Here is a 144,179-nt window from a genome sequence, read left to right on the forward strand (position 1 = left end):
GTAATTTGGGATTTAAACCCTCACAAAAGAAATATTAAATCAAATATTGTACTTTTAATGTAACCTCTATTTAACAAAAACTTTTCATAAAAATCCACTCTTTGTACAATTTAAGTGCCCAAAATTGAAGAAACACCATAAATGTGTTTTGTATAGATATTTTGAACATGTTCACACTTCGAAGGTGAAAAATACACGCTAGCAGCATGTTCATTTGACTTTCAGTGTAAAGGTTTCCATTTAATAAGTCTGTTTAATCAATAGTCGTGCTTATTAGACATTAGTCAGATAAAGTACACAAATGTGTTCATGTGATGTGAATGTCCCCATGCTTTAAATGTAAAGAATATACTCTTTGTTAACTGCTTAAACACATGCAGAGCACCTCTAAGGTCTCCTCAGGGCCTACATTAAGGAGATTATGAAGTTGAGGGTTATGAAGCTGTTTATGAAGTTGACTCTTTCCTACTGTGAGTTCTGGCAGACGTGAAGAATAGCTTGGAAACAGCAGCTTACGCTATAATATTACAATTTACACACAACAAACAAGACAGAAAAGCTGACCTTATCTGAGAAAACACACAAAAAAACTTACAGATCAGAAGGGTCATCAGAGCATCAACATTATACAGGCATGTTTACAGTAAATACATAAACACAACCTGTGTTGAGCACTGGTGTGATAAGAGTGCTGTCTGATGTACGATGTGCACAGAAATGTTCTGCAAGTCCTGAAATTGTTGCATGCAGCTTTAAACCAAAGGTACAGGCATATACATCTGTATACACTGCCGAAAGTTTGGGGTCAGTAAGATTTTCAAATACTTTTATTTAGAAATTAATATTTTTATTTAGAATAATTGACATTTATTTATTTAGCAGCTAAATTAAACGGAAAAATAGTTCACAATATTATGGTTTTGTATTTTTAAAATAATTCCATTTGATAAACGCAGTCAGAATTTCTTAAAACTCGTTGAAGTTTGTTTTCTAGTCAAAAAACAGCATTCACTCTTTTATTTTCATAAAACAATTCTACAAGAAGGGTTTGATTTGATTTTGTTCATTTGCAAATGATTGGCTAATGGAGCTAACAATGACTGACGCTATATGTATCAAAGCAAAGCAAGTGTATGTTTATGTATTTTTGCGACTTTGAAACTTTCTACGATGAGGTCAGTCAAGTTTATTGTCATAACTATATCATTGTCTTAATTACAGTGGATAGCAGTATTGTTGCCGTAAAGCAATCCGCCCTTTTCGTGGAATTTCATGCCCGCTTACAAAATTACCCAGAACTTGTTTTGGGATAGAAAGAAAAGCCTGGTGCTTTATCTCTATTCAGTGCAACATCAGAATGATTTTCATAATAAAAAAATTGCATACAGTTGCTGTAAGATTAATATTGACTTCTAAACTTAATGTATGAAACTGTATTTTTTGAGTGAGCCGTGAAAGAAAGCACTCATGTTCATTTATAAATCTTCCTCTCAGCCCTCACCATATCAAGGACGTAAAACAGTCTGATCACACGCTGACTCATCCTGAGGATATTACCCCTATTCTCTCTTTCTGCACACACAGCCGCTTATTTACACACACAGAAAGTGCAATAGCAAAAGACCAATTATCTTTAATGACCCGAAAGCAAACAAGCTAATCACATTGCCTTCGTCAGTGTTGCACTATTAATTTAACCTAACACAACAAATCTGTGTGTGCAAAGACTAAAGAGATTTGCGTGCACACACGTATGCAATTTGCTGCTTGAATGTATGTGATTGCATGCCATGTATAAAGAAGACGTAGCCTAAATCCGACAGGTTGACTCTGGTTTGGATTTGCAGAGCTTAGTAGCCAAAGTGGGTCAGTGCATTTGCAACATAGCTGCTGAAGACCACAGGTCATAGACATTCATAAACAACGCTTATTTAGTGTTTCTCTGTCTTGCATAAACACAAACATAAACAGTTTAGTAAGTTGTAATCAGATTTTAAGGATGAATGTTTCCTGCATACTTTTAAAGTTCAAGTTATTGCTATTTTTAGAGGTGTTGGTGCAACGCTGCCCCCTACTGCATGACTGCAAAACAAAATCAATTTGGAGTTTTGATATTTGGACTATCAGTTCGTTCTATCCACCTTTATCTTCCCCTACGAGTGGGCGCGGCCATTTGTAAATTTTATGGGTGTGGCTTCCGGTCTCATCGCGTCCAGCTATTTTAAGCTGTACAAAATGGTTCGTTTTGCTGCTTAATGTTGCAAATGGGCGAGACTTACCACGTTATTATAAAATATTATCTTAATTACAAACACACTGGTTTGTAGTGCAGACATTTTTATTGCCCATATGTTGTTATTCTTCTCATTATTTCCTTATAGCGGATAATGAACCGAAAGTCGTTGAAGAAAAAGGTAGATATTTTTTTACATTTAAAATAACAAAGCAACAAACAATAAATGAATAAAAATGTAAAAAATAAATAAATAAATTGATTTTTAATTATAATTAGCTTTATATTAAATGAACAGAAATCTGTTGGCGCCAATAGCCTCTCTCTTCACCCGATGCTTTCCTGTCTACGCTACACTGTCCTGTACAAATAAAGGCATAAAAGCCCATAAATAAATCTTTAAAAAAATGAACAGAAATCTATACTGTGTTCATTTAAATAGGTATGTAAACATGCATGTAAGCGCTGAAGTCTCTTTACGTGCTTGAATATTTTATTTTGTAACACAGATATATCACAAGATACACTCTCTTCACTCAAAAAGAGCTTTGAAAATACAATCATTCTTGCCATCAAAGTGCAAAAATGGTCACAATCATAACAATCATTATAGACAATGTCAACAATTAAAAAAAACATCACTGCAAATCAGTCAGAGCGTCCACAAGAAAATCAAAACACAATGTCCCCAATTTAAGTGGCTGGCTGTTTGTTTTCTAAAGAAAGGTCTTTGACCTTATATTAGCAGCCAACTCTAATTGGATGAGCAGATCAGACCGTTTTAAGAACATAAGCTCTTCTTCTTGAGTGTCTGTCTGAGACATCATGACATCATTACATGACTCAGCGCTCAAGTTCACATCAATCCTGTCCCATTCACAAAACTAATGACATTTCGCTGTCGGTGAGCCATTCATTACATACGTCAGTGCTAAACACACCATTTTTTTCCGTAAATAAACACTTTTATGAGATCGTATTGATCAGATACCTAGTTAGGAGAGAGTTTTTGATAGGTCAGTGTCCTTCATGGGCTTTTTTGGGGGGTTATAGATTTACGTCAGCTGTCTGGGTGACACTAAGGTTGGCAAACCAGAGTGCCGGGCCCAAATTGACAAGAAAAGCCAGGTGATGATTTCTGTACATGCTTGTGAATGAAAAGCTAGAGGCCCATGAAAAAACACTGTCTGACTCTCAAATCTAAAGAAGTTATAAATACATACATTGCAAATTATATAACATAAACACATTTCAAATATAAATAAATGTATTTACATTTACATTATATGTACATTTGGACTCAAAAATGTTTTTTTATACAAACAAAATCACAAATATGTCAATAAAGTAGATAAAAAGCATATATATATAACACTATATAAATAACTCTTTAACTGTATATAATGTATACATTTTTAATTATATAAATTATATATAAAGTGTTTTCCTGACAGCCAGAGAGGAACTGCTTGCTTTAGACAAATGGGCTATTAAATGCTCAGTGTATTTTAAGGATGAAGCCCCGTCCTGTAAATAGTGACTCACAGCTATGAAGGTGACCTGCTGAAATTGCTTGCTTCATTAGAGCAATATGTCTCTTAAAATTACTTTAGGAAAATCAATAAAAACTGAAGTCATGCTTCTGCATAATGTTTGCGCTGTGACAGCTGTGCTAGTCTTGCTGGCTGCTGGATTTTGGCTGGCTTGCATTAACTGTGGAGCCTTTAGTGCTCTTCTTTAAGAATAATACAGAATTATTTTTGCCAAAAACTCATGACATATTATATCAAAAATATAACCCTGTGGACCCTTGTCCCAAATGGTGAATTAAAGTAGCCTTTGAGACATCCTTGAGGTGCACAAGACTGTATAATATTCCCTTTGTCATTGTGTGATTCATAATGGGCTTTGTGCCCATTATGCATCATCAATGCATTTTTTAACTAAATTAAAAAAAGTAAAAGTTGCCAGAGAATAAGTTTGGGAGAGCCTGGTTGAGGATCGGCCATCCTCGCACCCAAAGCAAGACTATGAGCTTCAGCATGATGTTTTTAAACTATAATGATGATATCTGGATTGTTCAGACACAAATGGATGCACAGTCTCTGAGTCGGTTTAAGAAAGAACGCACCTCTAAACTAAAGCAATGTTTTTCTGCTTTTTGTTTCACCGCAGAAGATGTGGTGATGGCTTGTGGTATAGGGTCAGCTGGCGAGAGCTGTATCCTGACATCCCAATACCCACAAGGCCTAGCAGCATGGCAAAGCGAGGTACAACGGGCCCCTCCCTCTGCAGACCGGTCCGTGCCGCCTGAGTCTGAAAGCAAAAGGTCAAAGGTCAGTGTTCATGGCTCTTCTACGAGCGTGAGAGATAAGAGAACGATCCAGGAAGTAGTTCTTAGAAATACTTGGTATATCGGACAAGTTTAAGAAGTATTACTGAATTTCCTAGATCAAGATTAACAGTGATAAGAAGCTTATCGTGATAAACAAACACATACACATAAGCAGTTTCAATGAATACGATTTAAAATGTTTGCAAACAATGTGCATATAACAGTCAATTACCATATCTAGTGTTTGCACTTTGAATCTTCCCTCAAAAAGGAAAGAATCATTTTACAACATGTAAAAACATCACTGACGGAAACAAACACCAAAATGCCAAAGGTGATTAATTGCAGCCGAATCTGTTACCTAAAATAGCTACAAAGAGAGTTTTAGAGATTTGGAGCAAGTGTCTCATGTCATTGGGCTTAGTATCCAATTTCCTTTGGATACCAGACAGTGATTCTGATCCAAAAAAAAAGCTTTAAAATCCCACAGGTAAACAACTGGCAGGTTACTAGCAAGAACATTGCAAAAGTGTTTTTTATTGATTTCAAATCAAGTAATAGTTTAAGATTTTGCATATAAATTAATTTGCTTTATAAATGAATAACAAACAATATTTTTATTTAAAAACATGTATATATATAAAGAGTTCAGATGTAAAAGCCTCTAAATCCATCGGACGTATTTCTTTAAAATTAGCATTTCTTTCTGGCTACTTTGTATAGGTTTCTATGTAAGTACTGGTAATTCTGATTGGGCTGAGCCTGGAATTTAGCGAGTTTTAAGTAAAAGTATTTGATGGACGTATACTATGTGTCAGGAGCACTCACTCAGTATCACTGTCTCATTTTTGACCAAGATGGCTTTTAGCTGGTTTTGCGTCTGAACTCTTCATATATATATATATATATATATGTATATATATATACATACATATATATATCCTACTGTATCTCTCATATGCTTAGTCACTTTGATTTTTTGATGTTTAATTGCATTTCAATCTACAATTATAAGAATACAATGCATATGCATGCTGGATGTTTGTTTTGGGTGTAAGAGGTGCAAAGCCCTTTTAATATAAAAAAAATCATAATCATAATCAATATACACAGTACACACACATATATTATATAAACAAAAACTTTTATTTTGGATGCGATTAATCGACCTCCAATATCAAGAAAGTAAGTCATTTTTCACAGTTTGGAGAAGTCTCATTTAGTTTGCTCTGGTATTAGAAACTGGACACTCACCTGCAGGTATCGAATGTATCCAGGTGTCAGGAGAGGAATGCGGAAGAACATCTCAGCAGCGTCTCTTTTGGAGCAGATCAGTCCCTCTGGCCAGAGAACCACAAAGGTCCTGTCCACACACACACACACACTCACACCAGATGGATCTGCCGCCGCTCTTCAGACACCTGCACACTTATAAAGCTTTGGGAGCTTATATAACTGGTCACATGTCTACATGAAATCCTGTCTATCTTTTTGTGAAGAGACAGTGTGTGTGCCCAATGGTCAGAAAAAAAATGGAGCGTTTCTTGAATTCAAGTTTAGTCTATTGCTTTAGCCTACATATATTTCAATTAATTAATTGTATACAATGGTTCTGTTACTGTTCAGCTAACAAATATATGTAACCCTGGACCACAAAACCAGTCATAAGTAGCACGGGTATATTTGTAGCAATAGCCAACAATACATTGTATGGGTTAAAATGATTAATTTTTTCTTTTATGCCAAAAACCATTGGGATGGTTAAGATCATGTTCCATCAATATATCTTGTAAATTTACCTACCGTAAATATATCACAACTTTTTGATTAGTAATATGCACTGCTAACAACTTCATCTGGACTACTTTAAAAGTGATTTTCTCAATATTTAGATTTTTTTGCACCCTCAGATTCCAGATTTTACTATTTAGAGTCCTAGTCTCAGATGAGACTTATTGGGATTTATTGATTTATTTACTGGATATTACACTGCTGCCACACAGATTTAATATAAACATGGGATTTCTTTCCCAGCTGTTTACCTTCACAGACATAACTGACTGTTTGTGTGTTTTTAACATTTAACATAAACTTTAAGCGCAATAAGACATGAATGTGTGCTCTCAGAAAATTAAACGAATATGGTTTAAAACGCATGATTTCAGCACGATATACATGATAATCAAAACTAAACAATGTTTTTTTGCAGAGTATCGGAGTTATCAGCAGGGTTGCCAGGTTTTCACACCATAACCCATCCAATTGCTTCCCAAAACTAGCCCAATCTATTTCAAGGTGGGTTTCCCTGTTAAAAATTGTGTTCCGGGGGGATAAAATACACATTTTACCAGAGTTCCCTGGTAAATTCACATTTCAGGGACTAAATATGACATTATTGGGGTCGCTTCAACCCGCGGACACAGTGTAAAAGTAGCCCAATTCCATGGGAAAACCACAGACTTGGCAACACTAGTTATAAGCTGTAAAAGCACAGTCTAATTTTGGAAAAAGGGGCGGGGAGCAGCAGCTCATTTGCATTTAAAGAGATATGCACAAAAACAGTGTTTCTGCTTCTGCTCAAAATAGGCCTTTTCAGAATGATGTAATAAATTATGATTTGTGGGTAGTCTGAGCTGAAACTTCACAGACACATTCTGTGGACACCTGAGACTTATATTACATATTTGTACAAAGGGGTGTAATAGGTCTCCTTTAAAGGTTCACAAATTGATGAGTGATCACTGTGACAATTTGCCCCAATCTTATATTCCTGAAACATACCACTGTTAAGATGTTATGATCGTCATATAATATTACCAGAACCCTTTCTCATTCAAATCTCATTTTAGAAGACTTTCATGACATAGCACTTTGAATCATGTGTTGTATTTATTTTCTAGGCCAATGTATATTTTCATGGCTATTCATATGTAAACGTGAACAAGTGAGCTTTCCTGAATGACACTTAGGATGCAGAACATTGGATTAGACCACAATCTCATTGTTTCCTTGTCTGTTGTAACGGATGACGTGAAGCGGTAATCAAAGTGGGTTTGAAAGCTTCTTAACGCTGACTTATGAACAGCGTGTTTGCGTAGCCTCTATGAATCTTCTTCTGCATTGAGCATTACTGATGCAACCAAGGACGTTGGTAGTGGGGAGAAAGATGGTGATGATTCTCAGGGCCCCTGGCTGTTAGGGGGCCCACAGCGATTTCAACAGAGGGTAACCCCTTTTACACCCTACCCTGGAATGCGATTTCAACCAGGACCAACGGCTACGACCTGCACTGGGGCTCCACATACCCCAGCTGACCCTGGATGCAACTAATGAGTTCGGGGCAGATCTTCACTTAATGACAGGTATAATGTCCCACCCTAATAAGGGTTAAGCAGAGCTTAAACAATCTAAAGCCTACATGATACTGCAAACAGATCACAGAGGGGCAGCTTAGTATTGAAAACTATTTAGTCATGCTTGTGCCTTGTAGACAGGACGTCATAAAAACTGACCCAATGAGACACTGGAGAGAAAGAGAGAAGAACAAGAGGAAGAAATATCCACCTTATTCTTCCCGTAAGAGCAAGAGCATTTGTAAATTTAATGGGTCTGGATTCTGGGTCTCATCCGCATCCAGCTATTTTTAGCTGTACAAATCTCATTTTGTTGCTTGATATTGCAAATTGTTGTGTCTTACCATATTATTTGTACGTATTATCTAAATTATGAACATACTGGTTTGTGCAGTTTTACCGTTTACTGAACGTTATTCTTCTCGTTATTTTCAGAAGTCTCATCCATATGCTTACTTTCACGTTTAAGAATAAGGTGGATAGGCTGTAAGAAAAAAGACACAAAATGTTATGATATAACATAAAGAAATAACATATTTCTTGGCCAATTAATATATATGCTAATTTATATAAATCATATATATTCTCAAATATGTGACCCTGGACCACAAAACCAGTCTTAAGTCGCTGGGATATATTTGTAGCAACAGCCAAAAATACATTGTATGGTGTCAAAATTACAGATTTTCCTTTTATGCCAAAAATCATTAGGAAATTAAGTAAAGATCATGTTCCATGAAGATATTTTGTATAATATATATCAATGTATATAAATATATCAAAACTTAATTTTTGATGAGTAATATGCACTGTTAAGAACTTTATTTGGTCAACTTTAAAGGCGATTTTCTCAATATTTTGATTTTATTGTACCCTCAGATTCCAGATTTCCAAATAATTGTATCTCAGCCAAATATTGTTCTATCCTAACAAACAGTGTTGGGGAGTAACTAGTTACATGTAACAGAATTACGTAATTTAATTACAAAATAAATGTAATTGTAATTAGTTACAGTTACTGAGAAAAAATATGTAATTAAATTACATTTACTTTTGAAAAATGCCAGTGATTACAAAGGGGATTACATCTGAATTTTTTCACACACCCACCCCCACTTACAGATTTAATTGACTTCTTTTAAATTGCATTGACTGCTCTAAAATGAGACACCAATTCTTCAGGAGTTCAGGACACAGAAGAGGACACATGCTTATTCGATAACTATGCCAAACCCAGTATCATAGCTATTAAAGTATTTCTTGTTATGATGTTATTTATGTTATGATCTTGTTATGACATATAGCGCAACTGCGCTCACGGTGACCTGAGTTTGATTCCTGTCTCAAGGTCCTTTGCTGATCCCGCTCCCCTCTCTCCTCCTAGCTCTTTCCTGTCATCTCTCTACTGTCCTATCACAATAAAAGGCATAAAAAGCCCCAAAATATAAGTAAAAAAAAAAAAAAAAAAAGTCTAAATTTGTGGTGGCTGTGCTTTAAATTAAATTATTACACAGCTCAGACTCTTTCGGGACAGCTTAAGTCAGTGTTGTATGCTTGATAATTTTTCTTGGCGGAAGCTTTGTGTTTGGTTAGCTAATAAAATATTAAACCTTAATTCAGTATTATGTGGACAATAGGTATCGTGGACTTGCTTTATTGTTTCACACAAACGCAGTAATAGATTTGTACACTGTAATGGATTATAAGATAACTAACAAACTAGTTAATTATTTATGTGGTGAAATGTTGTGTAAGAAAAGTGGTATGACTGCACTGTATCCCTAAAATGTCTAGTTTGAACTTGCCGCTTGCTAGCAACTGATTTCTCTATGGAAGCTTTGCGTTCAAATATTTCAACTCAGATCAGTGTTTCGTGCCTAATTATTTTGACACGCAAAAATCTAAATAATCTATCAAGCAGCTGTGTAATAAGTGAGATAATGTACAGTCAGCCAGTTGTTATTGCAAAATAAAGATGTATATGTGACCCTGGACCACAAAACCAGTCTTAAGTCACTGGGGTATATTTGTAGCAATACCCAAAAATACATTGTATGGGTCAAAATTATAAATTTTTCTTTTATACCAAAAATCATTAGGAAATTAAGTAAAGATCATGTTCCATGAAGATATTTTGTAATTTTCCTACTGTAAATAAATCAAAACTTAATTTTTGATTAGTAATATGCTTTGCAAAGATCTTAATTTGGAAAACTTTAAAGGCAATTTTCTCAATATTTAGATTTTTTTTGCACCCTCAGATTCCACATACTGAAATAGCTGCATCTCTGCCAAATATTGTTCTGTCCTAACAATCCATACATCGATGGAAAGCTTATTTATTCAGCTTTCAGATGATGTATAAAGCTGATGTATAAATTTTGAAAAATTTACACTTATGACTGGTTTTGTGGTCCAGGGTCACATATTATCCCTTACTTATTATAATCTTAATTCAAGTGATAAAGGATTTTGAGAGTCTGACAGTAATCAGTGTTGAACGCTACTGTAAAGTTAACTCAGCCTGGTTTAAATGTTTCAAAATGATTAACAGTTGAAAATATTAGAAATTTAGAAAAGTAATCACAAAGTAATTAAAAGTAATGTTACATTACTTTAATAAAGTAATTGAAAAGTTACACTACTTATTACATTTTAAATCAAGTAACTTGTAATCTGTAACCTATTACATTTCCAAAGTAACCTTCCCAACACTGCTAACAAACAATAAATCAATGGAAAGCTTATTCATTCAGCTTTCAGATTATGTATAAATATCAATTTTGGAAAATTGACCCTTATGACTGGTTTTGTGGTCCAGGGTCACATATATACAAAATAATAAACAATAAAGTTGAGTAAATGATTTTCACCTTTGCGTGAATTAATAAACCAAGCCGTATCCTGAATGATGTTAGTGGCAGGTTACCAATTGCGTACTTACGATTGCGTACTGTTATTAATATTCATGAAGTAAGCTTTCGCTTAAGTTTTTGTTTCAACACAACCTAATTAATATTAATCATCTCGCTCGCAAGCATTTGTTGTTCAGCCCTAGTGGTGACGTAATTATCATGCGCCAGCAACACGGTAAGACCCACTGAAAGTGGAACGCGGGTCAGATTTGACATTTGAAACAGAACATAAAGCAGAAATTGTCAAGAATTTGCAAAGGTTGGATACAAATATGAGTTTACATTGTGGAGGTGATTCAGGATTATAGCTGCGTATTTCCTTTTAGGTATGTTTACGAGTGTCGCAGCACCATTTCTTGTGAAATCGAAACCTAAAAAGCTGAGTGCTGATTTCACTTTGTGTTTATGTGTCATACAATTCTGTTTCTAAGACCATAAGCTTTGTAAACCCCCCCAATAAATCTGAATATTTAGAAGTATACAGAAATGCGTTATTAATTTAGCTTAAACATTTTTATTATGGCACATTTGAAACCGAAATAGACACTGTAACGTTAGTTATATAGCCAGAGCAGCTGAATAAAGCGAAATAATTAATTTTAGCCTAATTTTTATACAGTGGAAGAAATAAATGACACATGTCCTGCTTGGTGCCTGTTCTGTGTTTGATTACTATTAATTTTACGTGTAGTTTTGACTTGAATATAAAAACCGAAATGTCGAGAGTCTTTGGAAGGAAATGTATAGATTATAATGAATGCAAGTTTTAAAAACAGTTTTAAACAGTTTTCATATGGCTCAATATAAAGGAATAAAGAATTCCAGCTCAATATTTATTCACTTATGTGGGTAGCTGCCATATGTGACAGACTCTACTTAGTGTAAAACTATTTTGGATCGCATTTAGCTGATTCTTTTGTAATTATTATGCTTGCAGCTTCTTATGATCTTATTAGCTGAGTTGCAGTGTGGAATATTGGATTTTTAAGGCAAGACACTACAGGTAAAACCATTGTAAAAAAAAAAATATAATAATAATAATAATAATAATAATAATATACATTTATATTTAAGTTATTCTACTTATTCCTATTTCTATTCTGAAGGTTTTTATAGAGGGTTTTTATCTATTGTATACAACATTTTGTTCCTTAAAATTGAAAATGTAAAGACCCACTGTAAAAATCTTTTAAATCTAATATGCAAAATGAAACAAAAATGTTGAATTGGCTTTATCCAATTATCCAATTTCACTTTTGAAAATGTATGCTAATCAGTGCAAATTTAATTTGATAGTATATTATTTGCTTGTTTAGATAAAACATTTCAGAAACAAGTAATACAAAACTTACATTAAGTTGTCATTAAGTTGTCTTAATGTTCTGTGAATAACCAATTGGGAGAGTACCAGTCAAAAGTTTTTGAACAGTAATATTTTTGATGTTTTTTTTAAGAAGTCTCTTCTGCTCACCAAGCCTGCATTTATTTGATCCAAAGTACAGCAAAAACAGTACAATTTTGAAATATTTTTACTATTTAAAAAAAAACTTTTTTTTTTTATTTGAATATATTTTAAAATGTAATTTATTCCTGTGATTTCAAAGCTGAATTTTTAGCATCATTACTCCAGTTGCATGATCCTTCTGAAATCATTCTAATAATCTGATTTGCTGCTCCCAAAACATTTTTTTATTATTATTATTACACTGAAAACAGCTGAGAATTTTTTCAGGTTTCTTTAATGAACAGAAAGTTCGGAAGAACAACATTTATCTGAACTAGTCCTTTGTAACATTATTATTATGTCTTTATAATCACTTTTGATCAATTTAAAGCATCCTTGATAAATAAATGTGTTAATTTTTAAAAATTCTTTCCCCCAAAAAATACTGACTCCAAGCTTTTGAATGGTATAGTGTATTAATGTTACAAAAGCTTGTTATTTCAGATAAATGCTAATCATTGGATCCTTCTATTCATCAAAGAATCCTGAAAAAAATGTACTCAATTTATAAATATTTATTTATTTATTTATTTTAATAGCAAATCAGCATTTTAGAATGATTTCTGAAAGATCATAAGACAAAAAAAGACTGGAGTAATGATGCTGAAAATTTAGCTTTGATCACAGGAATAAATTACATTTTAAAATATATTTAAATAGAAAGCAGTGGTTTTAAATAGTAAAAATGTTTCACTAAATTACTACTTTTGCTGTATTTTGGATCAAATAAATGCAGGCTTGGTGAGCAGAAGAGAATCCTTCTTAAAACACTGAAAAACTTACTGTTCAAAAACTTTGACTGGTAGTGTATGATGATGTAAAAAAAAATTTAAACCCTATTCACCTCTAGTGGTAAATGGTAGAAAACATAGGTTACCACTTAAAATAATTTTATACGTTAATATAAATTTTAACCTAAAATCTTGATGATTGTTCACTTTAACACAAGTTCATGTTATGCATCTTTGTTTTGGGTTTAATCGTGTTTTTGAATGAATGCAGGTTCTTGAATTTAAGATGAAGAGAGCTGCCCAACCATCGGACGAGCCTCTAAAGAAGAGGAAGGTTGTCCGTGAGGACTCCTCTGATGAAGATGAGGAGTCTTCTCAAAGAACCACCAGTCAGGGTTAGAGAGTTTTCCTTAAGGAGTGACCTTATGACACTTTACGCTGTATTCTTTTGGTGATACAAGTTTATGCACCCATGTTTTTTTTTTTGTCTTCCAGACTCAAGTCAGAGCGAGTCACTCAGCGATGTTGAGGATCACAAGCCTAGTTTCTCCAGACCTTCCAATTCCCAGAATGCCGAGGGCAAAGATGCCTCTTCTGAAACCTCTTCTGAATTTGCTATGTATAACAATGTCTCCCAGAAACTCATGGTAAAATAAGCACCTCCTGTCATTCTTTTACTCTCCTGTCAGCCTGTTAAACTCATATTAACACACATATATTAAAATAGTCTCCTCCTCTCTTTCCTTCAGGCCAAAATGGGTTTCAGAGTGGGCGAGGGTTTGGGAAAGTACGGTCAAGGACGGAGAGAGATCGTAGAAGCATCGACCCAGCGTGGGAGGCGAGGTTTGGGCCTGACCCTGAAGGGCTTCCAGGGCGACCTCAATGTAGACTGGCAGGATGAGCCGGAGGTACGGCAGTATTAAAACAGAAACAATAGTAGTCCAGGACCATTATTTCTCCCTCACTTCTCATTTTTTACTCCCAGCCAAGTGCTATAGAATCGGTGTCGTGGTTTCCAGAAAGTTCTCCAGAGATCCCAGATTCAGATGAGCTAAGGGAATGGATGGCTGTGGGCCAGGTATTGAACACATATTACCGGAATACCTACAATGATTCGTTTAAGATCAAATGCTCATTTTTTTTTTTTTTTACTTTCAATGGTAAGAAAAATGATGAATCATCATCTGACTGAAGTTGTTTTTGCTCAGCTATTTGTTGTCTCTTTTTACATGGTTCTGCCATGTGCAAACAGTGTTTTATCATTTTATTTGAAGTACATTTCCATCTCGTTTATGTCAGTCTGATGCATAAACACTCATTTTATATTGCGCTTAAATGCATATCAAGTGCTGCCATTCATGTTTTCTTAAGTGCAAATTCTAAATTTGCATAAAAATGTTTGGATTGAAACCCACCTCATGCCGTTTTATGACCTTTGATGAATTACGAGATTAAATTATATTTTTTGTACTTTTTAAAATTCAACTCTCATTTTTTACATGGTGGAAAAAAATTTGTGACAAGTTATAGTTTGTAAAATGTATACTTTTCCTTTTTTATAAATGCCGTTATACACTATGTTCAGAAGTTTGGAGTTGGTAAGATTTAAAAAAAAATGTTTATTAAAGAGGTTTCATGTTAACCAAGGCTGCATTTAAAAATACAATACATAGAGTAATATTGTGAATTAATTTAACAATTTAACGTAAGTGTTTTATTTTAAAATGGAGTAAAATAAAAAAATAGTGTTTCTCCATTTTCAATGATCCTTCAGGGCACTACAATGATCAAAAGGCTCAAGTGTCTTGTGTCGTTGAAATCCTTAGCTCACGCTGGACAAAACATATGCCTCCGATTCGATCGTGGGCCTGGCAAAATTTTCGGGCATTTCAGATTTTTCGAAAAACCTACTTTTGTGAACTAGTCTTAGTTTTTTCACCCGATTGGAACCAAATCAGTGCAGAAAGATTCTCTGGAGAGTGAATATCAATAGTTATCAAAAAAAGTTGAACTTTTGACTCACGTGGCAAAGTGATGCCAAAACGTTTGAAAGAGGCAGGGTCACGTTTAGTAAAATGCCTATAACTCCTGAATGAGATATCTTTAAACTCAGAATACTTATGTAAAAGCTCAGTCTGAGGTCACAAAACTCAAAAAACATGGCAGATGAAGTTTGAGCACCTGTTAGACAAGGTTAATGGAGGCCGATCGGAATGAAACACAGTGGGCCTCTTCGACTCATGGCCCCAAAGGTCTGAGAGAAATTTGAAAGAAATCGACCACTAGGGGGGGCAGTATTGCATTTTTCGAGGGTGCGAATGATTGTACATCACGTTTTTCGCACATACCCACGATATACGCATCATACGATAGACCTCCTTATTCTGGGCAACTTTACCTCTAAAAACCACTGCTGCCAATCTAATCGTTTGTTAAATGATTGAGAAGATGTAAAAAACGTACTTTTGCGAACTAGTCCTAGGGTTTTCGCTCAATCTGAAAAAACACTGCAGTACGATTCTCTGGACTCTCTCGGCCAATAATTATCAAAAAAATGTTAAATATTACTCTTTGGGAAGCTACAATGGGGTCATTTAGAAAAGGGGCCTGTCCAAATTTACCCCAAATCCTATAAAGGCTAAAGGAAAACTCAAACCTTCACGAAACCTGCTGAGCACATGCGACAGGTGATTCTAAACAAGCATGTAAAGTTTTAAGGACATCAGTCATATATAACAGTCATAAACATTAAAAAACATCATATTTCTTTGGTAAATTACCTGGATTTTTCAAAAATGCTTTTTTAATCATTGATTTAGATTGGTACAGCCTTGCTAAATAATATGTAATGTCTTTTTTCCTCATGCTTGCATACCTTAAGTGTTTGAACCCCGGTAATCATTGCTTGCAGCTATATTTACAAATGTCTTTACTGTCACTTTTGATCACTTTAATGTGTCTGCTAAATAAAGTATTAATTTCTTTTAAAAAAACTTAATGACTCTGAACTTTTGAACGGTAGTGTACTTTCATATAAAAAATGTTATTTATCGGCTTCCCATGTTTATGTGTATACCTATGCTTTGTATTTTTAGAAAAAATTACAAATTGACGATGAAACCGAATTTTGCTCAGAGAATCTACTGCATCTCCTTCTTCGCTGCAAGGTGAGTGTCAAATATATGCCTGGCCTGCATATGACCAAAACATTTTGTGCTTGGTGTGTTGTAATAACATAACGTGTCTTTTTATTTGCATTTCTTTTCAGACCGTGTTTGATGACTTGGAGGGCGAGGAGATGAGGCGAGCGCGTACTCGATCAAACCCTTATGAAACCATCCGAGGAGCTTTCTTTCTCAACAGGTGGGTGATGTCTCCACATGTATGCAGTGTAATAACAGAAGCATGTTTTTCTAAATTTCTTTCTCTCTGTTTTGTCCTCAGAGCTGCTATGAAGATGGCAAACATGGATCATGTTTTTGACTATATGTTCACTAACCCAAAAGATTCTCATGGGGTGAGACCACAGTTACACAAGCTGTAGCATTACGAATTGAAATATTTGCTTTGATTATATTTCTGAATTGGATGTCTATGTGTGTAGAAGGCCCAGACGCGTGATAGAGATGGTGAGTTGCTGTATTTTGGAGACGTATGTGCAGGACCGGGAGGATTCTCAGAGTATGTGTTGTGGCGGCGGCGCTGGCACGCGAAAGGTTTTGGGATGACGCTCAAAGGAGCCAACGATTTCAAACTGGAAGATTTCTATGCTGCTCCCAGCGAGCTTTTTGAGGCCTATTATGGTATGAGTTTTAACCATTTAAACATTAACAAAAACTAGTTAAAATTTGGAACAGTTACTTTTATATATTTAGAATAGTTTTTTAAAGAAGTCTTTTATGCTCACCAAGGCTGCATTTATTTGAATAAAAATACAGTAAGAACTAATATTGTGAAATATTATAAAAAAAAGTTCGATTATTGGAAAAAAACTTAAAAAAGGACAGCACTTGAAATTATATTTTAAATAAATAAAAAAATATTTTCTAACATTATTGATCTCACTTATGATCAGTTTAATGAGTCCTTGCAGAATAATATTTTGTTTTTTAAATCTTACCATAAACTTTTGAATAGTAGGGTGTCACATTTCCACAAAAATGTTAGGCAGCACAATTGATTTCAACATTCATAATAACAGAAAATGTTTCTTGAATACCAAATCAGCATACTAGACTTGTTTCTGAAGGATCATGTGATGCTGAAGACTGCAGTAATGATGCTGAAAATTCAGTTTTGCATCACAAGGATAAATTACATTTTAAGATATATTAAAATGTGATTTTTAAAAATGTCTCATTACCGGTGTTTCAGGTGAGGGTGGGATTGATGGCGATGGTGACATCACACGGCCGGAAAACATCACAGCGTTTCGTAACTTTGTTTTAGACAGCACTGATGGGCGGGGCCTGCATTTCTTAATGGCAGATGGGGTAAGACATGGTCTTCTGTGATTGGTTGAAATGTGAATCTTGCTGTTGTGTGATTGGTTGATATATTCTAATGGTGTGTTGCTCATCAGGGTTTTTCTGTGGAGGGCCAAGAGAACATTCAGGAGATTTTGAGTAAACAGCTCCTTCTGTGTCAGTTCCTCACTGCCATGTCTGTCGTCAGACCAGGTATTGGGTCCATCTACACCTGACCCTCTAACACTTGCACTCTCTATTCTATTACCAATAGATACCACTTTTCTACTTTGTAGATAGATTTGAAACCCTGGAGTTAAAGGATTAGTTCACTTCCAGAATAAAAATCAAAGATGCTCATCATTAAGGTTTTTGAGGACAGCATTCCAGGATTTTTCTCCATATAGTGGACTTCAATGGTGGCCAACAGGTTGAAGATCCAAATTGAAATTTCAGTGCAGATTCAAAGGGCTCTACACAATCCCAGCTGAGGAATAAAGGTCTTATATAGCGAAGCGATTGGTGTTTTTCTTAAAAAAAATACAAATTTATATACTTTTTAACAACAAATGCTCTTCTTGCAGTAGCTCTGTGATGCGCATTACATAAACATCACATGCACTTAGTTCTTTGTCTGTGTACTTTAAAAGGTAGGGTAGGGCAAAAAAACCTCCATCTCATTTTCTCCTCCAACTTCAAAATCGGGTGACATCGTTATTTTATTTTATTTTTACGTTTATTTTATTTTATTTCTGTCTTTGCATGTTCACTTTGTAAACTTTGGGCCGGTACTTCTGCCTACATCACGTGTGCATGATTATGTAATGTGTGAGGTCGAGCTAGTGCAAGATGAGCATTTGTGGTCAAAAAGTATATAAATTTGTATTTTTCTTAGAAAATGACTGATTGTTTTGCTATACAAGACCCTTATTCCTCGGATGGGATCGTGTAGAGCCCTTTGAAGCTGCATTGAAACTGCAGTTTGGACCTTCAACCCGTTGGCTCTCATTGAAGTCTTTTAATTGTATTCCATAGGTGTTTGGAATGGACGTCTGGCTCTTTTTGAGATTATATTCCTGGTTAAATCACTCAAAATCCTTGTTTTTCTTAAGCATTATTTTCGTTTTACGTCTATTTTTTTTTCTTCCTCTTCCTGAGTTTTCGTTCCCCTGGTGTTGAAGAAGTATCATTAAAGCTTGATCATGCTGCACTCTAGGGGTGATCGACATCAATAGCACGTCTTCCATCTTTGTCGTGGCACACTGTATCTTCTTTTGGGTTACCATAGGTGTCATGGCTTTTTTTTTTTCAGTCCCAGACATTCAGTTTTGGAGGACAGCCAGTTCTTTAACAGCGGTTCCAAATGATCTCAACTCTTTAATGATGTCTTTCTAAAGGCTTTGAAGATTATTTAATGCCTTTTCTTCCCTTGATATTATTGTACAGCCTTGTCTCAGATCTGTTTGGATTTTATCTTGGGATGCGCCCAGACACGAGTCTATTTATTCTGAAATCCTGTAATTAGGAAGGTAATTATGTGACTGAGAGCAGACTAGGTTACTTGAGAGCTAATTTTAGGTGTATCAAATCATCAGTAATAATTTTTACAGTTCTAGCATTGAAGAGCCATATTTTAAAAGTCTACTTTTTTAAGTTTGTGTTTTTAGTTTTACATGAACATTTTTCCATCATTTTTTTATTAACAGGTTTTTTTTTTTGTGTGTGTACACAAAAGGCCTATTTCTCTCAAATATTGTTCAAAAATCTGTGTTAGTGAGCACTTCTCCTTTGCCGAGATAATCCATCTACCTCACAGTTGTGGCACATCAAGATGCTGATTAGACATCATGATTATTGCACAGGTGTGCCTTAGGCTGGCCACAATAAAAGGCCACTCTAAAATGTGCAGTTTTACTGTATTGCAGGGGTCCGGGGGGTCCGAAAACCAGTCAGTATCTGGTGTGCCCACCATTTGCCTCACGCAGTGCAACACATCTCCTTCGCATAGATTTGATCAGGTTGTTGATTGTGGCCTGTGGAACGTTGGTCCACTCCTCTTCAATGGCTGTGCAAAGTTGCTGGATATTGGCAGGAACCGGAACACGCTGTCGTATACGCCGATCCAGACCATTGCAAACATGCTCAATGGGTGACATGTCCGGTGAGTATGCTGGCCATGTAAGAACTGGGATGTTTTCAGCTTCTAGGAATTATGTACAGATCCTTGCAACGTGGGGCCGTGCATTATCATGCTACAACATGAGGTGATGGTCATGGATGAATGGCACAACATACGCCTGCCCATACCATAACCCCACCGCCACCATGGGCCACTCAATCCACAACGTTGACATCAGCAAACCACTCACCCACACAACGCCATACACGCTGTCTGCCATCTGCCCTGGATGCTGGATGTGGAGGTCCTGGGCTGGTGTGGTTACACATGGTCTGTGATTGTGAGGCCGGTTGGATGTACTGCCAAATTCTCTGAAACGCCTTTGAAGACTTCTTATGGTAGAGAAATGAAAATTCAATTCACGGGCAACAGCTCTGGTGGACATTCCTGCAGTCAGCATGCCAATTGCACGCTCCCTCAAAATTTGCGACATCTGTGGCATTGTGCTGTGTGATAAAACTGCACATTTTAGAGTGACCTTTTATTGTGGCCAGCCTAAGGCACACCTGTGCAATAATCATGCTGTCTAATCAGCATCTTGATATGCCACACCTGTAAGGTGGATGGATTATCTCGGCAAAGGAGAAGTCCTCACAAACACAGATTTAGACAGATTTGTGAGCAATATTTGAGAAAAATAGGCCTCTTGTGTACAGAGAAAAAGTTTTAGATCTTTGAGTCCAGCTCATGAAAAATAGGGGCAAAAACAAGTGTTGCATTTATAATTTTGGTCAGTGTAATTAAACACTTACACTTCTGTTTCTCAACACAAAATCTTTGTGTTTTACAGGAGGCCATTTTGTGTGTAAGACGTTTGACTTGTTTACACCGTTCAGCGTGGGCTTGATTTATTTGCTGTACCTCTGCTTCGAGAGGGTCTCGCTCTTCAAACCCGTCACCAGCCGGCCTGCCAATTCAGAGAGGTGAGTGTTCATTGTCCATGACTTACTTTGAAAGAGCGAGAGACCTTTGGGGATGTGAAGAGCTGCTGGTAGTAGACATTGAAACTTATATACCTGGGTCTTTCTGTTCAGCATATGAATATGTGACCCTGGACCACAAAATCAGTCATAAGTAGCATGGGAATATTTGTAGCAATTGGCAACAATACATTTTATGGGTCAATAATAAATTTTTCTTTTATGCCAAAAATCATTAGGATATTAAGTAAAGATCATGTTCCATGAAGATGTTTTGCAAATTTTATACTGTAAATATATTGAAACTTAATTTTTGATTTGTAATATGCATTGCTAAGAACTTCATTTGGACAACTTTAAAGGTGATTTTCTCAATATTTAGAATTTTTTTTTTTTTTTTTTTTTTTGCACCCTCAGATTCCAGATTTTCAAACAGTCGTACCTCTGACAAATATTGTCCTATTCTAACAAACCATACACCAATGGAAAGCTTATTTATTTAGATTTGATATAATATATAAAGCTCAATTTAAAAAAAAAATTACCCTTATGACTGTTTTGTGGTCCAGGGTCATGAATATGCTTTTTTCCTGATATGAATATGCAGAAATTGGCCTAAACTTCAATGCTAGATTTGATTTATTTTTTTATTTATTTATACTGCCAATCATAAGTTTGGAATAATTTGGATTTTAAAGCTTTCATGCTTTCAATTTTAATATAGTTTAAAAGCTGAATTTTCAGTGTAATTACTCCAGTCTTCATTGTCACATGATCCTTCAGATTTTTTTTTTTCAGGATTGTTTGATGAATTGGAGTAGAAATCTTTTGTAGCATTTCCTAAGTAAAATAATTATTTAAACTTTTTTTTTTGCAGTGTATCATGGTTTCCAAAAAAGCAGCACAGCTATTTTTAACATATAATAATAATAAAAATTTTTTTTTTTGGGGGGGGCATCAAATAAGCATACTAGTATGATTTCTAATAGATCTGAAGGATCATGTGACACTGAAGACTGTAGTAATGATGCTTTGCATCACAGGAATAAATTAAATTCTAAAATATATTATAATAGAAAACATTTATTTTAATTGTAATAATATTTCATAGTTTTACACATAGAATTTAACCAGTAGAGTATGACTGATTATTTGTTTCTATTGATTATTATAGATTTTTAGTATTTTTTAAATTTCATTTAATGTTTTATTGTGTTATTTTATTATATATATATATATTTTTTTAAGATCAATTTTAATATATGTGACCCTGGACCACAAAACCCAAAAAAGTAGCACATGTATATTTGTAGCAATAGCCAACAATACACTGTATAGGTCAAAATAATCCAAAATAATTGTTCTTTTATTCCAAAAATCTTTAGGATATTTAGTAAAGATCATGTTCCATGAAGATATTTTGATATTTCCTACTGTAAATATATCAAAACTTTTTGATTAGTAATATGCATTGCTAAGAACTTCATTTTGACAAACTTTAAGGTGATTTTCTCAATATTTAGATTTTTTTGCACCCTCAGATTCCAGATTTTTAAATAGTTTTCTCTCGCCCACATATTGTCCTATCTTAACAAACATACATCAGTGGAAAGCTTACTTATTCAGCTTTCAAATGATGTATAAATATAAAAAATTGACTTGTTTTGTGTTTTCCAGGGTCACATATTTGTACTGGGTCTTTAATAATAAAGCTGTAAAATTAAAAAATCAACCCTATATTTATTAATGCACAAATTTCACTAATGTCACATAAGGTCACTATTGGTTAATGAGCATGAGAGACTGAATTTTAATGCTGTCTGCCTGCAGATATGTGGTGTGCAAGAGTTTAAAGCCAGGCACTGATGCTGTCAGAGAATATATGTTCACCATCAACCTGAAACTGAATCAGTTCAGACACTCAGACAGAGATGTTACTGAAGTCGTCCCTCTGGACATCATTAAAGGAGACACTGACTTCTTCCAATGCATGATCAACTCCAATGAAAGGTATCCTCGTCGTTTTCTGGATCTCTTTTGTCTCTAGCTCTCTCGATGCATTCACTCTCGCTTAGGTTTGTTTATTGAACTCTGATCCCTTGTCTTGCAGCCATTGTGCAGTACAGATCAAAGCGCTGGCTAAGATCCACGCGTACGTCAGAGATACGTGAGTCACACATTCTTCCTCTGGTGTGTTTCAGGGCATTCATTTCAAACTCTCTTTCATTTGTTGGTGCGCACATGTCTGAATCTCTGTAAGCGTCACTGACAAGGCTGTGTGTCTTTCTAGGACACTGTTTGAGCCCCGGCAAGCAGACATCCGCAAAGAATGCCTCAAACTGTGGGGGGTGAGTCCAAACACTATAGTCACAAGCTTCATAGTGGACTGAGGTTTAGTTTAGCACTTTGTTGTGGGGTCTGAAAGATTTCAAAGAACATTGTTTTGCGTAGGTATCTGTGAGGACAGGCTGATGCAGATTTGAATGATTGAGACCTTGAATGTCTTTACCTTTGTGCAGATTCCTGATAAAGCCAGAGTCACTCCTTCATCAGCAGACCCAAAAACAAAGTTCTATGAGCTTGTGAAGGTAAGAGAGTGTGTGTGTGGGCTTTGAGAAGTTAGATTGGGAATTGAACGATTGAAGAGCTAGGTAGGTGAATCACGTGAAGCCTATAATGTCAGGGTCATAGTTCACCCCAAAATAAAGAGGGGAAAAAATAAGAAATTATATATTTTGTGAAGAGAGAATAACAGGAATGATTTATCTTTATTTATTTTAATTATTATTATTGTTATTTTTTGTTTGACGTTTTAAATATTCAAGATTTTTTAATGCTGTTTAAATTGTTTCATTAACAAAAATGACATGATGCGATTGATGTTATTGGGTGAATTTTGTTTATTTTGAATATATATATATATATATATATATATATTTTTTTTTTTTTGATATATAGTACCTCTTTTTAAATTTTGTGAAAAAAAAAAATATATAAATATATAAATATTCTTTAAATATATATTTTTTTATTTTGATATATAGTGGCTCTTTTTCAATTTTGTGAAAAAAATAAATAAATAAAATAAATAAATAAATAAAATATATATATATATATATATATATATATATATAAATTACTCAGTTGCAGTAATATTTTCAGATTAGAAAAATAAACTAAATTTCCCGGATGTATTAATGAGAATTTTGAGGGGTAATGTGTCTAAATGTTCTTTTTGTTTGTGCAAAATATAATTTCTTGTCTCCAAAAAAAATAAAAAGATTAATTTAAAAAAAAATGAATGACATGACGTGTAGGTGACTCTTTTACTTGTTACGTATTTTTGTCATTGGGTAAAAATGCAGTTTAAATGTTAGAATTTTATTTATTAAAATATTGTTTTGTTTATTTTAAATAATGTTTATTTTTATGCAAGTTTTTAAATACAGTTCATGCACAAAGAATGAATAAGAAACATATTTATTAAAATATATATATATATGTTTAAATTATTTATTTTTATGTCTTTAAATAACAGGGAAAAAAAGGGTTTTGAGGGGTAAATGTTTTTGTTTGAGCAAAATATAATTTCTTGTCTACTTTTGTAGTTGTTAATTATGCAAGTTTTTAAATACAGTTTATCCACAAATTAATTATATATATATATATGTATATATATTTAAATTGCTTATTTTTTCCTTGTTCAAAATATAAATTCTTTTTGTATTTTGTTGGCATGTAGGTGATGTTTTACTGCCAAAATGCAGTTTATATGTGGGAATTTTTATTTATTAATTTTCTTTTTTTTATATTTACTTTTATGCAAGTTTTTAAATATGGTTCATGCACAAAGAAATAAGAAAAAGTATTTATTTTTATGTCTGTGACATTAAATAGCACTTTTTAAATACAGTTGATATTTTATATAAATAAAATATAAATATATTTCTCTACTTACTGTCTTTTTTAATCTCAGGGCTCAGATATGGACAGTTTTAGTTCAAGACCGACTGCACTGAACTCAGAAAATCTGGATAAACTACAGCACGTACTGGACTACAGGTGCATTGTGGGAGGAGGAGAGCAACTCTTTCTCCTGGGACTTGGGGTAAGGAATATGTCTCTGAATGTGATATTTATATAATTCAGCCGATATTTATATTGTGTTGTGGTCATATATATCTTTCTATACTGTTTAAAGACTGAAAAACCTGACCTGTTTGTGTATACAGAGATCTCAGATCTACACGTGGGACGGCAAAACCCCGTTGCGCTGGAAGAAGCTGGAAAACTTCAAACTGGAGCTTCCCAGAGAGACACTACTGAGCGTAGAGATCGTCCAGGAGCTGAAGGGAGAGGTGAACGAAGATAATTAATGTTGAGAATAGAAAGAACTGTGTTGAATGACAGCTTTAAATTAATACTGACAGGGGAAAGAGCTCTTGTGTTAAGTACAATAATGACATGCATATTTGTAAGAAGTTTTATATTAAGTCTTTATATCCGTGCTTGTAGGGAAAAGCCCAGAGAAGAATCAACGCTGTGCACGTTCTCGATGCTCTTGTTCTCAACGGCACCGATGTCAGAGATCAGCACTTCAACCAGAGGTCTTTTGCAGAGCCTGTTCCCAAATTATTACATGTAGAAACCATTGTGCTTACACAAAATCCATTTTGTGACATGAAAACAATAACAGAATATTGTTATTATTTAATTGGAGTAGAAAATCTTAAATTCATAAAGTTATGGCATCAAAATTTTCATGCACTGCAAAAAACAAAACACCTAAAAAAGAATATCTTCTTAGTATTGTCCTTGTTTTGTTTTCCAATACAAATATCCAACCATCATTAAATCAAAATGAATTTACATGATATGCAAATTGAAGATATGAAGTCTTGTTTTCTGAGAAACTGAGCAAAATTAAGTAAGATTGTGCTTAAAACAAGAACAAATATCTGTCAGTGGTGTGTGGGAACTTGTTTTCCCTTTGAATTAAGATGATTTTTAAGTCTGTTGACAGATACTTGTTCTTGTTTTAATCAAACTCACTTCATTTTGATCTGCTTTTTAGAAAGAAGACTTTTGCACTGAAAAACGACAAAAATACTGATAAAGAAAATCATTTTTTGCTCTCTGATCTGAGCAAAACTAGCAGAACTAGATCATTCTATTGATTGGTTGCAGAGACATTCATTGCCATCATTAGTTTAATTTATATATATATATATATATATATTTTACACATTTTTAAAATAAAAATTAATGGCGATCTGTTAGAAGTTCTACTTTGAAACTTGAAGCGTTGCTAATACAAGACATCTAGATTTATATTTAGAGACCATATTGATTTGTTGTGTTCGATTCTATAGATTCTTATAGAGGTCTTAAAAAGTCATAGATTTACCTTTATAAAACCTGTGGAAACACTGTTAAAAAATGTTCAGATAATGTCAGTAATTTTTGTATGAACTGCTTTCTAAGGTACAATTATTATATTCTTACTTTACCAGTCAAAAGTATTTGAACAGTAAGATTTTTAATGTTTTTTTAAAGAAGTCTCTTTTGCTCACCATGCCTGCATTTATTTGATCCAAAGTACAGCAAAAACATTTTTTAAATATTTTTACTTTTTTATGTTTTTTATTTGAATATATTTTAAGGTCTAATTTCTAATTTATTTTAAAGCTGAATTTTTAGCATCGTTACTCCAGTACATGATCCTTCAGAAATCATTCTAATATTTTGATATTCTTAATCTTCTTAATATTCTCATGATTATGTTGAAAACATCCAAGTAGAATTTATTCATGTTTCTTTGAGTAGAAAGTTCAGAAAAATCTGAAATAGAAATCTTTTGTAACATAAATGTCTTTATCATCAATTTTGATCAATTTAAAACATCCTTGCTAAATAAAAGTATTAATTTCTATAATTTCTTTCCAAAAAAAAAAAAAAATACTGACTCCTAGCTTTTGAATGGTATAGTGTATAATGTTACAAAAACGTTTTATTTCATATAATACGTTGATAATAATGTTTCTTGAAAAAGCAAATCAGCATATTAGAATGATTTCTAAAGGATCATGTGACACTGAAGACTGGAGTGATGATGTTGAAAATTTAGCTTTAATCACAGGAATAAATTTTTAAATATATTCAAATAGAAAACAGTTATTGTACATGGTGAAAATATTTCAAAATTTTACTGTTTTTGTTTGGTTCAAATAAATGCAGGCTTGGTAAACAGAAGAGACTTCTTTTAAAAAACATTAAAAATCTTACGGTTCAAAAACTTTTGACTGGTAGTGTATGTGTATATTATATTATTAGCATTAAATTTCCCATCTTGTATGATGGGATTGACCTCACAAATTAGCTTTAGTTGCTGTGTATTAAGGTTTACTGTCATCTAAATGCAAAATCCTGTTCATGGTGCAGAATCCAGATGGCCGAGAAGTTTGTGAAAGCTGTGTCCAAACCCAGCAGGCCAGACATGAACCCCATCCGGTAATATTCCTTTCTCTTTGCGGTTGTGCTAATTGCCATGTCAGTGACAGCCCTGGGGGCCAGGAAGTCCTATGAACACCGGAGGGTGCAGTATGTAAAATTAATGAAGATACTGTGTTTTACTAGAGCCTAGACAGGATCTTTCATGTTTATGATGATACTGCAAATCAGTATGCTTGCTGCCTCAGCCTCATTCACGTATTCTCTCTGTATTTTTTAGAGTGAAGGAAGTCTATAGGTTAGAGGAGATGGAGAAGATCTTTGTGAGGTGTGTTTAAACAGCAATCACATATATGTAGATTTTTTTTTTTTATGTTTTTAATTAGATTTTCTTTTCCTTAGGTTGGAAATGAAGATAACCAAGAGCTCAGGAGGGATGCCAAGACTGTCGTACACTGGCAGAGATGACCGTCACTTCCTCCCTAACGGCCTTTATATCATCAAAACAGTTAATGGTGAGAGAGAGGGACTGAGTAACAGGATTATAATAGTGAAGTGTCTTGTTCAAGATGAATTCGTCATTATTATTTTCTCTTCTTGACAGACCCGTGGACCATGGCGTTCAGCAAAAGTTCTAAAAGAAAGTTTTTCTACAACAAGCAGACCAAAGAATCAACTTACGAACTGCCGCCTGGTTCTGTGGCACCTTTCCAGTAAGTATTAAAGTGCCAATATGAAGTAATCCTGCATGACTGGCACCACACTAGCAACCGATTTTTGGACTGAAGCCCTGAGCAGGAAAATTGCATTACATAGCTTGAATTTTTGTGAAGATATTGCACAAGTATTTCTGGCCTTCATGTAACATCTGACCTTCAAAGAAATGAATGTTTCTCTAAACCCCCAGCATCCTTTTTGATGTCTTTTTTTTTAATCGTATTGCATTTTTTTCTTAGATACTGATGGTTATTGCTCTGTAGTCTCTTTAAAGGAATGTTCTGGGTTTAAAACAAGCGGCATGCTGTGGCATGGTTTCAAGTACAATAGAAAATTATTTTGACTGTTCCTGTTTATAAAAAAAAACAGGAGTCATGTTTACAGTAATGCACTGTGAAGCAAGGCATTCCAAAACATGAATGTGCAACCTTTGTTTTAACATTTAAAATAGTTCTTCCACAAAAATGTGTTAAGTGAGCTTAAAATGAATCTGAATTGTCCTTTTAGCAAATGACTAATTTGTAATTGAATACATTTACTACTGTACAAAAGTTTGGGATTGGTAATATTTTCTAATGTTTTTAAAGTCTCCTATGCTTGCTAAGGCTGCATTTGTTTGATGAAAAATACAGTACAGACACTAATATTGTGAAATATTAGTTTAAAATAACTTTTCTATGGAAGCCTGTTTCTGCAACTCAATAAAGTCAGAGTTGAGATATAAACTCACAGTTGCAAGTTATAAAGTCAGAATTGTGAGATATAAACTCACAAATATGACTTTTTTTCTCATAATGGTGATATAAACTCGCAATTGCAAGTTTTAAAGTCAGAATTGCGAGACATAAACTCACAGTTGCAAGTTATAAAGTCAAAATTGCGAAATATAAACTCACAAATCTGATTTTTCCTCAGAATTGTGATATAAACTCGCAATTGCAAGTTGTAAAGTCAGAATTGTGAAACATAAACTTGTGTTTCTGACAAATAAAGTCAGAATTGCGAGATATAAACTCACAAATCATACTTTTTTCCTCATAATTGTGATAAACTCGCAATTGCAAGTTTTAAAGTCAGAATTGCGAGACATAAACTTGCAGTTGCAAGTTATAAAGTCAAAATTGTGAAATATAAACTCACAAATCTGATTTTTCCTCAGAATTGAGATATAAACTCACAGTTGTAAATTGTAAAGTCAGAATTGTGATATAAACTCGCAATTCTAATAAATTAAGTCAGAATTGTGATAAACTTGCATTTGTGAATTATAGAGTCAGAATTACGGGATATAAACTCACAAATCTTACTTTTTTCTCATAAGTTCGATATAAACTCACAACTGCAAGTTATAAAGTCAGAATTGCGAGACATAAACTTGCAGTTCTGACAAATAAAGTCAGAATTGCAAGATATAAACTCAAAAATCTTTTTTTTTCTCAGAATTGAGATATAAACTCAGTTGTACATTGTAAAGTCAGAATTATGATATAAACTCACAATTCTAATAAATGAAGTCAGAATTGTGATAAACTTGCATTTGTGAATTATAAAGTCAGAATTGTGGGATATAAACTCACAAATCTGACTTTTTTTCTCATAATTGTGATATAAACTCACAACTGCAAGTTATAAAGTCAGAATTGCAAAATTTAAACTCACAAATATGATTTTTCCTTATTTTTCCTATAAACTCAATTGTAAATTGTAAAGTCAGAATTGTAATATAAATTGCAATTCTGATAAATTAAGTCCGAATTGTGATAAACTTGCATTTGTGAATTATAAAGTCAGCATTGCGGGATATAAACTCACAAATCTTGCTTTTTTTCTCATAATTGTGAAATATAAACTCACAAATCTGACTTTTTTCCTTATTATTGTGATATAAACTTACAATTGCAAGTTATAAAGACAGAATTGTGAGACAAACTCGCAATTCTAACAAATAAAGTCAGAATTGCAACATATAAACTCGCAATTGCACGTTATAAAGCGAGAATTGCAAGATATAAACTCACAATTCTGACGTTTTCCAGAGAAAAGTTTATATCAAGCAATTCTGAGAAAAACAGTCAAATGTGCAGGTTAATTTCACGCAATTCTGACTTCAGAACGTCAGTCTTTTTCCCTTCAAAACTGGACTTCGTCACTCGCAGTTGTTAGTTTATATCTCACAAAAAAAGTCAAAATTGCGAGTATGTATTATGCAATACATAATAAGTTCAAAAGATCAGCTTTTATCCTGTTTTGTAACAGTCTCCTGTCACTTTTGATCAATTTAATTCACGCTTGCTAAATAAAAGTATTAATTTCTTGATAAAAAAAATTTGTACTAACCCCATTCTCATTCATAAATCACATGTATGCTTTATTATTTCATAACATTTTTTCTTTATTCTCCTTCTGTTTCTCAGTGTGTGCCATCAAGACAGGCTGTTTTGGGCTTGGGAGGAAGGCGTCCGAGTTCACGACTCCCAGACGCGGGTCAACCCCAACAAACTGTCTAAAGACGACGTGCTCTCCTTCATCCATCAGCACTGTCAACAATAAAAACACACGTACACATTACAATCATGCTACACTAAGCAACAAAGCATAGACTGTACATTCTCCTCACCACCAGGGGGCACTGTAGCTTTCACAAGAGTCTGCTGGGAAACATTCAAACTGTGTTTCTTCACACTTCAAGGCTCTCTCCAAAATAGCCCCTACGAGTTAGACGACAGGGCATCTCCGTGCTCGGTGGTGTGTATCTGCGTGTGTCCATTATCTTCAGAGGAGAAACTTAGATGACACTGCTTTTCCCTTGTCCACATGTTTTTCTCTTCAACTTCAAAACCTGCTTCCTCACATGAATTATTCCTCCACTAATCGATCAGATGTGTAGCTGCCGATTCAGTTCATCAGTGCGAACCAGAACCATGTAAAAGAGCATGACAGTGTGCGTTCGCTCTACTGTGTGCATGTGTTGCCTTGTTTTGATTTAGTGTTTAAAAAGATTAGACTGGCTATTAATTGCCATTTCTGGTGATTTTTGGAAAAGGATTTGAATTTTAAACCTGTCCGTGATGTTCATTACATTAAACCACTGAGGAAGTTGATTCTGCTTTATTATTCGTCCCTTTTAGGTTTGGAAGCAGCGACAGATGTTTTCTCACAGCTTACTGAAAAAGATAAAATGAAGGGCGGTGGGACTAGGTTCTATTCATCATTGTTGATTGGATTTTGAGATGTGGGTGTGACGCTCAAAAGTTGTTTTTGCGACAAAAGCTAGAAGACCAAGAAGCTTGTAATATTTGATTTTATGCTCCATTGTGGGAAAAAGAAAACTGTGACTGAAGATTTGGAGCTGGGACCTCTGCTGATAAGACACTCGATTTGTTTCTGCTTGCATTGAGAATCCACACAATCTGGAAGAACAGACTGTCTGAATGAAGTGTTTGAACAATGAAAACTTACAGATGCCAGAAGAGAAATAGATTTTCTGAAGGAAAGTCAGATGAGTTTTTTTGTACGTGCTTTTCATTGTTTCAAACGTGCTTTACAGAAAATCATATGTTAAAGGAATAGTTGACCCAAAAATGAGAATTTGCTAAAAATTGACTCACTTTTAGGCCATCAAACATTTAGACAACTTTGTTTCTTCATCAGAACAGATTTGGAGCAATTTAGCATTGCATAACTTGCTCACTAATGGATCTTCTGCAGTGAATGGGTGCCGTCAGAATGAAACTCCAAACAGCTCCAAATCACAATAATCCACAAGTAATCCACACGACTCCAGTCCAACAATGAATGTCTTGTAAAGTGAAAACTGTGGCTGCGTCCGAAAGCCTAGTCACCTGACTTGCTGCCTCGCTGCCTTCAGGACTTAGAAAGCTGCGAAGGCAACTCCGGGAACAGTTTCGGACAGACTTTAGAGGCAGCGTAACATGCAGTCTTTGCTAGGTTACCTAACGGTTAAGATGTATATTTTGCAGAAAAACGATCTTAAATAGTTATGTATAGATGTCATTGAAGGTCTGTGCATCAGAAAAGATGGCAGAGAATGGCATGTTTTGCTTAAAAAATAAAAGCACTGTTGTAAGTAAACAGAATTTGGATTCGAATGTTCCTTGATGCCTTCCTGCCTTGGAATGCTGCCTCCGAAAGGCAGCATTTTAAAGCTTTCATCAGGATATGAAAAACTAGTCTCGTTTGAAACAGGAGCAAAATATGCACAAAAGCAAAATCTGTTCCGATAAAGAAACAAACTCATCTACATCTTGGATGGCCTGAGGGTGAGTAAATTTAAGCAAAAATTTAAGCTAAATTTTATTTTTAGGTGAACTGTCCCATTAATTAAACAAGTTCACTTCCAGAACAAAAATGTACAGATAATTTACTCACCCCCTTGTCGTCCAAGATGTTCGTGTCTGTCTTTCTTCAGTTGATAAGAAATTGTTTCTTGAGGAAAAAAATTCAGGAATGTTCTCCAAATAGTGGACTTCTATGGTGCTCCCAAGTTTGAACTTCCAAAATGCAGTTTAAATACACTTCAAATGGCTCAAAACGATCCCAACCAAGGAAGAAGGGTCTTATCTTGCAAAACTCCCATCTCATTTTCTTCCCCAATTCCAAAATGGTCCTACATCGCTGCAGAAGTACCGACCCAGTGTTTACAAAGTGAACACCCAAAGAAGATCAAACGCCCTTTACAAAAAAAGTAAAACAGCGATGTAGGACGATTTTGACGTTGAAGAAGAAAACAAGACTGGAGTTTTTCGACATACCCTAATTGTGTTGACTGTATTTACACACACTGCGCATGCGGATTGCAGAGACGAGACATGACGAGCAATTTAGCTTAGAAAGTATATAAACTGTCACTTTGTTTAGAAAATGACCGATTGTTTTACAACATAAGACCTTTCTTCCTCGGCTGGGATCATTTAACGCTGCATTTAAACTGCATTTTGGAAGTTCAAACTTTGTGTCACCATTGAAGTTTACAATATGGAGAACATTCCTGAAATGTTTTCCTCAATTAACATAATTTCTTATTGACTGAAGAAAGAAGGACATGAACATCTTGAATGACAAAGGGGTGAGTAAATTATCTGTACATTTTTGTACTGTCTTCATGCTGTATAGCATATAATGTAGTTTAACTTGGGTAACGTTACAAGAAATCAAACAGTTGAGATTTGCAATATAGTATATATTGAGTAAAGTAAATGTACTGTATGTATGCAGGTTGAACTGGACATACTTCCAACTTTAAATAAAAAGCTATGCTATAATATAGCTGCATTGTAGAACAAAATAACCAGGCAGTTGAGAAAGCTCCTGCAAAAGTCACCTTCAGAATGCTAAGGTGTCCTAATGGATTTTAATGCAATGCTTTGTGGTTGGTGTGGTGTTTGGGTGTTTGCTTGCTGATATTCTGGTCTCTAGATGTCTCTTCTTTAATACAAGTCCATGTTTTTTTTTGCCTGTTTTATCGGCCACCAGTATGATTGTGTTTTTTCATGTCAAACTTTAATACTTTAGGCTTGAGAGTGTTTTTTTTCACATCCTGAACCCCAGGTTTTATGATTCAGGATAGCGATGCCGCCTTCGCAGGAGGAGGGAAAGATGGAACAGGTCCAATTTATTTTGTCATGTCTTATATTCAATGCGATTTTATATCTGTATTTTGCTCCTCTAGAACAACAATACATGAACTGTCACCATGACTGACACATCACTAATGAGCATATTGTGTACCTTGCTGTGTATTTTCATTTCTTCTCTGAAGCTGTAGGTTTTCTGGCATCTCAAGGACGGCGGGACACAGGCGGTCTTTTGTATGCAGGTGTAATGAGAGTCTCCCACACCCTGTTTCCCTATCCATCTCTTGCTTTGAGTTTGTGACTGGAAAGCTAAGCAGAGATTCACCTCAAAGGACAATTAAATTTCCCTGTAGACGGCTTCTGTTAGAGAGGTTCCTCTCATCCGAGGGCTCGCTCGCTTGACGCTCGCTGGCTGGGTAACCAAACAGGAACGTATGCAAACTGTTTTTTCACCCCCGTCCCTTTCACACACTCTCTTTTCTGGCCAAGAGGTTCAATGTGCCATCTCCTGAAAGCAATTGAGGAGCGTCGCAGCAATACTGCCCATCACTAGCCGTTAGAGAAAGCGTCCAGAAGATATAAGAGTATTCTATCTTCCCGCAGGGCGCCAGAGTTTTATTAAAATTAAGGTTAAAAGTCTGGTCACTTCCAAGATGGCTGGAAGCTCAAATCAAATTGACCAAAGGGGATTCAATTACAAAAAAGGACAAAAAATACTATGAAACCACAAAGTTTTTTATTCAAAAATGGCACTGTGGTGCTATATAAATTTTCTGTTCTATAATATTACCAATGCAACATTTTTTGCTTTTTAAATGATAACCCATGGTCCACAGTTGGTTATTTGTTAGTATACCATTTTGGGTAACAGATGCCTTTTAATACTTTTGAATCTCAAACATTTTAAAAAGTACAAATGTTGGGTATTTCTTCTTACAAAAATACTATATATCAATAATATCTCAAGCTACTGAAAGATTTCGTCATTTTTAACCACGCCAGTCCATTGTTTGGTTGTTTAATTTTACTTAAATAGTTTAGACTATTTTTGACCAAATTAAGCACACGTTCAACCATATGATGCCCAAAATTGCTGTCTAAGTAGTCAGTTCTCTAGATTTTGAGACAAAACCAAAGTAGGTTCTGATACATTGTCAAAACAATAAATTAAAAAAAAATAATACTAAAATAACATACAAACATAAAATAAATAAATAAAATGGTGATATAAATAAAATTTGATATAGTGAATGATTACTATTTTATCATTGGGTACCGTGGTATTATGGAACGTGAAATATTTATGGTACTTTTTTGTTTTTGTAGCAGCATTTTTGAGCATCATAGGTGGATTCAGACAAACATTTGATGGCCAAAAATAGCTCACTAGATTTTGACACAAAACCAAATTCTGATTTACCAGCAAAACAATACTAACTAATTTAATGTAAAATACAATTGTGCTTTTAATTAAAGAATATTTGGTGCTTTTTTGTTTATTTAGACAACATTTTTGAACATCATAGATGCGCTTAGACGTTTAAATTGAGCATTTAATGGCCAAAAATGCCAGGAAGACAATACTTACTAATTTATTAATGTAAAATACAATTGTGCTTTTGTTTAGTAAATGATTGCCGTTTTCCTGTACCATGGCATTATGGTACTTCAGTTAAAGAATATTTTTTCATTTAAATATTTTTGAAAATCCTAGATGCGCTTATATGTTTAAATCAAACATTTTATGGCCAAAAATGCTATTTATGTTGGCAGCTCACTAGATTTTGACAAAACCAAATTCTGACTGACTGAGAAAACAATACTAATTTATGATTGTAAAATACAATTGTGCTTTTGTATAGTGAATGATTACCATTTTCGTGTACCATGGCATTATGGTACTTAAATGAAAGAGTACCATAATGCCATGTCATTTGACACAAAAACAATTTATGATTTACCAGGAAGACAATACTAACTAATTTATTATTGTAAAATACAATTGTGCTTTTGTATAGTGAATGATTACCATTTTCAAGTGGCATGGCATTATGGTACTTTAATTAAAGAATATTTTGTGCTTTTTGTTAATTTAGACAGCATGTTTGAACATCATAGATGCGCTTAGATGTTTAAATCAAAATTTGATGGCCAAAAATGCTATCTATGTTGGCAGCTCACTAGATTTTGGCACAAAACCAAATTCTGGTTGACCAGGATGACAATACTAACTAATTTATTAATATAAAATACAGTTAGGTTTTTGTTGAGTGAATGACTACTGTTTACATTTTCAGGCATTATGGTACTTTTATTAAAGAATATTTGGTGCTTTTTTTCCATTTAAACATTTTTTAACATCCTAGATGCACTTATATGTTTAAATCTTACATTTCATGGCCAAAAATGCTATTTATGTTGGCAGCTCACTAGATTTTGACAAAACCTAATTCTGATTGACTGAGAAGACAATTCTAATTTATGATTGTAAAATACAATTGTGCTTTTGTATAGTGAATGATTATCGTTTTCATGTACCATGGCATTATGGTACTTTTATTAAAGAATATTTGGTGCTTTTTTTTTGTTCATTTAGACAGCACTTTTGAACATCATAGATGCGCTTAGATGTTTACATCAAAATTTGATGTCCAAAAATGCTATTTATTTGCCAGCTCACTAGATTTTGACACAAAAACAATTTCCGATTTACCAGGAAGACAATACTAACTCATTTATTATTGTAAAATACAATTGTGCTTTTGTATAGTGAATGATTATCGTTTTCATGTACCATGGCATTATGGTACTTTTATTAAAGAATATTTGGTGCTTTTTTTTTGTTCATTTAGACAGCACTTTTGAACATCATAGATGCGCTTAGATGTTTAAATCAAAATTTGATGTCCAAAAATGCTATTTATTTTGCCAGCTCACTAGATTTTGACACAAAAACAATTTCTGATTTACCAGGAAGACAATACTAACTCATTTATTATTGTAAAATAAAATTGTGCTTTTGTATAGTGAATGATTACCATTTTCGAGTGGCATGGCATTATGGTACTTTAATTAAAGAATATTTCATGCTTTTTGTTAATTTAGACAGCATGTTTGAACATCATAGATGCACTTAGATGTTTAAATCAAAATTTGATGGCCAAAAAAACTTTATACTGGCAGCTCACTAGATTTTGGCACAAAACCAAATTCTGGTTGACCAGGATGACAGTACTAACTAATTTATTAATATAAAATACAGTTTTTGTTGAACTACCGTTTCCATGTACCATGGCATTATGGTACTTTTATTAAAGAATATTTGGTGCTTTTTTTCCATTTAAACATTTTTTAACATCCTAGATGCACTCATATGTTTAAATCTTACATTTCATAGCCAAAAATGCTATTTATGTTGGCAGCTCACTAGATTTTGACACAACCAAATTCTGACTGACTGAGAAAACAATACTAATTTATGATTGTAAAATACAGTTGTGCTTTTGTATAGTGAATGATTATCGTTTTCGTGTACCATGGCATTATGGTACTTAAATGAAAGAATATTTGGTGCTTTTTTTGTTCATTTAGACAGCACTTTTGAACATCATAGATGCGCTTAGATGTTTAAATCTTACATTTCATGGCCAAAAATGCTATTTATGTTGGCAGCTCGCTAGATTTTGACAAAACCAAATTCTGATTAACTGAGAAAACAATACTAATTTATGACTGTAAAATACAATTGTGCTTTTGTATAGTGAATTGTTTTCATGTACCATGGCATTATGGTGCTTTTATTAAAGAATATTAGGTGCTTTTTTGTTCATTTAGACAGCATTGTGGAACATCATATGTGCTTACACCTTTCGAACATTTTTTGTGATTTATGTTGGCAGCTCACTAGATTTTGACTCAAAACCCTATTCTGATTTACCAGCAAAACAATATTAACTAATTTGGTAATCTAAAATATGGCTTTTGTGTTGTGAATGATTAACGTTTTGGCATCATGGTACTTTAATTAAAGAATATTTGGTGCGTTTTTGTTAGTTTAGACAACATTTTTGTACGTTACTGATGCCCTTAGACGTTTAAATCGAACATTTGACAGCCAAACACCGACAGCTCACTAGATTTTGAGACACAGCCACAGTGCTTCCGATTTATCAGCAGATTCATAACTCGTGTATTGACATGTGGTGCTGAGGAGTACTTGAGTATTTTTTGCTATTTATACTGCGCAACATCGACGTTTACCACAGCTCAAGCGGATTTTAAAAGCCGTGGGCGTTTGGAAAACTGGATATTTGAAAATCGTTTCCCCACATCAATAGATTAAACGTCCCCAAAGGTTTCAGATCCATATCTGACACCACATCTCATAAATATTGGATGGCTTCTGTAATATTAAAAATTGATGTTTTCAATTTAAGTTTTCAAAGCGGAGTCGGAGTGTCCGCGCTGAGGGAGGGCGAGAGGAGGTCCAGTCAGACTCTCCCCTACCTGCCGATCAAACGCGCGCATCACTCTTTCCTCAGGTGCGCGAGGGGGTCTGACTCCAACGGACCGATGATGTTCGCTCTGTAAGGAAAGCCACATTTCTGCGCCAGTTTGGTGGGTTATATTGCACGTGTGACGCCCGAGACGAGTGAGACCCAGATTTTGGAGTCATTTGAAGACTTATCTCAAACTCCCGAGGAGCTGCAATGGCATCGATCGGGGAGTTTGATCCGTTAAATAGCAGCGTACCTGCCACCAAAATAGAGATCACCGTCTCATGCAGGTAAGAGCGAATATCGCTTATTATAGTATCAGTAACGTTAATATTCGTAATTCGGTACCTGTTTAAAGCTTTGTGTCTTTTCTCTCACGGCTTTCGCTGTGTATAATGTTTGCTCCTTGGAAAAATATTAACTACCGTTATTAAAATACATTTGAATTTGGTCGTTTAAAAGATGCCGTTAAACAAGCGTCTTAAAAATAAACAAACAGGCGACTGAGGAGTTCAGCAAAAACATTAACTATTGGAAAAATGTTGGGTATGTATCTGTGAAACACGCATCACTCTTCCTTGAGGGGAATTCGAGTTCCGTATAAATACCATGGTACATGAATATGGTAATCATTCAGCCCCATGGTATATAGGGCAGCAACAGCCAAGCCATTACTAACAGATCTGTGGCAATACTGTGGTACAGTCAGTGTTGGTAATACCATGGTACATGTCAAAAAACGTGATAGTACAATGTTACTTCTTTCTAGTTTTTACATAACTGGTGAAAGGGACAAGTCTCCAAAATATTTAGAATATATATTTATCATTCATTTTATATATCATTAACTTTTACATTAGGTCAATACTGAGTGTTTGTGAATGTTTGGTTTTATATACATATATGACAGCATTACTGTACCATAGTATTACCACATGCTTTTTTGTAAGGGTTTTAGGTGAAACTGTTTGTCCGAGTTTGTCTATTTACATTCATGACTTACGGACTGTGTCTTAAAATTGAACGAGTTCACTACGCAGACAGGATTTTTGGGCATTGTAGGTGCGTTCGACCCCTTTCTTGGTCATATGTGATTTGTGGAGTTATCATATGTTGCTTTTTGAGTCATATTTTGTTTTTGTTGTTTATTTGTGCTTTACTTTCATGCTTAAAATAGCTCATAATTGTCTTAAGCTGCATGTCAAGTTTTTGCTGCCTGAGGAAATGATTGTTTACCTATGTTTTGAGTATTTTGCATTTTGTTATTGTTGCTTTTCTTAAAATGTAAATTAAACAAACACTTATATAATCCAAAACACAGTTTAATCTGTGTTTATAAAAGGGCGACCTTTTTTAATGCCTGGCTGACCTCTTCCCTGACTGTGTCCCTCTGGACCGTTCTCTCCTTGTTGGACAGACACCACTGGCAACAAACAACAGCACAGACTCTTTCCTGAATAATGAATGTGTTGACTGCTGATGCTGTCTGTGTGTTTGCATAAAGCCTTCACTTCAGACACTGCTTGCCCAGATATCCAAGGGAGGTCTCTTTATACATGAGACACATCTGCGGCCGCCAGGCTCTGCCTGCTGAGCCTTCAGCAGTAATTTGGCTGAGGTGGAAGACGGGGGCAAGAAAATGGAGCAAGTGGTACCTCATGGTACATATTTCATAGTAGCCTGCTGGGATATGAATGCAACAGATCAGGATTTATGAAAAATGAAATACAGCAACGAAATGCTCTCTGCTTCTAGATGCCCAATGGGTTTTTGCTTCACTTTGAGGCGGTGTCTTGTGGCATGACATCTCAGCAGTGAAAAAAGTGTAGCAGGACAGGGTACAAATGGATTGAGTTTGAACTTAATACACTATGTGGTTGAAAGAGTATGATTATGAAAGTACATGAGCATAACATCACTTGCTCACCAGTAGATTCTCTGCAGTGAATGGGTGCTTTTGAAATGAATCCAAAACAGCTGATAAAAACATCTCAATAATCTCCAAGCAATCCATTCAACTCCGCTCTATTAATTAACATCTTGTAAAGCAATAAGCTGCATGTTTGCAAGAAACAAATTCATCAGGATGTTTTTAACTTCAAACCATTGCTTCCTGCTAAAAGACAGCTTCCTGCTGTCCATAATATTGCTTTCTTCAGTGATAAACTTGTCTCGTCTGAATTAAAAGAGAAGTATGCACAGATCAAGCACTGTTTACAAGCCAAAACTGTTCTAAACAAATATGTTGGTGGATTTTGATGTGAGAGGATAACAGGAGATATTCCTTTTCCTGCCTTTTGCGTGGAGAAAGTGTTATTATTGATTATGGGCTCGTATTTTGGTCAGAAGTGATAGTGTAAACAATTAACACATTTTTGTGTATCATTTGTTGTGTTCTACTAAAAAAAAAAGAAAGCCATATAGGTTTGTAATTAAATGAGGATGAGTAATTGATGACCAAATTTTTAGGTAACTAGGTAAAAAAAAAAAAGGTGAAAAAAGTGTGTAAGTGTGTGTGTACTTGTTTTTGCTACATTGTGGATAGTAAAGGATAGTAAAACCTGAAATTTTTGACATTGTGGGGACCAGCCTGCGGTTTATCTGAAAGTGTAACTATGCAAACATGTTTTCTGTGAGGCTAGGTTTAGGGTTAGGGTTGGGTTAGGGGATAGACAGTATCGTTTGGTCAGTATAAAATCTATAGAAGTCTATGGAAAGTCCCCACAGTTCACAAAAACAAACGTGTGTGTGTGTGTGTGTGTGTGTGTATATATATATATATATATATATATATATATTATTTATATTTGAGCTGCTGCAATACGTACAACAACCAATGTAATAAAACATTCCTAGATTCATGTTCATCTGTCTCGGATAAAACTGTTCATTCACTAAATCACAAAATTCTCTAGAATGTCATTGCATGGTCTAAAATTACAACCCAGGCTCATTGAAAAAGCGTGCCTGTGGCAACATTTTAGCAAAATGATAGTACACTGCTTTTTTGCACATTTTTTTGATGTGAAGCAGTGATATTGCACTGCTTCGTGTGTGTTTTTTTACAAAAATTTTTTTTTTGCAAAATGTACAGGAAGCAGTACTATCATTTTGCTAAAATGTTGCCGCAGGCTTTTCCAATGAGCCTGGATTGTAATTTTACATCATGCAATGACATTCTAGAGAATTTTGTGATTCTAACTTTGTTGCAACAGTTTGTTGACCACCAAGGGTCTCAATAGTGTAGCCTACTCATAGGACCTCGGTGTGACTGTGATTATGAAATTATGATTACGGGGCAGATTATCAATTAATAAAGACTTACTTTCACACATTTTCCTGTGCAATACTATGTTATTTTCTCAAAATACTTTTACCATGGTGTTGCATGTGATGCATCACATAACCAGCTCCACATGTTTAGATTTTCTAATGTGGCCAACTTGCATTGCACTTGCAATGTGGAGTGACCTGTGAAACATGAGTTACAATAGAGCTCAAAGACTTGTAGAATTAAAGGGGTCATTGGATGCCCATTTTCCACAAGTTGATATGATTCTTTAGGATCTTAACGAAAAGTCTATAATATACTTCGGTTAAAAATTCTCTTTTTTACACCTTTAAACACTTTTTTTACCTTGCCAAAATCAGCTCTGCAAAAATCATCCTGTTCTGGTCGAGGTTACTTTAAATGTTAATGAGCTCTGCTCGCCCTGCCCCTCTCTTCTCTCTGTGGAGTGACGAGCCTGTTTACTTTAGCCTCATTTAGCCGTGTTTAGCTGTTAAATTTGCTAACTAACAGGTTATTAGGAAAGGCGATCGCAAAGATTCATAAAAGACCCTTATACTCACTTCGGGAGGTGCATTCTCTTCACAAACAAACATAATCCACTGCATCTTCAGTGGCTCGGATGTCGGGAGTAAATGACAAACACTTTGTTCGTTATTACACCCAGCAACACAAAACCTCAATCCCTGCTCCGGGATAGACACAATGGAGGTCGGACTGTTACAGCTGATTTCGAACGGGTCTGAGGTAAGATGCTCATGTCAATCAACTGTCGTGGAAGTGGCCTCTGTTGGTGTGATGCCACACTAACAGGTATCTGAGAATGGCTCGATTTGAAAAAGGGGATATTATTTTTACCATTAATTAAAAACCACTGCATGGATTTTTATCGTTATAGGGTAGATGTGTACATACACTGCCAACACACATTAATGTTCAAACAACATGTAAAACTTCCGACTGCATCCGATGACCCCTTTAAGCTAAAATGTCATGACTGCTCAAACCAATGTGTTTTTACCTTATGTTTGCTTTTAAAACTATCCTTAGATTTAGCATTGGAGGTACATTATTTTTAAACGTAATTAACCATTTAACACCACTCACTGAACATTTGAGCTGCTGGAATACGTACAACAACCAATGTAATAAAACACCGTTCAGTAAAGTGCGGCTTTCACTGAATCACAAAATGTCATTGCATGGTCAAAAATTACAACCCAGGCTCATTGGAAAAGCTTCGTGCACATTTTGCAAAACTGTTTTGCACCTTTTGTGATGTGAAGCAGTGATATTACTGCACATTTTTTTGCTAAAATGTTGCCGCAGGCTTTTCCAATGAGCCTGGGTTGTAATTTTACATCCTGCAATGACATTCTGGAGAATTCTGTGATTCTAACTTTGTTGCAACAGTTTGTCAACCACCAAAACTAATACATTTTGATGTATGCATCACATAACCAGCTCCATATGTTTGGATTTTCTAATGTGGTAAACTTGATAGCTCACCTGGTACAGCATTGCACTTGCGATGTGGAGTGTCCCATGAAACATGAGTCACAACAAAAGAGCTCAAAGACTTGTAGAATCAAGCTAATCGTTACGGTTGTCTAAGCCAATGTGTTTTTACCTTACGTTTGCTTTTGTTAATCCTATCGTTAGATTTAGTGTCGGTGGTACATTATTTTCAAACACGGTTAACCTTTTAACACCACTCATTGGACATTTGAGCTGCTGCGATATGTACAACCAATGTAATAAAACATTCCTAGATTCACGTTTATCTGTTTCGGGTAAAACCGTTCAGTGAATGGTGCCACTCACTCAACATTTAAACAGCAAGAAGCAGTGTGCTATAATTTTGTTAAAATGTTGCCACAGACACGCTTTTCCAATGAGCCTAGGTTGTAATTTTAGACCATACAATGACATTCTAGAGAATTCTTTGATTCTAACTTTGTTGCAACAGTTCGTTGCCCACCAAGGGTCTCAATGGTGTAACCTACTCATAGGGCCTTTGTGTGATTATTATTATGAAATTTTGATTACGTGGCAGATTATCAATTAATAAAGACTTTCACATGTTTACTTAACAAATTAGGGCGAATTAGCGTGAAAGCGCAAATCCAAAACAGCGCAGATGGACGTTGAAATTTCTGATGGTGATTTACTAACAATGCGCAAATTAAAGAACACAGACGCAGCATCTCATTTACATATCAACCAACGCAGTATACGAAGCGCAGCACAAATTATCGTAGCTGCAAATAAAGAAATGAAGCCACAGCACTTTGAAAAGAACCAGAGGCCAAAAATGAAGGGCTGCAAGTTTTGATAGACCTGGTATTGCGAGACTCCTAACTGGGGGTTCCAAATTGTCTTTTATTTCCTGAAGCAAATTAAAAAACTTGGCTTGGAAAACGATATGTTCGGATGATGTGTTCTTCTGGCATTCCAAATAAATTCATACGGATGTGGAAAAAATCCTCTCTCATCTACCATGCGCTCTCTTGTCTCTGCAGTGCCTCCTCCTAGCAACAATAATTGCAGCCATTTCAAGTGCAAAATAGTTTTAAGACATGCTGTTTTGGGTGTTAAATAATGGCTTAAAAAATAAACGTTAGTAAAATGCGTTGCGTGATTCATTTGAATACTGTCCTCCCATAAATTTTGCATCTAAAAGGGAAACTCCTACAAATGCATAATCAGTAAGGTCAGGTGCAAACATAACTGTGTCAATGCCTTTTCAGCGTTAATTCGTCACTGCGCATCTTTAGTAAATCCTGACAATACTATTTTAACGCCAAAAGGTGGTTTGCGCTGGCGCAAGCTGTTAGTAAAACTGGGCCTAGGTTATTATCTCAAAATACTTTCACCATAGTGCTTGATTTGTAAACTAATACATTTTAATGTATGCGTCACATAAGCCGTTCCATATGTATAGCTTTTCTGATGTAGTAAACTTGCTCGATAGCTCACCTGGTGCAGCACTGTGATGTGAAGTGTCCCACAAATCATGAGTCACAGTGAAAGAGCTTAAAGACTTGCAGAATTAAGCTGGGTTGCCTGAGTTGTAATTTTAGACCATGCAGTGACATTCTAGAGAATTCTGTGCTACAAACTTTGTTGCAGGAGTTTGTTGCCTACCAAGGTCCTCAGTGGTGTAGCCTACTCACAGGACCTTGGTGAGCGGCAGCCCACTCATTAAAATTATGTCCTGGGCCCTGTGAATTTTAGCGTTAGCTCTTTATAATTGGTGTCCACATACTTTTAGCCATATTTAATTAGTGTTTTCCATACTGACGGTGATTTTCTATTGGAATTAGCATTGAAAGCAACCAGCAATTACAGTTTTGATGACTTTGAGTAGTTTACCGTATTCAGAACTCCACAGGAAAACTTTAATCTATTATGAAGTCGCGTACGAGCATTCAAAAGTGTTTCCACTTTGCAAGGCAACAAGTTAGTGAAAGAGTGTCTTTCTGTCACTGCATTATGCCGGCAAATTGTGGAAGCTGTTCACAGGGGAAGCCAATTCATCAAGGTTGTTTGTCACTGTCAACACAGATTGCAGCAGATGCCGTTGTGTCACTCGATAAGGGAGAGTCTGGAGGGAAACCAGAACGAGGTAATGTGTTGAAGACCTGGAGATCTTAAAGGATCTGTTGCGTGTGCTTGTAAATTCCTATCTTTCCTATCATATTTGGAGAAGCAAAGAAAAACATTTTCTCTGTAGATTTTTTTTGAATGTATGACTCAAGCCTGGCAGCATCAGAAAGGAAATTGTTGTACTGTACTGTCAGTCTGTTTTCCTTTGAGTGAAGATTTCATGGTGTCTTGTTTAAACCGAAGACAGCAGGCTACAGATATGTAGGTCTACTTGGCTCTTTTTGAGTGCGTCAAAGTTTGAATTATATATCAACTGATCTTCATAACCTAATTTGGAGGTTGCTTGCTGGCTGGGTGATTTGATTACATCCAGTAACAAAATTCAAATGTTTGACTAACATGATGAATATGCCCAAGAGTAATGGAGGCGAATGCATAAGTAAGAAGTTTGCTGTGCATTATTCCGGTGATCAAGGTCGTCACCTAAAACCCAGCGACCGAAGCCACACGGTATGTCGAGGGATGCCCCTCAGTACGGTGCACGTGAAAGCGCTCCCTGTTGATATGCCAGAGCTTCAGGACCCGTTTATTTGGGCTTAAAACGTCACAGCTGGCGTCACACCAGATGTCAGGCAATACCTCCTGTTGCTCAGAGCCGCATCCTGCGGACTAGAGATGGAATCGATTCTCTGCTCAGTCGGATGGATTAATGTGCTCTCTGCTGTACTTCCCTAGCCTTTCTTCTATTCCTCTATCTATTTATTCCACAAACACAATTCTCCTGTGAGAGAATATCTATGGGTTCCTGTTACTGGCCATCCATCATGTCCATTTTAACGGAGTCTGGCCTTTAAATTTAAATGCACCGTCAGAGACCAATAACAGACTGATGGATGTAAACTCAAACGTTAAATAGATGCCATTGCCGTCGGAGCAGTTATGAAACATTACTTTTTATCGGCAGTCTTTGTTAAAATATATTTCTGTTGACAGAGTGGAGGTCAATTTGAAATGCTGTTCACAACCCATTTAACTTCTGTAGCGTGATGCGTTTTGAATTGAAACAAGATATGAAATGAGAAAAATGTAGGATGAGAGTTGATTTTATCAAGTGGGAATTGATAGGATTGTGTAAGCTGGCTGTGCCAGTCGAGTGGTTGAAAAGTAAGCATTTATCTATAAAGGAAAGTCATGTTGAAAAACACCAAATTATTACATTCTGATAAAAAGATTCTAAAGACAAATTCATTTTTCTTTAAAATGGCACGTCTAATGAATCACGCGTGGTAAGACCAGGAACATAACATATTAATTAAAAAGTAAACAGGGTAAGACATACGCTGACAAGACGTCCCAGTAAAGTTAATTATATATGTTGATAAATTTCTGAATTGTTTATTTATTTATGATTCATTTCTTTTCAGAGTGAACTACTTTATCAAGTCAGTTAAAATACATGTTTTCCACTAAAAGAACACAAGGCAATTGCATTCTTAATATGCATAATACAGTAAATAAGGTCAGTTTTAATTTCATGTGTACTTGAAATGCTCATGACCTTCATTATTGATGTTTGGCAGGAGAAAACTCGAGCCTGCTCTGACCTGAGAGCATCAATGAGTCTCTTTGTTCACATAGGACAAACATAGAAGCTGCTTTTGTTTCTGTGCATCCATTTGTTCTAAGCACAATAAAACAATCTCCTCTAGATGGGTATTGTTGGTTTATTATTGGCAGCAATTATTTTGTTCGGTCTGTGTTTGTTTGAGCATCTCTGTTTTTCTGTTTCTGCAGGAGTTTGCTGGATGTTGATACATTCTCAAGGTCAGCACCAGGTAAGTCCTGATCTTGGTGATTGCTTCTTGCTGTGAGGCTTGACACAAGTAGTCTACGGATAGTTTTGAATTGTACATTATCATAATACTTCTACTATTTATGCATATGCACTGCATGCAGATTTTCTGCATGCATGGAATACCTAGATAACTTATTATTTTTGCCAAAACACATACTGTATATATAGACAGTGTTGTTTTTTTTCTTTTTTGCTTCTTTAACCTATCATTAAATAGGAATTTGCACACAATTGGATTTAATATTTAAAATAGGGCTGTCAGTTGATTAAAATTTTTACTCTAATTAATTGATGTGATGTGTTGATATATAATAAATATGACTGTGAAAATACCTACAAAAGATAATTTATAGCTATTTTTGTGTTAAATGAGAAAGTATCAAGTAGACATTACAAATTGTAGCTTTAGAAAGAAATATTTTATTTGATTCAACATAAAATTTATTACACATAAACATTTAGGCATAAAAGAAGATAATTTTATAATTATATATATATAATTTTATATATAATTTAAAGAATTTTTAAAATATTTTTAGAAATGATACTCTTAAGTAAGAAACTAAATCTGCTAGCAAGTAGCGGTAAATGTCTTTATGAGTCATTCGCTCATTCGATTCGTTCAAACTGCTGATTCATTCAGGAATTAAGTAAATGGCTCTCTTTATGAATGGGCCTTTGAATCATTGGTTTATACGTTTTGTTCAAAATGCAAAAATTCATTCAGAAACTAAACACCGCAGTGTTACTCGAAGTAGGGCTGGGCGATATGGGCTTAAAAATTTATTATGATAAGTTTTGGTATTTATTGTGATAACGATATCAATGACGATAATTCATGGAATCCTGTTTCTTTAGAAAAAGTAGTGCCTTTCCTAAATTTTTTACCCAAAATAGGGTGTTGTGAGCATTACTGAGTACACACGTAATGTAATGACTGTTTTATTCACTAGAATGTGAATTAAATTATTTACATTTCTGTAGTGGAAGCTCCTAACACCAAGACGAATTCCTTGTGTGTGCAACACACTTGGCAAAAAAGCTCTTTCTGATTCCTACTCAGAAGCTGGGGGGCGCCCTTGCGCTGAAACTCCACATATACTTTATAGCAGAAGTAATAGTACTGACGACGCTCCAGGAATCTCTAATATCGCTGTAGCTAAATAAAATGCAGGTAGAGGAATATTACCTGAGGAAACTTTAAGACAATAAACATACGTTTGCTACAATATATAGTTTGTCTTTAAACAATATAGGGTATTTTTATAAGGTAAATTATATTTATAATGCAATCGACATAGCCTTTATAATACTATAAAATAGTATGATTTCAGATATGAAACCACGCCTGGTCACAAAAAGGTATTTCAAACACTCGACTATGTTATGAAGTTATTCAAAAGTATGTCAATAAGTGATATCTTTGTTGGACAATAGGTTTGTAAACAGGCTCATATACATGCAAAACTGCATCGCATGTGCTAATAGTACATTTAACTTTATTCAAGGCTCAGGCCGATTTTGTCGCAACCGTTTTGACCAAACCAGTTCCAGATTGGAGCTCCTCATTTAACGAGATACTAGTTTCACGTCTGCCTTCAGCATGTCACTCCGCACTGTTGCACCCAGAAATGTCAACAACTAAACTTTATCGTTATTATCGCGGGAAGATAATTGTTATCGTTTTTAATTCTAATTTTTACCGATATATCGCAAACGATAAGATATCTCCCATCCCTAGCTCGAAGACGTGCAACAATTCTGCTATGGCTTCAAAGGTAGTATGTTCTCTGCAAAATTGAGCAAAAACACATAATATATTGTTTAAAATATAACACAATATCAACTTCTTATTTACAGAACTGTTGTATAAAATTACATGTAAGCTCGTGATAGATCGGGACAAAATCAGCACTCGTGTCATATTGCCGTTGCTGCCCGTGTGATATTGTGTGATATGTGATATATATAAATACGAGACAAAACACATGCAGGGACATTTTTTTGCACCAATATCTTAAATTTTAGGGCATAACTGCATTTATGGAGTTGTTGTCCTGCATCATATTTGTTAACAGTCAACTGTATGAAATATAAGATGATGTACAGGTCTGGGGAAGTGTTAAACTGACAGCCCTAATTTAAAATGACTTTTAATTTTGTATTTATTTTTTTATTAGATAACATTTTTAGCTGAGCCAAAAATGAAATGTGATGAGGTCATGTCAACATTGTCAATGTCACGTATGGTTTGTTTATTGTTTTATAACTATTTTTAGAATGATAGGCAGAATACATTGTGTTTTATTAAATTTGTCTGTCTCAAACACTTGCATGCATAAGCTTTAATATAACTGGCATTTACATATTCATTTAGATATTCTTGATGGACTAATGAGCATATAATAATTCTGACTGAGTTGTATTTACTATTCTTATGGGTAATAAAGTGGTCGTCTTGCATGATAATATAAATGTGGTCTTATTTTAATACTGCATTATTCAAAGTTTTTTTTATTTTTCCCTCTGAGGGTCAACCACTGAGCAAAAACACAAAGCATTTTCCCTTCCCAAATGATGTCAATAGCCATGAATGCTTTTCACATGAATTATTTTGCTGTTGCCTTGAAAACAAGTGGGATGGTTTCAGATGAGTTATTCATGGCTATTTGGTATGTGAAGCTATTGCTGAAAGTGTTGTACCCTCAGGACATGTCTTTTTTTCCTACTGCTTTTTCTAGTAGTATCAAAGGGACTACTTTCCTTCCAAAGTAATCTCCTAGTTAAAAAAAAAAACTTGCCTTTTTAAAACTGCCTTAGTCAGAGAAGCCAAAATTATAACATTTATTAATCCTTCACCCTAATGCTCACAGCAATCAAACGCTTGACTGACATCTGAGTTGCCATAATTTGCACTGCGATTTATTCTAAATCAGTTCCTCGCTTGATCTGGCAAAGGTCATACCTGAATAGGTGTCTCTGCTCTTCCTGAAATGCCTTTTTGTGCTCTGATGATTGTTCCATGTAATTTATGTGAAATCGTTAAACATTAGCCGGCCCGGTGTAGTTGCTGCAGATTTTTCGAGGAGTTGAAAATAATGAATGTGGTCAGAGTCATCTTGTTCGGTGCAACAGAGAGATTATGCATGCGTAATGCCTTGCTTCGAGTAACATTTGCATCTTGAAAAACAAGAAATGCTATTTCGGAGTGATTTGGTTTTGCTAGTTATGACTAAATTTCTAGGCCATTCTCAGGGGGGGAAAAGCATTTGTGTCAGTTGAGTGTTAACTGACATAATTAACATGATACTTATTTACATGTAGGATACTTATTTATGTTATATGACCCAACTTACTGTGCAAAGCAAAATACATAAATGTTTATTTTTTATTTTTTTTTTAGAATTAGAATATCAGTCAATTTGCATATCCTCATTCATAGTATTTTAAAAATCATATATATTAAAAAAAACTATATATAATAATCTAAAATATAGATTACATATAACTTTAACATAAAGCTTTCACTTTTTACCATGTGAAGTGTTTAAAAAAATGTATGCAGAATTTATTTATGTCCTTGCATTTTAGTCATAAAAATAAAAGTTTAATATTTCTGACGTCATTTTTTGACATTATTTGACACACAGGCTATTTTTTTTTCTTACTGTCTTTATCAGTATTTAATTTATATTTTCAGTTCAGTTCTATGATAGTTATTTTTAATCATATATGTTTCAAGATTTATCTATTTTTTTTGAAAATGTTACTTCTATATATACACTACCAGTCAAAAGTTTTTGAACAGTACGATTTTTTAAATGTCTTTTCAAATGTCAGAAACCTGAAAAAAATCTTCTCAGCTGTTTTCAACATAATAATAATAATAAATGTAGTAATGATGAAATAAGTAATGATGCTAAAAATTCAGCTTTGAAATCACATAACTAAATTACATTTTAAAATATATTCAAATAGTAAACAGATATTTTAAATATTAAAAATATTTGAACATTTTTACAGTTTTTGCTGTGCTTCGGATTAAAATAAATGCAGGTTGGGTGAGCAGAAGAGACTCTTTAAAAAATCTTCATTAAAAATCTTCAGAAACTTTTGACTGGTAGTGTATTAAAAAATAAATATATATAAATCTTGAGAAGGATCCTTTTCAAATGAATGAATTAATAAAATTTATTCAGACACAAGTTTTTCTATGAATGAACCCCGTTACAATTTTCTCAGTGTGATTCACAACTGATTGCTTTTCCACAAATCTTCTGGTGATAGCATGAGGCCTGTGAGCAGATTGTAGAATGAATGTTTAATTCCAAATTCTTTATACTCGATTTTTTGTATTTTCGCCAAGAGCTTGCTTGGCGGAGACATTTCTGACAACATCTCAAGCGACCACCCATAGAGCTGCAGTCCATTTGTTGGTCAGGGCATTTCCTGTTTGGACTCCTCTTGAATGATTAAGTGGAGTAATTGATGAGTTAGATTCTCACACCTGCTGCTCCACACTTAGACTTAACAGGCCTGTAGTTTAGACTAATACTCCATCCCGATCACATCCCGTGAAGTAGGCACTTCTCCAACCCATTTTCTAATTTAGATGGTAAGATGAAGCTCTCAGAAGCATCTCCATTAGCTTCATTTAAGGAAACTCACTGCGCACATGTTGCAAGTGTTTTTATCAATTTATTGATTGTTTCTCTCTGTTTGACCATTATTTTTCCATTTTCTCTTCACAGTGGTTGTGTTGTATGTTCAAGGAATTGGTACTAAGGAGTGGAGAGAGGTTAGTACGCTTTTTATGGTATATATAGCAAAACATATAGTGCTCAGCATGTTCGTTTTTAGCCTTTTGAAAAACAGTATTATCAATTAACACGGTTCATTTGCCACAACTACCGGAGCTGCAATCAGGACACAATTTGCAGTTATATTGATGTGATCCATTGTTGTACTTTTAGATCCACCATGAAGTTTTTTTTTTCCCTCCAATTCTGCTTATTATCAGATTGTCGTGTCTATCAGTTGATTTTCTCCTCCATCCTCCTCCTGCTCTTGTGTGGATGTGTTGTTTTTATTTTTCTTTTATGATGTGCGTTCTATTTCCTTCCAGATAAATCTCATGAGACTGTTTCTTTTAGAAACAGTATCCATAAACTTGCAGAAGCTTTTAATTACAAACATGAATAAAACATTCAATATTAATATATTGTCATCTTCTAAATTGGATTTTTATTTCTAGCTATACACTATTATTCAGAACTTTGTTAGTTTTTAATGTTTTTTTAAACACTTTTATTCAGTAAAGGAGGCAATAAATTGATCAAATGTGACAGTAAAGGCATTTAAATTGTTATAAAATATTTCTGTTTCAAATAAGTGCTGTTCTTTTGAACTTTGTGTTGTTTAAAGAATCTTGAAAAAACAGAAAACCACAGAAAATCCACAAAATGTTAAGCTACACAACTGCTTTTTAATATTAGCCAGGTTTCCATCCAATGATTTTTTGCAAAAAAATATTTAGCGCTTCAAAATTTTTACTGATATAGCTGATGGAAAGTTATTTATTTCAGTAATTCGACTCAATTTGTGAAACTCGTGTATTAAATAAATTCAGTGCACACAGACTGAAGAAGTTTAAGTCTTTGGCTCTTTTAAATGTGATGATTTTGGCTCACATTTAACAAAAACCCACCAATTCAACTCAACATCTCAACAAATTAGAATATGGTGACATGCCAATCAGCTAATCAACTCAAAACACCTGCAAAGGTTTCCTGAGCCTTCAAAATGGTCTCTCAGTTTGGTTCACTAGGCTACACAATCATGGGGAAGACTGCTGATCTGACAGTTGTCCAGAAGACAATCATTGACACCCTTCACAAGGAGGGTAAGCCACAAACATTCATTGCCAAACAAGCTGGCTGTTCACAGAGTGCTGTATCCAAGCATGTTAGCAGAAAGTTGTGTGGAAGGAAAAAGTGTGGAAGAAAAAGATGCACAACCAACTGAGAGAACCGCAGCCTTGAGAGGCTTATCAAGCAAAATCGATTCAAGAATTTGGGTGAACCTCACAAGGAATGGACTGAGGCTGGGGTCAAGGCATCAAGAGCCACCACAGACAGACGTGTCAAGGAATTTGGCTACAGTTGTCGTATTCCTCTTGTTAAGCCACTCCTGAACCACAAACAACGTCAGACGCGTCTTACCTGGGCTAAGGAAAAGAAGAAATGGACTGTTGCCCAGTGGTCCAAAGTCCTCTTTTCAGATGAGAGCAAGTTTTGTATTTCATTTGGAAACCAAGGTCCTAGAGTCTGGAGGAAGGGTGGAGAAGCTCATAGCCCAAGTTGCTTGAAGTCCAGTGTTAAGTTTCCACAGTCAGTGATGATTTGGGGTGCAGTGTCATCTGCTGGTGTTGTTCCACTGTGTTTTTTGAAAACCAAAGTCACTGCACCCGTTTACCAAGAAATTTTAGAGCACTTCATGCTTCCTTCTGCTGACCAGCTTTTTGAAGATGCTGATTTCATTTTCCAGCAGGATTTGGCACCTGCCCACACTGCCAAAAGCAGCAAAAGTTGGTAAAATGACCATGGTGTTGGTGTGCTTGACTGGCCAGCAAACTCACCAGACCTAAACCCTATAGAGAATCTATGGGGTATTGTCAAGAGGAAAATGAGAAACAAGAAATGGACCAAAAAATGTAGATGAGCTGAATATAACCACTGTCAAAGAAACCTGGGCTTCCATACCACCTCAGCAGTGCCACAGACTGATCACCTCCATGCCACGCCGAATTGAGGCAGTAATTAAAGCAAAAGGAGCCCCTACCAAGTATTAAGTACATATACAGTAAATGAACATACTTTCCAGAAGGCCAACAATTTACTAAAAATGTTTTTTTTAATTGGTCTTATGAAGCATTCCAATTTGTTGAGATTGGTGGTTTTTTGTTAAATGCGAGCCAAAATCATCACAATTAAAAGAACCAAAGACTTAAACTACTTCAGTCTGTGTGCATTGAATTATTTAATACACAAGTTTCACAATTTAAGTTGAATTACTGAAATAAATGAACTTCTCCACGACATTCTAATTTATTGAGATGCACCTGTACATATCTTTGATGTTCGTTCAGTACGTTGCAAGTTAAACCTTATTAATTTTGTACAAAAATGACAAAATGTTGCATTAATTAATTTTGGATTGTTAGCTTATATATTCATTCTTGTTTTGTCCTCCGTTTTGTTCTGCCGTTACAATTTAAAGGAAAATTTTAAAGGAAGGAAAATTGCATGGTTTTTCAATATGTTTGGCTGACTGTATTTTATTATGACAATGAACAGGCTGCGTTGTTGAGTTAATAATGCTAAACTGCGTGCCAGTCGCACCGGGACGATCACTTGATTTTTATTCCCCCTTATAAAAGTGGAAACAACTTACAACACTCCTCCTTTTGTAGTCATATGTAGACATTATTCAAAACTATTTTAAATATTTCTTTTATTTGTGTACATTTACAATAAAAACATTGTGCTTTTGTAAAATAAAGGAAACAGGATGCCGCTTTCTCAAGAGTTATTCCGCATATAGGCTGCTACTTCTTGCACAGTTTTTTCCCTTTCGTTTTGTTAATTTATTAATTATTTAGCAAACAAGTATATTTTGCATATAAGCCTAGGCCTATTTATTTCTTTTATATCCAAATAGTCTATAGGCTTAACAAAGAACAACAACAACAAAAAAAGTCATCAAACTTAATAAATTTTATGTAGGCCTATAAAATTAAATAATAGCCTATATAATAAAGTTTTGTTTCAAATGGATGAAGAACAGGCTACTGGTCTATGTAATTTGCGCAATAGGTGAAATCATGTATGGAAACACCTGAAGGGCAATTTTTTTGTGATACACCAAAACTTATGCAACATTTATTTTTTTTTATGGATGACGTCATCACCCACACCATTTTATCGATAAAAAGCCAGCTGGATGGAAACAGGCTGGAGACAGCAAATTTCACAAGTTTTTTTACGCATATTCTCTTTGTCGATAACAAAACATTGCAAAAACCTGGATGAAAACTTGGCTATTGATAATAAAAAATGTTTCTTGAGCAGCAAATAAGAATATTAGAATGATTTCTGAAGGTTCATGTGACACTGAAGACTGGAGTAATGATGCTGAAATTTCAGCTTTGCGTCGTAGGAATAAATTACGTTTTAAAATGTATTAAAATAGAAAGTAGTTATTTTAAATTGAAATACTATTGTTTCATAATATGAACCCTTTACTGTATTTTTGATCAAATAAAGACAGCCTTGGTGAGTATAAGAGACTTCTTTCAAAAACATTTTTCAAATATTACCAATGGTAACCTAATTCTGAATAGTAGAAATTTTAGAACCCAAATAATTTTAAGCATGTAATTCAGATTTTCAGAAAAATTAATTATCATAAAATGTGTTATTCAGATGTTGTTCTACTCAAATGCTGAATTAATTAATTCAAAGTTCTGAAGTAAAAAAAAGTTTGTATTCACTAAACAAAAAATTTACTTGAAGGGAATCAGATTGAAAAGTTGAAAGTCCATCGTCAAAGAGGGAGAGAAAGTGCATTGTGGATCTGATTGCAGCAACTGTATTAAACAAAAGGAACATGGGTAAAAACATTATACAATATGCACAGACAAGCAATAACAAATACACAGGAAAAATGAGAAAAACAAGGCACAAGTAAACACAATCAACCGATGAGTAAATATGACAAGAAATTGGCAAATGAAGGATCGAATTGAATTGAAGATGACCCTTTTGGCAGAATTGTAAATTTAGCTTCTAATTGTATATCCACTTTGCTATATGATTTGAGGAATCAGCAGTCTCTGGAAAAGTCTCATATTGAGTGTTGGAAAAAAACAGTAGTTTGCCATTGGAAATCTAAGGAATGCAGCAAGCGCTCTGGACTTCTCTAGAGATATCTCACCCTCCAGATGGCATCATGAAATATTCACTGTACTTTTATATAGCTGCTGTGTATCTGGACCAGTGGCTTTCTCCGCATGCATATCAACACTCAAGTGCCCACTCACATTACAAGTACCTCCAAAAGCACGCATAGCAACTGCATTCTAAACAGTTAGCTCCCCTAAACAGATAATGCAGCAAGCAATGGTCAAGGACCCATCAGCTCTGGGAACTTCTCCAGGAGCAGATAATGGAAAGCGTGGATACTAAGTTGATAGGTGGGATTATGTGTCTGGGGTGTTGAGAACATGATCTTGGGTCTGAATCTGAGTTAGGAATCAATAGTTCATTACTCTGTGCCGTCGGTGAGCTCCGCCGAGGACTCCTGCCCAATGGGAATTACTGTCTGATTGCTTCAGGGATGTGTACGTTGGCAGGAAGCTGTACGAGCTCACACTGAGCTGCTATTCCTGCCCCACATTCATGCAGAGCTCAGGCTGCTGTTGAGTCTGCCGAGAGAAGGGAAGTCTGAGGGCTGATTTCGCTTCTGATCATGAAAATATGATCATAGCAACTGTTATTATGCTTTGGCACATCAGTAATTCCTTCTGTGCAGATTTTATATACAACTGAGTGAATAATATTAGCTTCTTTTATGCTTTCCTCTTCTGTTCAACTTAAGCGCCATGTTTCATTGGAGAATATTTTCTCCTTGACTGTATATAAGTTTTGGCAAGGAAAATAGTCTAAATAATGTGTTTTGTTATACATTAACTCTACATTGTTATGTTGAGTGAATCAGCTCAATGGGAGCTAGATTCTGCCACGGAATGCAAAAATAATAATAATAATAATAATAAGTTCATTAAAATATATTAAAAATCAAATGAAAGAGAGTTTTGACTTTTTCTCTCACAGTTTATATCACACAATTCTGACATTTATTGCATTTTGAGAAACAGACAATAAAATTTTTGAATTTATATCTCACAATTCTAAAAGATTTTGAAATTCTGAAAGAAAGTCAGAATTTAGAATTCAGAAAAAATATTAATTAGAAAAATAAAATAGGTAATTGTTACTTTCATCTCACAATTTTGAATTATTTTCGCAAAACTGCAAGTCTGTATCTCCCAATTTTGAGTTTATATCTCACAGTTTGAAAGATTTGGAAATTCTGGGGGAAAAAAGTCAGATTAAAGAACAAAATATTTTAAATAGAAAAAAGCTGACAATTGTGACTTATATCACAATTTTGAGGTTTTCTTTGCTCAAAATGGGAAGTCTGTATCTCCCAGTTTTGAGTTTACATCTCACAATTTGAAAAATTCTAAAATTCAGGAATTCAGAAAAATCTATATTAAATAGAAAAAATCTTTTATATCACAGTTTTGACTTTTTTTCTCTCAAAATTGGAATTTAAAAGATTCTGAAATTCTGAAAAAAGTCAGAATTAAAAAAAAAATAAAAATTAAATAGACAAAAATAAAATAGGTCATTGTGACTTTTATCCCACAATTTTGACGTTCTCAAAATTGAAAGTCTGTGTCTCCTAATTTTGAGTTTATATCTCACAATTTGAAAGATTCTGAAATTCTGAAAAAAGCCAGAATTCAGAAAAAAATATTAGAAATATAAAAAGTAGTTTTTACTTTTGTCTCACAATTTTGACCTTTTTTCTCAAAATTGGAAGTCTGTATCTTCCAATTTTAAGTTTATATTTCACAATTTGAACGATTATTATTATTATTATATATATATATTTTTATAAATATATTCTGTTGCTGTAATGGCCTTCCATACAACATTTTAGCCATGATAGTGTTTTTTAATTTTAATTAAAAAAAAAAAAAAATAAAAAAAAAAAAAATATATATATATATATATATACTTTCATTTAATTTTTTATTTTTTTTTAATAATATAACAATCACCTAATTCAGTTTTAACTGTGCTTATACACCCTAAAAAAGTTTGGCAGCAAGTTTAGAAATATTGCAAACCTCAGATAAAATTAATGGTTTAAAATGTTTTCAAATAACACCATGATTTAAGACTTCTTTTTAAGGTATTTGGTTTGACCTTCTGACAAGGTTAAGCATGTTCTTTCACTACCAATTTAGGCTGAGAAAGAAATTACTTCACCTTCAAGGCTTGTAGAGAATGACCTTGATGTGTTATGTTTTTATTATCTTGCCATGAAAACATTTGTTCCAATTCTGCATCTTTCATTTTTGTTTAGTTTGGTCGAACAGAAGTGATTGACAACACTCTCAACCCGGACTTTGTGAGAAAGTTTGTCTTGGATTACTTCTTTGAAGAAAAGCAGAACCTTCGGTTTGACGTGTAAGTAGATGACAACACTTATCCGCATTTAGTTTCAGGAAAAAATGTGCATCTTAGACATTCACAATTCACTACGATCTTCTGCTTATTTGACGCAGATACAATGTGGACTCCAGAAGCTCAAACATCTCAAAACACGTAAGCAAACTTTAATGTCTCACATGCCATGCTTATAGACAAATTACAATGCAGTGTCTGCAACTTTTACTTTCTTGTTGATTTAATGTCTTTTCTGCTACAATGGACATGGATGACAGAAGGTACAAGCTGTAAATGAGCGTAATTTATCCATCGCTTGTTTTCTGTGTCACACCAAAAATAGTTCCAAAGAGAATGTGATTTGTTTTTGAGTTCTCATTCTTTGAAAAAAAAAAGTCATGTTCAAAGCCCAGACCCTCTGCGTCCTTTAAAACTGCATGAAAGAGTCTGTCGTAGTTCTCAAAGTCTCGTCTTGTTTTTCTGTTTTTTTTTTCGCTCGCTTTTTTGTATGCATTTCCATGTCATTGATTCACCCCTTCCATTGCTTAGAGTTTCATCAGCCAGGCCTCACCTGTCTTTATACTCAGTGACATACAGTATCCAAGGTGAGTCCTCATACCATCTTTCTGAGATTTTCCAGACAGGACTGTCACTGCTGATTTGTGTCTGTGGAGCAGGAAAGCCACAGAACTGTGATTTACCTTCAGTGTTTTGTCTCCCACAGTCCTTCCTCGGCCAGACTTTCTGCACTCTAGGAGAGATTATTGGGTCCTCTGGGTCAAGACTCGAGCGGGTGCTTTCGTAAGTCTTTGATTATTTTCCACCCTCGATACTTCGTTGAAGAAGAAACAGTACCATGGAAACAGTTCTTTAAAACTTCTCCAAATCCTGAGGGGTCTCTATTCAGGCCACAGATTTAACCACACGGCAGACATAAGTTCATCTTGCCCGCATGGCCCAGCCGAGCTCATTTATATAGCAAGTGCTCTCAGGACGATTATAAGACAAAAGGGTTGATAAATTGGTCTTTTTCGTGCAGCTCGCGGTTCGAAATCCTTTTACGCTCTCCGACTCTTTGACGGCGCTTCTAAAATCGATGCTTTTAACCACTGCCGAGGTGCTTGTTTGAGGTTTCTCTGTATAGCGAACCTTCTATGTCCGTATCAGTCCAGAGCTGTTCTGTGCACAGATCCCAAAGCTTTGGCACGAGGGGTTAAAAAGGGAAACTAATTAAGCTTGGGGTTGAGCGAGGATGGCACTCTGGCGACTGTGGCATTTTAACATTAAGATACAGCCTGCCACTGTCCAGCATATCTGGGTCACATCAATGATCTATTTCAGTAGCACAAAATAGGGTGTCTGGATGATGCCTTCAGAGGAATTTGCTTGCATTTGGTCTTACAGAAGAACTCATTTTACAGAATCATACGTGATCTTGCCAAATGACATGCAATTTTCATAAAAAGCCTCAAATGCTTTTTTTTATATAATGAAATCAGTGTTATTTAAGTATTATTTATATACAGTTATAGTATTTATTAATATTTTGAATTAGCTTTTATTTTGGGGAATTTTAGATATTTTAGTCATTTTGTTAGGTGCTTCAATTTCATTCATTTTTTGAAGTTTCTATATAGTTTTATTTCAGTTTTAGTACTTTTAGTACTCAAATGTTTATGTTTTAAATTTTAAATGTTTTAGGTTTTAGTTAACAATAACAACTCTGGATATGAAGTAAATACAAGATAATTGCTTTATATTCACATGTGAAATCTGAATATGAGGTTTTAAGTAACTTTAATTTATTCATAAAATGGGATTAAGTATATTTGTGTTATTTAACATTTAATTATTGCAGGTTTGCATCATATTCTGAGTTTGCATTTTAATGTTTTTATTTATTTTGAGGAATACTGAATCTGTTTTTGTTTATTTTTGCGTGTGAGATGAATTAATGCGTGGTCTTTGATTGCTTTAAGTAAAGTAGCACAAGAAAAATGGCAAGATATGAGATTATACATAGTTATAATATACTTAATACATTATAACTATGAGAAATATAATCCATTGTAACTTAAGTGGATGCAGCATGTTCACTGTGTGTTATAAATCATCATACTCTTAAGCTATAACCACAAATAAGTAAAGATTATAATACATTAAAACTGTTCTTATGAATATTCATAAGATGATATAACATATTACAAGGTTTTTTCATAATGCATTATGCATTCATTATAATGCCTTAAGAATACCCTTATAATGTATAAATATGGGCTTCATAGAAAGTGTTTTTTTAATGTAATATTATATATAAAAAACTGTTTTTAATAGTTTTAGTTAACATTAAGAATACTGGATATGAAGCAAAAACACGATTAATGCTTTTATATTTGAAATCTAAATATAAGTGGTTTTAGTCACTTTAATTTATTTCAGTTGTGATTTTTATTCAGGGTTTTTTATTGTAATATTTACATTTTACTTTACTTACTTTACAGCTTTAATTACAGAAACAACTTTTTGTTTTAATATGTAAAATCTGAATATGAATGATTTTAAGTCACTTTAATTTATTTCATTTAGGTTTTTAAAGTTGACTTTTTATGTAATGTTCATATTTTATTTTACTTACTGTACAGATTTACGTCAATTACTGAGGGCAATTTTTAATAGTTGTACTAAACAAGTTTTGTTTTTAAAGTAATATTTACATTTTGCTTTACTTACTTTACAGCTTTAATTGCAGAAAACAATTTTTAATAGTTTCAATTAACAGTAACAATTCTGGATATGAAGCAAAAACACTAGTAATGCTTTCATATGTGAAATCCGAATATAAGTGGTTTTAAGTCTCTTTAATTTATTTCAGTTGTGATTTTCATTTAGGTAAGTAAGTTTTTTTATGTAATATTCACATTTTAATTACTTTACAGCTTTAATTACAGAAAACAATTTTTTTTTTTTTAAATTTAGTTACCAATAACAACTCCAGATAAGAAGCAAAAACACAATTAGTGCTTTCATATGTAAATTATGAATATAAGTGGTTTTAAGTCATTTTAGTTTGTTTCAGTCTTAATTTTCTTTTAGGTTTTTTAAAGTTACTTTTTATGTAATATTTATATTTTACTTTACAGCTTTAATTACAGAAAACAATATGTAAAAAGTTTAAGCTAACAATAATATTACTGGATATTAAGCAAAAACGTAATGTTTTTGCTTAATATTTAAGCTTATTATACAGCTTTACTTCAATTACTGAAAAGACTATTTTTAATAGTTTTAATAAACAATAACACATCTGGATAAGAAACGAAACATGTGAAATCTGAATAAGTGGTTTTAAGTCTCTTAAATTTATTCCAGTTGTGATTTTCATTTAGGTAAGTAAGTTTTTATGTAATATTTACATTTTATTTTATTTTGCAGCTTTAATTATATAAACACATTTTTTTAAGAATTTAAGGTTACAATAACAATACTGGATTTGAAGCAAAATCTGAATAAATAAAAAATCTGAATAAATAAATGGTTTTATGTTGCTTTAAAGTTTTTTTTTCATTAATATTAATATTTTTCTTTACTTTAAAGCTTTACATCAATTACTGAAAAGGATTTTGAATAGTTTTAGTTAACAATAACAACAATGGATGACATATAAAGCAAAAACGTGCAATTAATGCATTCAGATGCGAAATTCACATGCTTTTTTCTGTAATGGGGCTCAGTGATTGGAATATAAGCTGTTTTAAGTCACTTTAACAAGAAAGCGAAGTGAAAAACATTGAAGATATGGCTAGACAGTGTGACTAAACCCCTTAAGAACATGAAAAATAGTTTGTAAGTCCCTGGTTTCCCGGAGAACACGACGGGCGCTGTGCACATGCTCTGTATCGCAGCGTGGTGGACGGGGAGCTTTTTGCAAATGCGTCTGATGGTGACACGGCATGGGGCAAAAAACACTAAATGGGCCGTCTCCTTTTGGCCTTTGTGTCACGCTTTCTGCTGCGCTGTGCAAGCGGCGAGCAGCGGATTAGGAAAAAGGTTGGCGGCAATAGGCATATTTTAGTAGGTCAGCCCGTCTCTCTAAAGAGCTAGTGGGCAGATACTGTAACACACTGGGGTGGAAGTGTGGAGGAAGAGGTACTACTCTATTACCTGCTGGTTTCTATGGCAACCCACCAAGACTAGTGGCTTTTCAATTACATAGCACTGCATTTGGGCAAATACATCTAATTCCCTCTGTTTTCGCAAGATAAGGCCGGGGAGTCCTAAGGACAAGAGATGCCACGGGATGCTCGGAGATGGGGATTTGAGGTTCCGCGCCACAATCGGGGGCCCTTCGGGCTTGATTTCTCTCCAGCCTTATTTCCACATGTGAGCGTGGTGGATTTGTGGAGAAAATGTGCGTGGATAGAAGAGAGCCATATACTGTCAGGCTGAGCAAAATATTTTTAGACAACCTGGTTTCGGTCCAGGAATGTTTGAGATGAGAGAATGCAAAATGCTGTACGATAACGAGACCGCGTGTCAATATTTCAGTTCGGGGGTTTTAAATTGTCACAGAATGCAATCTGTTTGCCATGTATGAGTATTGAAAATATTTCAAATAAGCTCCAAAAATGTGTCTCGCCACGCAGGTAGGAAGAATTACTCCATCAGAAGGTGGGTAATTTGTCATTGGTCACTGCTGAAAAACAAATTACCTAATGTTACGCCCATGTGTTTTTCTACACACTCGATCAATCTATTTCATACATAATTCGCAATTTAACTCTCTACCCCCCACCACACGTGCATGCGCACACGCGCAAACTCAGACTGAGCTTCTAATTAGCTCAAAAGAAAGCATGACATTTTCTGTGAAAATACCCTCAGTGTTGGAGACATTCATCATAGTAGCGGCGCTGTCACAGGTTTATACTGAGATGTATGAGGGTGAAGTGTGTCCAGATAAACTCCCAAACACACTACAGTCAGCGTACTGATGGCTATCACACTTAGACATCACTAGCTGAAATGGATTTTCACACTCCATTGGATGGAAAACAATTATATGTTCAGTGCACTACAGATGTTTCATAGACTTTTGACACTTTAGACATCTGTTCTGCATTAAAAATATAATACACATACATGAACATTGCATAAAAAGAATATATATAACATATGTGATATTCATGTGGCTCAGTATGATGAAAGTCACTGATAGTTTGTTGTATATGCTGTGTGAGTATACCAATAACTAAGTATCACAAGTCGTGCTGTACTGTTTGCACCATAAGTGAGACGTTAGATAGTAAAGCTTGTTGAGGAGAGGTGTGCTATTACTTTTCTAAAGTAATAGATTTTTTAGAGAAAAAATCCATTAGAGTTGCATTGAAGAATGGAGCTGAGCCATTTTTAGAGACCAGAATATTATGGAGTCTTGCTCTTTTGACTTAGACTATATAGTAAAAGCCTAGAAACCATTTAGCAAAAACCATTCAAAGGAGGGCTGTCACTAACGATTATTTTGGTAATCGAGTAATCTGTTGATTATTCTGATGACTAATCGAATAATCGGATAACAGTTGTTTTTTTTAGAAATAAAAATAGACCTAAGTGAACAATAGCCTTTAAAATGACTTAAAATACACATATAATAGCAATGAGGCAATAATAATGAGTTTAAATAAAGTATCAAACGCAAGTAATCATAATGGTTCTATTATAAACAATTAAGATATTGTAGATTATGGATTATAACAAATGACTGCAGAGGGTGCCAACGGCCTGACGATTGTTCTTACGCTTTATTGCATGATCTAATCCTTGTTTAACATTGACTAAATAACATTTAATTCAAAAGTCTACTTAATCTTTAATATTTGGCCATTTCTTTATGATGGAAAAGCTACAGCCACTGTCATTTCTTGAATATGTGGACATCAAAATGTGTAAACTCAGAGTGAAGGGTGTAAATTTTTATTTTGGAATTGTGATAAACAGTTGGCATATTGAGAAAGATAATGATGTATTCTCCTTTGTTTGTGTAGGTTTATAAATGATTTACCTTATAAATTTGATGAAATAGTGCACATTGCATTCCCAGATAAACGTTATAATAAACCAAAACTCACAACGACATGCAGAGATGGAGTTTGAGACGCTCCACACAGGTAAATGATAGAACTTTATGTAGCAGCATTTACTGTGAACGGAGCCTCTCTGACATGCATGTACATAGCCTACACACATGTAAATATTTAAAGTGCATATATTAAACCTGCATCACATATATTTATTTAATTGAATCGTAGCTTTTGTGAATTCTTAATAGCATATATGTGGAATGCGCCACTATTTCACAGATTACTCGATATGGGCAAAATGCAACTGAGGATTTTTAAAATCGAATTCTCGAATAGAGTCAAGGAATTGTTGCAGCCCTAATTCAAAGCATTGATTGCGGAGTGACTTTTACATAGGTATATGTATTAAAGGGATAGCTCACCCAAAAATTAAAATTCTGCCATTACTCACCCTTATATCGTTCCAAACCCATAAGACCTTCATTTATCTTCAGAACACAATTTAAGATATTTTTGAAATCCAAGAGCTTTCTGACCCAGCAAAGACAGCAAAGCAACTGACAAGTTCAAGGCCCAGAAAGATAGTAAGGATATCATTAAAAAAGTCCATGTGACATCAGTGGTTCAACCATAATGTTATGAAGCTACGAGAATACTTTTTGTGCACAAAGAAACCATAAAGAATAACTTTATTCAACATTTTTTTGTCTTCCATGTCAGTCTTCGACGCACATTCACGACAGTACCATGTGTGTGGTGCTGCTGACAGAGGAGCTGTGGTACTGTTCATAAACACTCATCAAAGTCTGACATGGAAGAGAAGAATAAACTGTATTTACTGTATTATCTGTATTTACATGTGTATAATGTACATATAGTATTCTGTTTTTTGAGTAAACGTAAAATAGCTGTTTGTTTTATATAAAAAGTGCGCTTTAAATGGACAATTCATCAATTATTGAGCATTTTTAGATATTCTGATGCCAAATACTATATGAGTAGTCATGCAATTTGTGTGCTCCTGTATATTCAAGACGATACAAACTTCTCTCTCTCACTCTCAAAAAATACTGCCCTGTGCTATAGCTCTTAAATATGTATGTGTGTACATATATCATTTACATATATAGTATATTTTTTAAATGTTTTTTTTCCCATACAATTAATGTCAGTGGGGTCCAAAATCATCTTTTCCAAAGAGGAAGTTTAGAACAACGTGACTGTGTGTAAATGATGACAGAATGTGCATTTCTGGTTGACACACCCATTCTTAATTTCATTTTTGTTCACCCAAAAATTATAATCACCCTATAATTTACTCACCCTCAAGCCATTATAGATGTAGATGACTTTCTACTTTCAGATGAATACATTTGGAGTTATATTCAAAAAATGTCCTGGCTCTTCCAAGCTTTATAATGGCAGTGAATGGGTGATATTCAGTAGTCTAATAGAAGTCCAATAAACTGCATCCATCCACCATAATAAAAATTGCTCCACATAGCTCAGGGGGGTTAATAAAAGCCTCCTGAAGCAAATCAATGCTTTTGTATAAGAAAGAAATTCCATACTTAAAACTTTATATACCATAATCTCTAGTTTCCGCTAACTGTCGTACTCGAGTTCACAAGAAAGTGTCATTCCAGCGGATTACGTAGATGTAGGCGTAGCGTAAACTCCAGTGAGAAGTGATGAACGTAGAAGCATAGAGGAGAGAGCAAAACAAAACAGCAGTCACAAATTAGAAGTACAAAATGAGGATTTGTAAAGAAAAATGTTGGAGGATTTTGATATAAGCCAAGAGGACACTGATTTTACTGAAACTTTGCTTCCTTTGCTTCTGTAAACAAAACTTGGTTCTCCCGAGCTATAAAGTTTTAAATATGAATATTTTTCTTACAAAAATGAATCGATTCACTTTAGAAAGCCTTTATTAACCCCCTCAGGAGCCTTGTGAAGCACCTTTTATGATGGATGGATTCACTTTTTTAGGCTTCAAAATCTTGACCATTATAAAGCTTGGAAGAGCCAGAACATTTTTAAATATAACTCAACAATTGTATTCGTCTGAAAGAAGAAAGTCATATACACCTAGTATGGCTTTAGGGTGAGTAAATCATGGGTTTTAATTTTTGGGTGAACTATCCCTTGAAGTCCAAAATCACAGGAATATCTCAATGTTTACTTTGTATTCTGGTGATGCTATTTTAGTGGATGAGGTTAAGCGTATCTCAAGATCTTTTTATCTGTGGACACAGCTGTTGTGTTTGACCTTCAGATGAGTCTCTGGCTTATTAAGAGGGAACCACAGGCTTAGAACTTAAGCACAGTTCCTGATTCCTGTGCCAGATGTGTGTGCGGCGAATCCATGAGCCAACAGACCTGTAAACACAGTGTGGCCTTTCAAATTCATTATGCATAATTGAGTTAACTGTCACATGATCACCATCCTTATCTGGAATAGGCACTTCAGATACGGTATGTATTTGCATTTCCCTACAATACTTCCTCTCTGACAGACATTTATCGGCTGCTTAATTGCTGTGATATGCACCTCTACAATCTGTGTTTTGAGTGCTGTTGGGAGCAGGGCATTTTTGACAGCTATTAACCCGCCCTGACCGAACACTATCTCTCCTACAGTGAGATCAGTTAATGCATGCTCACTAAAATCCCCACCATCATCGCCTAATTGGCCGGCTTACTCATTCTCTACAGTCTGTTCCCACGGCTGAACCTGCAGCGTACTTCAGCAACACAACACGCTGGTCTCTCGAACTGTATTTTTAGCAGCTTGAGTATATTAAAATTCATGTAATTCACCTTTATGAGCCACCATTATATTGATGATGCCATTTTATCTACATGAGCAACAATGCTTTGCTGCATGATCTTGCCACATTTACATGCCTGTTGAAGAGCTGTATGACAAATTAAAGCAATAAGCCCCAAGAGGTCGTGCATTGAGCTGGCTTTATCACCGTTAAGGGTTGTTGTTATGCATGATACAAAGTAACAATGGTGATATGATAAAAAAAAAAAAAAAAACACAGATGTGCAGTAAATAATTAGTGGTATATGCTGTATGAACAAACCAATAACTTGAAGTATTAAAAGTCATGCTGTATGGTTTTATGTCTTTTGACAAAAATGCCAGTTAGTCTCGTTTTCGTCAGTGAAAAAATGTAGTTGATGAAAATTATGACGGAAATTATTCGTCAGCAAAATTAACACTGGACAAGAAATTTCTATGCTATCAAATTTTTTGATAACGTAAAGACCTTATTTAAAGCAGTATACAGTATCGCTCAAAAGTTTGGCATCAGTAAGACTTGTAATGTTTTTTAAAGAAGTCTCTTATGTTCATCAAGACAGCATTTATTTGATCAAAAATACAGAGAAAAACAGTAATACTGCAAAATGTTATTACAATATAAAATACTAATTTTTTTTTTTAATATACTTTAAAATATAATTTATTCCTGTAATGCAAAGTTGAATTTTCATCAGCTGTTACTCCAGTCTTAAGTGTCACATGATCTTTCAGAAATCATTCTAATATGCTGATTTATTATTAGAATTATCACTGTTGGAAACAGTTGAGCTGCCACATATTTTTTGGAAGTTTTTTTTTCAGGATTCTCTGATGAATAATGAGTTACAATGAACAGCATTAATTCAAAATATAAATATTTTCTAACAATGTAAATCTATGCTATCAATTTTTATTAATTTAACAAATCCTTGGTGAACAAAGTATATTTCAAACAAAGAAAGAATAAAAATGTACCGACCCCAAACGTTTAGATGGTAGTTTATATTGTTACAAAAGATTTCTATTTTAAATAAATGCTGTTCCTTTTCAACACTTTATTTGTTAATGAGTCGTGGAAAAAACATCACAGGTTCCAACAAAATATAAAGCAGCACAACTGTTTTCAACATTGATAATAAATCAGCATTTTAGAATGATTTCTGAAGGATCACATGACACTCAAGACTGGCGTAATGACACTGAAAATTCAGATTTGTATCACAGGAATAAATTCCATTTTAAAATATATTCACATAGAAAACAGTTATTTTAAATTGAAATAATATTTCGCAATAATACAGTTTTTTCTGTATTTCTGTTCAAATAAATGCAGCGTTGATGAGCGTAAGAAACGTCTTATGTCTTGTTACCGTGAAATAAAATTACTTGTATTGATATAAGATTTTGGTCATATCGCCCACCCCTACTAATAGAGTAGTTATTAGTATTCTGAATTAGCTTTTTTTTTTAAAAACAGTAATATTGTGAAATATTATTATTATTGTGTATGTAAATAAGATTATTTAGGATTATTCCTGTGATGCAAAGCTGATTTTTCAGCTTTACTTCAGTCTTCAGTGTCACGTGATCCTTTATTATTATTTTATTTTATTTTATTTTATTTTGTTTTATTTTATTTTATTTTATTTTATTTTATTTTATTTTATTTTATTTTATTTTATTTTATTTTATTTTTAATCAGTGTTTAAATCTCTTATACTTCTTACCTCTTATCACAAAGGATGTATGTATTTGATCAAAAATGGGGTAAAAAGTAAAACAGTAATACTGTGAAATATTATTACTATTGTGTACGTAAAATATTTAAAAATGTAATTAATTCCTGTGATGCAAAGCTGAATTTTCTGCATCATTACTCCAGTCTTAAATGTGACATGATCCTTTTTTATTTTATTTTATTTTATTGTGACACTGAAGACTGGAGTAATGATGCTGAAAATTCAGATTTGTATCACAGGAATAAATTACATTTTAAAATATATTCACATAGAAAACAGTCATTTTAAATTGAAGTAATATTTCACAATATTACAGTTTTTTTCTGTATTTCTGATTAAATTAAATGCAGCCTTGATGAGCATAAGAAGCGTCTTATATCTTGTTACTGTGAAATAAAATTACTCATACTGATAAAAAATTTTGGTCATATCGCCCACCCCTACTAATAGAGTAGTTATTAGTATTTTTTTTTAATATATTTCCATGAAGCTCTCTTTTTTTTTCAGTTTGTTTTGGTGATTTTAGTACTTTCAGTTAGTTGCCAAGGCAACATTTAAAATTTAGTTTGTTTGAAGGTTTAAGATTTTTCGTCTTTCCATCTTTTCTCCCCCAATATTTATATTTAATTTTATTCCATTATTTACATTTTATATACTAAAGCCTAACAATGTCACTTGGTACATGCATCTACAATGTGAATACAATTGATATGTGGGCACACTACTAATTTGAATAACAAATTTGTACTGGAATGATATTTTAGTGCTTTTGAAGGATCTCTTGGTGCGTTCGTGACATACATACGGCAGTGCTGGATGTCTGTGTCCTGTAAGAGGGACTCAGCGTCTCAGTTCTAATGCCGCCCAGATTTATCCAGGCTGCCGAGGACTCTGATTAAACATGCAGGGAGGATGTTTTTGGCACCGGCACAGTAAAGCGGGGGGGTTTGAAGCTCTCCGATAAAATCTTGAGCTGCTTTTGTTCTGTCTGTCAGATATGCTGTGTTAGAGAGGTGACAGCCCAGCTGGAAAAGAGTGTATTCTTCGCCTGTGACCATGAATAGTTTCGTAGCACAATGTGGTTTAACTGAAAGCGAGGCATTTGAGTGCAATAACTCTTAATCCAAAGACGTATCTCCTTGAAATGTTAAATGTCATTCATTAAATGTTATTAATTTTTTCCCTTATTCATTTCCCGCCTGTCAGTCAGTGAATTTTTTATTATTATTATTATTTTATCTCTCTTTCTTTTTCTTTTCTGTAGACTGCAGTATTACTTACACTAGTGGCACTTCCTGTTCTTTTGTGTACGGTAGCAATGATGGAGCCCTCATTCGCGGCAGAAGTTGGGATTGAAAACCTCCTCGGCTCACCTTTATAACTTGTTTCCATAGCAGCGGGAAAGTGAATGCCGAGAGTTAGTGACACTGACAGCTGTCTTGAGTTATACATTCGCTGGTACTGAGTAATGAGAGAGTCTACGGTTATGATGAGCCACGTGTGACCTTGAGCATGATGAGTTGATGCCTGGGGCAAGACGTGAACTCTTCAGACAAGCTGAACTCTCTCCTACTTGGTCTTTGTATTTGTACAGCAAAATGTCCTGTAGTGGTGTCCTTGGACTCCCAAATTCCCTAAGTAGCTCGCTTTTTTGTCCGGTATTGTTTAGTCGCCACTTTAGATGTTGCATTTGTGATCTTAGGTCATTCTGTGAAGATTTTCCATTTCAAAGCTACTTTTGAAATTATTTGTGTATTTGTGGTGATAATACTTTTCCAAATGATGGGTGTTTACAGTTTTACAGTTTTCTGCTATTAAAAAAAAAATTATATATATGAAATCTCTTATACTTCTTACCTCTTATCACCAAGCATGCATTTATTTGATCAAAAAACTAATATATGCCTCTTATCACCAAGCATGCATTTATTTGATCAAAAAACTAATATATAACCGTATATATACACATATAATAACAGTAATATTCTGAAATATTATTACTATTTAAATGTATTTCATTTAATAATTTTTATTTTATTTTTTAGTAATTTTTATGTAATATATTTTAAGATGTAATTTATTCCTTTGATGCAAAGCTGAATTTTCAGCATTATTTCAGTATCACAATCCTTTATTTTGTTTTATTTTATTTTGTTTAATTTAATTTAATTTTATTTTATTTTAATCAGTATTGAAATCCATTATACTTCTTTCCTCTGTTTATCATTTATTTAATAAAAAATACAGTAAAAAAACAAAAAACTATCGGTGTCACATAATCCTTCAATTTAATTTATTTAATTTATTTTTTAATTTAATTTAATTTTTAATTTAATTTAACTTTTAATTTACTTTTTAATTTAATTTAATTTAATTTAATTTAATTTAATTTAATTTAATTTAATTTAATTTAATTTAATTTAATTTTTTTTTTTTATCAGTGTTGAAATCTCTTATACTTCTTATCTTACCATATAAACCTCTTATCACCAAGGATGCATTTATTTTATCAAAAATACAGTAAAAAACTAAAAACACTAATATTGTGAAATATTATTACTATTGTGTATGTAAATATATTTCAAGATGTAATTTATTCCTGTGATGCAAAGCTGAATTTTCAGCATCATTCCTCCAGTCTTAAGTGTCACATGATCCTTCAGAAATTTAATTTAATTTAATTTAATTTAATTTAATTTAATTTAAATTTTTCCAGTGCTGAAAACAGTTGTGTTGCCTTTTTTTTTTTTTTTTTTTTTTTTTGTGGAAATCACAAACTTTTTTGTTGAATTTTTAAAAAGACAAACTTTTGCAACAATATAAAAGTATTTACTTTTGATTAATTTAATGCATCCTTGTTGAAAAAAAAAAAATATTTCATATTTCTTTAAATAAAATCTTACTGACATCAAAATTTTCAACCATAGTATATTTAAATATATGCGTGTTTAAATATGTTTATATACATATTTGCCACAAATGTTTGATTTATTCAGTGCTACATAAAAAAACAAATTATTTAGATAGCAAATAATGTATAAAACAATATGTAGTTTTTATTAGATATATATTATATATTAGTATATATTAGATTTTGTAAAACTATGTATTAGATTGTTTTGTTAGTTTAGTAATAAAAATGTGTAAATGGCCATAATCAAAGTTGGCATTATATTATTGTTATAGTTAACTATTGTTAACTATTGTTATAGTTAATGATAACTAATATTAAATATTATTAACCATTATTTAAACAACAATAACAGACATGAAAAGCCACCAGTTTTGTGGAGTGGTCTTCTTTGTTTTTTTCCCCTTCTCTTTTCCAGATTGCACTGTGAAATTTACAGGAAAGTAATATGCAGCAATGTATTTTTAAAAACTATTATATAATTACATTCATTACAGCTCAGCCAAGTGGAGATAACTTGATAAAACACTTCCCACTGCAAAGAGTCATTTTCAGCCTCCATGCCACCTCTAGCCTTCTCCATGGCAGATCCGCCTCACTGAATCTTACCTGCATGTCTGGATCTGACATGCGTCTCAGGAGGGGGGAAATGAGAAGCGTGGTGGGACGCTTGCCTGTCTTAGATGTCCTTCAGTCTAAATTCCTATTTGGCATCATTGAGCTTTAACTGGATTTCTAGCCTGCAGGTGGTCAGTAGGTGAGTGTGTGCATACCATTGTGAATTTATGCACGTATGTGTGTGTGTGAATAGATGCAGGGTCAAAGGCTGTACCAAAGTATCAGGCTAACCTGCCACTCAGCTGTTGCAGTGATATTTGTTCCCATGGGAATCCGATTTTAGCCAATCAAATGCAAAGATCGCATGAGACCACTTAGAATGGGGTTTAAAAATTATGAAAGAGTCTGTGGCCATGGAGACAGATCTTTGGAGCTGGAATCAATCATTTCATTTTATAATTTTATGACAAATATACTAGACTATACCCAGACGCTGTATGCTATTGGATACATTTTGTGCATAAGCCTCATGTCCACTTACAGTCAGCATGAAATCAGACTCTATTTGCCTTTTTAATGGATGTTCCTAGTGTTATTTTGAACGATTAATCGTTTTTCTTTCCAGTTGATGTCACCAAGCTCTGTTTTTTTTTTTTCACAAACCAATCAATTCCTTATGGATAATTAATATTTTTTAATGTTTTTGAAAGAGGTCTCTTAGGCTCACCAAGGCTATGTTTATTTGATCAAAAATAAAATAAAAACAATTACACTCAGATATATTATTACAATGTAAAAGTCATTTTCTATTTTAATATATGACGTTCAAAATTTTAATGTTTTTAAAGAAGTCGTTTCTGCTCATCAAGGCTGCATTTATTTGATTAAAAATACAGAAAAAACTAATATTGTGAAATGTTATTGCAATTTAAAATTGTGGTTTTCTATTTTAATATAGTTTAAAATAGAATTTATTCCTGTGATGCAAAGCTGAATTTTCAGCATCATTACTTCTTCAGTGTCACATGATTCTTCAGAAATCATTCTAATATGCTGATTTATTATCAATGTTGAAAAACAGCATTTATTTAAAATAAATATTGTGTAATAATAATACACTACGGTTCGAAATTCAGGGGCAGTTCTTTTTTGAAAGAAATTAATACTTTTATTCAGCAAGGGTGTGTTAAATTGATAAAAAGATTGCAGTTCTTTCCAATTTTTTTTATTCATCAAAGAATCCTAAAAAAGGTATCGCAGTTTCCAAAAATATTAAGCAGCACAACTGATTCCAACATTTATAATAAATCAGCATATTAAAATGATTTCTGAAGGGTCATGTGACACCAAAGACCGCAGTAATGGCTGGTGAAAATTCAGCATTTCATCACAGAAATAAATTATATTTTAAAGTATATTAAAATAGAAAACTGTTATTTTAAATTGCAATAATATGTCATAATATTACTGTTATTTTCTGTACTTTTCATCAAATAAATATAACTTTGATAAGCTTAAGAGATGTCTTTAAATAACATTAAAAGTCTTACTGATCCCAAACGATTGAACGGCAGGTTAATTTATTTTTGAGATTGCAAAGCTGAATTTTCAGCATCATTACTTTAGTCTGCAGTGTCACATGATCCTTCAGAAATCATTTTAATTTGCTGGTTTGCTTCTCAGTTATTATTAATTATTGGTGCTCATGTACCAGTGATGATTCTTATTGTTATCTATATTGAATATGCCACTTATTATTTGATTAATAGAACATTCTGAAGAATAGCAATTATTTTGAAATAGAAATCTTTTGTAACATTGTCTTAATGTCAATTAATTTAATGCATGCTTGCTGAATAAATTATATATGTTAATATATATTTAAATAGTAAACAGTTCTATTGAATTGTCATAATGTTTCACATTATTACTGTTTTTAATAGATTAGTGATTAAATAAATGCAGCCTTGGTGAGCAAAAGAGCATCAGAATTCACTCAAGAGAAGGTTTTGCAAACTTGCATTTTTTGACTCCCAAAATCGATGTACGTTCAGTGTCTTTCTTTGCATTTGTAATGGTCCATCACTTAATTTTTGCTGCTTACTCTCTCTCTCTCTCTCTCTCTCTCTCTCTCTCATCCCTCACACAGTCTTTCAGTCCTCACCCTCAGCCTTTAATCTTTTTTCTAGCTAACCCTCATCACCTTTTCCCCCTCATTCCCTACACTTTCCCTCTTTTCAGGTGAATCATGTTCTTTTCAGAGGTTCGATGTGGGCTATTCAGCGACTGAAGTGGCCCACCATTACCGCCAGTGCAATCGAATTGTTCCGCAGAAAGCTCTTAGCAGCAGAAAGCGCACGAGCAACTCTGTAAAAAGCACACAAAAATGGAGTCGTCTTATTTGTCCTGGTTTTGAGTGGGCTCGCAGCGCGCTTATAACCGTGCCAGTCTTCACAAGGAGTTGACTTGAACTCTTGTCTTTAAAAACGTTACCCCACATTTTATTGAAAGTTTAAAACCATTTATCTGTCTTTTCTCAAGGGGCATTCCTGGGAAGAAATGCGGGAGCATTATCTTCACAGCTGAGGAACTCAGCAATTGTCGGGTCAGTACAAAACTATCCTCATGCACACACACTCAGTCTGACTCTGCAGTCTTTCATCAAGCTGAATGCCTAAGGCATTGTATTTAAATATCAGAGGTGAAGGGTTTTTTTGCTAAGATTAGGCACAGAGAGACAGAAAAAGGAATGAATATCTAGATTTACCAAGTTAATCCACCATGGATCTCTCTGTAGTCGCGCAAGAGTGAACGAGTGAATCTTATAAAAACTGTCAAACACATGTGACATTGTATCACGGGGCAAATTCAATGCTATATATATATATATATATATATATTTTATTGTGTTTTTAAGTATTAATTCAAGTATTTGTAAGATTTGCATTGTGTCATTATATACACTACCTGTCAAAAGTTTTTGAACAGTAACATTTTTTATTGTGTTTTTTTTTAAGTCTCTTCTCCTCTCCAAACCTGCATTTCTTTGATCCAAAGTACAGCAAAAACTTTTGTAAAAATTTTGAAATATTTTTTATTATTTAAAATAACTGCTTTCTATTTGAATATATTTTAAAATTTAATTTATTCCTGAGATTTTAAAGCTAAATTTTTAGCATCATTACTCCAGTCACATGATCCTTCAGAAATCATTCTAATATTCCGATTTGCTGTTCAAGAAACATTTATTATTATTATTAATGTTCAAAAAAGTTGAGTACATTTTTTCAGGATTCTCTGATGAATAGAAAGATCCAAAGATCAGCATTTATCTGAAATAAAAAGCTTTTGTAACATTATACCATTTAAAAGCCAGTTTAATTTCAGTTTAATTTTTTTTTTTTTTTTTTTTTTTTTTTTTGGTAAAGAAATGATAGAAATTAATACTTTTATTTAGAAAGGATGCTTTAATTTGAGCAAAACTGATGATAAATACATTTATAATGTTACAAAATATTTCTATTTCACATAAATGCTGTTCTAGTAAAAACTATCTATTTATCAAAGACACCTGAAAAAATTCTACTCAGCTGTTTTCAACATCATAATAATAAATGTTTTTAAGCAGCAAATCAGAATATTAGAATGATTTCTGAAGGATCATGTGACTGGAGTAATGATGCTAAAAATTCAGCTTTAAAATCTCAGGAATAAATTATATTTTAAAATATATTCAAATAGAAAATGGTTATTTTTAATAAAAAAATATATTAACATTTTTTTTACTGTTTTTACTGCACTTTGGATCAAATAAATGCAGGCTTGGTGAGCAGAAGAGACTTCTTTAAAAAAAAAAAAAACATTAAAAATCATACTGTTCAGAAACTTTTGACTGGTAGTGTCCATAATTAAATAATCATTAATAATAATTAGCAAATTCCCTGCCACATTTAACATTATTGCTAAAATAATAATTAATTAAATAAAACGTAATAAAAATAAGTAAAATAAATAATATAATACAATTGTATTTTATTTATTAAATTATTCATACTTCATGGAAGTATTTGTAGCACTTTAATTTGCTATATGTTCGTTTTAAATTATACGATAAAAATATGTTTTATAGAAATGATAATTATCATGTACAGTATACACTACAAAAGTTTGGGGTCAGTAAGTTTTTGGAAAGAAATGAATAAATTTATTCAGCAAGGTGACAGTAAATAGATTATGTTACAAAAAAACATTTATTTCAAATAAATCCTGTTCTTTGAACTTTGTTCATCAAGGAATCCTGAAAAAATACATTAGGGTTTCACAAAAATATTAAGTAGCACAGTGGTTTTTTAACATTAATAATAAGAAGAAATGTTTCTTCAGTAGCAAACCGGAATATTAGACTGATTTCTAAAAGATCATGTAATGAAGACTGGAGTAATTATGCTGTGAGTTCAGCTTTGCATCACAGGTATAAATTACATTTTAAAATAAGTTCAACACAATTATTTTAAATTGAAATAATATTTTACAATATTACTGTATTTTTTATTAAATAAATGCAGCCTTGATAAAACATACAATTTTACTGACCTCAAATGTTTGAACAGTAGTTAATCTTTATTAACACAGAAGGATGGGGGGGGGAGGTAAATGTGCTTAATGGTCCTTAAAATTAAGTCATGATTGTGAAATTCGCTCACACATTTTATCCTAAACCCTTGTAGACTTGGCAATCAACGCAAGACTGCGAGATCATGCCAAGTTTAGCATTAGGCTCACTATTTTGACCTGTCCATGTTAATAAGTGTTTTAAACCGTCCATCTCTTTTCAGTCGTTCCACTCGCAATTTGACGGTTTCAGTGCCTTGGATTAGTCCATAAAACCACATAAATATCATTTCAGATGACAGAAATTATGTATATATATTCAATTTCGTCCCTCTGTGTCCTTGTAATAGCATGTAGCTACAGCGAGTGTTTGGCAGAAAGCCGTGACAGTTCACCTCAAATACAGCTTCGGTCTCCCCAAGAGAAATGGCCGTTTTAAAAGGCAGATGAGCTATCTGTCCAGTGTGACACCCAGACTGTAGTTCCTGGAGTGCTCCCTAGACATTCTCTCTCTATCAAGATCCAATTAAATCTGTTGCATGTGTGACTTCCCTCCTAGTCTTGAGGGTATCCCCAGAGATCTGGTATTCTGAAGAGAACAGCACCAATAAATAGCTAAACACCGGAGACCTCCGCTCAGCATTAATATGTATGAACCAATTGCTGTTCTCCTCTAACACGAGTGCGTCCTCTCTGTGGAATTGATTTCTTGTCCTAGTATTTTGCCTTTGTTGTGTCCTGAACTCCTGCTCTGGAGAGATGTTAACTGAAGCTGGTGATTAAAATGCATTGTTGGATGTAATAGTGCCAGTATTGAAGACTCTGTGTCAGGGGTGCATGTGTTTTGTTTGCTTGTTTGTGCGCCTTGTTTGTTTTTAGGAATATTCTATTCCCATCTATTCCTGAAGTAATCAAGTGTTTTATGACAGGACATTGCAACCATGCAACTCTGTGCTAACAAGTTAGATAAGAAGGATTTCTTTGGGAAGTCTGATCCCTTCCTGGTGTTCTACCGCAGCAATGAAGATGGCACGTGAGTATTTACGGGGCTTCCTGTTACTACTGAACATCGTCTTAAAGGAATAATTCATCCAAAATTGAAAAGATTGTTTCTTCATCGGTACCTCCTCTGCAGTGAATGGGTGCCATCAGAATGAGAGTCCAAACTGCTGATAAAAACATCACAATAATCCACAAGTAATCCACAGGACTCCAGTCCATCAATTAACATCTTTTGAAGTGAAAAGCTGTGTGTTTATAACAAATAAATCCATCATTAAGGAATTTAAACTTTAAACTGTCACTTCTGGCCAAAATGAGTCCAAAATTAATAAAAATGGTTCCTACAGTAAAAATTATAATATAATTATAACATTACAATATTATAGATGGATGACTCATTTAGCTGGAAGCAATGGTTTGAAGTTAAAAACATATTTGTTTAGAACTGTTTTTGCTTGTAAACACTGCTTGATCTGTGCATATTTCTCTCCTTATTCAGATGAAATGGCGTTTTCACTATAGAAAGCAATATTATAGGTGGAGGACTCATTTAAGCAACAGTTTGAGGTTAAAAATGTCTTAACGATGGATTTGTTTATTACAAACATGCAATTTTTCACTTTACAAGATGTTAATTGATAGATTAGAGTTGTATGGATTACTTGTAGATTATTGTGATGTTTTTATCAGCTGTTTGGACTCTCATTCTGACGGCACCCATTCACTGCACAGGATCCATTTGTGAGTAATAAAGTTTCTCCAAATCTGTTCCAATGAAGAAACAAACTCATTTACATCCAGGATGGCCTGAGGATGAGTACGTTTTCAGTGAATTTTCATTTTTGGGTGAACTGTTTCTTTAACAACATGCCCTAACCAGGCATGATGCAACATGCGCTTTTGTCAGGTAACCTAAATTAGTTCATTTTTTATTTAGGTAAAAAAAAGATCAGCCTAAGTACTACATTAAACACACTAACAAAAGTCATTTTTAAGGGTTACATCAGGTAAAAATAGCTCCTTAAAGCCATACTTCAAAGAAAAATGATAATTCTGACATCATTTTATCACCATAATCATTCCAACTTGTAAAACTTAATTATGCACAACACAGAAGACAAAAAAAAAAAAGATAAAGATACAAGTAAAGAGTACGTTAATGTGTCCAGACAACATTGGACCCCGCAGGCTTTCTTTGTGAATTAAGTTACTGATGACCAGATTGTCAGAATTTTGGAATGATTTGTGGATCATCATTTTAATGAAGTATTTTCTGGTCTCATTGATTGTTAAATCTTGTTTAAAGCAAGAAAATCACAATCAGAGTGTATTTGGGGTTTAATGTACAGCTATGAAAACTCTTAAAGGGGTTTTTATGTTGTTTGAACATACAATTGTGTGTTGGCAGTGTGTACACAACCACCCTATAATGATAAAATATATAATATAATCTCTATAAATTATAACCCCTTTCTCAAATCAAACCATTCTTTGATTCTTCGCTGTGTGATGTCACACAGACCAAGGCCCCTCCCACGATTGTTGATTGACACGGCCGTCTTACCTTAGACCTGCCCTGAGTGAGCTGTGAACAGTCCGCCATTGTTTCCACGCCAGAGCAGGGGAAAACAAGAGTGTCTCCTAAGCGATTGTTGGATGTAATTCTGAGCATAGCAGTCTTCATTTATTCCTCACATCTGACCTGCTGAATACGCAGTGGGTTAATTTTGTTTTTGAAGGGAATGTGCCTCCCGATCTACATAAACGCGTCTATGTTTGCACAAATCATTTGTGATCCAGCTTCATCTACGTAAGAAGTGAGTGTAAGGTTTTTATGAATCTTCGCAAATCGCCTTTCCAAAAAATGTGGTAGTTAGCAAGTTCTGGAGCTAAATGCGGCTAAAGTAAACAGTATGGCTCGTCACCCCACGAAAAGAGGGGCGGGGTGATCACAGCTCATTAACATTTAAAGGGACATGCACCAAAACAGCTTGCTGTGAACAGAGCTGTTTTTGACGAGGTAAAAAGGCTGTTGTTTTACACTACCATTGAGAAATTTTAAAGAGGTCATCGGATGCTCATTTTCCACAAGTTGATATGATTCTTTAGGGTCTTAATGAAAAGTCTATAACATACTTTGGTTAAAAGAAAAGTCCACTTCCAGAACAACAATTTAGAAATAATTTACTCACCCCCTTGTCACCCAAGATGTTCATATCTTTCTCTCTTCAGTCGTAAAGAAATTATGGTTTTGGAGGAAAGCATTTCAGGATTTTTCTCCATATAATGGACTTCATTGGTGCCCCGATTTTGAATTTCCAAAATGCAGCTTCAAAGGGCTCTAAACAATCCCAGCCGAGGAAGAAGGCTCTTATCTAGTGAAGCGATCGGTCATTTTTTCGAAAAATAAAAATTTGTATACTTTTTAAGCACAAAAGCTTGTGTAGCACAGGCTCAGAGATGCACATCCACGATGCTATGAATTAGTGATGGGTCGTTCTTGAACGATTCTTTCGTTTTGAATGAATCTTCAGTGTGACTCAGGAAGAACGAGTCCTCTCGTGGAGTGATTCGTTCAGTCGCGCATGCGCAACATCCTATTAGGTTCTGTACTGGAATTAGCTCACCTGTTTCGAGTCTTCGGGTTTTTCGAGTCATTCGTTCATTTTATGGGGCTGCCACGTGATGAACGAACGACTCAAACCTGAAAACTTGTCAGATAAGAGGTGAGGTGAGCTAATCACAGACTAAAGACCCCAGGTAAACAATGAATGAATCTTTTTTGTTTCTTATAGCATTATAGTTTTGTCTTGTTTGTAGTGTGATCAACATTTGTGTAAGCAGTAGATGTGTTAGTGAAGTAACACGTAACATTTTAATTATATTTTGCTAAAATGAACGAAATGACACGGAAAAAGATTCGTTCATTTTGCTGAACGAGACTCAAAGGTCCAAGTTGGTAAAATGGTCTGAACTTCCCATCACTACTACGAATCACGTGTAAGTTCATCGTCTGTGTACTGAGTATGGCGAAAAACATCTTATTTTTTCCTACAACTTCAGAGGAGGACATGGTTGTACCTTTTTGTTTGTAAACAGAATTTACAAACTTACTTGCACTTTCTTAGTCTTTGCGCGTTCGCTTTGTAAACACTGGGTCTGTAGTTCCACCTACATTCCACATGACCTTTCGATGTGATTCAATAGTACGTAGCGTCGTGAACGCGCATCCCAGAGCCTGTGCTACACAAACTTTTGTGCTTAAAAAGTATTAAAAAAATTATTTTCCGAAAAAAATTACAGATTATTTCACTAGATAAGTCCCTTCCTCCTCGGGACTTATCCTATTCCTTCCATCGTTTAGAGCCCTTTCAAGCTGCGTTTAAACTACATTTTGCCCCTCTCTTCTGTGGAGTGACGAGCCAAGCTCTGAGAGACTTGTGGAAAATGGGCATCCGATGACCACTTTAAACAGAAATCAAACAACGAATAAAATGTCCTGATTGTGTGGACTGACATGGTTGAATCTTTTTTGGCAGCTGTCCTGAAAGAACAAATATGGTACAGCAAGGATTTATTGCTTTTTTTTTAGCACTTTGTGCCTGGTCAGGACATGGTATTAGCTAAATGTTTCTAATCTAGACTGAACATAAATCCCCATAAAAGCCAAAATTATCCATAAGTGTTTGCTCACTTGACTGATAACAGAGGGTTATGGTGGTGTTGTGAAACCAGAGAGGCTCTTCATGCCCACCATGAGCTGCTCTTGATGTTAACCACTTTTATTGATGTTACGCTGTATTTGGTTGGTATTCGTTTTCAAAAGTATTCCTTCAAAGAAAAGCATACAGATGTCATAACAAGCCTTTAAGTAAGATGTCCTTTTTGATTTGGCTTTTGTAGGTTCACTATCTGTCACAAAACAGAGGTGGTAAAGAATACTTTGAACCCCGTGTGGCAGCCCTTCACCATCCCAGTGCGAGCTCTCTGTAATGGAGACTATGACAGGTGAGGCTCTCTAAAAACCTTACTAGGAGTGTAACCCTGCTTGCATGGCTACTTAATGTTGACATAAAGTCATTTTTCACCCTGTTTACTTTCCTAGTACATGTTCCAGCTCTTGCTGTGAATAATTAATTGATTCATGTTTTCCAGAGAAAATGCCAGTTATTAAATATTCACTTGTTTCACTTGAAAATATATTTTTTATTGAGTTAAAATGGGTTTAAATAGCTGCCCTTTTTGCTTTAAATACACAAGTCTTAATGTTTAAAAATATTAGAGCTGTCAGTCTATTAAATGTTTCTTTGTAATAAATCTTGTAAATTATTACTTGTTAACACATTCAGTTAGGAAAGAAAATAAAATAAGGTGTAATGTTCTCTTTACTCAAGAACAACTGATGTTTTTTCTGAAATTCTGAGTATTAGTCTTTTTAAGGTTTGATGATAATGAAATTTCACCACATATAGATTGCAAATGACTTTTGTTGAACATCCCATCTGGTTTTATTTATAAATATGTTATCCATAACAAAATTATTTTAGTATAATTGAGAAACTATTATATTTTTAGTTAATATTAGGGTTTTTTGTTTTAATTTTAATTTTAAATATTTACTAATTGTGTTGTGTGTTTTTGTCATTTTTTTTATAAATAGTTTATGTAAATTTTTGTTTTATGGTTTTAGTATGTGTTGTGATTGTCATTTTTAGTATTTTTTGAAAATATATATCTATATAGTTTCTATGAATGTTTTAAAGTTTTAGTAATTGTTTTGTTTTTGTAATTTTTAGTATTTTTTTATATATATATATATATATATATATATATATATATATATATAGCTTATATCAATTTTTATTTTTTATGTTTTAGTAATTGTGTTGTGTTTTTGTCTTTTTTAGTATTTTTTTAAATATATAGTTTATATCAATTTTTATTTTAATGTTTTAGTGTTGTGTTTGTCATTTTTTGTATTTTGAAAAAATATATATCTATGTAGTTTCTATGGAAATTTTTGTTTTAAAGTTTTAGTAATTTTGTTGTGTTTTTGTTGTTTTTAGTATTTTTTAAAATATATATCTATATAGTTTGTATGAATTTTAGTTTTACATTTTTAGCAATTGTGTTGTGATTTGTTGTTTTTAGTATTATTTTAAAATATATCTATAGTTTCTATGAATATTTGTTTTAAAGTTGTAGTATGTGTTGTGTTTTTGTCATTTTGAGTATTTAGTTTTAAAATATATATCTATATAGTTTCTGTGAATTTTTTGTTTTAACATTTCCGTGATTGTGTTGTGTTTTTGTCACTTTTATTATTATTATTATTTTAAATATATAGTTGATATTATTTTTTTTTATGTTTTAGTGTTGTGTTTGTCATTTTTAGTATTTTCAAAATATATATCTATATAGTTTCTATGAATTATTGTTTTAATGTTTCAGTAATTGTATTGTGTTTTTGTAATTTTTATTATTTGTTAAAAATATATATAGTTTATATTAATTTTTATTTTAATGTTTTAGTGTTGTTTGCCATTTTATATATATATATATATATATATATATATATATATATATATGTGTGTGTGTGTGTGTGTGTGTGTGTGTGTGTATATATATGTATATGTATAATGTTTTAGTGTTGTGTTTCATTTTTAGTATTTTTTTAAATATATATCTATATAGTTTCTATGAATTTTTGTTTCAAAGTTTTAGTAATTGTATTGTGTTTTGTCATTTTTAATATTTAAAAAATATATATATATCTAAATAGTTGCTATGAATTTTTGTTTTAAATTTTTAGTATGTGTTGTGTTTTTGTCATTTTTATTATTTTGTTTTAAATATATATCTTAAATATAAATATATATCATAATTGTTAATATTTTAAATATATATATGTATATATATAGTTTATATTAATTAATTTTTATTTCAATGTTTTAGTGTTTATCATTTTTAGTATTTTTTAAAATATGTATCTATATAGTTTGTATAAATTTTAGTTTTTTAGTAATTGTGTTTTTGTCTTTTTTAGTATATTTTTAAAAAAATATATATCTATATAGTTTATAATTTTTTGTTTTAAAGTTTCAGTTTTAGTCATTTTAACACATGAAATGAAACTAAATTAAAAAATGAGAAATGCTGCATTGGCAATTACAGTAGCTGGAATAAAAAAAATTTAATGTAATTTTATTTCACATAAATATTTATTAACCTTGTTTTATTGGTTTTAGTTTCAGTTTTAGTTAACTATAATAGCTTTATAAGAAATGCAATTTCTCAAAATCACACAGAAGATAATCATACAGTTAGAATATTACTGCATTAAGAATGTTAAAAAAATATCTCAAACAATTAAATGTGTAATTTTGACAGCCCTAATACAGTAAACGAATGATATGAGTAAAGATACAGTGTTGATTTTATACATTAGATTCTTGAGAGCCAGTGCATTTGTATTTATGTCCCCAACATTTAAGTCATTTTTGACTCTATGATTTTTGAAAGCAATAGATTTTTTTCTAGCACCTTTAAAGCAACCCTCAGGCTTGTGTACCGAGCTCGGAGGTGTTTAAACGAGACGCCGCTGGTGCCGTGAGCTGTGGAAACGGGCAGCTGTGTCACTGTGGCAGTCGGAACAATCCCAGCAGTCAGCTGGAGTGAGGCAGCGGCCGGTGCAGGTGTTATTTTGGACTGGCTCTGTGGACTCGCCAGGCTGCTGTCATACTCTGACCTTTTGAGAAAATTCAGCCTGTCTGCACTTAATTTTAGATATTGACTTGCTGTGAGGTTTGATTTGTTTGTGATCTCTCCAGAACAGTGAAGGTTGATGTTTATGACTGGGACCGAGATGGAAGGTACGCTGTTTTTCATGCCTTGTGGGTAGTAAATATTGTGTTTATGAATACATAAATCATCCTGCATAACAAGAATAACTCAAGTCAAATTTTCATTAGTCAAAATAATTTCTTCTCAGCATGCTCGTGCAGTGTTCATTAACTATTCCTCGCTCAAGTAAACGCTTTCATTTTTCTTCAGTCATGACTTCATCGGCGAGTTTACGACCAGCTATAGAGAGCTGTCTCGCGGACAGAGCCAGTTCAATGTTTATGAGGTAAAAAACACTGTTTTGTACAAATACGTTTTCAGTTCTGACAAAACATACAGTCATTTCTCAACACTTTAGCACTTTCAGAGTTATTTTGATGTGATTTAAAAACACTTACCTTGGACAGGGTAAAGAATTAGACTTGCAAATCTTAAAAAATTGAAAACGGATTTCAAACAAACATTATATGAGTTGGTTTATTTTTTGTATGTAATTATTTATACGTGTATAAATTCTGCAAAAATGTGCGACACAGCTAAATATTATGTTTTAGTACTTAAAATGTGTTTTTACTACAGTGATAATTATCCAAATTATGTCTTTGTTGTCTGATTTTCATTTTTAGTTACAGCATAGAAAGTGAATACAGAAAAAGGGTATACAGACATTTAATGTGTTGAAAACTAGTTACTTTTCATGCAATGATCTTTTTAAAATATGTATCTACATACTTTATATGAATTATTTCAGTTTTGTGAAATAATTAGTTATTTCAGTTATATTTAAGTTATATTTTATTTCAGTTTTAGTCATTTTAATACATCCAGTTAAACGAGAAATGCTGCATTAGCAATTAGCTGAAATAATACTTTTTAATGTAATTTTTTTGCACTTAATATTTATTTTATATCGAAAATGTTTTAATGGTTTTAATTTTAGTTTTAGTGGATGTGATTTGAAAACACTTGCCTTAACACACTTGCAAACCTTAAAAAGTGAAAAAGGATTTCAAAAAATATTATATGTGTGGGTTTATTTTTTGTGTGTAATTGTATATATGTGTATAAATTATATAAAAATGTGAGACAGCTAAATATTGTTTTTCATGCAGTGATAATTTTATGTTGGATAATAGTTTATCTAACATCTAATTTAGCTAAGTAAATAAATAAAATGTGTTTTTGTCATTTTTAGTATTATTATTATTATTTTTTTAAATGCATCTATATACTTTATATTCATTTTTATTTTAGTTTAGTCTTTTTAATACATCAAATTAAACTAAATTAAAATGAGAAATGCTGTACTGGAAACTAACTAAAATAATATGGTTTTTAATGTAATTTATTTTATTTTATTTTTTTATTTTAATTCAAGTATCAAAAATGTTTTAATGGTTTTAATTTTAGTTTCAGTTTTAGTTAACTAATTTTAGAGTTATTTGGCTGTGATTTAAAAACGCTTGCCTTGAACAGGGTAAAGAAATAGACTTGCAAATCTTAAAAAGTGAAAAAAAAAAGGATTGTAAAAAATATTGTATGTGTGGGTTTATTTTTTGTATGTAATTGTATATATTTGTATAAAATATAGAAAATGTAGGACACAGCTAAATATTGTTTTAGTACTTAAAATGTGTTAATTAAATTTTTTTATTTTTTTTATTTTACTTTTTTACTACCTAAATTTCAATATAAATTCAACATTATTGTCTGATTTGCATTGTTAGAAACAAAAGAGAAAGACAGGTCATAAAAGTGGATACAGACATTTGGTGTGTTGAAAACTAGTTACTTTTCATGCAATAATCATTTTTTGTTAAATAATAGTTTATTTAACATATTTAATTCAGCTAAATAAATGAATAAATAGAACATGTTTTTGTCATTTTTAGTATTTTTCTTCTTTTAAAAAATATGAATCTATATACTTTATATGAATTTGTATTTTTATTTTAGTCTAGTCATTGTAATACATCAAATTAAACAATTAAAATGAGAAATGTTGCATGGGAAATTAATGAAATAATGTGTTTTGTAGTGTCTTTTTATTTCACTTAATATTTATTTTATTTCAAGTATCAAAAATGTTTTAATAGTTTTAATTTTAGTTTTAGTTAACTACTTTTAGAGTCATTTGGATGTGATTTTAAAAACAATTGCCTTGAACAGGGTAAAGTAGACTTGTAAATCGTAAAAAGTGAAAAAGGATTTCAAAAAATATTATATGTGTGTTTTTTTTTTCTTTTGTAATTGTATATATGTGTATAAATTATATAAAAATATTTTGTTTACTAGCTAAATTAGAATATAAATTCAACAGATTATCCAAATTGTCATTATTGTCTGATTTGCATTGTAAGAAACAACAGAGAAAGTGAAGACAGGTTAAAAGAGGGGATACAGATATTTGATGTGTTAAAAGCTAGTTACTTTTCATGCAACTATGAAAATAGTTTATCTAACATATCTAATTTAGCTAAATTAATTAAAAAAAAAAAAAAAAAATTGAATGAATAAATTAAATATGTGTTTTGTCATTTTCTTAGTATTATTCTTTCTTTAAAAATATGTATCTGTATACTTTATATGATCTTTAAAATTTTTTTATTTAGCCATTTTAATATATCAAATGAAACTAAATGAAAATGAGAAATGATGCATTGGCAACTAGCTGAAATAATGTTTTGTAATATCATTTTATTTCACTTAATATTTATTTTATTTCAAGTATCAAATATGTTTTAATGGTAACTAATTTAACTAATTATTTTGATGTGAATTAAAAACACTTACCTTGAACAGGGTAAAGAATAACCTGCAAATCTTAAAAAGTGAAAAAGGATTTTAAAAATATGTGTGTTTTTTTTTTTTTGTATGTAATTGTTTATATGTATATAAATTATATAAAAATGTAGGACACAGCTGAATATTGTTTTAATAAAATGTGTTAATGTAGTTGAGCTAAATTTGAATATAAATTCGACAGATTATCCAAGTTGTCATTGTTGTCTGATTTGCATTGTAAAAAACAACAGAGAAAGTGAAGACAGGTCAAAAGAGGGGATGCAGATATTTGATGTGTTGAAAGCTAGTTACTTTTCATGCAACTATGAAAATAGTTTATCTAACATATCTAATTTAGCTAAATAAAAAAATAAAACATGTGCTTCTGATGCCTGCAAAAAAAGTAAAGGGACAACAACGTGGGCAGTATTCATGAAGTGCCAAAAATGTTTCATGAATCATAAAAGAAAAAAAAACATATGTGAGGACACTTCAGTAATATGTCATATTCCTTTCAGCCATGCTTGATGGGTGTCTTTTTGTTTCTTTCAGGTTCTGAATCCTAAGAAGAAAGGCAGGAAAAAGAAATACGTCAACTCCGGCACGGTACGTGTGAATGGATTACCTGTCAAGCGCTCTCCTCTTCTGATTTATTTTCATAATGACTTCCATTATCTCTCCTCTCTCTCTCCGTTTCGCTCTCTCTAGGTAACACTTTTGTCCTTCAAAGTGGAATCCGAGTACACATTTGTGGACTTCATTCGAGGCGGGTGAGTGCCCCTTAAAAGTCCCTGGATAAATTAGGCTGGAGAAAGATGCAGATTTACTGGTTAGAGAGCAGCTGGAATAGGCATGTGTGTGTAAACCGTTTGTGGAATTGCGATTAGTCAATCTGAATATCTTGCGTTCAAGACAATACCAATAAACCAGAGTGGATCTTAATATCATAGCTTTCAGGGCAGTTCACTTGCCATTCATTTTTTTCAGGCATGTGTGTTGAAAACTGACAGACAGAATAGAATAAAAATGCATTATAGGAATGCGAGGGATGTTTTTTGCATTATAACCTAGTTCTGGTTATGTGCTTCAAGTCTAAACCCAGTAATGGTCAAATTGTTTGATGGATCATATACAAATTAGGGCTGTCAATATGATGTGATTTAATGTGATCATTAAAAAAAAAATGCACACAATGCGAGCAGCAAAGAATAAGGATTTTTAGTCAGTCGACAGCCCTGAAAAAAAATGTAAAAACTTTTTTGCTAAAGCAAACATCATTCATTTCCAGACAACTGAAATCAAAGCAGTGATTCAGTATAGCAGGATATTATGCCATATGCTTGTCTTTTAATTATTTTAATTACTGGATCTTTAATTATGCATTGACTTGATAAAAACATATGCTTATGTATTTCAAATAACAGCAAGAATATTTATCTGTTGATTGAACTTATTCAGGTTGGAAGCATGTTGATCATTTGCTTAGAAGTTTAAATTCAAGTTTACTTTAATTAGTATGAAAGAGGATTAGGGCCACGCAATAAAAAAAATAAAGCCATCTCGAGATTAAACTCATTAAACTGTGAGAAAAAAGTCGTTAAATTTCGAGAAAAAAAAGTTGAGATAAAATGTTGAGAATAAACTCATTAAATTGCGAGAAAAAAATAGTTAAATTTCTAAATAAAAGTCGAGATAAAATGTTGAGAATAAACTCATTAAATTACAAGAAAAAAGTAGTTAATTTTCGAGAAAAAAGTCGTTAAATTTCGAAATAAATGTCGAGATAAAATGTTGAGAATAAACTCATTAAATTGCGAGAAAAAAGTTGTTAAATTTCGAAATAAAAGTCGAGATAAAATGTTGAGATTAACTCATTAAATTACAAGAAAAAAGTTGTTAATTTTCGATAAAAAAAGTCATTAAATTTCTAAATAAAAGTCGAGATACAATGTTGAGAATAAAGTCGTTAATTTTCGAGAAAAAAGTCGTAAAATTTTGAAATAAGTGTCGAGATAAAATGTTGAGAATAAACTCATTAAATTGCTAGAAAAAAGTTGTTAAATTTTGAAATAAAAGTCGAGATAAAATGTTGAGAATAAACTCATAAAATTGCGAGAAAAAAATTGTTACATTTCTAAATAAAAGTTGAGATAAAATGTTGAGAAAAAAGTCATTAATTTTTGAGAAAAAAGTCGTTAAATTTCGAAATAAAAGTCGAGATAAAATGTTGAGAATAAACTCATTAAATTACAAGAAAAAAGTAGTTAATTTTCGAGAAAAAAGTCATTAAATTTTGAAATAAGTGTCGAGATAAAATGTTGAGAATAAACTCATTAAATTGCGAGAAAAAAGTTGTTAAATTTCGAAATAAAAGTCGAGATAAAATGTTGAGATTAACTCATTAAATTACAAGAAAAAAGTTGTTAATTTTCAAGAAAAAAGTCGTTAAATTTCTAAATAAAAGTCGAGATAAAATGTTGAGAATAAAGTCGTTAATTTTCGAGAAAAAAGTCGTTAAATTTCGAAATAAGTGTCGAGATAAAATGTTGAGAATAAACTCATTAAAAAATGTTGAGATTAAAAAAGTACAAAGAAAAAGTTGTTAAATTTTTAAATAAAAGTCGAGATAAAATGTTGAGAATAAACTCATTAAATTGCGAGAAAAAAGTTGTTAAATTTTGAAATAAAAGTCGAGATAAAATGTTGAGAATAAACTCATTAAATTGCGAGAAAAAAGTTGTTAAATTTTGAAATAAAAGTCGAGATAAAATGTTGAGAATAAACTCATTAAATTGCGAGAAAAAAAGTCGAAATAAAAGTCATTGCGAGAAAAAAGTCATTAAATTACGAGAAAAAAGTCGTTAAATATCGAGAAAAATGTCGAGATAAAAGGAAGAACAGCAAGTTCTGCAAAAGTCAGGCTCGAACCCCAGTCGATCACACCATGTGCCACATCTGTGTGCATTTCTCTCCAACCTACGCCACTGCAGATGCTACTTGACTCTCCCCGACCAGATGAAATAAACATGACAAGTGTGTTTATTCTCAAAATGTTACGACTTTTTCTCAAAATTTAACAAGTTTTTCTCGTAAATTAATCTCAACTTTTTATCTCAACATTTTTCTAGAAATTCAACAACTTTTTTCTTGGAATTTAATGAGTTTATTCTGAACATTTTATCTCAACGTTTATCTCGAAATTCAACGAAATTTTTGTCTCATAAATTAACAACTTTTTTTTCTCGAAATTTAATGAATATTTTTCTCGCAAATTAACGACTTTTCTTCTCGCAAATTAATGAGTTTATTCTCAACATGTAATCTCTACTTTTTTTCTCACAATTTAATGAGTTTAATGTCAACATTAAATCTAGACTTGTTTTTTTTAAATTTAACAAATTTTATCTCAACATTTAATCTCGATTATTATTATTATTTTTTTTTTATAATGACTTTAATCTCGAGATGGTTTTATTTTTTTTATTGCGTGGCTGTAATCCTCTTCTGTAGATTAGCAATATAAATATGCATTTATAGATTTTTTTTTTTTTTGTATAATATAATTTTGCATATACAGTGGCGTCCAAAAGCTAAAAAGCATGTTGAAAATCAAAGAAATGCAAATGAATTAAAATGAACAGGAGATGTTTGGAGTATATTATTTGGACTGTGGAGTATTTCTAGGGTACTAATCAAATGTGTGACATTGAGTATGCCAACTCCTTTGTACTAAAGGTCAGGTGTCTTGCTTCCTTTGAAGTATATCAATATAATGTGGATCTGGTTTTGTTCATGTCAGCTCGAGTGCTGCTGTCTTTTAAAACAAATGGGGGACAAAATGAATACTAAGATATATTTCAGTTCAATTTTTGATCATATGCTAATGATGATATTTGTAATGTGCAATAAATAAATACAAGAGAAACATTTAAACTAATAGCCTTTGTATACACAACCAATCAAAATGTTGTAGTCTGTAAGATTTTTTTTTAAATGTATTTTTAAAAAAGTCTCGGTCTCTCCAAGGATGTTTTAATTTTACCAATTTTAATATATTTTAAAATTGAATTTAAAATGTATTCCTTTGCTGGCAAAGCTGAAATTACAGCAGCCATTACTCCAATTTTAGTATTTATATTAAATATTACTTATATAAATTTACTTATAAATAATTTTTTGTGGAACCATGCTTTGTTTTTTTTTTGAGATTGTTTGATGAAATAAGATTCAAAAGTAAAACATTCTAAATAGAAATTGTCTAATTTTTATACAAATTTCTTTAGTTTTTTTACTTATTTATCTACTTAGTTATTTACTGTCACTTTTAATCAATTTAACGCATCCATTCTCAATAAAAATGTTAATTTCCTAAATTCTTACTGACCAAACCTGAATGATAGTGTATATTATATGCAAGACAAGTAGTTTTTGAACAAAAAAGTTTTGAAGAGTAAAATTTTTAATATTTTTAAAAAATATTCTCTTTTGCTCGCTAAGCCTGCATTTATTTGATCCTAAATACAACAAAATTTTACTGTTTTTGCTGTACTTGGATCAAAATAAATGCAGGCTTGGTGAGCAGAGGAGACTTTTTTTTAAAAAACATTAAAAATCTTACTGTTCAAAAACTTTTGACTGGTAGTGTACTGTATGTATATACTGCTTTTGTTGCAAATTTTAACTATGATACTTTTCATTGTTGAAAACAGAACACAGCTCAACTTCACTGTAGCCATAGACTTCACCGCCTCTAATGGTAAGACCATCTTCATTGTCTGAAATACAACAACACAAGCATTCGTGTTTGTGTGGCATGCAGTTGTCTTCTGTCCGTTTTAGATTTAGAGCTGGGCACTGATGTAAGTGACCACGATGTCTTTGCTCTTGTGTCTAAACTTGTATTGATTGATACCTGAACGCAGGAAACCCATCACAGCCGACATCGCTCCACTACATGAACCCGTATCAGCTGAACGCATACGCCATGGCCCTTAAAGCCGTGGGGGAAATCGTCCAGGATTATGACAGTGACAAACTCTTTCCTGCCTACGGCTTTGGAGCTAAACTCCCTCCTGATGGCAAGATCTCTCATGCTTTTCCCCTGGTGAGTAACAGCTCGGAAGGAACCATCATTAACCCTGTAAAGCCTGACACATGAAATAATAGTTAGAAAAATCTTTTTTGGGGGGAAATGGAACAGTCTCTTGAAGCTTTAGACTAAATGGTAAAACTTTACAATAAGGTTCATTAGTTAACATGAACTAAGAATGAACAATACTTCTACAGCATTTATTAATCTTAGTTAATGATAATTTCAGCATTTACTAATGTATTATTAAAATCACAATTTGTGTTTAACATTAATGCACTGTGAACTAACATGAACAAACAATGAATGACTGTATTTTTAATAACTAACATTAACAAATATTAATAAATAGTGTAGTAAATGTTTTGTTCATTGTTTGTTCATATTAGTTAATACATTAACTCACGTTAACAAATGACACCTTTTTGTAAAATGTTACCGATTAAATATAATAAAACTTTTGGTAACACTTTAGTGTAAAGAGCAATTCTCACTATTCACTAGTTGCTTATTAGCATGCATATTACTATAATATTAACTATTTATTAATACTTACTAAGCACATATTCTGCATGACCATTCTGCATCCCTAATCCTACCCAATACATAAAGTTAACAATTACCTTACTAACCAGTAATTAGGAGTTTTTGAGGCAAAAGTCATAGTTAATAGTTAATTAATAGCGGGAATTGGACCTTAAAATAAAGTGTGACTAAACTTTTAAAAAGTTTGCATGTGTGTTTTTTTGTTTAATGTAATATTTAATACATCAGGCTTTTATTACTAATATAGTTTGATATAGAAGAATATGGAGCACATACTTGAAAAAAACACTTCATTTTTATTTAGAGGCCCAAACTGTGCAAAATATGCAATTTGGTGCAATTGCTGATATTTATATAGTCAGAAAGTAAGATAATATATAAGATATATTTGATAGCTTGTAATGTAAATTAATGAAAGCACTATAACTGTATAACAGACCACTACTAGTCAAAACTTTCTGAACAGTAAGAATTTGATTGTTTTTTTAAGAAGTCTCTTCTGCTCACCAAGCCTGCACTTATTTGATCCAAAATACAGCGAACAGTACATTTTTAAAAATATTTTTACTATTTAAAATAACTGTTTTCTATTCAAATATGTTTTAAAATGTAAGTTATTCCTGTGATTTCAAATCTGAATTTTTAGCATCATTACTCCAGTCACATGATCCTTCAGAAATCATTCTAATATTCTGCTTTGCTGTTCAAAAAGCATTTATTATTATTATTATGTTGAAAACAACTAAGTTCAGAAGAGCTACATTTATCAGAAATAGAAATCTTTTGTAATATTATAAATGTCTTTATCATCAATTTTGATTAATTGAAAGCATGCTTGCAAAATAAAAGTATTAATTTCTATCATTTCTTTACTTTTTTATATATAATTTATATAATTTATATTTTTTCTTATTTATAAATGCTGATCGTTGGATCTTTCTATTCATTAACCCTGAAAGCTTTTTTTAAACACTCACATAAATAAACATTTTAAATATATTCAAACAGAGAGCAGTTATTTTAAATAGTAAAAATATTTCAAAATGTTGCTGTTTTTGCTGTATTTCAGAGCAAATAAATGCCGGTGTGGTGAGCAGAAGAGACTTCTTTAAAAAACATTATAAGTCTTACATAAAATGTAAGTGTACATAAAATGCAGATAAATATCAATTGTTAATCTATATATTCCAATAAAGTGATATTTAAATGCTTTGTTTTATGATCAAACTCTGTAGTTTTTATCTAATAAATGCAATAATGCAATTATGACAGAAAGTTGTACAAATAAACGTTCCTCAAAAGCCTGATTTATCTTATTTGAGACTCACATTTTATCATGATTATATGTGTGTGTTTATATATATATATATATATTATTATTATTATTATTATTATTTATCAAAAGTTGCTTTAGTCCAGTAAGTGTTCATCTTGAGATATTACTAACAATATGAAAAGTATTCTGACGTTTACTTTATAAAAATCAGTAGATTTTACAGCAACACAATCTGTTTTTTTTTTTTATTATTTAATCTGAATTTCTTTTTAATAAACACAGTAGAGATGCACAAATGTACAATGTGAAAAGTGTAGCTACTTTAAAACAATTTTCACTCCAGAATTGCTAATAAATACACTGAATAAATGTTTAAGAATTATATAATATTTTCTGAAAATATGAAATAGTATTTTTTTGTTCTGTTTGTTTTATTTACAATTTATACAAATATTTTATATATATATATATATATATATATAATCATGTAGAGGGCATGTAGTAGATTGTGTACAGATTGTGTATAGTTTTGATCATGTTGATAATTTAAAGGAAATTTGTGTATCAAATATGACAGGTAGGCTTTATGGGGTTAAAAATACACACACACACACACACACACACACACACAGTAACGCAACAGTAATGTTGGATGGTTAAAAGAATAGTTCACCCAAAAATGCCATATCATTCGAGACCTGTATGACTTTTTCTTTCTTCCTAAATTTTTAAATATCTCTATTCTAAAATGGACCCTGTTGGCTTTCACTGTATAGGCAAGAAGAGTTCAGATATCTTATTTTGTGTTCCACAGAATAAAGTAATATTTGGAACAAGTTTGGAATGACAAATAACAGAATTTAAATTTTTGTCTGATCTCTTTAAAGCACAAACCACACAGACCTGGTATTCATTAGCTAAATATATAGCTAAACTATGCTGTCATGAATTTTTAGCTTTGGATATAGTATACAGTATAACAGTATAAAATATGCCGCGGTCCGGTATGAATAAGTCAGAAACGACTGACGTTATTCCTCATGTGTTATATATGAACTTGTTGAGATCTTTTCAAACGCGTGTGTATTCTGACCCCGTAGAACTCGGACTGCGAGAATGCAAACTGCGTCGGCATCGAAGGCGTGCTGGAGGCGTACTACGACTGTCTCCGGAAAGTGCAGCTCTACGGCCCCACCAACTTTGCTCCTGTCATCAACCAGGTGGCACAGTAAGCTAAACAGTCCTCCTGCAATTGACACGAGGTTGAGGTCTCTTTCTGTCTCTCTGCCCTGCTTGTTTTTTTCCGTCTCCCCTGCGAGCTGAACTCCTTACTGTCACTATCCACTTGTTATTCACTCTAAAGCCTGTCCTCTCTCCACACAAATGCACTTTGGCGCACACGCGCTCCAAAGACTCCTCCAGAATCCTGCGCTTGACTAACACTTCACTCAGTCTACCTGCTGCTCAGATGCAGTCGCGCTCTGATGTTTACCACGCAGGAAAAAACTGTTTTAAAGGGACATATAATGGAAAACAGGATTTTTCTTGTTGGTTTGAAGTACGAGATGTACTACTGTGTAGACAGGGCTCACAACACAAAGCGATCCTCTCTAGTCACCAATGTTTACTGAGACTCAGCTGCAAAAATGGGTCATTGTAGAAATCAGTATGGTTGTGATGTGAAGCCATGCGCACATTAACATTTGAAATTTAAATATCACGGCATGAGGTCGTTTACATAACGTTTCAAAAGTACAGTAGAAAAAATAACCTTTTTTGAGCATCAGATACAGGTAGAAAATGGTTGAGTGAAAATGAAATATGACAGACTTTGGTGCAAGATATTTAAGGGAAATGTCTTAGAGAAACAGAATATTTAACAAAATTCAGGTAACTCAGTAGACGTGCACAAATATACAATGAAAAAATGAGTGTAGCTACTTTGAAACATTTTCACTCAGAAATTGCTAGTAAATTTCACAATTGAACAAAGAAAAGGCAAGTAACAAATTACATGCAAACACACTGAATAAAAGTTTAAGAATAGCTGATATAATATTTATATTTATATTAAATATTTTCTTTTTCTATTTGTTTTATGTACACTTTAGAAAAATATTTTTACTGTGTAGATTAAAGATTAAATAATAATAATAATAATAATAATAAATGAGTACATTTTACATACTTATTTTATTTCTTTGTTTCTTAAAAGTTGACATTTTTATGACACTTTTATACTGTGACTGCTTATTTTTTATTTAATATTTATAATATACATCTTTATTGTTCTGCTGAACCAAATTATACAAATCTTTTTACAGTGTACATTATATAATAATGATAATAATAAAATTAAAAATAATAAAATAATATTTATTTATTTTACAATGCATTTTTTCCTTTATTATATTAAAGGCCAACATTATTTATTTATATTATTATACCCTGCTTATTGTTTAATTTAATAATTATTCATCTTTATTGTTCTGCTTTAAAAAAATGAACTAAATTAATTTCAGTGTGATCATTTCTGTAAGACTTTTCTGCACAGAAATTGCCAGTAAATTTCGCAATTATTAATAATAAATCATATTTTCTAGTTGTATGTTTTATTTACAATTTATACAAATCCTTTTATAGTGTAGATAAAAGATTGAATGATAATAATAATAATAATAATAAATGATTACATTTTACATATTTTATTTTCGTATTTATTAAAAGTTGTGATTTTGACATTACTATATTAAAGGTCAACATTATTTATTTATACTGTTATACTCTGACTGCATTTTTTATTTAATATATTATACATCTTTATCGTTCTGCTGTTATTTCAAATGAACCAAATTAATTTCAGTGTGACCATTTCTGTAAGAATAATTTGCACAGAAATTGCTAGTAAATTTCACAATTAATTACAAAGAAAAGTAACACACTAAATAAATGTTTAAGAATAACTGATGGAATATTTTCTGAAATATGAAAACCTTAAATGGTATTTTCTTGTTGTATTTGTTTTATTTACAAATTATACTAATCTTTTTTACAGTGTAGATTAAATAATGATAATAATAATTAATATTAATAATAAAATATTTCATTTATACTATATTATATGAAAACATGTATGGTTAGTACTCTTTAAATTTGGTGCAAAAGAGGAATGTAGGGTTTGAATTAAAAAATCATTTCTGATACGCTTCAAATATCACGTATACCATGCACCGCTCGTCTCATAACATGACAAAACATCTAAACCTTGCACACACATGCGAAGAGGCTTTTAATTGCCCTTGTCAGTTTCAAGGCTTTTTCCAAATCCAGCTAAATCTCTCAATCTGAAGAAAATCAAACTCCCAGAACTGCAGAGGTGCTTTAAGAGGCAGATATTGATCGGCCGCTGCTGAAGTGGTCAACTTTTCAGAGTTGGTATGAGTCTCCTCTCTCGGCTCGCCGCTTCTTACGTGCCGTGACTGAGACAATATCTGGAGGTGGTTATTAGGGTCGATGGACTGGAAGGAACAGATTTAATAAGGAAAGTTCAGAAAAAGGCTTAGATAGAATAATGAGGACTTTACCAGGTATTTCTAGTAGGGGTGTAACGATACATGTACTCGTACCGAACCGTCACGGTACGAGCATCTCGGTTCGGTGCATGAGGCCTTACAACGAATACAGGCAATTCACCCTCAATCCAGAAGGGGGCGACAGCAGTAATGCAACTCTGTGATCCACTTCCAGAACAACAATTCACAAATAATCACCCTATTGTCATCCAAGATGTTCATGTCTGTCTGTCTTCAGTTGTAAAGAAATGATGGTTTTTGAGGAAAGCATTTCAGGATTTTTCTCCATATAATGGACTTCACTGGCGCCCCGATTTTGAACTTCCAAAATATAGTTTAAATGCAGCTTCAAAGGGCTCTAAATGATCCCAGACGAGGAAGAAGGGTCTTATCTAGTGAAATGATTGGTCATTTTTTTTCAGAAAAAAAATATGTGCATACTTTTTAAGCACAAAAGCTTGTGTAGCACAGGTTCTGGGATGATTATGTGTTTACAAAGCGAATGCACAAAGACTAAGAAAGTGCAAGTAAGTCAAACGCTGTTTGCAAACAAAAAGGTACAACAATGTCGGACGATTCTGAAGTTGTAGGAGAAAATAAGATGGAGTTTTTCACCATACTCTGCCTTTTTTAGCCGGAGTACACAGACAATGAACTTAGACGTGATTCGTAGTAGTGATGAGAAGTTCGGATCATTTTACCGACTCGGACCTTTGAGTCTCGTTCAGCAAAATGAACAAATCTTTTTCGAGTCATTCCGTTCATTTCGTTCATTTTAGCAAAATGAATTAAAATGTTACGTGTTACTTCCCTAACACATCTACTGCTTACAAAAACATTAATCACACTACAAACAAGACAAAACTAAAATGCTGTAAGAAACAGAAAAGATTCATTAATTGTTTACCTGGGTTTCATCGTGAACGCGCATCCTAGAGCCTGTGCTACAGGAGCTTTTGTGCATAAAAAGTATACACATTTTTATTTTTCGAAAAAAATGGCCGAGCGTTTCGCTAGATAAGACCCTTCTTTCTCAGCTGGGATCATTTAGAGCCCTCTGAAGCTGCATTTAAGCTCCATTTTGGAAGTTCAAAATTGGGGGACTAATCAAGTCCATTATATGAAGAAAAATCCTGAAATGCTTTCCTCAAAAACCATAATTTCTATACGACTGAAGACAGAAAGACCTGAACATCTTGGATGACAAGGGGGTGAGTAAATTATTTGTAAATTGTGGTTCTGGAAGTGGACTTCTCCTTTAAAGGCTTAAACACATAACTGTCTGCGAAATTGAGTTTTGTGCTCTTGTGTCCTCTCTCATTCGGCACAGATCCAAATATCCCATAATATTTCATATTTGAGATGCATCCAACGGTTCTAACGGTGACACAGTGAGTTGGGCGCGCTGATGTTTGGTTCACTCTACTTTATTTTGATAAAGTAACGTTACCAACTGCGCTGTCAAGTTAGCAATGCTAGAAGCCTGGAACTGATATGTTTTGTGTTTGTGTGCGCTGGCGCGATTACTTTAACTTTCCTCATACCAGCAAAATCAACTTAAACAAAAAACAAATAGAATGTCGCTTTCTGCCATTTGAGTTTCCTTTCTTTCACAAAACTGAACTGAAACTCAGCAAATATGTGACCCTGGACCACAAAACCAGTCCTAAGTGTCAATTTTTCGAAATTGAGCTTTATACATCATCTAAAAGCTGAATAAATAAGCTTTCCATCGATGTATGGTATGTTAGGATAGGACAATATTTGGCTGAGATACAACTATTTCAATATATGGAATCTGATGGTCCAAAAAAATCAAAATATTGAGAAAATAGCCTTTAAAATTTTCCAAATTAAGTTCTTTGCAATGCATATTACTAATCAAAAATTAAGTTTTGATATATTTACAGTAGGAAATTTACTAAATATCTTAATGGAACATGATCTTTACTTCATTTCCTAATGATTTTTGGCATAAAAGAAAAATCTATAATTTTGACCCATACAATGTATTTTTGGCTATTGCTACAAATATACCCCAGCGACTTTGTTGTTTTGTCTTGTTTTGTGGTCCAGGGTCGCATATAGGCTTCATTACGGGTCGCAGTTTTTTTCCCCCCTTGTCTATCAGGTAACTAAATTAAATATGTCAAGTATTTATTCCTTGTATGTATATATGTACTGCAGTTTTTATAGCCTATATGTGACATTCATTTGATATAATATTTAGTATTTTCACATGTAGGTGGAAAAAAAATGTAATTTGTACTGCTGTCTGTTTAAAATAAATGAGAAGAAACCTAACATAGTAGATTTGTTTTCGAAATCGTAACTGAGGTACGTATCGAACCGTGACATCTGTGTACCGTTACACCCCTAATTTCTAGTGATATGCTGGAACATAAAATCTCCAAATTATTAGCAGTGCTTGTTAAGTCATATAGTGACCAAACCCTTGAGTATTGTTTTTTTTTTTTCATTTTTAGCCATCAGAAAATTTGTTTTGCCTTAATAATACCCATAATGCCATAGCAACTACTTGGAAATGTACCAGTTTTAGTGCAAGCACACATACTAAATCATTTACCTTGAAATAATTTTCAGTTTCTGAGAAGTAATGTTCTTGTTTTGCTTAAATATAGAGGCTTTTAACTCGAGGCGTACTGTAAATCCTCAGGTGCGCGTCGGAGGTGACAGATGGCTCTCAGTACTTCGTGTTGCTGATCATCACAGACGGTGTCATTTCCGACATGGTACAGACTAGAGAAGCCGTGGTCACCGTGAGTCATTCATAGCATTTAGACCTTCACAATGTTCTGCAAATACAATAATCTTTTTAGAAGGGCATCGATCACATACTGCCGTCCCTTCTCTGTTTGCAGGCAGCGTCTCTGCCCATGTCAATCATAATTGTGGGAGTCGGCCCTGCTGAATTCGACGGTGAGATTATGGCACTGCAAACAGATGCTTTCAAAACAGGAATGTGATATGTGATGTAACTGTTCTTCTGTTAATGTAACAGCGATGGAGGAGTTGGATGGAGATGAGGTCAGGGTGTCCTCCAGGGGACGTGTTGCTGAGAGAGACATAGTCCAGGTACATAATGTTATCCATCTTTATGTGGTAATTTTGGTCTTTTTTCAATTCTGAAAAAATTGTTTTTTCCCCCTCTTTTATTTAATGTTATTTAGTGTTTAGAATTATGATTTTATTCAATAATTATTTGTTATATAATTTTTATTTTTTTACCACTTGCTTTTTTGTCTATTTTTAGTTAACTCAAAAACCTTTTAAGCTTCAATACCCATTTTTTAAGCTTTAAAACTGTTCGATCAGGACAAGCAGTAAACATACAACAATATAGCATAGCAGAAAAGAGAGAATTATTCGAATGGTAATTTATATGTTGCACATTTCACAAACATGATACACATTTTGCTTGGTATCCCATGAGTTGTAAAGTTTTAGAGATACAAATGTATTTTTATTATTTTCGAAAACTATTAGATATGTTACATACAAATAATCATTTTATTTTAGGATTATTAAATATTCAGAATTGTTCATATAATATGAAATAATTATTTCTATTATATAATTGTATATATTTTTTAATGCTTTACAACTTACCTTAATTGATTAAATGAAATGTTTTTTGTTTTTGTTGTTTTTTTTTAATACTGAAAAAAACCTTTTATGCCCAGAGTAAGCTTAACATGATAAATTTGGGTCCTTTATTATTTATTTATTTAGGTTTTGATTATTTTGTAACTAAATTATAAAAGTAAGTGGTTTTGATATATTTTAAAATTATTAATGTTTTAATATTATTTATTTATTTTTTTTTACCACTAACTTACTTTTTTATGAATTAAAAAGCCTTAAGTTTGAATACTGAAAAAATTTGAATTTTTCTTTAACATGATCAGTTTAGCTCTTTTCATTTTAAATTGTTTTAATTATTTTTTGTAACTAAATAATTACAGTAAGTAGTTTTGACATATTATTTACATTTTAATATAATTTTTGAAACAAAATTATAACAGTACGTGGTTTTGATATAATTAAAAAATATTTCAATTTTAATATTATTTAATTTTTTACCACTTACCTATTTTTTTGTGAAATTAAAAAGCCTTTTTAAGTTTGAATACTGAAAAAATAAATAAATACTTTTTTCTTTATGCCCTGAATAAATTTAACACGATCAGTTTAGCTCTTTTGATTTTAAATTGTTTTAATTAATTTTTAAATAAATAATTACAATAATAGTTTTTGATATATTATATGATTTTGAATATTCTTTTTAATAGGTTTTTTTTTTACCACTTACCTTACATTTTTGTGAAATTAAGAAGTCTTTTTTAAGTTTGAAAACCGAAAAAAAAACTTTTTGGTGCCCTGAATAAATTTAGCACAATTAGTTTAGCTCTTTTGATTTTTTTTTTAATCGTTTTAATTATTTTTAACCAAATAATTACAGTAAGTGGTTTTGATATATTATATAATTTTTAATATTGTTTTTTAATAATTTTACACCACTTAACTTACATTTTTTAGTGAAATTAAAAAGCCTTTTAGAGTTTGAATACTGATTTAAAAAAAAAAATCCTTTATTTATTCCCTCAATAAATTTAACACATCAGTTTAGCTCTTTTGATTTTAATTTGTTTGAATTATTTTTAACTAAATAATTACAGTAAGTGGTTTTGATATATTATTTAGTATATTGTTTTTTTAATATTTTCACCACTTACCTTACTTTTTTTAGTGAAATCCTTGGAAGCCTTTTCAAGTTTGAATACTGAAAACAATATATAATATATTTCCTTTTTTATGCCCGGAATAAATGTAACACAATCAGTTTAGCTCTTTTCATAGTGTTAATATTTTTTATTTAATTATTTTTATATTAAAATAGTTTTAATTATTTTTTTAGCTAAATAATTACTGTAAATGGTTTTAATATATTATATAATTTTTTATATTATTTTTCATATTTTTTTTACAACTTACCTTATATTTTTTTGTAAAAAAAAGTGTGAATACTAAAAAAAAACCTTTTTTTTTATTTTCTCAATAAATTTAACAATCAGTTTAACTTTTTTTATGTTAAATTATTTTAATTATGTTTAACTAAATAATTACAATATATGATTTTGATATATAATGTAATTTTTAATCATTTTTACCATTACATTTTTATATTTTAGTGAAATTAAAAAGCTATTTTAAGTTTGAATGCTGAAAAAAAATGTATGCCCTGAATAAATTTACCACAATCAGTTTAGCCAGTTTAGTCTTTTGATTTTAAATGGTTTAATTATGTGTAACTAAATAATTACAATTAAAGGATTTGATAAGTTAAATACGTTACACTTTGGTATCCCATAACTTATATAACATTACTATTTATTAAATATTTAAAGTTATATTTTTTATTTTTTATATATATTTTTATATACATAATTATTACAATATTATTTTCTACTACTTACCTTACATTTGTTTGTGCAATAAAAAGCTGTTTTCCATAAGCTTCATCTCTGTATTTCTCTAGTTTGTGCCGTTCCGAGACTACATTGACCGATCCGGGAACCAGGTGCTCAGCATGGCCCGACTGGCCAAAGATGTCCTGGCCGAGATCCCTGACCAGCTGCTGTCGTTCATGAAGAGCAGAGGCATTGAACCCAGACCAGCCCTCTCCCCGTCTACCACACCACAGATAAATGTCCACCTCTGATCCTAGAGCAGTAATTTATTCTCTCCCTCAAACACAGCTATATGTACACGTCTAAAAACCCCCGTCACTGGGAACGCACATTTTTACTTTCCACATCGGTTAGCAGTAGCACATAATGTAGTTACAATAATAATCAACTGAAATCAGGAACGCGTTAATGTAAGTGTGTGACAAGTGTGTTATACTTTATAATCAGCCAGTGATCAGTCAAAAAACAGCTTGTGCGTGTCTTGGAACAGAAGATGTGGAAGTAAAAGGGGGTGAAATTACTGCGAAGAAATGTCTAGGTCATATTTTCTTAAAATACTCATACATTTTTTATATTAAATGCAACACATAAATGACATAAAATGGTAACACTTTAAAATAAGGTTCATTAGTTAACATTAGTTAACCACATTAGTTAATGAATTAAGAATGAACAATACAGCATTTATTAATCTTAACGTTACAGTAATTTCAGCATTTACTGATGCATTAATAAAATCACAAGTGTGTTTGTTAACATTAGTTAATGCACTGTAAACTAACATGAACAACTTGATTTGAACCACTGTATTTTTATTAATTAACACTGACAAAGATTAATAAATATTGTAATAATTAGTAAGTTTTTGTGTACATAATGTGTGTGTGTACTTAGTACATTTATTATGTATATATAAATACAAACACATGCATGTATATATTTAAGAAAAATATGTTATGTTTGCATATTAAATATATTTAAATATAGTATAAATTAAATAAATATAAATCTTTAGTGCTGTTAAAATGATTAATCGTGATTACTCGCATCCAAAAGAAACGTTTTTGTATATAATATGTGTATGTACTTTGTGTATTTATTAAGTATATATAAAGACACACACATGCAGTATATATTTAGAAAATATTTGCATGTATATATTTATATTCCTATAATTTATATTTAATACATAAACATAACCTATTTTTCTTAAATATATACATGCATGTATGTGTATTTATATATACATAATAAAAATAAACAATACACACACACATGTATTATCCACACAAACACTTTTATTTTGGATGTGATTAATTGTTGCCCAGCACTGAAATATATACGTGTAAATATTTTCTAAATATATACTGTCTCTGTGTGTATTTATGTATACATAATAAATATACACAGTACACATACACATATATTATGTACACAAAAACTTTTATTTTGAATGCAATTAATTGTTGCTCAGCACTAAAATATTTACATGTAAATATATATGTATATATATATATATGCTGTATGTGTGAGTATTTATGTATACATAAAAAATATACACAGTACACACACACACACACACACATATTATGTACACAAAAACCTTTTTTAATTTTTAATGCAATTAATTGTGATTAATCATGATTAATTGTTGTCCAGCACTGAAATATATACATGTAAATATTCTAAATATATACTGTATGTGTGTGTATTTATATATACATAATAAATATACACAATACACATACATATATTATGCACACAAAAACTTTTATTTTGGATGCAATTAATTGCAATTAATTGTTGCCTGGCACTAAAATATATACATGTAAATATTTTCTAAATATATACTGTATGCATGTGTTTATATGTATACATCATAAATATACACAGTACACACATATATATTATGTAAACAAAAACTTTTATTTTTGATACGATTAATCGTAATTAATCACGGTTAATTGTTGCCCAGAACTGAAATATATACATGTAAATATTCTAAATATATACTGTGTCTGTGTGTATTTATATATACATAAAAAACATACACAGTACACACACATATATTGTGTCCACAAACACTTTTATTTTTGTTGCGATTAATCATGATTAATCACGATTAACTGTTGGCCAGCACTGAAACATGTAAATATTTTCTAAATATATACTGTATGCTTGTGTATTTATGTAAACATAATAAATATACACAGCACACACACATATATTATGTAAACAAAAACTTTTATTTTGGATGCCATTAATCACGATTAATAATTTGACAGCATTGTTAATTGTTCGTTCATGTTAGTTAACACATCAACTAATGTTAACAAATGACACATTGTAAAGTGTTTCCCATGAAGTAAACAAATCCCATATACAGTAAATAGAAATTTTGTGTTTTGAGACTTTTTCTCATTCTCAAAATCTAAAATCTCTCATTACCCTAAAAAAAATACTTGTTTACTGAAATTATATAGTACATTTATAAATGCATTTGTAAATAGACTAGGAAAAATGTACTAAATTATCATGAAAATAATGTCACAATGAACAAAAAATTAAGTATCCTTAAAACAGACTTCCACTTTGATCATTTGATAATTATTAAACATGTTACAAAACTATTGTCTCACATAGAATTATTTTATTTTAGAATTATTGATGTTGTATAAAATAATTATTTATATTACTTAATGCTTATAAACTCAAAAAAACCTTTTTTTAAGTTTAAATGCTGAAAAAAAAAAAATGTATGCCCTAATTAAATGTTTTTTTTTTTTTAATTGTTATAATTGTGTTTAATTAAGTAATAACAGTCTTTTTGGTTATGGTGTGTTAACAAATATGGTACAGTTTAGTATCCAATGACTTTCTAAGGCTTTAGACTGCCTTTAAAATATTATATTAAATTTTACTCCTTCATTTTGTGTTGAAATATCATCTGGACATTTCTTCCTGAAATTTCCCCAGGAACGCGAGACTCTGTGTTCTCACACCCGGCAGAGACAGACGGAGCGTGTGGTTGCGCAGGCTGTGCTGTACGCTGTAATACCCAACCACGCATGCACAGGTCACCTTTAACATCATCGTCTTTATATTTCACGTAGTTTCTTAGGCCAAGATATTTTTTTCATTTTCTCACTGGCTGAATTAGTTGCGCCGGCACACTCGAGTGTGTAAATATTTGCTAATTTGTGCCCGATTTTGAAAGGAGCTAATAAGTAGCTGCGTGTGGCAGAAAAACAGATGCCTGTGCGGGAACACCGACGCACCCGGAGTCTTCCGCACACCTCGAGTGGATGCGGCTAATTACCTGCAGAAACAGAGGTGCCAATCAGTGCAATTCAACCAGAGAGAGGAAGATTGAGGGAAGAAATATCCAGAGTGTAATCAGCAGAGGTTAATGGGCACAGGAAGTAGGCAGAGACGTATGGCGTGACAAAGATAAATCAGGTGATCAGCAGAACGACAGGAAAAGAGGGGGATTTTTTTCGTTTTTAATGTAGGGACAAAGGTAGATTTTACAGGTGAATCTCATGGAGAAACGTCTGGGTCATATCCATCCCCAAATCAAAAAAAGGACCATTAAGATAATGAAAATTTCTTCCTTACACATTCTCGTAACTGTAAAGTCAGCATAAATTCAGTACACTGAATGCAAACATTATATACACTTACACTTGCACTTTAAAAATATACTTTACAATTTAAATTAGGTATGCACTATGCTGTATATTAGTAGTTAATCAGTTAATGTTGGATATTTACACTACCAGTCAATAGTTTTTGAACAGTAAGATTTTTAATGTTTTCATTTTTTTTTAAAGAAGTCTCTTCTGCTCACCAAACCTGCATTTATTTGATCCAAAGTACAGCAAAAACAGTAAATTATTACTATTTAAAATGACTGTTTTCTATTTAAATATATATTTTAAAATGTAATTTATTCCTGTGATCAAAGCTAAATTTTCAGCATCATTACTCCAGTTTTCAGTGTCACATGATCCTTCAGAAATCATTCTAATATGTTGATTTGCTGTTCAAGAAACCTTTATTATTATTATTATTATTATTATTATCATTTTTGTTCAGGATTCTTTGATGAATAGAAAGATCGTAAGATCATCATTTATTTGAAATTAAAAGCTTTATTAACAATATACACTATACCGTTCAATAGCTTGGCATCAGTATTTTTTATTATTATTTTTTTTTTTTTTGATTTTACAAAAGATTTCTATTTCAGATAAATACTGTTCTTCTGAACTTTCTATTCATCAAAGAAACCAGAAAAGAATCTACTCAGCTCAATATAATAATAATAATAACAATATTTTTATATATAACAATATGTTTTTGAGCAGCAAATCAGAATATTAGAATGATTTCTGAAGAATCATGTGACTGGAGTAATGATGCTACAAATTCAGCTTTGAAATCACAGGAATAAATTACATTTTTCAGAAAAGACTTTTTACTGTTGAAAAACTTTTGATTTGCAGTGTAATTGCACATCCTGTTTTTGCATTTCAATTACCTTTGGTTTTTCTAATGCTCATTTAAAGTTTAAAAACACTAATTTAAACACTAACCTGTCTGCTAAATGTCTAAATAAATATCTATTTTTTATATTGTACATTATAATTGTTTAAAATGTTGTGATGCCTAAATTCAATTGTAGCATTTGAAATAGATTATTTTTATTGAGTGTTTTATTCTGAATGTATTTAGACAAAATATAGTATTTTAGTATCAATATTAGTTTAATTTATCGGTTATCTGTCATTATATGAAAATCATGTTTAAATAGTAAAACGTAATAGTTAACATCGGTGCATAGCTAATTAAACCGGTAGAAAATAATGCAATGCAAAAAAACTAAATTGTCCTAAAAATAACATTTTGAATTAGGGATGACACATGACCTAGACATTTCTTGACATTTTTTCGTGAGCTTCACCCTTGCGTACACTGCCATGTTGCAAATTTCATTCCAAAAATGATTGTAGACTCATTGAATGTTTGCCAAGATTGGAACATTCCAGTGGAATCTTTAATTTGTCAGTTCTTTCATTCTGCTGTACATAATGAATAGTGCAATAACATTTGACATGCATTATTGCATCTCACCACAACTTATGGCTGTATTTCCATCACAACCCTTGTTGCTGTAATCAAATATTGCTCAGATACTTTCAAGTCGAATACCGTTTTCTCCATATTTATATATACAATAATCTATCAGAGATGTTCTAACTGTTGCTGAACTGTAGATTTGAATGATATTTGTTTCATAGTAACAACAGCTATAGTAAACAGCTGCTTGTGCCAAAGTGCTACCATGTAAAACATTCCTGCCAAGGTTGTGTATCAATATGTGAGGCAAAGATGTTCCTTTTATATCTCCTTGTCGTGTTTTTAATAAAGCATGAACGTCTTGTGCTGACTTCTGAAGAGTTTACCATGCTTATTCACAGGATGGATGTGAGGTGTGCGTTTGTGAATCTTGTCAGTCCACGTTTGTAATTGCATGGGAAAGAGAAGGAACACTTCTTCAGAATTTCTCCTTTTGTTTTTTCCTCAAGAAATAACATCTTACAGTTTTTGGAACAGCGTGAGGGTGAGTAACTCATGTCCATTTTATTTTATTTCTTTTAGTGATCCAACACTTCCAACACACATACTGTATTTTATGCGCTGATTTAGTTGAATAGTAGTTAAATTTGACACCAACCATAATTACCAAACCTGATGACAACTATTCAGGAAGAGCAACTGAATTGCTACTGAAGTCTATATGTTAGGTTCTATTTGCCATGTATACATGTTTTGGAATTCTAATGTAGGCTCTTGACTGGCATCTGGTGGTGAATATATAACCGTTTATTCCCTCTAGTTGCATGTGTGTAGGAAGGAAAGGATGTGTCACAGTTTGCAGAGGTGAAAGGTGAGGAGATACAAGTTGTACTCTGAGAATATGACCAAGCAGTTGTACTGTAACATTATGTAATTGTTTTTCATTTAACATTGTATTGCATTTTAAAAGGACGTGGTAGTTTGAGAGTACATTGCAAACCATGTTTCAAGACTGCATTAGTCAGCTCATCTTGCTATAGGGACAAATCTCCAGTGGTGATCAGTGTGAAGTGTTGATTGTGTGTGACACTCAAGGGTCTCTTGACATCCACTGGAGATCTCTCTAGAACGTACCGTCTGTCCTCAATGTCGGCTTGTGATTATGCACATTTCATTTCTACTGCAGAGAGGAGGGAATTTACTTTTGTTATCATTTACTCACCTTCATGTGGCTACAAACTCATGGAAGGGATGTTTAGAAGAATCTCCAAAATGGCACCGAAAATGAGTCCATATGACTAGAGTGCTATATTTCAAGTTATATGATAATTTTGTCTGAGAAAAAGACCAAAATTTATAGTTTTTCTTTTTCTTTATTGGCATCAGTGGTTCTGAAGAAACCTTTCATTGCACAAAAGTTCCGTATAGTGGAAAATGTTTTTTTTTAGATTGTTCAAATGTTCTTCACACTAAAGCTGGGTTTTAGGCCGATGTTGGTCGGTTATGATGTTTGGCATGGATTATCTGGTAATGTGAGGCCTTCACAGGTCGAATCGTGCACCTCCCGATCTGCTCTCACACAAACAGCGCCTCTTGTTAGATATTTATGCCACGTTCCAGACAAGGTCGTTAGAGGGAACATCCTAGCTGAACTGTCCCACTTCCAACTTAAGTGGGTTTCAGTAAATCATAAGTCAGGCTAACATATTTCTGTCAATTATGGCAAAAACAGGAAAAAAAACACCACAAATGCTGTGACGAAAAAGCTAAAACTAAGGTATCATTTTGTAAACTTAATGTCTGATGTTTTTAAAATTAACAAAAGTTAACTCCACACTATGCTCGTTAGAAGCAATGATGTAAAATGAAGCGTCCTGCTGAGGTCGGGGTAGATCGATCAACTGGTGTTCCAGACATTATTTCCAAGTAGGAGGTGGGAAAACCCCTAATTTCGAGTTGTGTGGAACGCAGTATTAGTAGCCTATTTTAAATTGTGACGATCACGGCTATAATTAGGTCAGAATATTCACAATATTCACAATAAGATATCCTTCTTATCCGTACTTATGCATGTGCTGTAACCAGATTTCATAATCAGTTAGGATTTTAAAACTCTTGTAGTCTTAGCCCGGCTTAAGAAAAAGAAAGTCTATACAGTTAGTGTTTTCACAACGCCTCATCAATTTGCAGTTGAACAATCAATGGCAAAAAACAATGAACATAAACAATGCCACTGAACCGAACGAAACTCGCATATTTACCTGATTATTCCTGCTGAAAATGATCAATTATTGTCATGTTTTGGGCTGTACTAATCGGTCTGACCGGGAAAAACATTTGGAGTACTATAGACTGCCAAAAGTTATAACAAAATAAGAAAAAGAGTGCAAAAAACTGTATGAGGAACAAAAGGCATTTGTGGTTGGTCAAACTGAACCAGGATTTCCAGAACAAGAATCCTGACAGCATTCGAGTTTGTTCTTACCATTTCCGGTCAGGTAGGTGAAATATTAGGCTAATATCTTAATTAATACTGCTCCTATGTATCTTTACCACCTATTAACTTTAGTTTGTCAAAATATTGCGCCCTTTCCTGCTTACTAACGTTACGTCCTTCTCTGTATGATTTAGCAGCACCTGGGTAACTGGGTAACCCTAAATGGTTCCATGGAATCACTGTGAAAACTCCTATTGGAACCTTTATCTTTAAGAATTAAGAAACGGACACTCTTTAAAATAAAGGTTCTTTATTTGCATTGATGGTTTCATAAAGAACCTTAAACAACATTCCAAAATGGAATCTTTAAATTTCACAAAAAGTTCTTTATAGTGGAAGGTTTGTTGGATTATTAAAATGTTCTTCATTCTTAGAAAAAAATGGTTGCTGGGGATCTGTCAGTAATTACTCACCCTCATGTCATTCACAAACTCGTAAAACCTTCGTTCATTTTCAGAACACAAATTAAGACACTGCATAGACAGCAACACAACTGACACATTCAAGGCCCAGAAAGGTTGTGAGGACATTGTTTAAAAAGTCCATGTGACAGTGGTTCAACCGTAATTTTATGAAGCAACAAGAATACCTTTTTGCACGTGAAGAAAGCAAAACTAATGACTTTATTAAACAATTTCTTCTCTTCCTTGTCAGTCTTCAACGTACGTTCACGAGAGTAACACAATGATGTGCTTACTACCTTTTTGAGCCTTGAACGTGTCACTCACTTTGCTGTCTATGCAGGGTCAGAAAGCTCTTGGATATCATCAAAAATATCTTAATTTGTGTTGCAAAGATGAACAAAGGTCTTACAGGTTTGGAACGACATGAGGGTGAATAATTAATGACAACATTTTCTTTTTTGGGAGAACTATTACTTTAATAACTTCACTGAACGGGTCTTCAATGGCAGCACTTTGAAAACTCCTATTTGAAACCTTTCTTGGTATTACAGTTCCATAACTCTTCTGCGAAAACACCTTTTTGAAACCTTTATTTTTAAGAGTGTAATATATGATTCATAGCTTACCTGTTTTGAAAACACAACTATCGAACTTTTGTTTTCAACATCTCAGGAACGATCTGCCTGGCAACACGTTGGCTGTTCTCAGTTCATTTCATCAAACACTTTCCCTGCAGACAGATACCGCGCGTGTGTGTTTTATGTAGGTACTATTCTGGCCCTCGTCTCTTTCCCATGGGTCTTCTCAGAGGATTCAAGTCCTCCAGCGCTTCTCCCACATGGATCTCGATGAGTAAACATCTCCGGAAGGCTAAGCTTACCCTCACACCTCTCCACACACGCTTTTCCAGCACCTATACAATATTCTCACCAATTCTCCTCAGAGAGACAGAGGTGGGTATATGCAGTAGTGTAAGGGAACATTTTGTTCAATCACTGTCCTCTAGTGGTAACAGAAAACATCTTCAAAGTGCAAGTTCTTATTGGCAGTGCATGCTAAGGCATGTTTGTATTGGAGGTTAAGGGTTTTTCAGCCCCATATTTAGCTATGCTTCGGGGACAGTGTTCCTCGGGAGTGACCTTTTAATTTAACACAGCCTCGTTTTGGGAGTATTTGGGGATATTCTCATTTGAAAAAAACAAGCGTAAATCATGTTTTAGGTTTTTTTTTGGTTAAAAATGCAGTTTTTTTGGAGTATGATTAGGGTTAGTTTGTGGTAACCATAACTAAGCAAGCATTTCGTTCAATTTTAGCTCTTTCTCTGGAGAAAAGTCGAAAGAAAAACACATTCAAAGAGGCCGCTGTATCTTTACAACTGACTGAACATTATCTCAACGCTCTTACTTCCATTTCCTTCAGATTAGATAATCTTTGGTGTAAGTGGAGCTGTGTTTTTCAGACTGAAAACTCACAGCAGATTGATCGACCGCAGCAGAGGACGTTTGGGAGAGCGTGGAGAGGCACATCCACAGCGATGAAAGCATTTACATAGAAAGGCTCTTTACTGCTTCTCATTAGAGCCGAGATCTTTGCGGTGCTGTCGAGGAACATCTTGCACAACCCGGCTCCAAAACCACAAAAGAATCCATAGGGGTCTGGATCAGCGTCCAATACTGCACTAAAAAGGCAATTAAATCCATGTGTTAGGAGAGTTTAGTTGGCAAATCAATTACGCTGAATAACTCAGCCTGTATCTTTCTGTTGTTTTCTTCTGAGGCGCAGTAAAAGTTTTACCATTTTAATTAAAACCATTTAAAGTTTTCTCATTCCTTTTCACAGATTTTTACAGTAGGGATTCTCCACCCAAAAATGTCCCAAGTTCTGTCACCATTTAATCACCCTCATGTGTTTCCAAACCTGTTTGCATTTCATTTCTTTCTTCTGCAGGACACAAAAGAAGATATTTTGAAGAACAAAACCAAGCAGCACTGCAGCCCATTGACTTCTGATGGACAAAGACACACACACACTGACATCTTCTTTTATGTTTCACATAAGAAAGTAAGTCATAATAGTTAATAAGTGGTGACAGATTTTTCAGTTTTGTGTGAAGGATCTCTTTAACTTCAACCACACCCTATGAGCAAACCTTGTGTCAGCAATATTGAACACAAAAAATGACTGACAGGCAAGGTGTGTTTTTCTCAGGATCTCAGGCATTTTTTAAAATTTAATTAACAAATTCTTGTAGTATCTAGGCTACATATAAATTATGCATTCTTAAATGTAAACTTTAAAGCCAACAAGACAATTCTGATGGATTTACAAATTGTCTGGATTGTTAAAAGTGAAATAACTTTAATTTTATTCATTTTTTTTTTTTAAATATACGTATTGTAGACAGGGTTGTTTTAGTTTATTAGTTTTGAATTTGTTTTATTTTTTATATTTTCTGTTTTCAGTAAATTAAAGTAAAATTTTAATTTTGTTAGATGGGTTTGACATTTCTATAGGTTTTTTCTAGGGCTGTCAAACGATTAATCGTGATTTGAGTATATATAAAAACATTCAATACAACACATTCATGTATATATTTAAGAAATATTTACAAGTATATGTATTTATTATAATTTTTGTATAATTTATATTATATATAAATAAAAATATTTTGTACATAATTAACATATATCTATTAATTTGTGTGTATTTATATATACACAATAATTACACACAGTACACACACATATATTAGGCAAACTCAAACTTTTATTTTGTATGCGATTAATCATTTGACAGCCCTAGTTTTTTCTAATATGTCTAATATCGTTTTTATTCATTTTTAATTTATTATTATTATTGGTTTTATCCTTGTACATCATAAACTTATTTAAATGAGAAGTTTTGCCTTTGCAATCAGCTAAAATAAAGTATGTGCTTTTATATTTTTTTTTTATTATTTTAATTAAAGTTTATTTTATTTCAAGTAACAAAAATTGTTTTAGGGTTTTAGTTAACTATAATAACCCCGGGACCGTAGCTGGGGTTTGCGGACTCCAGTGCAGGTTGTGTCCATAGGCCCTCAAAGTTTTTTCCAATTTTGTAGGTTTCAGAAACTGAATAATTAAGTGTAAAATAGCATTTCATAGTCTTCGCTGTATAAATTAAATATAGATTAATTCTTGTTAAAACTACAAAAGTAATTCAGTCAAGAGCAATGAGTGATTTTTCTTTCTTTTTTCTTGGTTTGACATCAGAAACACTGAAAAAAAAAAAAAAAGAAGTTAGTGCAACATTTTATCTCACAATTCTGACTTTTTTTCTGAGAATTGCATGATATAAGCTGAGAGTTATAAAATCAGAAATGTGAGATACACACTCACAGTTTAGACTTTTTTCTCACAATTGCAACTTTGTATCTCGCAATTCTGACTTTTTTTCTCATAATTGTGAGATATGAACCTGGAATTGTGAATTATAAAGGCCAATTTTGAGGTGGAAAAAAAGACTTGTTCTCAGAATTGCGAGTTTATATCTCACAGTTCTGACTTTTTTTTCTCAGAATTGTGTGATATAAATGCACTATTGCATGAAATAAAGTCGGAATTACAAGATAACTCACAGTTCTGACTTTCTCGCAATTGCGAGTTTGTATCTGACAATTCTGACTTTTTTTCTCCGAAAAAAAAAGACATTCTCAGAATTGCAAGTGTATATCTCACAGTTCTCTTAATAACTCATAATTGCATGTTATAAAGTCAGAATTCTCACTTAACACCTAATTGCATGTTGTAATATAAACTCGGAATTCTGACTTTATAACATGCAATTACAAATGAATTGTAGCTTACAGTTTGGACTTTTTTCCCAGAATTGTGTGATATGAACTCACTATTGTGTGAAATAAAGTCAGAATTGCGAGATAAAAACTCACAGTTCTGACATTTTCTCGCAATAGCGAGTTTGTATCTGCCAATTCTGACTTTTTTTTCTCAGAGAAAAAAAGACATGTTCTGAGAATTGCGAGTAATTACTCTCAATTCTCTTGCATGTTATGAACTCAGAATTGCAAGTTTATATCTCACAATTCTAGCTTTATAACATGTAATTACGAGTGACAATTGTGAGATATAAACTCACAGTTCTGAAAAAATGACTCAGAAAATTAATACTCAGAATTGCGAGTTTGATTCTCACAATTCTAAGAAAAGTCAGAATTGCAAGTTTGTATTGTACAAAAATCTGATTTATGAGTTTACTGTATATCTTGCAATTCTGACTTTATAACTTTCAATTGCAAGTTTATATCATGCAATTCTGAGAAAAAAAAGTCAGATTTGTGTGTTTATATCTTTCTTGTAATTCTGACTTTATAACTCCCAATTGTGTTTATCTCACAATTCTGAGAAAAAAGCCAGAATTACAAGTTTATATCTTATAATTCTGACTTTATAACTCACAGTTGCGAGTTTATATCACACAATTCTGAGAAAAAAGTCAGAATTGAAAGTTTGTATCATGCAATTCTAAGAGAAAAAGTCGCAATTACCTTTTTTTTTAATTAAGTGGCAGAAACTGGCTTCCATAAGGGCAACGACAGCAGCTACTAGTAAATTAGGCACAGTCACTTTAAGACACAATGCATGGATCGAATACAATGATACACATCCGATTTCTTTCTCAACTGTTTATATTCAAGTGCAAGAAGATGCGAAAGAGAACGCAATTCGGTGTTTGCGCACTCTCTGAGACGTGGCTTTTGTGCGTGAGTACTCAATTAAGTTCTTTCACGTCTTCTTGTGCTTAAATGCTTTAAAATCTCTTGAATGTTTAAATGGCCAAAGCGTAAAAACACATGCAAATGATGACCCCTATAATCATCATCACCTTTCTTCTCACTAGCGACAGCCCTGAATAAAGGAAAGTAAATAAAGTAGGGTCACATTTGATTTCAAGTGAGCCGAAATGTAAATACAAATCTAGATGCTCAATTGGTGATGACCTTATGTGACAGTTTGCTTTTTTTAATGATCTAAAATAACATTTTTTATTTTTTATTACCTAAAAGGTGCATTACAGTGCTGAACTACAAAAAGCCCATTAGATCCTTTTAAAACTCAAAAAGCTTTCCATCTGGCTTTGCATGTCATTAAGTGCCTAAAATGTCATTGAAATGTAAATTGGCAGTCAAGTCTTGTTTCACTAGATGAGACCTTTCAAGTATGTCACATCTACCATTTGGATTTACATTTTAAGGTAGCGTATGAAAACAGAACCATTTCTAACACTTCTCTGTTGTTGTGTTTTTTCTTCCTCTAGTTTGTAGGTTTTGGCTTTATGAGCTTTAGAACCTCCTTCAAGACTTTATTTTCTTTCCCGTTCAAAGACGAGGATGGATGACGGTTGCAAAAATCGATGAAAGCGCAACATTATAGAGCTCTCGCCGGGGGAGCGGCACGTGAGCGCAACACAAGTGACGTCCCAGGACACGAGGGTACCAGAGTTTACTCATAAATGTGAATTCTTGTTAAACGACCTCTCGTTACACAGGAGGCGCCTGTGCTTCTGAGAAATATTGTCTCTTGGGCCCGGAGGAGGTGGGGCGGCTGTAGAAGAAATACGGTGTCGTTTACCAATCCTGATCAAACTAGTTGTTTTCCATCTTAACCTGTTTCCCATTACCAGCAACAACTGGCTGGCTTTTCACAAAACAGCTTGTTTCATCATCTTGAAGGGTGTAGAGAGAGTAAGCGGTGAAGAACAGGGATATTCATAACATTTGCAGTGAGCTCACACTAAATACAAACACTAAGCTTGTCATGTCTCTTGTGCATTCATGAAGAAAAAAAAAAGAGGTTTGTGGATGTTAAGTTTCATTAGCATATGTACCATCTCCAGTCGGATTGATTACGCACTTCGCTAAGTTGCCTGTGGACTGATGGCTTTCAGGTGTTTATATGTTCTTCACTTTATTTATTTGCACTGGAAAAGCAACAGCAGGACAGCATCATTCAGGCCCGTGACGCTTCGCCGGCTTTAACGAGGGAGCGGAAAGAAATAAGGCAAACATGTGTTGAAAATGGAACGTTTTAAAGAGGCTCAAACAAAAACTGTTTTGTCAGAATATGGTAGTAGGTCAGACGCGAGCTTAGCTCAGGGAAACTGGGCAAATATCAACAGCGGCTCTGAGGGAGACGGACATGTGTACTTAGCTTCTGGTGAAGTGCGCTCTCTGTTAGTGGAAAACAATGATAGATTTGGCTGTGTGTTTCCACTTACCTCATCTCCACTGGTTTTATGTAACAATGCGTTTGAAGTCATTTATTAATGACGACGCAGACAAAGGCCCCTCAGATTTGTTTGCGAAATTAGTAGTGCTGGTGTCGCCGCTATAAATTGCTTATGTTTTCTGGAACAACGGCACCAATTCTCAACACACCCCTCTCTGTCTCTCGCAACAAACTCTGTTCATCCTAATGGCACCTTTAAATGTAAAGCGTTAGGGATTTGCCCACTACTACATTGGTTTGGAGCTGTTCTTAAGGGGATAGACAGCTCAAAAATGAATCAAAAGCTCAAAAATGAATCAAAAATTGTCATTATTTACTTACCAATTTTTTACTGTTTATTTAGTCTCATTACTTGACTCGCAGTCATAGTTTTCTTATTAAATAATTGTGATGAACATATGTAGTACATACATTTTTACATGTAAAATGTCATTTTAAAGCCTACTATATAGAATGTAAAAGTCACTTGTGACCATTCATTTACTTTATTTTATTTTATTTTATTTTATTTTCAAAAGCTTGGGTATACTGAGTACCAAATCTGAAGAAATTAAAAATAGATAATTAATAGATAGATAGATAGACAGACAGATCATTTGTTGTATAGTGTGACGAGTCGACTGCCTCCCCCCCTTATTGTCAGCTTCGGTAATCGCCGCCCTTCACCAGGCTTTTCCAGGTCTTGATGAGGCACACCTGATGTGAATGAAGCCTTGTTAAAATGCCGAGCGCGCCTCTCCTCAGGAGACCGGTCTCTTCCCCGTGCATGCACGCTGGTGTCCTCGTGGGTCCAGGAAGGGGTGAAGAGGGAACCAGCGCCGCAGGACGAGTTGCCGGACCCCGCGGGTCCGGATGAGGACCGCACCCGTAACGGCTGACGGGCCAGGATGCCGGGCCGTGTTATCCCCCAGAAGCGCCGCGTAGGTGGAGGAGGACGATGCCGCTAGAGAAGCCGCCGCCCCTCGCACCCCGGACCTGAGCGGGGAGCGCGTGCGGCCGCCGGACTCCGCCCCTTACCTGGACCCTTCCCTTTTGGAACACTACCCCTCCTTCACGGAACCCCGTCACTTCGAGGACACCAGATCCCCCTTTTGTTTTGGACACTTTTTCCCCCTTTTTTGGACACTTTGTTTTATTGTTTAATAAAAGCCTCTCCGAGGCCTGACGTCACGCCCACTGTGTCTGTCGCTTTGCTCCGCCCCCGTGACAATAGATATAACAAATAAAAAAATATAATGATTATGAATAATTTGTAATAAAATTTAACCCTAAATTTGTTTTAATGACCTTTTTTCTTTCTTAATAATTTTCTGTATTTATATTTATATTTACATTGAATTGTATTTTTTATTTATTTATTATATTTACATTATTATATATATATATATATATATATATATATATATATATGTATGTATTTTTTTTATGTATTAATTTATTTCTGAATTTATGTATTTTTATATTTAGTTATTCCCACATGATTTTCCAGATTTAGTTATTGAGGAAGATGGTCGTATTTATTTTTGATTGCTGTAGGTTTGGTCCTCCATATGGGCGAGTTAATTAGGTTAATTATTTAAAAACCCACATTTATTCAGCAAGGATGCATTAAATTAAACAAAAGTGGCAGTAAAAACATTTATAAACTAGAAGTAATAATGCTGGTGTAATGGCTGCTGAAAATTCAGCTTTGCTATCACAGAAGTAAATTACATTTTTAAAATGGAAAACATTTTATTAAGACCAAATCTGAAGAAATTAAAAATAAATACATGGATAGATTTTGATTAATTTTGATATTTGAAATTTTTAATGGAATAAAGATTTGATAAAACAAATATAGTTCATTTGTAATAAAATATAGAATTTATTTTTAATGACTTTTTCTAAATCTTTAAAATCTAAATTTTTAACTTTTGTTTTATTTTATTTTAAATTTTATTTTATACTGGAGTAATGGCTGCTGAAAATTTAGCTTCGCCATCACAGGAATAAATTACATTTTAAAATATATTACAATAGAAAATAGTTATTTTTAACTGTAATAATATTTCACAACATTACTATTTTTACTATATTTCTGCTACAAAAAATGTAGCCTTGGTTAGCATAAGAAACAATTTTAACTCTATTTATTGATCTGTTTATTTATTTAGCAAGTTTCTTGAACTAATTTCTGAATGCTAACGCGGTCTGGTGTTATGATATAAAAATTAGAAGTACTTACACTAGTTCAATTTCTTAACATGAATGCAATATCTAACATGACCTAACAAGACATTTACAGGAATTTAAAAGTAGGTTAATTATGAACAAACATGAATTAACAATTAACAAAAGTATTCCTCAATGAACAATAGTATTTATAAATTAACATTCATGTAGATTAATACATGTTGTACACATTGTTATTCATTGTTAGATACCTAATGTTAATAAACTGACAATTATTGAGAAGTGTTACCAAAAAGTATCCATTTATGTATCTATTTAGAGATCTTTTTGCTAAACTTTAGCATCAAGATCATATTTCTGTCAAGTGCTCTCAGATGCTTTTACTTGAGCCAATTCTAAAACTCTCATTATTAGGCAGTACATGTACTGATATTTGAGTCTACAAATATGCATACTCAAAGGTGGACAAACACAAATGGATACATTGTAAATGCAGTTTACAAGAGGGAAAGGCAATTTAGTGCTACAGTGAGTAATAAGTATACAGCCTACAGCCCAGGAGAATTGCACTGAAATTGAGAGTTGCACTAGTTACATATAATTTACATAATTGCACTTGATGTGCTTTGTAAGTGTTCAGGCTGCTGAGGAGGCAGATGGCCGCTTTCGTTTCTTCTCTCTCAGCCTTCTGACACTGTGCTTTTAATGTATAGTAGTGCATATAAGACGATCGGCTGAGGCATACAGTCCTGGAATTATAATAACTACCATGGGCGACATAAGGGGGGGCAGTTGCCCCCCAGATGGTTAGTCATCCTGGTTGTCAGCCACTCTGCAACTGGAGCGGTTAGCCATGCCCAGACTAGGGTTGTACGGAGGTACTAGACTGTGCTAAATACCCTCAAACAAAAGAAAAAGCAATTGAAGATCTGGCAAACTATGCAACCTGTTTTTGCAGCGTTGAGCAATGTAGCCAATCACATCATAGATCATAGTATGTTTGATCAATTTTGCCTTCTCAAATCATCACGGCTTGTCTAAAATAAAATCTACAGATATAAAACAGTTAAAGTATAAAACAATGTTAGTTTAAACGTTAAACTTAGATAAATGTGTGCTATTAGGCGCATATCCAATCATTTGTGTGGAGAGTGGAAGCTAAGGACATGGAGGCACCAGAGCGATCACTTGCATTTTTTTCAGTGGAAACAATTTAAAATATTCTGTCATTTTTGCTGATAAAAGTTAGAATAATACATCATTCGGAACTGTGAATGGTCTACTTTTATTTGTGTGCACAATATCAACAAAACATTGCAAACGGTGCTTCTATAAAATAAAGAAAACAAACATGATGGGCATATCAACCAGTAGCCTAATTTCATTGCCAGTAACGGACGGTAAAGTTCAGGAATGGATGGTATATGCGACAGAATAGTCCCACAGCTAATCTTTAATTTTTTACTTACGTGTTACACCTTTAGTAGCAACGAATCAAAACGGATACATTTCAAGTGACACGGGAACATTTTTAATTCATTATTGACTGCGCTGTATTGACTGTTTTGGTGCATTGCAATACGGTACGGAATCCGAAAAAGATTTTTTTCTTTTGCTTTTTCCCCCCCATTTTTTTTTTTTGCCCTGGAGAGTCAAATGTCGTACATGATAACTTATATAATATAACCAACTCAGAATTGTCAGAATTCACAGCTATGTTTGCATGCAGAAATAGACTTTCTGTCCACATGTTGGTGCTGCTATGGCGTCCAGCATGTGGTAAAGCCTTCGAATCAACCTACAGATTGTTTTACTTTATTGCTATCTCTGCTGGAATATAAAAAAGAATTTTAATATCGAAAAAATTACGCCATCACCTTTAATCAGCTTCACAGGGTTTGAGCTTCGCACTCAGCGTGAGCAACAACAAGGTGATATTATTAAGAGCGGAACAACAGGATGTCTGGAAATGAATATTAAAACAATTCTAACTCCCCTCGTGACATTAGCACGCTGCTTTAACAGCAGGTCGTTTTACTGGTTCAGCCTCGCTGTGTGCGAAAGGCTTGAGGGCTTGGCTCTCACGGAGGGTGTTCCCATCAGCCCGCTGTCAAGCCTTGCTGAAGTTCAGCATCTTACAGGCCCTTATCGTGTATCACAGGGGCTGAAGTGTTGAAGACACTGCTGATAATGGTGATAGGAAGTGTGCCATTCTTAAAAAAGAATTTGTAATCTAATATATATAGTAGAAAACTCATATAAGATTTACGTTATTTAAAAAATCCACATCGTTTTATGAATATTTTGTCATATGGGAGGCGCCACTATTTTGATGATGTCGAATGTCACCACCTGTTGCTATTTTCACCACAACCACAGCTACTGAAAGAGCTTACAGGTGGTGATGGATATAAGCGTAGGCTTAAACCAAATGCAGTACCATCGATTTTTCCCCACAAGGAGTCTAAACACTCTGGATATCCATGCTGAAAAACTTCTTCAGTGGCTGCGGCGTCATGACAAGCGTCAGCATGTTTGCATCCTGCCAGAATGGCATCTAGCGTTTCTTGTCTCTGCCGTTTGTGAGCTCTTTCAGTAGCTGTGGTCTACTAAAAGTCTCAAAGGCATCAGGGTTAAAGTGGAAAGAACAAAGACGTGGGTCTTTAGGAAGTTTTATTTGTCCACAGAAGTCTTCCCATTCTTTTCTCCTCGTCTTATCTCTAGGAAAGCAGTGAAGACTTACATCGCTTCTCTTGTTGCCCTTCAACTGAAAATTACTACCAAAAGCCGTACAATGCAGCATCGTATCAGTATTTTATTTTTCGAGTTGTGTTGTGGCAAAAATAGCAACAGGTAAGGCTAGTAGCTCACCAACTGCAACCATTTGACATCATCGAAATAATGGCGCCTCCCGTAGTCCAAAATATATATAAAACAATTGGATTTTTAAAATATTGTAAGTTTTTCATGGGTTTTCTACTAAGTATTTCAGACTTCATAATGGGCTAAATTGAAAAGTTGTACTTTTTTGTGATCTTCTTAACTGTTTTTTTCACTTGCACTGGTTTAGAAGACTTACAGAATTTTTTTTTAAACCTTTTCTTATGACAAAAACGTACCTCTGGGAACTTTTTTGCAAGATGCAAAATACGTACCGCCATGTACAAGTACGTTTTGCGACATATTCGATGTGAAATGTCCACTGGGTGGCGCTAAAAGAGTGTTCGATTTTTGTCCCCAGAACAGACATTCATACAGACATACAGTCACATGCGAAAGTTTGGGAAGCCCTTGCAGAATCTGTGAAAATGTGAATAATTTTAACAAAATAAGAGAGATCATACAAAATGCATGTTATTTTTTATAGTAAGATATTTTGCCGAACATTCACAGATGCTCCAGAAAGAAACACAATGCATTAAGAGCCGGGGGTAGATGAAGGCAAATTGTAAAATTATTTGTCTTCCGGGAAACATGCAAGTATCTTCTGTTGCTTCTGAAGGACAGTATTAAATGGAAATATATATATATATATTTCAACAAAATAAGAAAAAATTGGACATCTTCATGTTCAAAAGTTTTCACCCCCAGCTCTTAATGCATCACATTTCCTTCTGGAGCATCAGTGAGTGTTTCAACCTTCTGTAATACTTGCATATGAGTCCTTCAGTTGTCCTCAGTGTGAAAAAAATGGATCTCAAAAAAATACAGTCATTGTTGGAAAGGTTTCAAATACACATAAGATGCTGGAAAACTGAAGAATCTGAAGGACCTGGAGGATTTTTCTGAAGGACAGTGCTCAGTTTAACTGTTCAGAACAAACAAGGGACTTATGAACAACCATTACAAAAAAAAAAAAAAAAAAAACAGTCGTAGATCATCCAGGTAGCTGAACAAGCTTGTTACGTCCGGAAAGGGAAACATATGGATCTGTAATCATAACTGTGTACGAAAACAATCGTACTCGCTGTTTTACTGTCTCTAGTGTTTATTTCGGTTGGAAACTGTAGTACTTACTGATATGGTTTTGCATCTTGCGAAAATGTTCCCAGGGGTACGTTTTTGTTACGAGACCATGAAATTTTTTGGTACTTTTATAGCATATTTTTTGTGTGTTTTGGAGCTTGAGAGTTGGTCACCATCTACTTTTTGTTCTCTTGAAAAGAGCAGCTTGTTTAAGCGACATAAGCAGGTTTTCTGTAAGTCTTAAAATGGCTTATTAAAAAGTTTTATATTAAAACATTATATTAAAAAAAAAAAATCTGAAATTTAACCCGAAAATTGAAAATTCAAAGAGTAATGGCAGTAAATGTTGTATATTATATAAAATTATATAAAATCGCAGTATATTTTTGTTTTCCAGCTAACCAAATATCCAAACAGCTTTAAATTAAGATAACATTTAATTGAGATGGAAAACAAAGAAAGAAAAACTGATTTTTTGAAAAACAGTTCATGCTTGAAACAAGAACAAACATCTGTCAGTGGGGTACAAACTTGTTTTTCCTTTCAATTAAGTTGATTATTCAGAGCCCACTGGCAAATATTTATTCTTGTTTTAATCATAAACTCCATTTTGATACATTTGTTGGAAAACAAGACCTTTTCATAAGGTAAATATATCCAAATTACAGACATTTGCACTGGAAAACAAAATAACAAACAATCGCAAGTGCTCACTGTTTTACTGTCTCTAGTGTTCATTTCTGTTGGAAACTGCAGTACGTATTGGTATGTATTTTGCATCTTGCGAAAATGTTCCCAGGGGTACGTTTTCGTCACAAGACCGTGAAATTTTTTGGTACATTTAAAGCATGTTTTTGTGTGTTTTGGAGCTACTTTTGGTTCTCTTGAAAAAAAAGCATGGACAATCTGCAAAATATCAGAAAAATCAGACAGTTGTTTAAGCGACATGAACAGGTTTTCTGTGAGTCTTAAAATGGCTTATTAAAAAGTTTTATATTAAAACATTATATTAAAAAAAAATCTGAAATTTAACCCGAAACATTTACTTGAGATGGAAAACAAAGAAAGAAGTCTTGTTTTCTGAAAAACTGAACAAAATTTAGTAAGTTTATGCTTGAAACAAGACCAAACATCTGTCAGTGGGGTATAAACTTGTTTTTCCTTTCAATTAAGTTGATTATTCAGAGCCCACTGGCAAATATTTCTTCTTGTTTTAATCATAAACTCAATTCTGATACATTTGTTGGAAAACAAGATATTTTCATAAGGTAAATATATCTTGATTTCAGACATTTGCACTGGAAAACAAAATAAAAATTTAGAGGTAGGATAGGAGTTTTCGCTGTGTGATCAGAAGGTTAAAAGTTGCTTCCAAAAAAGTAATAAAGATCTGTTGGAAATTGTATAGACCTGCAGAAACCCTGGTGAGGGTGAGTAAATGATGACCAAATTATGATATTTTGGTGACTTACTGTTTTAAAGGAGAAGTCCACTTCCAGAACAACAATTCACAAATAATTTACTCACCCCCTTGTCATCCACAATGTTCATATGTTTCTGTCTTCAGTCGTAAAGAAATTATGGTTTTTGAGGAAAACATTTCAGGATTTCATATAATGGACTTCATTGCTACCCTGATTTTGAGCTTCCAAACTGTAGTTTAAATGCAGCTTCAAAGGGCTCTAAACGATCCCAGCCAAGGAAGAAGTGTCTTATCTAGTGAAACGATCGGTCATTTTTTTTGGAAAATAAAATTGTGTATACTTTTTAAGCACAAAAGCTTGTGTAGCACAGGTTCTGGGATGCACGTTCACATACTATTGAATCATGTCGAAAGGTCACGCCGAACGTAGGCGTAACCACAGACCCAGTGTTTACAAAGCGAACGTGCAAAGACTAAGAAAGTGCAAGTAAGTCAAACGCTGTTTACAAACAAAAAGGCACAACGATGTCAGACGATTCCGAAGTTGTAAGAAAAAATAAGACAGAGTTTTTCGCCATATTCTACTTTTTTTAGCCAGAGTACACAGACGATGAACTTAGATGATGAACTTAGACATGATTCATAGTAGTGATGGGAAGTTTGGATCACCTTTGAGTCTTGTTCAGCAAAATGAACGAATCTTTTTAAGATTCATTTCGTTCATTTTAACAAAATATAATTAAAATGTTACGTGTTACTTCCCTAACACATCTACTGCTTACACAAACATTGCTTACACTACAAACAAGACAAAACTATAATGCTATAAGAAACAGAAAAGATTCATTCATTGTTTACCTGGGTCTTTAGTCTATGATTAGCTCACCTCACCTCTTATCTGACAAGTTTTCGGGTTTGAGTCATTCATTCATGATGTGACAGCCCCATAAGATGAACGAATGACTCGAAAAACCCGAAGACTTGAAAGGGGTGAACTAATTCCAGTACAGAACCTAATAGGATGTTGCGCATGCGCAACTGAGCGAATCACTCCCAGAGATGATTCGTTTTTCCCCAGTCACATTAAAGATTTGTTCAAAATGAACGAATCATTCAAGAACGAACCATCACTAATCCGTAGCATTGTGAACGCGCATTCCAGAGCTTGTGCTATACAAGCTTTTTTGCTTAAAGAGTATACAAATTTTTATTTTTCAAAAAAAAAAATGGCCGATCGTTTCGCTAGATAAGACCCTTCTTCCTCGCCTGGGATTGTTTAGAGCCCTTTGAAGCTGCATTTAAACTCCCATTTGGAAGTTCAAAATCGGGGCACCATTCAAGTCCATGAAGAAAATATCTTGTCTTTTTTTTAGACAAAGTTTATTTACTTGTTGATAAAACGTTCTGGTCTGTTGGTTGGTTTTAGAGGGGTTTTGGACTGTTAGACCAGCAGGTAAACAACTAAACATCAGATTGGCCTTGCTAGGAGACCATCTGAAACCAGTTAAGACCAGCACACCAACTTTTCTTTTATCTTTCTTTTTAATGATTTTCACAGTTTAATATTTCATTGCAGTGGATCGTTTTTTTACTCTTTCTTTTGAATTCTTATGAGACTTTTATGTGTTTTCTCATTCAGTATTCTGAGCTGGCTTTGTCCGGTTATCCTCTGGTGGTGTGACCTGCATAAAGTTCAGCAAGAGTTTAGTGTCTTGAGACGCAAGGCCTCCCGTCCCACCTGTCACTGGGGGAGGAAATTAACACGTCCAGGTTGCTGGTATTTATAGGTATGTGAAAGACTTAAATACTTTATTTTGACCTAGAATTCAGCCACACTGAAGTTTTCTCCTTTCTTAATGATACCCTGCTTGTGACATTTACATAATAAGTACCTTTTGGACTCAAATTGTGCTTCCACCCCACAAATTGTGCCTTTTTTTAATTACACTCTATTATTTATGGACTATTAACAACAGTGATAAAAATATGAACAATTTGATAAATTTAGAGAAGTGTTTGTCAGCTGATAATGGTTGGATATAGGATACTTCAGTCACTGACTTGTTTTTGTTGCTGACATGGCTCTGACGTAAGTGAGCTTTAACAAGATGACAGGTGTTTGACAGTTCAAGGGTTACTAAGGGTTGACAGACAGAACAATTCAATGGTTCGCTGTGTTATTTTAACCATCACAGAGAAGAGAAAGAACATTTTGTTGACAGTGTTTGGGAACAAATAGTCCAGATAAATAAATATACCTGTAAATATATACATTTATAATTACTGAATATTACAGTGAATAATAATATAAAAATAATATTGTTGGTTGACAGCATTACTGACAAATCATACAAACACACATTGTTACAATATTGTTATTTTATTATTTTATAAATTATTATTGTTGTTGTTTTATTAACAATTATTAACAGTTATAACTGCAATTAACAGTTTTTTGGCAGCATTATTGAACAAATAATTAAAATATGTAATTTTTTCCTCATACACACACACACACACACACACACACACACATATATGCATTTATATTCATCAGAATAATAATTACAGTAATGATGGCAATAATAATGACTATTGAATAGTATAATGAATAATGAATAGTAGTTATTATTATTATTATTGATTTGGTTGTTAATTATTACCAATAGTATTGTTCTTAATAATTTCAAATAATAATAATAACAACAATACAATAGTAATAATTTAAATAAAATAATTATTATTATAATATATTAATAATAATAATAATAATAATAATAATAGTAATAGTTAATTAAAATAATAATTATCATTATTGTTGTTAATAATTTTAAATAATATTAATAATAACAATACAATAGTAATAATTAAAATAAAATAATAATTACTATAATGTATTATTTTTTGTATTATTATTATTATTATTATTATTATTACAATAATAATATAATCATTATTGTTATTACTATTTATATTGTTGTTAATTCTTGTTAATAATATTGTTAATAATTATAATTATAATAATGACAATATCAATAATAATAATAATAATAATAATAAATATTATTTTTTATTAATATAATCATCATTATATTACAATTAATAATGTTGTCAATTCTTGTTAATATTGTTGTTTATAATTAATAATAATTAATAATAATAATATAATAGTATTAATAATTAAAACAACAAAATAATAATATTTTTATTCATATTGTTGCTAATTGTTGTTAATATTGTTGTTAATTATTATAATTAATAATAACAATATAGTAATTGTAATAATTAAAATATAATAACATTAATAATAATAATAATAATAATTATTATTAATTGTAAATAATATTATTGTTAATAACTATGAATAATAATAATAACAATATAATAATAGTAATAATTAAAACAAAATCATCATCATCATCATCATCATCATCATTTTTATTATATATGGTTGCTAATTGTTGTTAATAATTATAATTAAAAATAACAACATAATAGCAATAATTAAAATAAAATAATACTAATTATTATTAATAATACTATTGATAATTGTCAATAATATTGTTAACTATGACTAATAATAATAACAATGTAATAAATATAAATAATTAACATAAAAACTATATAATAGTAGTAGTAGAAGTAGTAATAATTAAAAGCTACAAAATAATAATACTATTAATGTTGTTGCTTATTGTTGTTAATTATATTGTTGTTAATAATTATAATTACAATAATGAAAATATAATAATAGTTACAATTAAAATATAATAATAATAATAATAATAATAATAATAATATTGTTGTTGTTGTTGTTTTCTGGTATAAACAACAACAACAACAACGACATGTTATTATTATTATTATTATTATTATTACTTATTATTATTGTCTGTGTCATTGTTATGCTTCTTTTGAACAAAAACAGCACCGACCCCCTGTGAATATGTTCTTTGAACTTTGGCCGTCGAGGGAAAAGAGCAATTTTCATTCTGTGTAAGTTTACTTGTTGACCACACTGTGGCTAAAAACGACCTTGACAACAATCAGGGTGCAAGCGCCCCTTGAACTCTGGGTGTGTTGTTTTTCTGCTATAAACAAACTAAGAAAAGTAAGGGACAAAGATTGATGTATCCTGGGGGATAGTGGAGTGTCCTGCAGTGAACTGTGCCGAAAGCTCTAGCCTCTGTCCCCCTTTGTGTGTTATGATACAAACGCACATTCATCAGCGCTTGTCACAACACTGTTCATTTCTCCTTGTTTTCCTCATTTGAAAATCTGAGGCCTGATAAATATATTTTACAGATGCGTTTTGAATTTTAAAGATGTCCTGCAGCCACTGTGTGCAGGAAATGACAGCATATCCTGTTTCGCTAGGAAATACATTACATTATGGAAATAAAATGACTTCAGAACTCTGTTTAGCTTCAGTATTTTGTTGTTCAAAGTGTTTTCATGTAAAACAATAGTGTATTTGTTTAATCTCATATCACCTGGACTCACACAGTCTGGCCTGCTATCATAGGAAGTGGGTGAAAGGCTGTACAGTAATCCTCTAAAGCAGATACAGAAACACTCTTAGCTGCTTAACACACGTAGTAAACGAGAGGAAGTTCAGCAGGGGACGAGCCATGTGGTGATTTCAGACAGCATTAGCGTTCAGAAAACATCTTACGTAACGTGGGTCCCGTCTTGTTTGGCGACTGGCTTTTTTCCAGTCTCTGAAAATGTTCTACAATGCTCCTTTGCTGCACCTCAGAACCCTTTTTTGTTTTGTATATATAGTTTTCTTAAGTTGACTTGTTACGTTATAGGTTTCTTCAGGTCAATTTATTGGTTCCAGGCATCATCTGTTACTGGAAGAAGCTCATCTGGGTTCTGTTTTGTGACCACTGAACTTCATAAGCTTCTCCTACAGCATCCAATGAATAAAAACATATTTTATGGCATCAGGGCTGTACAAATTCTGAGGAGCCTTTATTTTTTAAAGTATGTTAGTATATGTCCGTTATGATGAGTCCAGTTTGAGTTTCACTGACAGATTTTGCTTTAAAATTAAGTCAATAATACATAAATCAGCTAATCTAGTGGCATTTTTGATGTTTGTTGGCTTGTTCTCTCCTTGTGTTGCCAGGAACTGTAACCGTCTGTTATCAGGCTCAGACTAAAAGTCACTTCTTATGTCTTTCTTGATGACAGCGGTGTCCGGTTGTGTCCTTAGCTGATGGATTCGGTCTCTTTTGTCCTTCTCGTTTCTTCAAACAGTCAGTGCAGGTATTGTTTTGTATGCAGTTGTTGGTGTCATAGAGAAGGTTGAGGAAGAGATCTGGGCACCTTGGATTTTCAAGTTCCTTTTTTTAGAGGGTTTTCAGACTTCTTAAGCCCAAACCCCTGAATACAGAGATCGTGATATGTGATGATGTATTTTCAGGTCATTTATACTGTGTGAGAAAGCAGTAAGTGATATTGCAAAAGTTTTTTAAATAAATAAATGGCCATTTATGGCCACTGGAAAAAAATTATATGATTTTATAGCACCTTCATAATAAATAATGGTACCAAAGCAATTTGTTTGTTTGTTCAAATCTTGTATTTATTTATTTATTTATTTACTTACTTACATGCTTTTGAAATTTGACATTTTTCATAAAGCCTACTTATTTTAAAAAATCCTGAACTTTTGGTTGAGAGAATGTCATTGTTTATATTTGGATTTTAAGGATAAAAATAAATAAATTTGAAAAATTCAAGCAAATTCACATTTTGTTATTTTTAGATTTTAAAGAATGGATAAATAAATAAATAAATAAATAAATGCATTTTTAAAAATGTAAATAAAATAAATAAAAACATTTAAAAATGTAAGAAAAATTCACATATTTGTTTATTTTTGGGTTTAAGGGTAAATAAATAAAAACAAACAAATAAAAATATTTTTTAAATGTAAGCAAATTTACATCGTTTTTTTTTGTTTGTTTATTTTTGAATTTTAAGGTTGAATGAATGAACAAATGAATAATGAATGAATAAAAAACATTTGTAAAAATGTACGAAAGAAAAAGCTCATATTGTTTATTTTTGGATTTTAAGGATAAAAATAAACGAGTTTTTTAATTCAAGAAAATTCACTTTGTTTTTTAGACTTTAAAGGATGGGTAAATAAATAAGTAAATTTTAAATAATGTAAGAAAAATTCACATCTTGTTTATTTTGGGATTTTAAAGAAAATAAACAAATACATTTTTAAAACATTTTAAAAGATAATAAATACATTTAAAAAAAAAAGAAAAAGAAAAATTCACATATAGTTTATTTTTGGATTTTAAAGGATGGATGGATAAATAAACAATTAAGAAAAATTTAGAAAAAATCACATTTATTTTTGGATAATATATATATATATATACATTTTTTTTTTTACTTTTTAGATTTTAAGGGATTGATGAATAAGTAAATAAATAAATAAAAACATTTAAAAATGTAAGAAAAATTCACGTTTATTTTTGGATTTTAAAGATATTAAATGAATACATTTTTTAAACATGTTTAAAGATAATAAATCTAAAATAAAAATGTAAAAAAATTCACATTGTTTTTTTTTTTAAAGGAACAATTAAACAAACAAACAACAAAAAAATAATAAATCCATAAGCAAGCAAGGATGCTTTTTCCTCTATTTTACCCCCATCCTTTTGTGGTATGATAGGCCAAATCAAAGGTCAACTTTGGGCCGTGAGCCCTGATTTGGGCATTTCTGCTCTGTATAGTGTCACTACTCAAATTTGGTATTGCTACACTATTTATTTTGTTAATTCCTTCATGATAAATTGTGTTTTATCTTTATTTGTAGGTGGCTTTGGATAGAAACATTAACAAGTGTGCAGTGCTACCATTTGCTACTACTAATATTTACAAAACAACACTTTGCATACATGGCCTAACAGACAGGCAATTTTTCATGCAATATCAGAAACTGTACCAAAACTATGTTTTAGAAAATGCTACACCCTCAAACTGGTTCTGACCAAAACTTTGCTCTCAAGTTCAGAAACATTTGGCGGTCACAGAGTCAGTCATGCACACACAGGTTAACTCACTTCAGCTGACAGGTCTGTGTTTGCCCTCTGTCATTACTTAATCACCTACTGGCACCGTAACTGTGCCCTCTTCACCGCGGTACAAGATTCAAACCACTCACCGTAGAGCCTCAAGACCTTTGGGTCTCACTTGGCTTCGAGCAAAACCATATAAAAACAAAACACATTTTCTGCAGTGAGCTGAGAACGATTTGATCCCCCCTACTAAAAATACACTGTGTGACTTCATACAGGCACAAGTGGAAAACAACAACACCTCATGTGTAAGCGGCTTCCAAGAGGATCCTCAACAACACACCTATTGCTCTATATATCTATTAATATATTCTATATATTACATTAATGTGAAAATTATAGTGTTTGTAAAATACTATTAAGCAACATTTTGATCTTGAACTTTCATTCTGACGGCACCCATTCACTGGGATCCACTGGTGAGCAAACGATGCAATCCTAAATTAAAAGAACAACTCAGATCTCGGCTGGCCTGGGGATGAGGAAATTTTCAGCAAATTTCCATTTTGACTTGAATTGAAGCCTACTTTAAAAAATCCTGAACTTTTGGTCGAGAGTTCAGCAAGGTGACAAAACATTTAAATACAAAAGGCCAAAAATCAAACGGGGCTGTGAAACAAAAGTACATTCTGCATAATATCCAACCTAAATAAATAAATAAATAAATAAATAATCCTTTTTAAAAAATGTTTATTTTTGGATTTAAGAATACAAATAAATAAATAAATAAATAAATAAATTTTAACGCAAATTCACATATTTTTTTTAGATTTTAAAGTATGGATGGATAAATAACTAAATTAAACATGTTTATTTTTGGATTTTTAGGATGAATGAATAAACAAACAATGAATGAACGAGTGAATTAAAACATTTTTTAAAATGCAAGAAAAAAATGTAATTGTTTATATTTGGATTTTAAGGATAAAAATAAATAAATCTGAAAAACTCAAGTAAATGCACATATTGTTATTTTTAGATTTTAAAGAATGGATTGATAAATAAATAAATGCATTTTTAAAAATGTAAGAAAAATACGCATATTTGTTTATTTTTGGGTTTAAGGGTAAATAAAAACAAACAAACAAATGAAACATTTTTAAAATGTAAGCAAATTTACAGTTTTTTTTAGATGGATGGATAAATAAATACATTTATTTTTGTTTATTTTTGGATTTTAAGGTTGAATGAATGAACAAATGAATAAATAAAAAACATTTTTAAAAATGTACGAAAGAAAAAGCTCACATTGCTTATTTTTGGATTTTAAGGATAAAAATAAATGATTTTTTTAATTCAAGAAAATTCACATTGTTTTTTTAGATTTCAAAGGATGGATAAATAAATAAGTAAATAATAATTACATTTTTTAAAAATGTAAGAATTACCTGTTTAATGGCTGAATGTAATCCTAAACAGGTTGAAATTCTTATCTAGAAATATTGTTTTGACCTGTTTGAGTGCTATTATCAGTGCTTACTGTACTGATTGGACTTGTTTGACTGAAATGTGAATGCCTTGTTTTGTTCTCTCATGATCTTCGGGCACACCCTGGCCTGGGAAGGCTGAAAAAAAAACTCTGGTTCAAAGTCTTATGTCCTTCCCATATCTTTAACTTAGACTGGTTAAAAGTTAAGCCAAGGTATAGAAATATTTTTGGAACCTAGTATCTTAAAAAGCACGAATATAGCAGTCATTAACATGTTATGACATTTAAATGTGTGGTGTGCGGTTTGTTATTATGAGGGAAGTACTTTAATCCCATATTAAATTGACAGCAGTAATCTTTTTCCGCGGTTGTTTAATCTCACAACGCCATTTGAGATGAGTTTATTGTTTGTTATAGGATGTCAAATAAATATCCACTTCATTAATGACGACATTTGCGCTTTAACCTCTTTTTCTGCAGGCTGATTTCACTTTCTTCGGCCGATGCGCTGATATTGCCGCACCGCTGCAAGAGTTAAAGTTCCTTCAGTCGGTCAGTTGACAGAAGCAACTGTGTACTTCGGTAAAAGCTGTTCATTGACGACAAAAGGCAAGAGTCCTGCCTCCGTCGACGGCTCCACCAATCCCAGCGTGTGGAGCAGACGAGCCTTCAGCAGTCTTCCCCAAATCTACTCTTAAAGCCCACAAGACAAGATCGTGTGACAGCAGCGTAATACTACAGAGACGGGAGCATGATCTGCCATGAGACGCTTCAGGTCTCAAGGGCACATTTAACGGCTAATGAAGCATTCTTCAGCAAAGAGAAACGGATCGTACTAGAACTTTAAACGCCAGGGATTAATGCGAGTGATTTAGTGAGGTAAGTTCGCTTGTTTTTATGCTTTCATTTGCGCGTCGAGTAGTCGCGTGGCACGCGCGGAAACTGTGTGCAACTATGTGCTGCGTCGAAAGGAGAAGCGCATAATGCAGAACATAATTAAATACATTTAAATATCTTGGATTAGCTGTTTATAGAGTTTAACTACATAGACAGAGAGATTAAGCGGTTTAGTGGGTAAACAGGACTGGGTAAACAGAATGCATCAATGCTTTATGTAATAAAAAGCATGCACATCAAGTGCTTTGCATATTTAAAACTTTATTTTAATTAAAAATGCTTTAGTTATAATTTTACGATAATAATAATAAAACGCATTTTCAATAATGTAATCTTTTGTAACATTCTACACTTCAAAAATAAATAAGAATTAACATTTTTAGGTATAAACTTTATGGAGGTCGTTCAATGCATATTTCGACCTCTTTGACTTTTAATAACTGATTATGAAAAATAAAGTTCTGAAAACTTAATTACAAATGACAGACTTGATTAGGCCAAGTTAAATAGATGAAGTGTAACGCAAAATAATTAAAGGGATATTTAAAGGGATTTTAAGATATCTAAAGTTATTTGAAAAACAATGCCTCCTCCTGAGTTTGCAGTGGACACATGTGGGTGTTGACACTGCCTGTAGATGTCAGGGTTATTCTCGGTCATTCTGCAGCAGACAGGGGGCGCTAGAATCACTGCCGCATGTACATGCATGCTGCTCCCATATTATTGTAGCCCAAACTGGGCTAATTAGTGTAATCAGACTTTAGCCAGGGTTTTTAAGATACTGAAAACCCCCCACAAATTTCAGGGCATGTCAAAACTTTTCTAGTACCCCGTCAGACTCCAGAGGGTTAAACACCAAAGTTTCCAGTACTGATTAATGAACTACTTAAGTTGACCGTGACGAAGCCAAATGACAGTTCTATAGACGCATGTTTTAGATTGTGATAGACAATTGTTTTCGCTTAGAGCAAAGACTGGGTCTAGCTGTCACTCAATAATAATGATTTTAGATTTTGACCCTCTATTGACATTTGTCTACTCCATATAGGGTGACAACATGCCACACCATTGGCTTTTTTTTGTAGCTAAGACTTTAAGGTTTGTGTCTGTACAAAAGTATTCACTGGAGTCAAACATGTGACAGCTAACATCAGTCCCCCCTCCATGCTACTCCATATTCTACTTCTACTTCTTATGATAATATGTGTAAAGTCTCTGTTGGAGTGGTTATTACAGTACACTGCTGTAGCTATAGATTCTTTTTTTCTTTTCAGTGCACGGGCCAAGGAATGCTATAATGAAATTACTAGCTGCAGCATTGAAGTTAGGCTTTGGTGGTCAAATTCCCAGAAATGAACAATGTTGCCTTCTTGAATGTCTTACAGTTGATATGCAGATAGCAGCGCTACGGTTAGTCTTTCATGCTAACCATAAAAAACACCCCAGAGAGAAAAAAACAAACATATTTTTACATATAAACTGCAACACAGACCAAAAAAGGAGAAAACTTTAAGACATTGAACAGTTTTTTGATTAAACTGTGAGTTGTCTCACACATAGCAACGTCATTTTATGTGCTCCTTTGGCAAGAGTCTTGGTTTCCAATTATCATCTGTTTCCAATCAAACACAACCATCTGAGACTTGTGTGCGCACAATGGTATCTTGTCTAAATGGTTAGCTTATAGCAAGACTTGTTGCAGTGAGGGAGTAACATGTTCACATCCTTATTTTAGCGTTGACGTATACAGCTATTATAGTAAATTGTTTCCAGTGTCTCACACATCCACTAGGCAGGAGTTGATGATATCTTAGCCTTTAGCTGCTTCTTGAGTCTAAAATGTTCTTGTGGAGTGGAAAAGAGTTATTGAATTGTAATTCCACCAGGCATCAAGTTTGTTTACATGTGTTGTAATCATCTGACTACAGCTGGTTTTTGCAACGTCATTGAATATTTAAAGTTTAAATGCACACTGCACATCACATCTGTCTTTTGGTGTGTGGGTAAGCTGCCAAGGCTAATTGTAGTCTGATGATTAGTATACAGGACATGCTGAAAGAAGCCGAGCTATTTAGGTTCACTAGTTCCTTTTAAAATGCTGAACTGATATTAATTCATAAGCCTTTTACAAATTATTGTCTGACTGAAGCTTACTGACTGCGATCTTCATTAAAAGATTGATTACTTTCAATGTTACGTAATCTTTGAAATGTCACATTATTGCTAATCCTGCATTTGTATTTCTTGCTCTTTTATAGACTGAAAACCTGAATCATTCATAGCAGGGAACTGTACAAGTGGCCGCTGCGCTTTGGACAGGCAGTAGCCAGGAATGGTGGATCACTTGCTGCTTGATGAAGAGACTTTCTTTCCTTACACTTATTTGCTGCCAGCCCACAACCCATCGGATATGGTGACAGACGAGGGGGTGTACCATATGCTTCCATCACCATTCTCAGAGGATAACCTGAGTGACTCATCTAGCCCACGTTCCTGTTCCAGCCCTGAGTCTCAGGTGTTGGGCTCTAGTTGTGGGAGTAACTCAAGTGGAGAAAGTCAAGATGGCCTCCTTGACTTCCTTCACTCCCAGTCCCTAACTGTGAGCCAAAACTCGTCGTCCTCCACCACGGTGTCTCCCATGGTCCCTCCCGTTCTTCCCATGGGTCTGGCTTGGGAGTCACGCCGGGACCGCACCACCAAAGAGGAGTGCTTTGAGTTCCCTGTTTTCCCTGGAGATTTGGAGGACCATGCGGGGCTACTCTTTCAGCCCACTCTGGAGGAGATCGAGGAGTTCCTCGAGGAGAACATGGAAGTGGTAGCCTTGAAAGAGGAAGCTGGAGAGGGTCTGGTGACCTGTGAGAGCATGCAAGGACCTACAGAACCTTGGGCTCAAAACTTAGACCAAACAGTGCCTGTCTCAAGTGACATAGTCGACGCCAACTCTGATCCCGAAAGTGGACAATCCGCAGTAGCGGCCTCTGCAAATCCTTCAAACGCGTTGAAAAAGGAGGACTCTTCTGGAAAGGTAGTGATGGTGGAAAGTCCTAGCATGCCTGTGATCCTACAGCTCCAGCCCATTCAAGTGAAACAGGAATCGAGCCCTAAAAGTGCCCCCTCGACACCAGCACCAACACCAACACCACAACCTGCCTCAGACATCAAAATAACCCAGCTCCTTGTCAACATCCAGGGTCAAACCTTCGCCCTGGTTCCTCAGGTGATCCCACCAGCCAGCCTTAACAGCTCTTCCTCCAAGTTTGTCCGTATCGCCCCAGTTCCCATTGCCGCTAAACCCTTAGGTCTAGGGGAGAACGGAACAGTTGACGGCCAGGGAACAGGGCTTGTAGTTGGGGGTCACAAATTCCAGAAGAGCTCGGTAGCTGATCTTATTAAAATGCACAAGTGTACTTTCCCTGGCTGTGCCAAGATGTACACCAAGAGCAGCCACCTAAAGGCGCACCTGAGGCGACACACCGGCGAGAAACCATTCGCCTGCACTTGGCCTGGCTGTGGCTGGAGGTGAGTGTTTTTGTTCTGTACAGTTATGGTTTTTTCCACTCAAACAGAGGTTAGCTGTCAAGGTCTGCATATTTACGAAGGGCTTTCACTCCAATAAGTTGTAGTTATTGCGAAAGCAATGTGGTACATCATTATCTTTGTTGACCATCCATGAATGGACTTCAAACAGAGACAAGGGAGAGCTCTAGTATGTGGACTAGCTGAGTCTAAAGATATGTTAGCTTATCTCTAATTTTTCTTGTTTTTGTGGCCAAGAACCAATTACATTAAGGGTTTCTTGCCCAGCTCCTAGAGGGCTAGAGTCCTGCAGAGTTTAGCTTCGACCCTTCCAGCCCCAGCATGAGTTTCTAGTAATCCTGAAGACCTTAATTAGCTGGTTCAGGTGTGTTTAATTAGGATTTGAGCTAAACTCTGCACGATAGTGCGCCTCCAGAAGCAGGATTGAACACCCCTGGAATACGTGAACTGATTCACAAGAGTTAATCAGACTTTTCCAAAGATATGTAACATTTTAGTAGAGCAGTTAAGTAGAGTGCGTTTGATTATTACCTCAACTCGCTTATGCCATAAAGGTAATTTAGCATGCAAGCATTGGAAACTTTAGCTTGCTGAAACAGCTGAACTACAGTCACATTACTGATAAATGTAGTTTAGTTAGTAGCTAAGCTACTTTTACTTAGTTATTCCACAACACTGCTTGATAGTGACTTTGTATTGCAGCTGTAAAATTTCATTCACAATTTGTCCTTAGATTTTGGGTCTTGTTTTGTGTTATCTCTGCTATTTGGAGATTAGATAAAGTCTTTGAAGAGGCAGACTTTGCCCTATTCACTGCTTCATTTGTTTACTCTTAGTCTATGTCCAGCTTCAATCTCTCTGAACAAGGCCTGTTTAAAGTGCACCAGCGGTAGTAGTGAGGTCAGGATTGACAGTACAGATAAAACTTCAAGTGGTGGTCTCTGACAGAAGAGGGTTTGGTTCTTATATTTTGCATGCTTTGGGGGTGTTTACTCTTAAAGTGCACTCTTGAATTGACTGCATTAGTTATCAACAACATTCTTCAAGCGCTTGGTCATAGTAGTATCCCTGATTTAGCTATTCCAAGATTCCAAGTCCCTCAGACAACTTTTCTGTCAATGATCCACTGGTTTGTCTAGTTACATGTACGACTCTCCGAGATGATCTAATTATTGTAAAAAGTCAAAAATCGGAGCGGCAAGTTAGTGCTGCCAAGATAGAGGCCTCTAGTCAACTTTGATAAGGCTTACTGATTCGAGAGGTCTGTTGTTATCAGTGACCTTGCTTAGCCTTTCTTCTGGATAGCAGTTGGCAGTGACTGGCCTTCAGCAGTCTGTGAGTCTGATTGAGGTCTCCGGGACACTGTCAGGAAATGGATGTAGGGAAGAAAGCAACAGAAGAATGCCCCATTGGCCGCCTCAAGCCTGGCTGCGGCATTGCTTTGCCAGCATTTTTAGCATTCCTTTGGTACTCCGCAAATAAAATTGTCTTAGTGACACAAACACACAAAACCACACTCGCACTTAGATTGGAAATTTCTTAGACCTAAAAGCACACACAATAGCTTCAAACATGGTACTTGACTAGATGACACACCAGTTGGCACCTGGTTTGGAAACAAACCAGGAAGCGCATACTTTGTTTTATGCAGCTTGCACACAAAGGTTAACAGAGGACAAAACCTGCACGAAAAGCTTTATCTGAACTGATACAGTTTGCACTATCAACAGTAGAGCAAACCAAAGTGCTTTAGCGTAACTCTGCTTGTTTTGAAATGGAAAATACAGATTTGCAAGGTGAAATCTTGTAGTTGGTTGCAACGGAATAACTCTTCGACCACAATGCAAAAATGTGGGCATTTGAATAGAAGTTAATAACATGTGCTGTAGAGCGTGCTGGAACAGCTCTGTTTGTGAGCTCTGACGTCCAACAAGGAGGGGCACCCCATCCCATCCTATCCCACAGGGCAACAATTAGTCCACCACCATCCCATCCCAACATACTTCAAAGACTTGCTCGCATACCATGCATGTGGTATTTCAGAACGTGAGAGACTTTGTCAGTGCAAAAAAGCATGATGGTTTAATTAACATCGCAGTTAGCACATGCTACATGATGTTTTCTCTTTTGAGTATGAAATGAGAATCTTCTTGTTAGTTTTGTTAGCCACGCTGTGGCCGCAGGGGGGTTATTTTTGGATTCGGCACAAAGTTAGCGCATTACTGTAAGGATAGCTACAACTGTACGGTTCCTGTCTAAGCTTGTTGTACAAGTGGAAGAAAAGCCAAGCTCAAGAGAGAGAGACTGGTTTTTATAGCCTTGCAAATACTCTACACATGTTCCCGGGACATTAGAAACAGATACTACCTAGCCTATGGCTTCATATGAAACCGTGGCATGGGGTTGAGCAAGAGTTCCTGGCTTTCTCATTTCAAATAGAAGTGCACACTATCTTCAGATGCTTTTTATTGAGTAAGATGTCCATTGATAGTACAAAGGTGTAAAGTTAAGAGTCATTTGTACACCAGAGGTGCAATATTTCCCAAGAGCCTCTATTACTTTCCATGCAGGGTATATGGCATAACAGCAGATTGAGAAGGAAAACGCTTCCATATTTTTTAAAAACAAGCTGAGTTTTCCCTCTCCTGGGTCTTGGTTTGGATGGTTGCTTTCAGAAAACATTAACAGCCATGAATGTGGTGCAAATCTTCTTTTGGAACTTGAGCGCTGGGTTAAGCGCTGGGTTAAATATAGTTGCTCATTAGATCTGCTCCAAGCTCGAACCATTTGCTGCCCAGTAGTGAAGACACTGAGCAATTGTTTGACAGTTTTATTTGATGTTGCGTGCGCCATGTGCCTCAAAGGCTGTGAAAGTGATTTCACTGTGCTTTCAATTTTGTTACTCAGTAACTCCAGTACTGTTTTCACCTTTTGTCCGATTTCACAGCGACAGCTGCTCTTACAAAACCTCAAATGTAAGGGAACAAAAAGACATGCAGTAGGGTTTATTAATGTGAATAATGAGCTGTCCTGTCCAAATAGGCTTTGATTAATGAACTGTTTTGCTTACTATCCAGTGATTGACTAATTTAGGCAATGCATGTCAATGAAAAATATTGCTTTTGGCCTTTTTCTCCATAATCTGATGTATTTCTTCATGAAATAAGATGAAAGACATGAAGGGATAGTTGTTTCAGAGGTGGTGCAAGTTGCTATACATAGATGAAGGAACGTATAGAGTAAATAAGGATAGTGTTGACTGTAAAACAAGTGGAACTGAAGCATTTTTAGACACAGTCATAAGACAAAATACCATTGAAAGCATTGGCCAAGTAGTGCGTTTTCCACAACACAGTACAAAATGAACTGGATCAGTGCACAACCACTGATATTTGGCTTTATCTCTGCATTCTTCTTGCAGATTCTCCCGGTCGGACGAGCTGTCACGGCATCGCCGGTCTCACTCTGGAGTTAAGCCCTACCAGTGCCCCGTCTGCGAGAAGAAATTTGCCCGCAGCGATCACCTGTCCAAACACATCAAAGTCCATCGCTTTCCACGAAGCAGCAGGACAGCGCGCACTGCACACTGACCCCACACAACCCCCCGCCACGGAGAGAGATAGAGATACGAGCGAACGAACGAACAGAAGAAAGAGAGAAAGAGAGACACATTCACTTGCGGTACTGTGATAATTTATTAAGTGAGGCTCGGATGAACTGAAGAAGAGTTTGTTCTGAAACTGTTACTTGACTCGTCGGCCTCACAAATGTCGTAAGCTTCGTAGATTGTATTTTTGTAGCGTCCATGATTGTTTTCTATGTTTCGAGAACAAATTTTTAAAGTTCAAATGCATTTGTACTTTGAGGTATGAATTGTTGATGTATCTGCCAGTCATCAACATTCCTTGTTTAAAATCACGATAAAGTCACTTCTTTTGCCAACGTAACGTGTTTAGCTCCTCTAAACCAAAAAAGAGACTCGGGTTCATTTGAACTACTGATCATTAGTAGGACTGTGCCATTATAAGCTACTGGCAAAAACAGAGGCTTGACTTTCAGTTGTATGCTAGTAAACTGTGAAACGCCTCCGGACAGACCATACAGCGAATCAGCGGAAGTCAAAACGCGCACATTTGACGTATGTGAAAGGGCCATCTGATCAGTATTGAATTTTTCCCTGTTTTAGTTGATAATACAAAACCTTTCTTCATTTCATTCTTCTTTTTTGTCATTTATACCTTCTGGGCCTTTCTCTAATCTAAATGTTTGCAGCTGGGGCCAAGGCATTTGTGGTTAAGCGCATGCGGTCGGAAGATATTTTCGACAGCAATCTTCATATCTGAGAAACCCGACGATCCGAGTCAGTAAGTTGATAGCTAAGCTAGGTCAATAAAGACGATCAGCTCTTTCAAACCTGCCTCAAACAGTCCTTTTGACCTGGGACTATCTGCCAAAATGTCTCTGCGAGACGAGCTTGAATGACAGAAACTGGAATTGCAAGGTGCTAACTGGTCTCGACCGCGAGCTCCCGCACAGGGGACGCTTGCGGGGCGAATCCTCCTGCTTGGGAAATGTAGTCTGGGACGCATCTGGAGTTCAAAGAGGACGTTCTTCATGGGAACTGTAGTCATGGACACAGCTTGACTACTGATAGGGCACGCCGGCCATGTGTTCGCTAAAGAATGCGTGTAATATCCAGCGGGGTGCTGATAGTTAACGCTAATATTTAACACGTTGTATAATTGGATTTCGAGGAGAGCTTTGTAACAACCTTGACAATGCAATCTGTTCTATGCAGTCTGTTTTTGCCAAAACAAAAGCCCAAATGGAAACAACTACAAAGTTACCCAGAGTGCCTCAGGTGATGAATGAACTCGTTGCTCTTTGCACTGCGCCAAACAGGCACAACAGGCACCTATAGATGCGTCAACGTATATATATATATATATATGCACACATATAGCGTCGTGACAGGAGCTCTTCTGGTTCTCTACTTAAGAGTAGAAATGATTACGGTATCGTTTTGCTGCTCGGCCTCTAATATTTAGCAACTGTTGTGGTCAGGAAATCCGATCTCAGATCAGATAGACTTGCAGAGAGCGGGCAGAAACCAGAACCACTCAGACCTCTCGCATACCAGAAGAGTCCTGTAGGAATGAAGGAAACATTTGTTTTGCTGCTGTTTGTGCCTGTTTAACATACAAACCAGTGTCATGCGGAAGCAGAATCTCTCCAAACACGTCGTTGTTGCTCTCTGAAAGAGGTAACCGTGCGTGATTGGTTTTAAAAAGTCTAAAAATCTAAAAATACGTCATACAGACACCCAGGCGGAGGTTGCGTACTGTTAGCGTTGCATTCCTTGCCGTCTACATGAAATTTATGGTGAAATTGGTGCTTATGGCCAACATTGAATGTATGTATACTGTATGTACAGACTTTGTACAAAATGTCGTTGGATCAGAGAGTACCGGATATTCTTCTACTGACGTATCTCGCGTCTTTGATTGTATAAATGTCCCCTGTAAAATGTAAACCAATGTACATAATAACAATTCAATATATAAATATATATATATATATAAATATTATATATTTTTCTTGATATACATCAGATGCATTTACAAATAAATTGAAAATAAGAACGTTTTGTTTCCGTGTCGTCTTGTTTATATTTTTTACAGTTGCTAAAATGTTGTATGCAATAGCTTAGAATGTGAATTCAAATGCTTCTAGCTTCATCGAATTTATCTGAATGGAAAAGCGTATTAGTTTTCTATTTCCAGTTTGAACTCCACCAGTGAGTCTCGCAGTATAATTAAGTTAAATATTTGCGCTTGGAGTGCATCGCTCATGTATTTGTTTTATATGCAGTTGTCTTAGAATGATTGATGGTCTCATGCCAGTGATGTTTAATTAATGTTTAATGAGAGGGATATTGTGCCTTATAATTCCAAATCTTACACTGAAACCACTCAGTTCCTAAAGAAAGAAAGCAATGAAGCACACGTGCCTCTCTTTAACAGAGTATAAGTGAACCAAACAGTGAAGGTTAAGATGTCATAGAAAGAACTTTAGTAAAATAAAATGTAATCTTTTACAGATGAACCTT

At 33.5% G+C, this 144,179-nt stretch overlaps 3 protein-coding genes across 6 annotated transcripts; all 3 read left to right on the forward strand.

The window, feature by feature from the left end:
- Window positions 1–10,991: 10,991 nt before the first annotated feature.
- On the forward strand, window positions 10,992–30,904 carry cmtr1 (cap methyltransferase 1). Of its 3 annotated transcripts, XM_051096982.1 has the most exons (25): window positions 11,005–11,162; window positions 11,774–11,839; window positions 13,343–13,466; window positions 13,567–13,718; window positions 13,821–13,979; window positions 14,057–14,149; window positions 16,167–16,238; window positions 16,340–16,434; window positions 16,516–16,588; window positions 16,676–16,874; window positions 17,446–17,564; window positions 17,654–17,750; window positions 20,507–20,639; window positions 22,467–22,646; window positions 22,747–22,803; window positions 22,927–22,984; window positions 23,156–23,224; window positions 24,613–24,744; window positions 24,869–24,994; window positions 25,152–25,243; window positions 27,078–27,146; window positions 27,367–27,414; window positions 27,489–27,601; window positions 27,691–27,799; window positions 30,218–30,904. In XM_051096982.1, exons 3-25 carry the CDS (start codon window positions 13,358–13,360, stop codon window positions 30,351–30,353), a joined length of 2,490 nt encoding a protein of 829 aa, XP_050952939.1. In that variant the 5' UTR covers window positions 11,005–11,162; window positions 11,774–11,839; window positions 13,343–13,357; the 3' UTR covers window positions 30,354–30,904. The 3 variants fall into 3 exon arrangements, with proteins under 3 accessions (XP_050952940.1, XP_050952939.1, XP_050952937.1); XM_051096983.1 differs by lacking the exon at window positions 11,774–11,839 and having other exon boundaries at window positions 10,992–11,011; XM_051096980.1 differs by lacking the exon at window positions 11,774–11,839.
- A 6,686-nt stretch (window positions 30,905–37,590) lies between these two features.
- cpne9 (copine family member IX) lies at window positions 37,591–108,731 on the forward strand. Of its 2 annotated transcripts, XM_051096906.1 has the most exons (21): window positions 37,591–38,183; window positions 46,586–46,626; window positions 51,398–51,444; window positions 57,864–57,967; window positions 58,066–58,105; window positions 58,225–58,227; window positions 58,671–58,747; window positions 74,588–74,651; window positions 77,587–77,690; window positions 81,563–81,667; window positions 84,490–84,531; window positions 84,713–84,788; window positions 87,839–87,892; window positions 87,995–88,056; window positions 91,996–92,042; window positions 92,209–92,390; window positions 95,298–95,425; window positions 100,447–100,549; window positions 100,652–100,709; window positions 100,792–100,865; window positions 103,330–108,731. In XM_051096906.1, exons 1-21 carry the CDS (start codon window positions 38,107–38,109, stop codon window positions 103,510–103,512), a joined length of 1,671 nt encoding a protein of 556 aa, XP_050952863.1. In that variant the 5' UTR covers window positions 37,591–38,106; the 3' UTR covers window positions 103,513–108,731. The 2 variants fall into 2 exon arrangements, with proteins under 2 accessions (XP_050952863.1, XP_050952862.1); XM_051096905.1 differs by lacking the exons at window positions 37,591–38,183; window positions 46,586–46,626; window positions 51,398–51,444; ... (1 more) ...; window positions 58,066–58,105; window positions 58,225–58,227 and adding an exon at window positions 58,547–58,551.
- A 25,567-nt stretch (window positions 108,732–134,298) lies between these two features.
- Window positions 134,299–143,712, forward strand: klf15 (Kruppel-like factor 15). The gene is made up of 3 exons (XM_051096902.1): window positions 134,299–134,515; window positions 136,792–138,052; window positions 141,492–143,712. Exons 2-3 carry the CDS (start codon window positions 136,866–136,868, stop codon window positions 141,658–141,660), a joined length of 1,356 nt encoding a protein of 451 aa, XP_050952859.1. The 5' UTR covers window positions 134,299–134,515; window positions 136,792–136,865; the 3' UTR covers window positions 141,661–143,712.
- The last annotated feature ends 467 nt before the right edge of the window (window positions 143,713–144,179 follow it).

The sequence above is a fragment of the Labeo rohita genome, chromosome 23 (assembly GCF_022985175.1).
Source record: "Labeo rohita strain BAU-BD-2019 chromosome 23, IGBB_LRoh.1.0, whole genome shotgun sequence".
In the NCBI taxonomy this organism is placed as follows: Eukaryota; Metazoa; Chordata; class Actinopteri; order Cypriniformes; family Cyprinidae; genus Labeo; species Labeo rohita.

Coding starts and splice junctions, on each gene's coding strand:
- cmtr1 (XM_051096983.1), top strand. CDS start 13,358: ATGAAGAGAGCTGCCCAACCATCGGACGAGCCTCTAAAGAAGAGGAAG. Junction 27,415..27,488: donor ATGGAGAAGATCTTTGTGAG/GTGTGTTTAAAC, acceptor TCTTTTCCTTAG/GTTGGAAATGAAGATAACCA. Junction 27,800..30,217: donor GGTTCTGTGGCACCTTTCCA/GTAAGTATTAAA, acceptor TCTGTTTCTCAG/TGTGTGCCATCAAGACAGGC.
- cpne9 (XM_051096906.1), top strand. CDS start 38,107: ATGGCATCGATCGGGGAGTTTGATCCGTTAAATAGCAGCGTACCTGCC. Junction 77,691..81,562: donor CGCAGCAATGAAGATGGCAC/GTGAGTATTTAC, acceptor TGGCTTTTGTAG/GTTCACTATCTGTCACAAAA. Junction 81,668..84,489: donor TGTAATGGAGACTATGACAG/GTGAGGCTCTCT, acceptor TGATCTCTCCAG/AACAGTGAAGGTTGATGTTT.
- klf15 (XM_051096902.1), top strand. CDS start 136,866: ATGGTGGATCACTTGCTGCTTGATGAAGAGACTTTCTTTCCTTACACT. Junction 138,053..141,491: donor TGGCCTGGCTGTGGCTGGAG/GTGAGTGTTTTT, acceptor TTCTTCTTGCAG/ATTCTCCCGGTCGGACGAGC.